Source organism: Adiantum capillus-veneris, chromosome 27 (assembly GCF_014529385.1).
Source record: "Adiantum capillus-veneris isolate H3 chromosome 27, ASM1452938v2, whole genome shotgun sequence".
Classification (NCBI taxonomy): domain Eukaryota; kingdom Viridiplantae; phylum Streptophyta; class Polypodiopsida; order Polypodiales; family Pteridaceae; genus Adiantum; species Adiantum capillus-veneris.
The window spans coordinates 12,390,077-12,534,255 of record NC_140957.1 but is presented as its reverse complement, the minus strand read 5'-3'; the positions used below and the strand labels follow the sequence as shown (position 1 = coordinate 12,534,255).

Below are 144,179 nucleotides of genomic sequence, written 5' to 3'. Positions count from 1 at the left end.
GGAAAAAAAATTATCTTTTATGGGGAAGGAAGCGATGGTTTCAGTGGTGTCTTGTTCACTGCTGACAGAGATTTGGAGCCAAAGGTGGTTCTTAACCACCCCTCCGGAAGAGTCCTTGGGGTTAGATTCAGATGAGACAATCAACCTATCACCATAGTAAATGTTTACGGCCCCTGCAATGCAAAGGATAGAGCTAAATTGTGGATGCATCTCATAGATACTCCAATCGAAGGGGAGTGGCTGACGGTTGGAAATTTCAATATGGTCAAGAAAAGCAAGGATAGAACAGGCTCTGCCAATCTACTGGCTGGCTCAGAAAAGTCTAAATGGTTGAGCTTATGTGAGAAGTGGGCTATGATTGACTTGTGGGAAGTGGGCCCATTGAACAGCATGCCTGGATTCACCTACACAAGCCTTCAGTATGCCCGCATTGTCTCCCAGCTGGACAGATGCTACTGCTCTCATCAAGCTGACTGGATCTCATTGACATTAGAGATGAAGGTAATCTCAACAAAAAGCCTCTCTAATCACATGCCATAACACTTACAACTCAAGAAAGAAGAAGGGGGGGGGCAATCCCTGAGAGGGGAGAAAAAGCTTCTTGCTACAAGGACACACCTATTTAAAGACCCTCTCTTCAGAAGCATCACCAAGAATGCTTGGAATTATTTGTTCAAAGTGTACAAAAATCTATCAAAACTTTGGGTCCTCGGGTAAAAAAAGCCAATGAGGCACTTATCAAACATCTCACAGAGGAGGTAGAGCAATTAGCCTCTAGGAAGGCTATCAGACTGGCTACCGAAGATGAGCACAAGCGATGGCTTGAAGCTAAATCTCACCTGGCCAACAAACAGCTGGAGGAAATCAAGAAGGCGAGATTGCTCTCTAGAGAAACTTTCCTTCAACCAGAGCCTTCTAACCAAGCACATTTTTTTAGGGCTCTGAAAGTGAGGAAAAGTCGAGGCTGCGTGCAAGTGCTCGATGATGAGAAAGGGAATACAATTCAAAACCAAGATGAGATGGTTGCACTTATGCTCAAGTATCTCAGCAAGATTATCGGCATGCCAGAGACCCAATCTCAGGAAGTGGAAGAAGCCCGGGCGTCTTTACTTGTAAGTGTTGAAAAGAAGGTTCCGCAGGAGGAAGCCAACCGCATGGAAAAGGCCTTCTCTGACGAGGAATGCTCAGCGGCACTAAAAGCTCTTGGCAATGAAAAGTCCCCCGGCTGGGATGGACTGACGGCTGAATTTTTCAGGGAATCTCGAGATGATCTCAAGGGTCCAGTTACACAGATGGCCAATCTAGCTTTTTCTGAAGAGTCATTGGATGCAAGTGTGTTAAGAGAGGGCTTCTCAAGCCCATCCCCAAACAGATTTGTTGCTCTCAACTTAAACATTGGCGTTCCATTACGATAATGTCAATAGCATACAAAATTATTGCCAAGGCGATAGCTCTCAGACTTGCCCCCCTCTTGAGTCGGATCATCTCTCCCCATCAACACGGGTTCATCAAAGGGAGATCTATATATGACAATATCTTGGCAGCAATGGTAGGAATAGAGTATGCATCCTTCTCCAAGCAAGAGTGCATCTTGCTACAGTTGGACCTTGACAAAGCCTATGATAGGATAGAATGGTCCTATATAAAAGAAGTCCTGGGAGCTCTGGGCTTTGGGCCTCGCCTTTGTTGCCTCATACGCACACTTGGCATTGGAAGCCAATCAGAGCTCCTGTTTAATGACAAAATTGTGGGCTCTTTTGAGGTTAAAAGGTCTATTAAGCAAGGATGTCCCATGGCCCCCTTGCTTTTTGCCATCAGGTCGCATCCTCTCATTACGATGTTCGAAGCCAGTGCTGCACGGGGAGAGATTCAAGGTCTAGCATTGCCGGGCAACGACCAGCTATTGGCCAAAATGTTCGCAGATGATTCGCTCCTATTCTTGAAGGCGTGCCCTCAAGTTGTTAGGAGAGCTCTGGAGATTGTGCAAACATTTGCGGTGGCCTCGAGATCCAAGTGCAACATAGAGAAGTCGAGACTAATCTCCCTGTCGAAGAACGACCCTTTTGACCCTGCAGTCTGGACAGGAGAGATTATCTCGAAAGGGAGTGTATTTAGACACCTGGGAGCCCTCGTAGGAGTGGACGTAACCCACAATCAAAGATTTCAATGGGTCCTCGAAAAAATAAGCGCCAAAATGAGAAGGTGGGAGTTCGTTCTCCTACCCTTCCAAAGCGAGATTAGAGTGATCAATGCTTATATGATCCTGTATATTGCTTTCCTCAGCCGCGTGCTCAAGATGGCTAAGTGTAACTGGAAAGAATTCTTAAAACCAGTGAAAAGGTTTCTTTGGAAGAACAACACGAAAACCTCCCAGCCATGGGAGTGGGCTGGATGGGAGGTAGTTGCTCGCCCGGTAGACCAAGGAGGGCTCGGCATTCTTAACCCTGTATCCCATGCTGAGGCCCTTTGTGCCAAATTTATGGTCTCATTGGCTAAACAGGACCAAGCTTGGGCTATCATGACCAAGGAAATGCTTGATGCATCAAAACTGGGATGAAAGGGGGGAAGTGGAAGGGGGTTGTGATGCACGACAAACTTCTCGCCCCGAAGTGGTCTTATCTTAGATCTGGTGGACTCTCAGGGGAGATAATGAGTAAGTGCAAAAGTGCAGCTGAGGTTTTGAAATGGGGGGAAGTAACCAAATACTTTAAGAACTCCATTTTGCATTGGTCCCCTTGGCTCTCTAAAATATTGGGGCCGCCCGCAAAGCCCCTATTGGATAGAAATGCCAAGAATGTGAATAATAAGGGGCTCATTCGACTAGAGAAATTTTGGGATGGCAACAGGAAGTGCTGGAAAACTGTTGACTCTTTAGCCATCCAATATCAAATGAATGGCTTTGAGACCTTACTAGTCTATAGGGTGATGAAAGAGCTTGATAAGGTGGTTATGCCAATCTGTGAATCCAACTTGGAATGGGACGCTTGGAGATGGCCCGAGAGTAGCCTCTTTTGGAAACCACACTCTAAAGGCATTTACCAGACATTAATGCACGATGCTAATTGGTGTAGACCCCTCAACAAATTATGGAAGAGGCACTGGTCGGAAAAATGGTGAGAGGGAGTCATGGAGAACATCTGGAATCCAAGGTGGCCTCAGTATATGAAGATATTTATGTGGAAAGTGATGTGGGGTGCTTTGCTAACGGGTGTGAAGATACAAGAAAGAGGCATTGGGTCCGATTGTTGCTCGGGGTGCAGAATAGCTAGTGAAGACCTAGCCCACCTTTTCATGGGATGCCAGGCAATCAGGGGCATGGGAATGAAAATATGCAAGTGGATTTAAAGGACATGGAAAATTAAGTTCTTCAAGAATGATCTGTTCTTTGGTAGTAATAGGCTGGGACTGCTCTTCTCGTCTGCACTCAAATAATCAGGTACTACTTCTTGCACCATATTTGGCAAGCAAGGAACCACCGCATGTTTGAGGGGGGTCTGGCTGTGGCAAGCTTTTGGGAAGTCATACAAGAGAGCAGAGTGATGATCCACATGATAGGAGGCAAACGAGCCTCAAAGGACTGGTCTACAACAATGTATAACATCTTGTAGTAAGTAAAGCCGAGGAGTAGTAGCGGTTTCTCTGCCAAGCAGATAACTTGTAATCCTTTGACCCTCAAGGCTTGGTCTAAGCTTGAGATTTGGTGTATATTTCTGTTGTTCTTAATACTATCCACTCACAATTGTGAGGTTTGCAAACAAAATAAAAAAGAGGTTTCATTCTAGTGTAGAAGTACAATAGTTGATCTAAAATTTATGTTCCAAGAAGTGGTAAGAGCCAAAAATGTCAAGGACAGACATTTGCTTCAAGCCAAAAAAATTCCAACAAAGGATAGAGTCCTCAACTGCATTCATTCAAACAAAACAACAGATACGTTAGCCTTGAATGCATTTTACAGGTGTCATTGGACTATATTAGTTGTTATCCATGTCCAACTTACAACTTTTTTAACTTAAAACAAACGTCCAAAGTGCTCATGTAATTCATAGTTTTTTTATTCATTTTAATGTTTGTAAGAAAGTATTTTTTCTTAGATTTTTGAAAATAGTTTTATATATGATTTCTATATAGCCCCAATTTTTATTAGTCCTTGAATAATATTATCATACATATCATTTTGATCAAAAAGCCACCACCCCTTCTGATCCAAGTGTCTTAATACCCATATCGGCTCAAAAAAGTTAGCCCTTCAATTACTTCGTTAAAATTTGTCAATTTCTTTCCTTAATCAATCGAGGTAATTCAAATCTTTTATGTGAGGTAAAAACCTGGTATTGCTTTTATTTATAAAGCCACATTAAATTGACCTAATCTTCGGCATCATATACCCATAAGAAATACCTTTGCATGGTTTAGTCATCAGACGTAGCCTACGTAAATTAAGCAAAAATTGAACTTTTTACAGTCCCCTAGTTGGGTCAGAGGTATCCCATCATACCTTGTATCAATAAGTGTCATACCTAAAATAAAGAGATCATACTTCATTCATTCTACTCAGCCATAAAAAATATAGTAAAAGGCCGACCTCAAGCGACATCTTTATTTTGCAAAAAGCAACCCGATAGTTTACTCAATAACAGATGGCATCAAAAGTACGTAATCAATAGAGCGGCATAAGCCATCAACCCCAAACTAGAGACCAAATATCTTCCGCCCCTTGGGGCAAGGAGCACCATCATTTTTTACATAATACTGCATCCCTGTCCCTGAAAATGCCAATGACATACAATACAACCTCACTCCCCTTTTCTTTATTAAAAAATTGTCATCGCAATATTTAGATTTCAAGTCATTTTTGCAGTATTACCACAGAATACAGAAAATACAAAATGATAAAGGTTTTGCATGCTAGTATACTTGTTCATGGTAAAAAACACCATTAATCCAAAACCTCCCATCAAATTTTTTTGTCACCGATCGGAATATCATACCAAGGAATATTAAATATCAACACTAAAAAAATGTAAAAAATGCAATAGAAGAAGCAAATCTATTCTGGCTTAGTACCAACCTCCTTAAGTTCAACCATCTCCATAGCCACGCAGTAAGAAAATGTTCAAGCCCTCAACAAAACTCTCTTTCTCATACACACACATAACACAAGAGCCAAGGCTAAGTGAGAGGCATAGAGCAACCCTCACCTGGTTTTAAATACCTAGTCGGTAAATGTTCTGAGTAAAAAGAGTCATGTTTCGATATGGGGGGGTTTCTGTGTGGATTAAGCCCCAAAGGCAAAGCTTAATAAGGTAGTGTATCCCACGTAGGGTGGAAAAAACAAAAAAATTACCTCATGATATCAGGGGGAGGCCTTGAAATATTTAAGAAGCGGTTGTGGTCAAATAGCTATATCCGTACTTAAGTGAGTGTGGGTGTGGGTGTGTGTGTGTGTGTGTGTGTGTGTGTGTGTGTGGTTGTTTCAACTTATATAATAAGACATAAATGAACTTTTGCATTCAAAAAACAACTTGTTTCAAAGGAAAGGCAAAAATTATACAAAAACAACTCAGTCTTAGAATTATCTTTGTACATGGCATATGAGAATGAAGCCTCATTCTAGTATACAATGATAGTGATTCAATAAAGACCCATCAATAAAGACCCAAGTGGTAAGAGCAGGTATACTATCTAATAGACAATAGCTTTAAGCCAAGAAAAACTCCAAGAAAGGATAGAGTCATCACCTTCATTCATCCAAACAAGACAACAGATTCATTAGCCTTGGATGTATATTACAGGTGTCAATGGACTATATCAGTTATTATCCATGTCCAACTTACAACCCTTTTTAACTTAAAACCATTGTCCAAAGTGTTCATGTCTTTTAGTTCTTTTAGGAAAAACAATCTATTTATCTCATTTAATGTTAGTAATAGTATGGTTTCTTTATAGCCCAATGTTTTGAAAGACCTTTAAATAGATCTTTAACATATATATCATTTTTTATCGAAAGGCCATTACCCCTTTTGATCCAAGTGTCCTATTTCAACCCATAGGTTAGTTTTTCAGATATTGTTATGCCAATTTGTTAGGCCCAAATCCTTGAGTATCATAAACATAAAGTAACATAATTTTTAGCTTGAGATATGTACCAATACCAAAACAACTTTGCCAATTTTGTTAGGCTACAATTCCAATAGCTTTACTATCATGAAGCCATAAAGTATTTCTCAATACCAACTATAGATAACTTCCATTTTTTTGAAAAGAACTCTCTCGGCTTTCGTCAAGCCAAATCAACAATCTCATATTCATTTAAGAATGTCAACCTACCAGAGTTTGTTTAAAAAAAACCCTAAAAGAGCCCAAGTTAAGAAGATTAGTAAGGAGAAAAAACTCATACATGTTACCAGTACTGTCAACTTCATGCGATATAACTTACTACGCGAGATCCTTTGTAAATGTAGCAATCCCAAAAGTGGCATGAGGAAGGACAAAACCCCTTTACACTACGCAGTAGTATGAAAAAATTTCCATGCGTCTGATACAGAGTCTCAACAGCCCTGACTCTAGGTCAAAAAAACGCCAGTATCAAGTATAAGGTCCCCCATTTTTCATTGTCCAAGTATTTCCACATTTAAGTGCCACTAAATAGTTTATGCATTGGTTACCAAATCATCCAAAAATGAGTTATAAGCGTTGACAAGCTAAAAAACCAACCTTTTGTTCACAAGAAACTAAGCCCCTTTACACTACTCAGTAGTATGCAAAAATTTAAATGTATCTAATATAGTGAAAAACAGCCCCGACACTTAGACCAGACAAACAACAATATCACTTATAAGATACCCCATTATTTTGCTCGAATAATGGCACATCAAGCACCTCCTGTATGGGTTAACAAAACATCTTCAAAAATGGTTTACAGGTGCTGTAAATCCAGAAACTAATTACCCTAAGATAGCCACAAAAATCCCAAAATAGTAATCAGTATGATCATTAAACAAGCCATCTTCAATTTCCTGGTTATGCAATCGCAAAAAAAAACAAAAAAATTATATCAAAGGAGAAAAACCAGGCATCATCAGTTGGTAACTGCATGTTTGAGCAGAAAAAACCCATTAATGTATCACATCAAGGTATCAAAGTGAGTACCGACTTGAGATGGTAGCTCAACAACTTCCATTGCTGCTTAGTAACAAAAATTCCCTCACACCTCTCCTTTAAAAACACACGTAGAGGAAAATAAACCCATAGACTAAGTGAGAGGCTAGAGCACCCTCACCTTATGTAGCGCCTCCTGGCATATTCAAGGTGAAGACGCCCACGATCAAGTACTCAGTAGCTATTACCTCCCAAGCCGCCTCTATGGCCACTCCTGCTTACATACGGATAGTTTGAGAGGGAGAGAGACCCCATGTAGGGGGTATCATATGTATTGTAGTGTTGTTAAGTGCGATAGACAGAGCCAGCGAGTGTGAGGTTTAAGGTAATGAAAGCACCTACCTCAAAAAATCCCCCAAGGGCTGGGTTCCCATGTGGTGTTTGGGAGGAGGAGGGTTACCCCCCAATTCTTTTGAAAAAACCACACAAACTAAAAATATTTCCACAAGGGATCTGTGTATGAAGAAAAAATACATGTTCTTTTGTTCTATATATATAATCAAACAAATGTATAGGTAAACATGTGTGTGGCGAGGGGGGGGGGGGGGATTGTGTTAATAAAAAGAGGAAAATGGTATAACCTTTCTATCACCCATGTGTGTAAGATTGATTATTCCATTTTCCTCTTGAATAACAAGTCTTTTGGCATAGTTTCCTATCACGTTAAAAATTCTCTTATTCTCATGTGTGGGTGTGTTGTTGTTGTTTTCAGAATTATACTTATACATAAAAGGACATAACAATTCAAAAGATAGCTGGTTTTAGGCAAAGGACAATGATTAGCATAAAAACAACCGTGTCTTTAATTCATTTTTGTACATCATAGTGAGAATGACGTATCATTCTAGTGTTTTGTACATAAGATAGTCAAGAAAAACTTATTATGAAGTGATTCGACAGTGATGGACAACAGCTTAGCCAAAAAGATCCTAAGTAAAGATAGAGTCCTCACCTGCATCCATATAAACAAGACAACAGATTTGTTAGCCTTGAATACGTATTACAAGTGCCACAAAACCTATCAATTGTTATCCATGTCCTACTTCAAACCTTTTTAACTTATACCTACCAACCATACAGTGTTAAAAATCAACAAGTATCCGTTCTCAGAATAGTAAGCCACACAAGAAAGTGACATGTGTGTGTGCGTGTGTGTGTGTGTGTGTGTGTCCGTCCTAACCAAAGCACCATACTCAATGTGTGTGTGTGTGTGTGTGTGTGTGTGTGTGTGTGTGTGTGTATCCACCCTAACCTAGACACCATACTCAATGAGTCGGCAGTAGGCCAATTGAGTATGGGCCTATTGCCTCATCAAGTTGATGAGAATAGAACAGTCAAGTCTGAAGCCAAAGAGCTCTATCATATCAAAAAATCCATGAGTCTCATCGGAGCTATAAGTGACAATGTTAACAGAGAGGATTATACTCTAGTCAGGATTTTAAGGCTTTGTTAGCCAGTAGAGAATAGTATGGATGCCGTTCATAGTCAATCATAGAAGTTTTCCATGCTTTAACCAGTTTCTATGGATAGTCCTCAGACGAATTGTCCATCCAAGAGTAGTTCGTTTATAGGTAAAACGTTCATGAAAGCATAAGAATCGAAATAATTACACAAGGGTAAGTAATTTTGGATTAACTTGCAACCTAAAACCATCAGAGTCAAAGACTACAATAGCTATGAGTAGGAATCCGACATATAGACAAGGAAAGCCCACCTAACACCTATCAACCTAACAAGGCATTATAGACAGTGGGTCCATCAAAGCCTATAAACAAAAATCTCCAAAGCCCGTAGTGTCCTGGTTTCCCAGCTTTCTGGGAGAACCTTGTGTTTAGGACGTGTGTGTTGCTGCTTTTAGAATTACACTTATACACAAAAGAACATAACAGTTCAAAAGACAGCTGGCTTCAAACAAAGGACAGTGATTAGCACAAAAACAACTCAGTCTTTGATTCATCTTTTTACATCATAGTGAGAATGAGGTATTATTTTAGTGTTTTGTACATAAGATAGTTAAGAACAACTTATTCTAAAGTGAAAAAGTCCAAGTTTGACAGTGATGGACAACAACTTAGCCAAAAAGATCCTAAGTAAAGATAGAGTCCCACCTACATCCATATAATTATTGCACCTCGACAACATTGTGGAGAAGACGGTGTGGCCACAGGTGGTGGGTGAGAGGGCTATAAAAAAACCCTATCTCAAAGACATGTCTATCAACACAGCTTCAATTGAAACCCATTGAGATCATCAGCAAGAATAAACTTATAGTTAGTGTAAGACCAAGCATTTGCGACCTTCCAACATTTCTTAGTAGGTGGGCCAGTCGCAAAGACTATATATTGACAATGGCAAATGATGTTTTCCACGATGGAAACGAGTGGCTCATGCTGTAAGTGATGTATCTCTCTTGCTCTCACATGTTGCTCATAGATTTGGTAAGAGAAAAACATTTAATTGCACGACCTTGCAACAAAGGCAAAAAATGGCCTTGAAATTGCATGTAGGTGGGTTACACTGGCTATTTGTAGCAATATGTGAAAATAGGCATGAATGCTTTGCCTATTTTTGGTAATATAATATTCCAAAGATGTAGTTGTTTCTTGATTTTCATGTTTGTAGATTACTTCATAAGGATATAATTTTGCATTTCACGTCGGGTACGCCATAATGTAGAAGCAAGGTCCTCCCTCAAGATGCACTACCCTCTTTATTTTCTCAGATAGATGGAAGTGTGAAGGGTAGCAATGCCATGCCCTACCTCATGACTTCCCATTTGATTGGATCCACATGGAAATGGAGACATAATAATTCTATAGTGGCCTATGAAAATTAAATGAGAGAAACATATTGAGAAAAATGGCTTATTAAAGGGTATGATCCACTCCTTAACACACAATTTTGACGGTTTAGTGGTAATCATTGTTTTGTGTTTCATTAAGGGAACATCTATTCATGTATATATTATAGAGCTTTGATCCACTAATCTTTATTACCTTCTATGATGACCGGAGCTATAACACATTGCATGAGCCTTTTTTATAGATACAGATGGTTTTTTGGACAACATTATTACATAGCTTTGATCCACTAGTCTTTATTGCATTCTATAATGGTTGAGCTATAACACATTGCTATACCTTTCTAATAGATATGGATGATTTTTTACATCATCTTTGAAGCTTGGCCGTTAGGATGGTTGCATCATGAGGACTTTTACACTCTTTAGCCATTACAGTGTGAGCAATACAAAGCTGAGAGCAACGTTAAGTTTTGCATATGCGGCACCCACTTCGAAGCCTTCTTATGTGCAAACAAGAGCAGATGTTTGAGCAACTCAATACCATTATATTGCTAAGAGCTAAAGCAAAAGGAATGCAATATAGCTGGAGATCCCTTGACGACATAAAAGGAGAGAGGATAGCTGGTGAAAGATGAAGAGAGGAACAACAAGAGAGGTACTCAAGCACCGTCAACTCCTACATTGTGATTCAAGCCCGATGCGCAACTACGACATCTCAAATTATAGCCACACCCCTTGCATCATTGTCGTAATTGCCAAATGTCCTTTTGCAACATTCACAAGCTTTCTGTCACATCTATTGCTACTATTGCCCTGCCTTGAGTTAAAACCTTGCAATGCTCTTATAAGCCCCTAAAGTTTGAGGGGTTGCAACATTCAAGGTAGGTGCCCTTCCATACCATCAAAGGTAGCAGTTTGACCACTAGCAATCTCACATAATATATAAGAGAAACCTGAGAAGTTGTTGACCTACTTACCACGTATGGGGCAGCCAGCCGAAGTATCAACGATGATATTGTGAGTGACAATAATTTGCATGCAACTTAGTCTCAGTTCATGCTTATCATCATTATATGAGGGAGCAATGGCTCTTCTATGGCCCTGAGTTATATATAGGTGCCTAAGTACACACATTGGTTCCTTTGAGGATAAGTTTGTCTTCAAGTCCATCTACATGGATTGTGGCCCTTTGATGCCTTGCTACACCGTTATGTTTCTTGCAAGATCTCTCGTCTATTTCAGGGATGTGATTTCTTGGAATTTGTGTAATTGTAGGATGCTTGATCAATGTGAAACAGGTGGTTTCTTTTTAGCTGAGCTGCCTGCTGACCCACATGTCCTCTCTTGAACTCCATTTGTTATGGGGTATGTCCAACATAGGCTTTGCATGGGGATGACAAAGAAGCTCTACGGTTTTTTATGAGATGCAAGGTGAGGGTCACTCTCTAAATGTAATTTCTTGTGCTTGCATCTTGAACATATGTGACAATATACAAGAAGTTGACATTTTTGAGCAAATGTACAAATTGTGCATGGATGAGTTCTGTGTCGCTTCCTATCTAGGATATGCTATGCTATAATACATTGATTCCCCCCTCCCTCCCTCTCTCTCTCTCTCTCTCTCTCTCTCTCTCTCTCTCTCTCCGCTGTCGCCCCCCTCCCCCCTTTTTACTACACATAAATACATAGATACATAGAGACATTCAAAAGAGAGAATAGAGAAATGAGAGAAATATAGTGTGTGTGTTTCTATGTGTGTTGATGAATGAGCTTGAGATAATGTAGGAATGGCCATCACTAATTGTCTATTAATGAACCATGATGCATCCTGCTGGTAAGAGCGGGCGAGACCCACCACAGGCGAGTGTAGCGAGCTCGTTTTTACTAAAAATCAAGAGATTTCCGATGCTCTCCTTTTTGCCATCGGTTGCTAAAAAAGTTTTTGGGGGAACACTTTTGTATAGCGTGCTTTTTGCTTTTTAAAAGGAGCCTTAGAGTTGGGTTGGGTTAGGCATACTTTCAATGTTTTTCATGATGATTGAGACTTACATTAAATGTTATTTCAATTTTAAAATAGTAAATGGATCTTTCATTTCATATCCTGACATGTCTTGACTTTTCTTGCATTCTATTGTTTTAGAATGTTAAAATGAAACTTCACTTCCATTCTTGCATTCTATTGTTTTAGAATGTTAAAGTGAAACTTCACTTGCATAATTCTAATAAATCCTATGGAGAGAGACACACACACACATATATATTAATAAGTTCTTTTTTATTTCACATTTCATTTTCTTATATTCTATAACTTAATTCTAATCAATATTAAAGAAAGTCTCTTTTATTAAGTGGTCGTCACCTTTTTCCTCCCCACAAAGAAGCGAACCAAAAATACTAGCATAAATCTAAAATTTGCAGGATTTTTAAAACTTTCTTTTTATATATTTCACCAGTTTTTCTTCCCTTTACCATGGTTTGCAACTAGTTCCTCTCCATTTTCAATCGGCTAAAGGCTAAGCTGAGGCAATCCTTTCTTAAACATTGATTCTACTTAGACTCAATCTAATGATTTTATCACGTTCTAATTGTTTTAGAAAGCCACCGTGATTCTTTCTTGGAGCTGTGGGGCTTATTTTACCAAATTTCAGGGTATTTTTACAAATTTCCCAAAGCCCTTATGAAAACTTCCGTGGGGTTCTAGAACTGTGTATATTAATTAGTATCATTGCAAAGCCCTAAACCCTAGCTGTATGCGATGGCGAAGAAGTTGATTCCTCTACTCAATAGAGTTCTCGTGCAGAAGATCGTTGCCCCGACTAAGTCCGGTGGCGGGGTTCTGCTACCCGAGACTGCAGCCTCCAAGGTCAGTGCGTGTTTATGATGGTGCTCTCACAACAAACAGAGAGTGTATGCTTATCCGCGTGCACAGAGAGAGAGAGAGAGAGAGAGAGAGAGAGAGAGAGAGAGAGATGTTTTATGTGTGTGATGAAGGTGAATTCTGGGAAAGTGGTGGCAGTGGGGCCTGGTGGGAGGGCCAAGGATGGGAGCACCATTCCAGTTGTTGTGAAAGAAGGTGATACTGTCTTGTTACCGGAGTACGGCGGCAGTCAACTCAAGCTTGGGGATGAAGAGTACGTTCTACTCAATCTCTCGTTTTGCAGAATATCAGTTTAGAGATATGCCTATTTTGCTGTTTTCTTGCTTTCTGTGCTCTCTATACTCGAGTTGTAAGCGAGGCCAGGAAATAGAATGTTTTAGGTAGGTTGAAGAAGATTGGATGTTAATCGAGCCAATTGTAGCCTCTCATCCTCGCGAATGGAGTTGGTGATACATTTGTACAGAAAATGCCAGAGATTGATTATCACATCATCAGTGTAAGGGTATGCTTGCAGTGAAGCCACTCTAGGGTGCTTAGAGGCTGCATTCTGCTTGCATTTTGATAGTCCTAAACTGTCTTCTTTTGTTTTATCTGACGTCCTCGTGTCTTTATTACGCTTGTAGAATGGGTGTTCTTCTCTTCTTTGGATAGTTGTGTTAACTTGATTTCATTGCCAGGTTTGTAATCTTCCGAGATGAGGAGATTTTGGGTATATTGAAGGATTGAAGATTACTTCTTTGAGTTCAAAGGGTCAAGCATCATGCTGGTGAAGGTCTGACCCTTCTTGCACGAATTGTCTACCGTCTTCCAGCATGTGGTTAGCAAGGCGAAGTTTTGAGTAGAACTTATTCATAATTGTTCTTTGGAGCTCACGCCATTGTAGTAGACACTCGAAAGAGAATCATATGTTAGTCAGGACATGATTAATCCTTCTGAGATCAATCAATTGATATGCTTGAGATGCGCTTAAAGAATTTTTGTTATCATGATGGTAAAAACTGGCAGAGTGCTCTCACTGCAATGAACTGCCATCATGTTTGACTTTCTATTATGTGGTGTCTTTGCGCAGAAGGTATTAGCTTATTGAAATACTGCAGATGCATTCTTGTTTGTTTCATTGTCTGTTAGTTTTGATAGTGTACGTTTTCCAATGGGCATTTAGATTCAGAGAAATTGCTCAGAGCTGGTTTGCTTTCTCTGGTTCTGTATGTGCTGATTTTTCAAGTTATGGAAGCTTGTTTCACTTGAATCATCTGAAGATTTTTGAGGTGTTCCAAGATGTGAGGATTTGAGGGTCTAAGTAGAATTTCTAGAGGTGACAGAACTCATATATCGGTTTCTATTTCTGAGTTTATCATGACTTGCGTCAATGGGAGATAATGAAGTACACATGGTACCTATTAAAGGCGTCGGTTTGAAATGATATATACATTTCTGAAGGTGTCTTCCTTTGCTTAACAAGTAAGTTTGGGTTGTCATAGCTTGCTTTTAAAATAGTACAAAAGTAGGGTTTGTAGCACAGAACGTATGGATTGTCTTCAAGCTATGGCTTTTGAAGTGTAGATGTTAACATGGCCAAGCTATGTTTGGGATGGGTTCATTAACATATTAGAGTAGTCTTGATGCAAGAGATTTCTGCTGCCTGCCATGCTACTTGAACATATTGTATCAAAGTAGAAATTTTGTTGTGAGAAATTGTTTCTCTTGACCTCTTGGGACTCTTGAGTACCTCATGTGATGGGAGTTATGCTTGATGACATGTAACTGTTGTTGGTTTGACTGACTGGTTGTCTATCAGCTATCTGCTGAAATAGGCTACATCTATTTGAGAGATGTTAATTGATCAGTCTAACTAAGCACTATACATGTCAATGAGGGAAATAGAGAAATGAGAGAGAGAGAGAGGAATAGATATATTAATGTCTTCGAAAGGCCAGAATGACCCGACCCGTGGAGCCAAACCGTTCCAACCTGGTGAACTTGATACCATGTTTGGGTACTGAAAAAGAGATGCTAGAATGAATCTAGGAGTGCTCTTACTAGTTAGAACTGTGTGGGGTAAGTGTGATCATTGATGCAATGGGTGCCCAATACAAAAATGGGTGATATAATGGATTATTAGTCTATCCTCTTTTGTACTCTGGATGTGGAGATGGTATGGTTCAAATCCTCTGTTGCAGTCTCTACTGATGTCGTGAAGCTCCTCTTTTTAGTCATTGATGTCTCGATCTCCCTAGCTTCAATGCTTAGTCAATGTTAGTACTGTGGGTGAGTATGAGCTGAGCTTTGCAATGGTGGTTGCTCCTCTGTTTGTCTAGTGTCTAGTGTGCAGAAATTGGGATTGTCTCTCTTTAGTTCTCCTCAGTAAACTGCCTCTGCGTCTGTGTAACTCAAGGTATCTCTGGTCCTGATAGGCCATGACTTTGGAGAAGCGTCCGAAGCTGTCTCTAAATAGACAACGGGAGTGACCTTGTATCGCATAGTACATTGTGCATTGACATAGATAATGCATCTCTATTGCTAGCTTTGCATGACAGGTGGAGTATCTTGCAAGTTGCTGATATCCTGCGTAATCTACTAGTCTCAATCCGAAGCTGGTGGAAAGATGTTCTTATCTGTCCAATGGCATAACATAACCCATGAGATATGTGTATCCATATATCTTGGTCGAATCACAAACCCGTACCTTGTGAGTTGGAGAAGATGCTCTTTATAGATAGCCATCTTCGTACTAGCTTTTGTGTTTGGTTCTATCCAGGTCCTCCTAGTGTCCAGCTCTCTTCTCTCTGCGTCTCTCTTCAAAGAAAACCTCGGTCCAATGAAGACTACCCCAAGATTAGCGTATGCATCTCTATACTCCACAGCCTCCTTGCCATAAGTGAATGTAGGTGCATCCACTGCAGTGTGGTGTTAAACACCGTAACCTTGGTTTTACCAAGGTTTACAGACAATCCACTATCCTCTACAAAGCTATGTAGTGCATCCAACTGCTATTGCATACCCTTTGGTGAGTCACATATCAACATAGTATCATCATCATATAGCAACAATTGTTGGTTGGACACCTCACCCTCTATCAATTTAATCAAACACCTCATATACATACATACCAAATAGAGTAGGGGACAATGGACAGCCTTGTTTCACTCCAATAGTGGAGTGCACTAATTTAGATATCCTTGCTAGAGTGTGTACATGTTCAACTATTGATTTGTATAGAGCCGTGATACCCCAAATCAACTCTTTGGCTTTGGGCACCATTCCATGTCTTTCGTGTCAGTATAGTGGGTAAATGTATAGCAGGTATGTGTCGTCCTTCCTTACATCTGGGCTTTCCTATATTGGAAGGAGATTGAAAGTGTCAAAAGAGCATGATCCACTGCTACACCCATAGGTCTGGGACCTATTGTGAAGTTAAAAGAGCATGATCCACTGCTACACCCACAGGTTTGGGTCCTACTATAAAGTTTTGCATGTAGGGGATGAAGCTTAGTTGTGCCATGATATAGTCCATCGTGCTGGCCCCATGCCTATGTGGGAAGTAAGTAAGCCCAACTAATGTGGGAAGTCCATCATGTTGGTCCCATGCCTATGTTGGAAGTAAGTAAACCCCAACTAATGCGGGAAATTGTTGTAGGCCATTAAGTGTGGGCAATCCATGTGAGGCTCCCATTTCCACCAAATATCTCCCATACTCAGCGTACTCATTCTATGAGCATTTGTCAAGCCCCATATCAGTGGTATCTAGCTCTCTCAATCTCTCATCTGAGTTATCATAAAAAAAATCTCCCATACTCAATGTACTCATTCTATGAGCATTTGTCAAGCCCCATATCAGTGGTATCTAGCTCTCTCAATCTCTCATCTGAGGTATCATAAAAAACTGTCTTAACGATTTCTCGTACGGCCATTAAAATCTCCCAAGAGAATGATGTCACCATCTTTGGAGAACTCCCAAATGTCATTGTCTAATTCAGAGAAAGGGGAGTGTTCTCTAGGTGCGGCATGCATTGATATGTTGGGGGCAAAATAACATATATTAGTGTACAAGAATCTGTCTGTCTCAACTCTCAATCTCACCCACATGTATCTGGCTTGTTCATCTCTCTAAACAATGTGCACATGCGGCTGTAACTCCTACCCGAATAGGACTCCTACTCCCCTTGACCCTTTGTCTCTATGCTTAGATCTCGTCTCTCCTTGACAAGTTGTCTCCCGCCTATATTCAGTCACACTGCATAAGCTGTCCTGGTGCTTGGTGTGTCTCTTAAGTGAAAGAAGATGCCTCTCCTTATATAGTTGTCCTCAAATGCCCCTACATCAAGACGAAATGACCCATTACAATCCATATTGCCATCTTGAGTGTGATCCTACAGGTCTCGCACTTGTCATGCGGACCGTCATTTCAATATCACCACCCTTTCATTTTGGTAGAAAGCAATTTTTACATTTTTCCCTTGCCGCTCTAATATCCGGCATTACCTCTTGTATATGAGCAATTTGCAAGAGCATGAGGTCATCTCCAAGAAAGATGCTCGTCTTCTTAAGAGTTGGTCTCTTCTTCAAAAAGTCCTTCGCTGCCGGGAGGGGAAACGAAAATAAAGTCACCTCTCCTTCGAGGTTTCCCCATTGCTTCCAGTTTTCTCATTGCCAACTCCCCAAGCTCTTGTATGCGTCGTCTCATTAACCCCCATCATAGTCATGAGTTTCTTTCACCTCTTCATCCACATTATCTTTATCTTTGAGGCCATAAATCCTAACATGTAAGGCACGCACCCGTCTCCTTTGTTTCTCTTTTAGTGTTAACAATGGTCGGTGTGGGTGGGGGTTGTTTCCTTGCCTTTTTCTTTCTTGGCAACTTCAATCTACTTCTCGGCCTTGTCTGTTGTTGAGTCGTCATAATAATGTCCACCCAAGAAGTCGTCATTTCTTTATGTTGCTCCTCCCTTTCGTTGATGGCCCGCACTTGCTCTTTGGTAGTGTTGAGTTCTTCAATCACTGAGGGTTGGAATTCTCCCTCTTTTGAGTGTGTTTTGGTTGATCACGCCTTTGCAAGCTCCTTCTTGAGTAACGCATTTTGGGTGGTCACACGATCTTCAAGTGTATTTATCTTGCTTTCCTGAACGTTCTTCAAGTGTCTTTATTGTGCCTAGAAGGTTGCCATTAATCTTGTTGATGGTCTCGCACATTTCTTCTTTACATTTTTGAATGGCTTGCTCTAGAGGATCGTTTTTGTCAACTTGCTTTTTCATGTTTGAGAACCGCAATAGGAGAGGGAGAGGTAGAGGGGGAAGAAAGTCCTTGGGAGATAGAGAAACCCAAACTAAGAGAGAGATTAATGTTTGGTTGATTTTGATCTCAATTTTCTAAGTAGCGTGTGTTTCAAATTATTTATCATGTTGTGGGGATGAAGGGAAGTGTCTGACATTTATTGAAGAGAGATTTTGTAGATGGCATTTTCGTTTCTTGAGGCTCTTTGGAAGGTTTTATACACGCAGTGGAGTTATGTTGGAGGTTGGCACAGCATTAAGGCTTCTTGTTATTAAATTTGTTGCCCCATGTTTAAGGTGCATAAAGAGGTTTGCAACAAGGATCTGGATTTTGAAGATAGTATGGTATGGTTGTATGGTCAAAGCACAGACGGGAAAATACTAGTGTACTTTCCTTTGAACTCAAGAATCATAGTCATTAATAACTATGATCTCCAGGAGAATAGAGAGATAATGCCGACAACTATGGTTTCTATTAATCGGTTTTACAATGTTTAATTGCTGTTTTGGGAAATTTGCAATGATAATGGATTTTGCAATTAAACATATTGGGCTTAAGAAATCAAAAGACTGTCACTGGCAGCGGCATGTTGCGAAGTTAAGTATATATTTGTAGATCAATGGAGATGTGCAAGAATTTTTTGCTCTCCTCTTGATATCTATGAAGCTTGCCAAAAGTTTGCTTGTTTTGCCCGAGCTTTGTCTTTTGACGTAATGACTGGTATTTTATAAACGAAGTTTGGCTTTTTCAAAGTTTATTCATTGATGATAAGCTTTGTCCCTTGACTGATGGTGCAAGGTTTGTGGTGTGTGGCATTTTATGCATGAGGTCGATTGTGGTCTTGCTCTTGGTTGTCATTGTGGGAGGGCTTCCTGTCAAGGCTCTGTTTTGACAAGGATTTCTTTCGGTTTTGATGGCTGTTACTACATTGTGTGGATTGTACTTTGATTTTTGGCTTTCCTCTTTCTAGGAACTTAAATTTCCTACAAAATTACTTCACTTGCCTCTTCTCCAGACAGAAGTTGGAGACTACCAGTGATTAATATCAATGGTCAAGTAAAGCTGCTTGCCTAGAGGGGAGGATTATTATTTCACACCATATAGGCAATTGCTATCATTTCTACACAATCGTTCTTGAAAACAATCAAAGAACAATAGTGCAATCTCTACTCGTAGAGGGGCAAGCAGCACCTTCCTAGTTGGAAGGATCGCTGGATTGCCACTTTATATACTCATTTGGAGGTTAAAGTAAATTGAACCATTGTATATTTTTGTTGTATGTGCACAAAGAAGTAGAGGGACTCTCGACATATTTTTTTGTCTCATGTGCGCACTTTCTTTGCTGATAGTAGCAAAACAATTTGAAACACCACCACTCCACTTTGGGAGACTTGATCATTAAAAAACCACCACTAATCTACTGTGGTGAAATTTTGAATTGTCAACACAATGAAGGCTTTGAATTGCAAATAATGCAAACTTACATATTCCTCCCAAGCATGCATCCATTGTAATCTAAAAATTTTATCAAACAGATAATTGTTAGGACATTATTTAATTGAAGGATGGTCCGTACATCTTCGTGTGTAGACATCAGCCTAGTCTGAAGCCTGTGCTGGCAAGTGAATGGCAAACTACTTATCTGCCATTGACTATACTCATTCACAAGCTTGTTCAAACCACCTAAAACTCGTAATCAAATCATCAGATCATCTAATCAGGAAAAGTTCAATCAATCAAATGATCAGACTCAAGGCTTGTTGGAACTGCCCAAAACTCGTACAAACGTCAGATCCCCTTACGAGTTCAAACTTCAAAGAATCAACCTAGACAACACTTATGCTTCACCAAACATTCGTAAGCTTACACAAAAACATTACATTAATCTCAAGAAAAAGACTGCTACTTCTGAACTTGATCCTGGCAAAGTACAAAATCCAACCTCTGTATCACAAACGCAGAGATAAATTTTATTCAGATGGCAAACCCCCCATTAGCTCGGATCACCTGCCCATTCACCCATTCACCTCCCTCACTCACAAGGAACAGTATGAGGGAGGCAATGTCGTCTGGCTCGCCCAACCTTTCCAGAGGCGGCGCCTCGCGCATGGCCTGTATTGTAGCCTCATCCTTACCTGCGTAGAACAACTCCGTGGCAACAGGTCCGGGTGCAACACAGTTTGCTGTAATTCTTCTCCCTTTAAGCTCCTTCGCTAGCATCTTGGTTAGGGTTTCTACAGCAGCTTTGCTGGCAACATATGCACCATAACCAGGTTTCAATATATGCACCATGGAAGAGCTTGTCGTGATGATCCGACCTTTTCCGCCCTGGCTAATGCGGGCAGCAGCCTCCTTGCATACTAGGAAGGTCCCGGTGACATTGACAGAGAAGGTTTTCTCCCAATCTGCTAAGGATGTACTTTCAAGGGTAGGGTAGGAGCTAAGGAGGATACCTGCGAGATGGACAACAATATTGATGTGGCCGTATGTGGTGATGGCAGCATCAAAGAGGGCAGCTATGTGGGAAGGGTTGGCAACATCACACTGGACAGCGATGGCGGCACCCACGCCCTGCTGTTGAATGGTGGAAACGACCTCGTTCGCGGCAGCAACGTTTCCCTGATAGCAGACGACCACAGAAGCACCATGGCGGGCGAGTGTGAGACAGACTTCTTTGCCGATACCCCTGGATCCTCCTGTGACGATCGCCACCCGATCGTGCAGGTCGGCAATGCTAGAAGCGCTCGCCATGCCAGTCTCTTTAGAATTGCTACCCTTCTCTCATGCTCCTCACTCCTTGATATGAACCGTGGCCTAAGTCGCACATCTTTCATACATCATGCAGCACGCCATCCTGCTATCATCATGCATCAAGTATGTTTGTTTGTGTGGTGGGGTGCACCGGGTGAAATTGGGCCGTTAGATGCGTGTAGAAAATTCGAGAAATTTGGAAAATTCGGGGCAAGTTTAATGTAAATTTGACCCTGAGCCCCTTAGACTTGAATGCTTGACACCCCGATGTCCCAACGACTCACCCATGCGTGCGTTTTGAAAACAATGGAAGTTTGCATGGTTTTGTAAATGCAAGCACAATGTAAATTCTGAAAACTTGGTTAATGTAGGTGCTCCTGCGGAATTTGTAAATTTGGGTCTCTAGATCCATGGCTCCAATTTCATTCATGCCCGTCAAATGCACCCCACCCTTGATCCACTCAATATTCGCTGGCGTGTCATATAGAGAGGAGGCTTGCCTACGAATCAATGAGCTCTTTTCCACAAACTTTGAAACCTTACTCTAACATGACTATCTTTTTGGCTTAGCCATAGGGGAGAATTAGGGGGAGAAGAATGAGTCCATCTCTTACCCACTGGAGGACATGTGTCTTTCAATTGGAGTTTAAAAGTATTGGAAACTAAAAGAAATCATATTTTTTAAAGAGGGTGAAGGTAGCATTGGATTTCCAAAGAAAGGAACCCAAGGTTTTGTTGTTGAGTATATAGGATGACTATAGGGGTGTTAGGGTGTTGCAGTCGTAACATGTGAGGTGGCATCTTTTCTAGCTCACTTCAAAATGATGATGACTTTTAGATGTGAAATGGAAAATAGTGATTAGTTTGATGTGAATTCATTGAACTAAGATAGTGTTTTCTCTTTTTGGCCTTAGTATCCATATGGATGAAGTTCGTCCAATTCTCGGCGTTTGACAAGTGTCCCTCAAAGGAGCATTAAAAGTCTTGAAAGCTTTGAAGAGAACTGAAGAGAAAGCCTTTCACATGATCTTTCCCAATGCTACATTTGCTTTATTTTCGAAAGAGTGCAACAAATGATTTGAACTTAATAATTTTTTTCATATTTTTGATTTTTTTATACCACAAATCATTTTAATCTTAAGTACAGAGCTTGTGAAAAGCATTTTTCCTAACCAATTAAGGGCACACTTAAAAGTTTTCTGATTTTTAGCTCAAAATACTAAAGATTTGTTAGTTTTTACATTAAAACCTGTAAATATTTACAGGTGTTTGTCAAGGCCATATCATATCTAGTCAGGATTTTGCAAATCTAGTCGGTTAAAAATACACTAAGCCTCGGTTTTTTTTTAGCACTGCTTAAGAAGGAAACTAAATTCCACAACTCTACGTTAATAACTAAATAAAAGGTTTCTTTTAAACAGTACCCTCTCTCTCTCTGGTGGAGATCACTATGAGCTTTTACCTTTTTAGAATGGATTTTTAACTCTCATGACCCCTCAATAGTAACCTTTTTGCCTTTTGAAGGCTTCTGTGAATACTTCACGTTGTTTTATTAGCCATACTCACAATTGTGAGTGGAGATGTTGTGAAAGGAATATACAATCAACCTCAAGCACTACATGTGCCTTGAGGGGGCAAAGTTTAAAAGGGGCTTGTACAAATACATATCAAGATACAAACCTAGAGCTACTAAGTATTACCACCCGAGTAGCCGATGCAACTAAATGCATGTTTCCATTCTTTGGCATCACCGGCTACCCCTCTCTTTGATCCTACAACAAAAATGAGCTCAGTGCTCTCACTCACAATAGCATCGAATTGAGCCACAACATATTTTTCCATCAAAGACGCAAAGGTTCCTTGGTTTCCATATCTGTTTCAAATAACAGTATCTGGTGATTTGGGTGCAAACCAGAATGGTTTGGTTTTGCGATCTACTCCCTCCCAAGATTAGGCCGTTTGTATAGAAGATAGACTTCCATGTCTTATGCCCTCATTTGCAGATTTTCGCCACCACACCATGCGTAGCAAGACACTTTTTTAGCAGATATCGTGGATCTCTTGAAGTCATTTTGCAACCCCATAAAGTGTCAGCGCCAATCCCTCTAGAGCATATCTTGTTCCTCGTTGGGATGGCACCAGATAGCACCTTCCATGTAAACATTTTCATGAAGTTCGGTCATTTGATCTTCCAGATGACATTAACACTCTTTTGCCATTGCTCTTCTAACCAATCTACCTTCCATATATTGACAAGTGGAGTGATTTTTATTTTTTTTAATACCAGCTTGATATTGGTATCTTGGGTCTTGGGGAGTGCAAACACTCTGCTTTGGGCCAATGTCACGCTATTCGATTAGCTATGATTTGATCACATGCGATGACAATACGATAGAACTTCCAAGACTATACTGACCAAAAGCCTTTCAAAGATACTCAAATTGTGCTGACTTACTAATTGCTCCACTTCCTTCCAAAAGAGTTGTAATGGGAATGGCCTATGAACTTTGAGAATAGCGGAATTAAGAGAATTAGAGTGAGCATTTTTGTGAGATTACTTTGAGAACAAAGAGGGTGAACTTAATTGATGGTAGCAACATAAACATAGTACTTAATTAACTTGGCATTAACAATACTTTTGCAAGAAAGAGAGAGTATTAGAGAACATGACAAAAGTTGAGGACCGGGAGCCGGTCCCCCCTCCAAAAGGCGTTTGTATTATAGATTCTCCCACCAAGTTTGTATTGTAGATTCTCCCATCAAGAGAGACTTGGTACAATACAATATTTGTGACCTTGGTGATGCTATGAAGATGGAAAGCTTCATGCATCACGAGCATAACATAAACTTTGCAAAAAGCATTAACTATCCCAAGCCTCAGTCCCAAGGCCTCAAACACCTTCGAAGGTGGAGAGAGCTAGCGGGAAATGAGGGTAGGGAAGCGGAAGAAGAATCATTCATAGGAGAAAGAAATAGTTCTTCACTTATTATCACTCTTCTTACTTAGCATAGCATAATAACGTAGTAATGAAGATGAAGAAGATGGCAAGCTTAAGCATTGAAGTGTGGCTCTTGGTTGGATTTGCATTCCATAGCCAAGAGTGTTGGTGTAAGCTCTCCACTTCTCAACAAGCTTGGAGAAGGAGATGGAGATCTTGCACTTTGTACTCCACACAATGTGAGAATGTGTGTGTGTGTTTGGGAGAGCATACCACCCTCTCATGCTTGGTCCACACCTCTCTCTCTCTCTCTCTCTCTCTCTCTCTCTCTAGTAATATTTAATTATATCGTTTGGGACATGTGTCCTCTTTCTCCTCTTTGAGAGAAAGACTTAATTATTTATTTTTATGCATCTAAATTCTCATTGGACCCCTTTAAAGCCTATCCAATAGGATTCAAACACATCATGAGGACCACATGTGGAGAATTTTTTTGAACATGTATCTTTTATGCTTCTTAAGTTATTTGGTTTGCATTAAATACGTCAAGCACTTAGTCAATCAAGCATATGTCTTTTATGCTTTTTAAGTCATTTGGTTTGAATTGAACACTTCAAGCACTTAGTCAATTAAGCATGGAAAACGTTCATGCCTCTTGAGAGTTTATCTTTGAATTTAACACTTCAAGAACCTTAGTCATTTAAGCATAAAAATCACCTCAAGCTTTGGGCAAGGTTCCCACAACCACTTTAAGCATCTTAGCATCCCATGTTTGGGTAGGATTCCCACTTCAAGGTTTTGCCTAAGGTCAAAGGACTCTAACTTTTGGAGGTCTTTAATGAAGCTAGCCCTAAGGTCTTTTAAGCTCCATTAGATGAATGTTGCTCTTTAGTAGACTACCTCCTTTTGGACCCCTATTGAGATGTAACCATATCTCCTCTTGGTCCCTTGCTGAGATAAATCTAGAAGCGCTTATTGCACATTGCTCTTTGGTAGACCATCTCCTTTTGGACCCCTATTGAGATGCAACCATTTCTCCTTTTGGTCCCCTATTGAGATAGGTCTAGAAGCACATATCTATATCCTAACTCTTGTTCCCCTTTTATTTTCTCATATTAAATGATCAGTTTAATATGAAAAAATCATTTGGTAAAGTTAGATATTATATTTTAGGACATTACCTCTCTCTTGAAATCATAGTCGTCCTCGACTATGAGGTAGAGAAGATAAAGCCTAGTCATTAGTCCATGTTTCTTAGCGGGTAGAGGATCTCTTTTTACCCTACGACATCATTCCAAAATAGATTACTAATCCATTTGGTGCTGGGGAGACTTAGCTGCCCCGCAAGCATGTCTGCTCTTTAGTCCATATCATACTTCCAAAGTAGAGTGGCAAGTTCTACTTGGTGTTTGGGAGATGTCGTCACCACAAACATGATCCTAAGCATGCATACTTCTTAAATTTTGTGCACAATAAAAGAAAGAGAATGAGTCTTATAAGACAAAAACATTGTTCATTTAAAATGCATTTTCATTTGCTTACTCTAGTGTAACATTGACAAGGTTCATATTATCCTTAAGCTAGGTTCCTTGCATCCATCTAGCATCTTCAAAGGGATAATTCTTAAACTTAACAAGATATCATTGGATAACATTATTGTTTCTTAGTACCTGTGTCGAAGAATCAATTCGGGCTGCAACACCTATTCTTGATCTTCGATCTCTGGCGCGTCCTCCATTATTGGTTCTTTTGATGGCTCTCCTTTGTAAGGCTTGAGTAGGCTCACATGGTTAGCATTGTGAATGAGCCAATGGTTAGGCAACTTTAACTAATAAGCCATCTCATTGATTGGCTTAAGAATTTAAAAAGAAAGCACCATAGTATCTTTTTGCTAGTTTAGCATAATACTCTTGGTGGCCCGTAGGATTCTTGCCCATAGTATGCCTTAGATGAGCCTTGAGAAACTTTAGCAAGACCCAATCATTTTCCTTAAAGTCTAAGGCTCTTTTGTGCTTATCAACAACCCTTTTTGCCTTTTTTATGAGATGGATATAACCTTTTTAATCTTTGGAAAAGATTCTTGTAAGTCTCTTCTATATTCATCAGCAACGAAGATCTTCCCATATACTTTAAGTAGTAAGAGACTTTTGGAACTTTCCTCTTTAACCTCAAAAGGTGCTGTCCCCATAGAAGTATGTACAATGTCATTGTACGCATACTCCATAAGAGGTAGTACTTCTTTCATTGAGAACGTTAATCTACTTCCTTGACATAGGCTTTTAGTAGATTCAAGAATCGTTAGATTAGTTATTTCACTTTGGTCATCCGTTTGTGGATGATAGGCCAAAAGAGAAATTTCATCTACTTCCTAGATTCTCAAAGAGACCCTTCTAGAAATTACTGGTCATTATAGGATCTTTGTCCAACACTATGGATGTTGGCAAGCCATGATACTTGAAAATTTGAGATCTAAAAGGGTTGCCATTTGATGTGCCTTAATAGTCTTTTTGACAAGCATAGAGTGTGTTTTCTTGCTAAGCATGTCGATTGAAACAATCCAAGTTGCTTCCCTCGATCAAATTTCAATTTTTGGTATATCACGCATTTTGAAACATACTCTTGTATTTTTAATTTTCATGGTAGACCAACCAAAATACATTTCTACTCCTCAAAGAGTAGATTGTGGAATTCCTCTTTGCCCCGCATAAGGATAAGCATGGGATTCATGCATGACTTTCTTATTGTATTAGTGAGTAACATATAGCTTATGAAGATAACCATCCTTCAAGGTGAATGGTTCTTTGTTTTCTTCCCTAATGCAAAGGCTGTAATTACCTACTTAAAGTCTTGGTCAGTAGCATACTCATCTATCATAAAAATAGATCATTGTGAGTTGCTATAGACACCACATTTACCCTTGACCATTGTGAAAGTGCATCGACGACTTGATTGTGTGTAACATTTAATGGCCTAATAACTTGTGTGTAGCGGAAATGAGCATGAACATAGTGGGCATTTCATTAGAATAGATTCCTAATGAGAATTACAAGAGTGCTTAGGTGGAGAGAGCAACAAAAAGCATAACACCTAGTTAGATAGCATCGACAATACTTTCAAAAGAGAGAGAAATTAAGCTAATGACAATAGTTGAGGACCGGATTTGCATGGAGCGGGTCCCCCCTCCAAAAGGCTTTGTATTATGGTTTCTCCCATCAAGAGAGACATTGTACAATACAATTCTTTGTGTTCCTTCAAGACTAGCTAGTGCAATGAAGATGAAAGCTTCATGCACTAAGCAAAACACTTAGCAAACACAACTTGAATTATCCCCGTTCTCAGACCCAAGACCTCACACACCTTCGAAGATGGTGAGAGCTAGCAGGGTATGAGAGTAGATTGAGAGGAAGAAGAAGTATCTTACGAGAAAGATGTACATATCCTCACATAATCACTCATATTAGCATATCTTAGCTTAGTAATTATCTTGGTAGAGGAGATGAGCATGCATTGAAGCTTGGCTCTTGGTTGGATTTGCATCCACATGCCAAGAGTGTGTTGATGTAAGCTTCTATCTCACAAGCTTGGAGTAGGTGATGAGCTCTCCATTAAAGCTTGGGAAGAGATAGTCTTCTCTTTCTTCACACATCAAATTGTGTGAGTTTGTGTGTGATAATGCCTTGCAAAAATCATCCCCCTCTCTCTCTTGGGCGAGCCCTCATGCTAAATGCTCTTGCTCTCATCCCATTGGACCTCCCCAGGGCTAGCCTATCACCATTAAGCAACATAAGTGATAGCCTTTTGACATGTGTCCCCCTTTCCCCTTTTGTGAGAGCTTTAGGTTAATTAATAATTCAATTAAACTCTCATTGGACCCCTTTGCCTCCTGGCCAATAGGAATCAGGCAAGCCATTGGGCTCCTGAAGGCTCATTGGACCCCTTGGGAGACTGCCCAATAGTCATCTAGGAGACTTAATTCTCATTGGTTCTTTTATTAAGTGTTTTTTAAATTAATTAAACTAGATTTACTATAGCTTAAATTTCATTGGTCCACCTCCAAGGCCATCCAATAGGAATTGGGCACACCTTGTGGGCATCTGGGCTAGGGAGCTGACATGTGTCCCTAATTCCCTTTGTGTAAAGGGAGCCTGTGTGTGTGTGTGACTTTCTCTCTCATCCCCTAGAAGAAGGGCTTGCCCCCTCCCATGTAGGGATTGCAAAGACTTTTTTGGTACACACAAAGCATCCAATTTCCCCTAGGGTTGACCTTTGGACACAACCTTTGAATTTTGGAACCTTAGAATTTTGGAAGTCTTAATGGGCTGAACCTTAGGGTCTTTTTAGCCCATTGTTGCACATGGCTCTTTTGCAGATGGCCCCCCCTTTGGATCCCTATTTTCCCTCCTTTGGATCCCTACTGAGACTGGTCTGCTAGCTTAACCAATATTCTAGCTTTTTCTCCCCTGGCACTTCCCCACATTAAATGATCAGTTTAATATGAGAAAATCATTTAGGAGAATTAGATATTGATTATTATGACATTGTGCTTGCCAGCAATGTGAGCAATATGAAATTTAAATTGCAAAAGAAAATTTTCCCACCTCATTTGTTTATCGGAGAGCTTGGTTTGCATCATGAAGTTCTTGAGTCTTTGTGATTCATTAGTAGGTTGGATGGAGTTCCCAATAAATAGTGTTTCCATGTGTTTAGGGCATGTAGAACAGCTAAAAGCTCTTTCTCATAAATGCCCAAGACCCGTTCATCCATATTGAGCCTTCGACTCTCATATGCTATAGCATGCCCTTCTTGAAGCAAAACTGGTCCAAGGCAATGACCACAAGCATCAGATTGGACCTCAAATGGCTTTGAGAGATCTAGAAGCATGAGGACTAGTTGAGAGATAAGCTTTTCTTTGAGCTTGTCAAAAGCATTTTGTTCGTTTGCAGTCCATGAGTACTTAATGTTCTTCTTTGTTAAGTCATGCAATGGTCCTGCTATTTGAGAGAATTTTTCTATGAAGCGTCTATAGTATGCACACATACAATTATAGCTTCTTAGCTCATGTAGATTCCTTGGATTAGGCCATGCTTTTATTACCTCCAACTTTGATGGAACCATACGGATACCATCTTGAGAGATAATGTGACCTAAATATTGAATCTTTTATAGGAAAAATTCACTTTTCTTTTTATTAATGAAAAGCTTATTCTCTCTCACAACTTGAAAGATTACCTGGAGGTGTCACTTGTACTCCTCAAGAGAATTTGAGTGGCCTGGAGATTTTTGTCCATCATGAGTTTGAATGTGGCTGGAGCATTTGCCAGGCCAAAACTTGTAACTCTCAAAGCCATTTGAGGTCCAATGTGACGCTTGTGGTGATTGCCTTGGAGTTGTATTGCTCCAAGAAGGGCACACCATAGCCTATGAAAGTCGAAGGCTCGACCCTGTTGATCAAGCTCTAGGCATATATGAAAAAGGAACTCCTCGCAGTTCTACACGCCTTAGACTCATGGAAGCACTATTTATTGGGGACTCCTTTCATTTTGCGAACGGATCACCAAAGCCTTAAGTACTTCATGACGCAGACCAAGCTCTCCGACAAACAAATGAGGTGGGCAAATTTCCTTTCACAATTTCATTTTCATATTGCTCACATTGTTGGCAAGCATAATCAAGTAGCCGACGCCCTCTCAAGACGGCCAAAAGTGAATGTGGTTTCCATAGCAACTCACAATGATCTATCTTCTATGATAAATGAGTATGCTATTGATCCCGATTTTAGAGATGTGATTTCAGCCCTTGCACTAGGGAAGAAAGAGGAACCATTTCCCTTACAAGATGGTTATCTTCTCTATGGCAATAGACTATGCGTTACTAGCTCACTACATGAGAAAGTAATGTATGAATCTCATGCTCCTCCATATGTGGGGCATAGAGGGAAAAGGGATTGAAACATATTTCTATTGGCCTACCGTGAAAGTAAGCATACAAGAGTATGTTTCTAAATGTCTGGTATGCCAAAAGACAAAGTTTGATAGAGGGAAGCAACCTAGATTGCTTCAACCTTTGCCAATCCCTAGTTCGCCATGGGAGAGCATATCCATGTATTTTATCTTCTGATTGCCTAAGCCTATCCATGGAAATACGGGATATATGGACGATAGTAGACAAGTTCAGCAAAAAAGCTCATTTTATACCTGTCAAAAAGACTATCAAAGCCCATCAAGTGGCAACTCTCTTTATATTACAAATCTTCAAGTACCATGGCTTGCCAATGTCCATAGTGTTGGATAGAGATCCTAGAATGACCAGTAATTTTTGGAAGGGTCTCTTTGAGGATTTAAGGACAAGGCTAAACTTCTCTTCGGCCTATCACCCCCAAACGGATGGCCAAAGTGAAATAGTTAACCTAACAATTCTTGATCTACTAAAAGCCTATGTAACGAAAGTAGATCAAACGTCCCAATGGGAGAAGTACTTACCCTTGGTGGAGTATGTCTACAATAATAATGTACATACCTCCACGGGAAAAGCACCTTTTGAGGTAATTGAGGGAAGATCAAAAAGTCCCCTGCTACTTAAGGTACACGGGAAGATCTTTGTTGCAGATGAGTATAGCCGATACCTACAAGAATCTTTTCAAAAGATTAAGAATGATACCTCTCTCTCACAGCAAAGGCAAAAGGCTGCTGCTGATAAGCACAGGAGAGCCCAAGCCTTTAAAGAAAATGATTGGGTCTTACTTAAATTTCCAAGGCTCGATTAAGGCACACGACAGGGAAGAATCCTACGGGATACCAAAAGTACTATGCTAAGTTAGCAAAAAGGTACTATGGTCCCTTCCAGATTCTTATACCAATCAGTGAGATGGCCTATCAACTCAAGTTGCTTAGCCAATTTCTTATACCCAATGCTTTTCATGTGAGCCTACTAAAGCCTTATAAAGGAGAGCCACCTCAAGAACCAACTATTGAAGACCCTCCGGAGATCGAGGACCAAGAAGAGGTGCTGCAGCCCGAGTCCATTCTTCGACATGAAGACAAGGTATTAAGAGGCGGTAAGACTATCCAACGATATCTTATTAAGTTTAAGAATTATCCTTTTGAAGATGCTAGATGGATGCAAGGCATACAATTAAAGGATAACCTAAACCTTGTCAATGCTTACAATGCTTCCCTAGAGTAATCAAATGTACAAATGTTTAAAATGAACAATTTTTTTTGTCTTATAAGACACTCTTTTTCTTTATTGTGCACAAGTGTGAAGTAGTATGCATGCTTAGAATCAAGTTTGCGGAGACGACGTCTTCCAAATACCAAGTAGAGCTTGTCACTCTACTATGGAAGATTGATAGGACTAATGTGCACACATGCTTGCGGCAGCTTAGGCTCTCAAGCGCCAAATGGATTAGTCATCCATTCTGGAACGATGTCGTAGGGTAAGATAGGGATCCTCTACCCGCTAGAAAAAGGACTAATGAATGGGCTTTATCTTCTCTAGCCCATAGTCGAGGACGACTATGATTTCAAGAGAGAGGTAATGTCATAATAACTAATATCTAATTCTTTTAAATGATTTTCTCATGTTAAACTGATCATTTAATATGGGGAACTGCCGGGAGAAAAAGCTAGAATATTGGTTAATCTCGTAGACCGACCACAGTAGGGATCCAAAAGGGGGGCCATCTACAAAAGAGCAATGTGCAACAATGGGCTCCAAAGACCTTAGGGTTCAGCCCATTAAGACTTCCAAAATGCTAAGGTTCCAAAATTCAAAGGTAAGTCCAAATGGTCAAGCTCAGTGGAATTGGATGCTTTGTGAGTGTACAAAAAGTCTTCAAGTGGTCCTAGATTGATGGGGGCGATCCCTTTTAGAAGGGGATGAGAGAGAAACACACACACACACTCATGCAAGCCCCTTTACACCAAGGGAATAAGGGACACATGTCAGCTCCCTAGCCCAGTTGCCCCCAAGGTGCACTCAAATCCTATTGGATGGCCATAGAGGTGGACCAATGAGAATTAGGCTAGAGTACTTTCAGTTTAATTCATTTAAAAACACTTGATAATAGAACCAATAAGAATTAAGCTCTCTAGAAGACTATTGGACAGTCTCCCAAGGGGTCCAATGAGCATTCAACAGCCCAATGGCTTGCCTGCTTCCTATTGGCCTGAGGACAAAGGGGTCCAATGAGAGTTTAGTTGCATTATTTAATTAGCTAAAGCTCTCACAAAAGGGGAAAGGGGGACACATGTCACAAGGCTATCACTTATGCCTCTTAATTCCTATTGGCTAAGCTTGGAGAGGCCCAATGGGAAGCTAGCAGGAGGAATTAGCAAGAGGGGTCGACCTAGATGTGAGAGGGGGCTTATTTGTGAAGGCATTATCACTTACACACTCACACAAGCTCATGTGTGAAGCAAGAAGACTCTCTCTCTCTCTCTCCTTCTCAAGCTTTAATGGAAAGCTCATCATCTACTCCAAGCTTGTGAGAAGGGAGGCCTACACCAACTACTGTTGGCTTTGTGATGCAAATCCAACCAAGAGCCAAGCTTCAATGAATGCTCATCCCCTCTATCATGCTAATTACTAAGCTATGCTAAGATTTTATGAGTGATTATGTGAGGAGATATACATCTTTCTCGTATAACTACTCCTTCCTCTCAATCTACTCTCATACCCCACTAGCTCTCACCATCTTCGAAGGTGTGTGAGGTCTTGGACCTGAGACCGTGAGGGAATTGATGTTGTGTTTTATAAGTGTTTTGCTTAGTGCTTGAAGCTTCCATCTTCATTGCACTAGCTAGTTATTGAAGGAACACAAAGAATTGTATTGTAAAATGTCTCTCTTGATGGGGGAAACCTATAATTACAAAGCCTTTTGGAGGGGCGATTGCCTCCATGTAAATCCGGTCCTCAACTGTTGTCAATAGCTTAATTTCTCTCTCTTTTGAACTATTGTTCATGCCTATCTAACTAGGTGTTATGCTTTTTGTTGCTCTCTCCACCCAAGCACTCTTGTTATGCTCATTAGGAATTTATTCTAATGAAACGCTCACTATGTTCATGTTATTTTCCGCTACACACAAGTTTCTAGGTCATTAAATGTTACATCGTGAAACTCAATAAGGAGGTTTATTAGGCGGTGAGCCTCCTAGTAGAAGCTCTATTGCATGGTCATCATCCCCTCATTTTGGAGGTAGCTCACTAGGGATTTTATTCAATGAAAACATCTTGGAATCCATTTAGAAAATTAGACAACTCTAATTCCTCTTGATTCCCTTTATTGCTTCATGTGAAAACATTAGAATCATTTACAGATTCTCTAACAGAAATCATATACGCAAAAATAGAGATTTTCATTGACTCATCAAAAGCAAGCGTATTTACCAGGGATATGGTGTTCCCCAAATCATTAGCATCTATTTACATGCTCTTTTTCCTGTAGGTGAAATAGATTCTCCTTTCAGGGAACTTCATTTGGCAGGCATGTGGTTGAACCATGGTGCCCCTAGGATAACATCCTCATGTTGGAGAGGAGAGATAAAACAAGTCTTCTTTGTCGACGTAGCTTTGGACATGAAGCCTCAACTTCCCAATCAAGGGAGTAATGGAGGCTTGTTGTCCCTTGAAAGCTGTGTTAATAGTTACAGTATCTCCCATCTCAAAAGCTTGAATGCCCAACTTGGTGGCCAACTCCGTTGATATGAAGTTGTGAGCAGAGCCAGGGTCAAACAAGATGGAGGTCATCATGCTCCCTTACTTTCCCCAAGCATAGGAGAGGGGTGAGCCTTTGCAATGAGTATCCTCTTTTGGAGCTTCAACCATAGAAGCTCTAGGAGTGTCATTGCGTACATTTCTTTTGGGGCAAGAACGATAACCATGTCCTTGCTCCCCACACTTAAAGCATTTATGGTCTTTACGAAAGGCCTCTAATTCTTCGGCAGAGAGCTTATTTTTACCTTTGTAAGCTCCTTTCTCCTTGGGCCTTGTTGGTATTGGTGTTGGTGTTGCCTTGGGAAGGGTTTTAAGCATTGCTCTTCCCTTTAGCTTCATTTCGATCCTCGTTTTCCATGGGCTTGAAATTTCCTCTCGCCCCTTGTTGGAAATTGATCCTTGAAGCAACCATAGTGTGGTGGATGACTTCGGTGATAGTGCTAGGCCGTTGTGAGTTGACATACTCGGCCATTTCTTTAGGTAATCCCGCACAAAATTGTTGCTTTTGTTCGGCGAAGTCTATCCTTTGAAGATGTAAATCCCAAAACTTGTTTACATATTTGTGGATAGACTCGTTGAAGAGTAGCTTCAAACTTCGCCATTCGATGAGCACTTTGTCCTTGGCATTGCTTGCAAGGAATTGCTTCATGATGGAAACTCGTAGAGTTTTCCATGTCTTTGGGGCCTCACCACTGCCACACGAAGGCTAGCCCACCATTGACGAGTAGATTTCGGGAAGTGCCTAGCTACATGGTGTAGCTTGGAGGACTCCGTTAAGCCCTCGTCTCCAAAGGCCGCATCAAATTATTGGATGAAGGCCAATACTTTGTCTGTGGCACCAAAGGTGACATCATAGGTGAGAAAAGAGATACTCATTCCTCCCTCTTTGAACTTCTTGAGCTTTTGGGACCTTTGCCATGCTGGGTAAGTTTTGCCATGTCCTCTCCTCTTGTTTCTCTAAGATAATAACTATTGCTTTTGTTGAAAGAGGAGGAAGGTGAAGAAGAAGGAGAAGAGGGTGACTTCTTTCTTGCCTTTTTCTTCCTTTGTTTCCTCTCTTCCCTTTCGGAGTGACGAGGAGAAGGACTATGGGTTGACCATTTCCTCTTGGGAGGAGTTGGCATAGTCTAGACCGCCATCTTCATGGAGCCACATCTTTAGAGGAACTTAGGATTCACTTCTTTCTCGTTCTTTGGATTCCTCCTCTCTTATGGGAGAGAGTCTTCTTTTGGGAGTCTCATCAAGAGACCTCCTAAACTCTCTCTCCTCTTGGAGAGGAAGGGAAATCCCATGAGCACGAAGTTGTTGGGTAACTTCGGCTTGCAAAGTAGGGTTGCTCATAGCTTGATGCAACCTAGTAACAAGATAATTGATAAACATGGGGACATCATCATTAGCACCTTCATGTGCAAAATCAAAGTTTTCAATGTTCATTCTACACTCTTGGTTATTGTCAACCATGCTAATTATACTTATGTGTTTACTTAGTGTATCCTTTGGCAATTCAAAACCTTAGTTGCTACTCCTCTTAGCCTTTGAAAATAAGCACTTAAGTATCTACACCCACGGCTCGAATTGGTTAATTATAGAAAGTAGTGGGGTGGGTCTAACATAGCAGAATTTCTGAGGGATAGCTCCTTTCGGACTTCTTATGGCTCAATAATGGTAAAGTTGTCGGCAAGTCTAAAAAGACCCCATTATTAAGATCAAAGCTCCCGAGGTGTGCACCATATCCCACACAGTGGGCTCAACAAAACCGATAATAGATCCCAGTCGCACTTACCCTAATATAATTAGCAAAATCAACCATTAATAGGCTACTTAAGGACCTCTCTTCTTAAGCAAGAAAAGAGAAATCAAATGCTTTGATACCAATGTAATGGGAATGACCTATGAACTTTGATAAAATAGCGGAGTTAAGAGAATTAGAGTGAGCATTTTTGTGAGATTACTTTGAGAACAAAGAGGGTGAACTTAATTGATGGTAGCAACATAAACATAGTACTTAATTAACTTGGCATGAACAATGCTTTTGAGAGAGAGAGAGAGTATTAGAGAACATGACAATAGTTGAGGACCGGATTTACTTGGAGCCGGCGGTCCCCCCTCCAAAAGGTGTTTGTATTATAGATTCTCCCATCAAGAGAGACTTGGTACAATACAATCTTTGTGTTCCTTGTGACCTTGGTGATGCTATGAAGATGGAAAGTTTCATGCATCATGAGCACAACGCAAACTTTGCAAAAAGCATTAACTATCTCAAGCCTCATTCCCAAGGCCTCAAACACCTTCGAAGGTGGAGAGAGCTAGCGAGGAATGAGGGTAGGGAAGAGGAAGAAGAATCATTCATAGGAGAAAGAAATAGTTCCTCACTTATCATCACTCTTCTCGCTTAGCATAGCATAATAGCATAGTAATGAAGATGAAGAGATGGCAAGATTAAGCATTGAAGCATGGCTCTTGGTTGGATTTGCATTCCATAGCCAAGAGTGTTGGTGTAGGCTCTCCACTTCTGACCACGCTTGGAGAAGGAGAATGAGCTCTTGCACTTTGCACTCCACACAATGAGAGAATGTGTCTGTGTGTTTGTGAGAGTATACCCCCCTCATGCTTGGTCCACACACCTCTCTCTCTCTCTCTCTCTCTCTCTCTCTCTCTCTCTCTCTCTCTCTCTCTCTAGTAATATTTACTTATATCATTTGGGACATGTGTGTTGGGGTAAAGCCCCATGTGGCCGGTTAGGCCAGGTGCCCGTCCACTATACTTATTCCTTATGTACATGATAGAATAAGGGGTCTCACATGTAGAGAGTGAGTTTTAGCCCCTGCAAGCACAAGGTCCCCTCTTCTCCTCTCTTCTTCATCGCTACACACGCTCACACAGGCTCCCACTCGCGCACTTCAACTAGTATCAGAGCTCAAGGATTGGGAGCACCATTGGAGCTCAGCGGGAAGCATGCAGAGAAGCAACAAAAAGTACAGCATGTTTTTGTAGATATGTTTTGATCTATCAAAACGTCTTCATTCAAGCCGATTCTCATTGCACGTGACCAATTTTTCGTCCTCGTCAACTTTGCAGAAGATTTTCTGAAAATCCTTACCAATTTTGAGATACGTCACTCAAACTGTTTGCACGTCTAGGGTACACAGTTGTAGATTTTTACAGATCTATTTTGACCTGTAAAAACAGCACATTTGAGGTCCATTCCCTCAATTCCCAACGGTTTTTGCATGGTCTACAACTTTGCAGAAGAAAGTTTCTGAAAATTATGAATGGTTTGGGAGATATGGGCTGACTGGCTCCAAGGTATTCAGAAAGTTGAAGATTATGTATGACTATTGTGGTGATTTGCTACATTCGAAGAGCTCGGATTGAGCTTTGTCATTCTCTTGTTTTGCGCATTGATGTTTTGCTCTCTGTGAAGAGGGTGTGGGTTGAGATTTTCAACAAATTTATGCACATACATTGGATGTATGCATTCTTGTGGACTCTCAGGATTTGAGATTGGATTTATCACACGCTATGCACATTGACTTGTGCGATTAAGCAGATTTCAGGAGTGTGGTGCACGGATTTGTAAAGAGATGTGCAAGCATTTTTAGAATGATTGTGAGCTGAATTTTCAGCTGATTTGGATGCTCTTTGATACACTTTTGGTACATGCTTGATGCTCGTTTATATTGCCATGTGGATGCACATGATGTGCGCTTTTCGATGGATGGTATTCTTTACCTTGCAATGACATATGTTTGCTGATTTGCACCTGTTTTGAGCATCAATTTGTGCCATATTTTGTTTGCTTTGCATCCAAGTTTATGCTAGTATATGCCTCACTTATAAAGTGCGGTTGATGCACTTTGTGTTTTGGATTACAAGATTGTTTTCCAAGTTTAGGGAGTTTAAGACTTTGGGGCAGCTCATGTATGCTTGAGTGTGGCTTTTGCGCATGATTTTGAGCATGTTTATGGCATGTATGGTTATTATGGTTAGATAGCCAAATACTGTCAAAACTCTGTCAAATTTTTCTTGCGAGTTTATTTGTTTATGTGCATGATGGTTTGCAATCGTATTTTGATTGCATGTGGCACTTAGTGGTTGCTTTGCCATAGTGTTTTGGCATCGCATTGTGAGAGTGTTTGCTCATCCGATTATGTTTTGACATATATGTGGTAATCTCTTCAGGAGGGACGTTGTTGATGATAGTTTCATTGATTACCACATAGTGCTCTTGGATTAGAGCGGGTTTTTTGAAATCATTTGAGGGGTTTTGCTCATTTTGTTTCGTTACATTGATCGCCATATTTGCTGATACTTCTCTTAGATAGCTTATGCCAGCTTATGTTGTATTTTGACGGTACTTGGTGTATGAGTTAGCAAGGCTTTGGCTATTGTCAGTTGATCGATTTGTGCTTGGTCTTGTCACAGGTTATCGCCATGGATTTGGCATGTACATCATTTTCAGGGTTTTTGCTTTTCCACACAAAGCTTGATGGTTCAAACTTTGAGCATTGGAAAGCAGGTATGCATGATGCATTGACTCAGTTGGGCCAAGTATTGCCACCACAGAGCATGGATGCTAGGCCATAGTCTATGACTGACGAATGAGTGAGAGGACTTGGATGAGCTTGCACGTTCAACAATCATGTTACACCTTGGTGAGTCTATCTATCACATTGGTTTGGATGCATGCACAGCTAGAGAGTTATGGCAAAGATTGTGCAATGCTTTTGGCACAAATGAGGCTAGAGAGGTGCCTACAGTCAAAGGACGATCTTGCAGACATAGAGATGTTGTGTGTTGGCATTGTGGTCATACAGGGCATGTACATAGGCATTGTTTTTGGTGAATGAGACAACGCAGGAGACAACACAAGAGGGATTCCATCACTTTGGATGATGTGGGAGCAAATGTAGCGTATGTGGCTACGCATGACGGAGATGTCGCCTTTGCTTCCATGTTTACTCTTGACTTTCTTATGTCGGTTTTTGACGACACATTACCTTTTCATTGGATACTAGATGTGAGTGCTAGGTTTCACGTCACGCCGAGTCATGAGTGGTTTAGCACATATGCTAGTGGTATGCTTGGACGTGTGTGTCTAGCTGATGGTTTAGTGCATGACATAGTTGGTGCAGGAGATGTCAGACTATTTTTGCCGAGTGGTGCATCATACGTGTTGCGAGATGTATGCCATGTGCCACGTTTGATGTAGAACTTGATCTCTGTGAGTCAATTACGAGACAGCGGATGCCAGGTAGTGTTGTGGATGAGCACAGTTTCATATTGCATCGTGGACAGCTAGTCATAGCGAGAGGTGCTAGTGTTGGCACGATTCAGGCGATGCGAGTATGTCATGTACAAGACGGCACAGTCTTCGTGAGTTTGTAGCCATGCAGAGAGACGAGGATTCAGCCGTGATTTTGTCAATCATGGATATGCTTAGGTCAGAGGTTGATGTGGGTCAGTTAGAGCTAGGAATTGCTCTTACCACACAGGGTTCAGGACAGATGGATGCTCTTAGTGCACATGTGACATGCAATGGACACGAGGATGATTCCAGGGATCGGAGTTCGGGTGTCAGAGTGATTTCCATGACTGGAGTTCTGAGCCAGATTTGACTGAGATCGTCAGATTTGCAGATATTGCTAGGATTGCATCAGCATTTTGGAGTCTCATGTACGAGATACTGATCTCAAGACCCGAGATTGCATTTGCAGTAGGTGCATTTGCAGTGGGAGCAGTTAGTTGTGCAGTGACTGACGTTGGCCTTGAGCATAGGGGCACTTTGTAGCGTATGATGAGATACCTACAGGATGTGTGCGGCTTTGGTGAGGAGTATGGTGTTGATCGTTCTATACTTTCTCTACAATTAGAGCTGGATGCACACAGATTGAGTGAGCCAGTGGGCGTTGGCTGAGGTCATACTTGTGATGGGTTTGTACAGGTTTTGTACAGTTTCCTTTCCTCCCTCACGACCACATTGGCCTTTACATGGGAGGTTGTTGGGGTAAAGCCACATTGGCCTCTAGTAATATTTATTTATATCATTTGGGACATGTGTCCTCTTTTTTCTCTTTGAAAGAAAGAGGTTCATTATTTATTTTTATGCATCTAAATTCTCATTGGACCCCTTTAAAGCCTATCCAATAGGATTCAAGCACATCATGAGGGCCACATGTGGATAATTTTTTGAACATGTGTCTTTTATGCTTCTTAAGTCATTTGGTTTGAATTAAATACTTCAAGCACTTAGTCAATCAAGCATGTGTCTTTTATGCTTCTTAAGTCATTTGGTTTGAATTGAACACTTCAAGCACTTAGTCAATTAAGCATGGAAAACGTTCATGCCTCTTGAGAGTTTATTTTTTAATTTAACACTTCAAGAACCTTAGTCATTTAAGCATAAAAATCACCTCAAACTTTGGGCAAGGTTCCCACAACCACTTTAAGCATCTTAGCATCCCATGCTTGGGTAGGATTCCCACTTCAAGGTTATCCCTAGCTTGCCTAAGGTCAAAGGACTCTAACTTTTGGAGGTCTTTAATGAAGCTAGCCCTAAAGTCTTTTAAGCTCCATTAGATGCACGTTGCTCTTTAGTAGACTACCTCCTTTTGGACCCCTATTGAGATGTGACCATCTCTCCTCTTGGTCTCTTGCTGAGGTAAATCTAGAAGCACTTATTGCACATTGCTCTTTGGTAGAACATCTCCTTTTGGACCCCTATAGAGATACAACCATTTCTCCTTTTGGTCCCCTGTTGAGATATGTTTAGAAGCACATATCTATATCCTAACTCTTTTTTCCCTTTTATTTTCCCATATTAAATGATCAGTTTAATATGAGAAAATCATTTGGTACAATTAGATATATATATTTTATGACAAGAGTTATCCGTCATTCCAGAAATGTGAAAGTTTGGAGATCTCTTTCTTACTCACTTTTCGTGAAACTTCCCTCCAAAAAGGGTTCAAGGATCCCATTCCAAGTTTGGAAAGCCAGGGGGACCAGTGCAAAATGGATCACCTAAAGTATCTGAAAGTCTCCCCTCATTCCAAACCCGATGCTGCTTTGTTGCACTTTCATGTTATTTCCCTTGTGCAATACCCAAGCTGAAGGAAAGTCCAAAAAGGTGCTAGAATTTTATCGTATACTTTAGCCTCCTTCCATGTGCCTCCTAAAGGGACAAGATCTACTTTGAACATGTCCTAGGAAATGACCGCCCATTCTTGCCTTTGATGAGCCAACAAGACAATTGGCACACATGGCTTTTGCATGCAGCATAGGGTTGACAATCTCAATGCTGCCTTAGTTCTCGAGTCTCCAAAATTCCTATCAATTTCATTTGCCCATTTTGTCCATCAAAGACACAAATCAGATGTAAGGGTTCATGAGATCATTAATCACAGTGACTCTGTTGTGGAAAGAGAGGAGCGTGTTCTCCCACCTTCTCAATTTATAGCTGATCTTGCTCAAGATCCAATCAAATATTTGCTTATCTGAAATAGCCACCCCAAGTGGAGTGCCAAGGTGTCTAAATACAGTACCCTTTCCAATAACTTCCCCTGACCATTCCGTGGGGTCAAACGAGTCACTTTCAAAGAGTGAAATCAATCCTAATTTCTCAAATTGTACTTCAAGCCCGAAAGCAGTAGAAATTAATTGGACAATCTTGAGATCTCTTCTTAGCATTTGTGAGTTGGCTTTTGTAAAGAGCGGTGAATCGTCTGTAAACGGTTTTGCAAGGAATTGTTTTCCATTGGTAGTGAGAGGCGTTGAGTTTTTCCTTTTGATGCACTGTCCTCAAGTGAGGTTTATAGAGGGTGTGAGCCCAATTATAAAGAGCAACAGGGCAAGGGACCAACCTTGCATGATAGATCTTTTGAGTTCAAAATTTTTCACAAACATGTTGTTCAAGAGGAGATTAGAGAATCTGCTCTCCCAAAATATCGCGCACATTTTGGGTCCAAAGCCTAATGCCTTCACAACATCAACAATGTATAACTATGAGATTCTATCATAAGCCTTTTCCAGGTCTAGTTCAAGGAGGATACTGTTGGAATTAGGCTTGCAGGAAAACACACACAGCTTGGAGAAGACAAAGGAAGCTCAAGGCACACAATAGAGAGTGTTTTACTTAGTGTGCAATGGAAAGATTAGATAGCCCTAGAGTGATGGGCGTATATACAATGCACGGGGGGGAAACCCTCCTAGTGAGGGAAAAATTGCCACGGCGGTCCTAAGTGTGTTCACACACATCACTACCACATGTATATGGTAACAAATCCCCCTCTGGGAGTGATGGGTGAATGAGAGCTGGCACATAGAATATAGGCCAGTGCCATGCCGTGAGGACATGATCACTCCACAAAGGGGAGTAAGCCCAAAGCTTTTACGGAAAGCATCAAACTTCTCATTGACGTTCTCTATGTGGATTATTTGTCGATCATTGGACCAAATGAGAGACATATTGTTGAGTTTAAGGCTGATTTGAATGCTATTTTCAAGGTGAAAGATTTGGGGCTATTGCATCATTACTTGGGCAAACAGTTATGCATTGTAATGGTGGTATTGCCTTGTGTCAGTCACGTTACATAGAGACATTGCTATGTAAGTTTGGACTTGAGGATTGCAAACCTATTGCCACTCCCATGGAAATAGGTTTGAAATTGAGTCTTCATGATGCTGGTGATCTTGACGATGTCACACTTTACCAAAATGTTGTTGGATGCCTCATTTATGTATGCAACACGGGGCCAAATATTCAGTTTGCAGTCTCACGGGTCAACAGCTTTATGCATAGCCCAGTTTCTAAGAATTAGCAGGCTGTCAAGAGGATTTTTCGCTACTTGAGTGGCACTTTACATCTTGGCTCACTTTATCCCAAGGGGGGATCGTTGATGCCAGATTTACATGCTTTTTCTGACTCAGACTGGGCTGGTTGTTTTGACACGCTAGTGTCCACAAGTGGTTTTTGTTTCATACTCGACGGTTCATGCATATCATGGTTGAGCATGAAGCAACATACTGTGGCCACTTCCAGTTGTGAGGCTGAGTACAAGGCAGTCTTCACAGCTACGGTTGAGTGTGTATGGCTCAGACGCCTTATGGATGATTTGGGTGTTGGACAGGACACTGCCAACACTATCTACACTGACAGTCAAAGTGCATTGGCAACTGCGAGGAACCCAGTTTTTCATGTTCACACAAATCACATTGAGGTGCATTACCACTATGTCATGGAGAGACTTTCAACATGAGAGATCAACTTGGCTTATGTGCCAACACAGGACAACCTTGCAAATCTTCTCACAAAGGCATTATCGATACCAATTGTTGGAATTAGGGTTGCAGGAAAACACACACAGCTTGGAGAAGATGAAGGAAGCTCAAGGCACACAACAAAGAGTTTTTTACTTAGTGTGCAATGGAAAGATTAGATAGCCGTAGAGTGATGGGCGTATATACAATGCATGGGGGAAAAAATGCCCCGACGGTCCTAAGTGTGTTCACACACATCACTACCACATGTATATGGTAACAATACATTCTTGCTTGGTGAAATTTAGCATACTCAATGTTGACCATCGCTGCCAGAATGTTGTCATAAATAGATTGTTCTTTGATGAATCCATGTTGATGGGGGGTGATTACTTTGTCCAAGATTTTTGGAGCTAGCCTTACTACGATAACCTTAGCAATGATCTTGTAAGCTATTGTCATCATAGAAATAGGTTGCCAGTGTTCTAAGAGGGAGCAACATAACAATTAGGGAATAGGTTTGATTAGTCTCTTTTTTGAAATTGGCATCCATATGTTCCTCTAGCAGAGCCCTATTTGCTAATTGTGTGAGCGGGGTCTTAAGATCCTCCCAAAAATCTTCGAAGAATTCGGCTGTCAGGTCATCCCACCCAAGGGACTTCTCCTTCCCCATTTCCTTTAAGGACATCCGATATTCATTGTCTGAAATGGGACTCTCCAAGGCTTTCACTTCAACAAGTCCCACACTTCGCTTTACATTACCAAGCACATCCTTGATAACCTATGAGTTGTCTTATGGCTGACCAATAATTTGGCTAATATGGTTAGTCTGGCCATGTCATTTTGGTTTCGGCTTATGTTTTTGCTCTTCTCCACGATTGTTGTAATTGAGTCCTTTTTTTTTTACCTTTAGAGCTCTGTAAAAAATTGAGCTTGCTTGGTAGACTCAGGTTTGAAGACAAATGCTCTTACCATTAGCAGGTCTTTCTAATCTCATCGCTTGTGGATCAGCAAGAAACACCTTGGTTTCAAGCCACCTCTTGCTTTTCTACAAAGAAACATAACGGGAATTTTTTGAAGGTTCTTTCAAGTATTCATCATAAAATTTTCATTTTCATTCATTTATGAAGAAATTATATATATTGTTAGTATGTATCGTGCACCATTCATTGCATATTTTGTTTGATTGATTAATTTTCTACAAAATTTTAATCAAGTCCTACACTTAGCGTTTTATTATCTCTCTTTCATTTTGAGACCTCTTGTGTTGTTGAGAGAGAGAGAGAGAGAGAGAGAGAGAGAGAGAGAGAGAGAGAGAGAGAGAGAGAGAGAGAGAGAGAGAGATAGATTTGTACACATAGGAGAAGAGGGGAATTGAGATTACATGCTTTGAAAATTTGACATGGAAAGTTAGTTCTTGCAAATGCTAGATTTCTACACAAGCAACAAAAATCAATTATTCGATTTAAGAGTCGTCATCTCAAATCAAAACACATTAAACATGAACGCATTGGATGGATGTGTGTGTGTGTAGCCCCTCTAAGCTTGTAGTACATCAAGACCCTTATGCCCATTAGTTGGCCACACATATGACTAAGCCCCTAAACCCTAAACCCTAATCTAAGCCCAAGCCCCCTCTTTAATTATGATGTTCAAACACTTTTGGAAAGGCTATATTGAATCAGCATCCTTCATTTCCTTCTCTAGGAAATTCCCTCTCTTTGAGAGAGAGAGAGAGAGAGAGAGAGGGGGGGGGGGGGGGTATTGCACCATGCAAGCTTCAATCAAACACGTAATAGAACTACATTAGTGCCCAATCAGTCTGGGCTTGCTTTGTGGCAACTTGCTTAGAGATCAGTTGAGGAATGGAATGCAATTGAGCTTTGGCAATTGCAACAATGCTCGTCTTTTTAAGGTTGGAAGGCATCAGAAAATGGCTCCACCTTTGCCAAATGATCATTAATATGAATTGTGAGCTCTTGCAACTTGGGCACGCATTGGCCTGCCTTTACAATGTTCCGTCTTGACTCATCAACGCCATATCCTACTACACTCTGCAGCTTTCGATTGTCACATTCACACAAAATCAGCCTAACTAGTGACCCACCTAGGGGGGTGAGGGTCAGCATTCTAACACTGCACACTTGCACTTCCAATGCCCAATCAATTCTAATTTAGTAAGGTCAAGAAAAGCATTAGACAAGGGTCCCACCTCTATCAACTCACCATTGCTCTAAAATGTGAGTTCTTGAAGCTCTAGCAAGTGATCGCCAGCTTCCACAAGACTCGGCCTTGCCCTCTCTACTATACTCTACACTTTGAGCTCCCACCACTCAAAGATGGAGATTGTTTCCAATGGATTGGCTCAACACGTCCCAAACCTTCCAAGCTGAGCAGGATTAGCCACACTAGATTTAGAACTCCTTCCCAACCTATCATCTCTTCACCTTTTTGTATATTTTCCAGTCTCAAAACTCTAAGAGCCTTAATATTTTTCCTTTTAATATTACTCAGATGTAGACTCGTGTTGTGCAATCTATTTGGATGAGGGCAATCAAAATAGATTGAGGGCAATCAGAATTTTACTTGTATTACTTTTGTTGCACTCCAATTAGTGCATGCATACATGATGCAAATGATGCATTCATCGACCTATAAGACACAAACGTTATGCTCACATGCTAACACACATGTGCATGCATGTAGCTCTTGTACTGCACTTAAAATTGAAGACCAAGTGCCCAAATTCTCAGTCATAAAGGCAACCGCCAATGACACCTTATCTTTGCCCGCAACCCCAACGAGAAGATCAACATCTACTACTATGACATGGTCGTCTTTCTCCTTTATGCGTGCCAAAAAGGCTAAACAGAGAAGAGAAAGTCAAGAGATTGTGTGCCTTCTTTTGCAGCTTGTCCCTCGCTTCTAGTAATTTCACCTCCCACGTCACTGCTCTAGAGAAAAGGAGAGTTGCGAGGGCCGTCGGGTTGAAAAGCAAGATGTGAAATGCCAAGAGAGAAGTAATCATCCTTTTGAGTGGAGCAAATCATATCATGCTGAGAAAATATGAAATCATCACCCCACCACTTAAAGTCATCATTGCTTTATTTTGAAAGCTAAAAAAACTAACCAAACGCTAAGGCCTTTGCTGCTAGCAAGCGAACAAAGTGCATGTCCTTTCGTAGCAACCAAGTTGTATACAAAAGTAGCATTTGATGTTTGAAATGACAAATTTTTGGTCCCCTACATTTGGAAATCCTTCTACTTGATGATCTATCTCTCTCTCTCTCTCTCTCTCTCTCTCTCTATATATATATATATATATATATATATATATATATATATATATATATATATATATATATATATATATATATATATATATATATATATATATATGCCTTGCCCTGCCCCCCCCCCCCCTTCCCTTTCTGTCACATAGGGAATTTTGGTGCCATATGGCACCACTATTTTTTATTTTCTAAAAGAAGCCTTAGAGGAGAAGAGAATTAGGAGAACATTTGATATTTTATTATTTTCATAACTGATTGGTCCTAACTTTTCACGATTATAGTTAAAATCTTCTTTTGTTTAGTTTTTCAATTGATGGGTCTTTTTACTGCACAACCCAACCTTATATGACTTAGCTCCTCCATGGCACTACATGGCACCTATATTTTTTACATGCTAGCAACAAAAGCCTTGGTCTTTTATTGGTTTTTTAAGCTTTGGAGATAAAGCAATGATGGTTGTAGGTGGATATCATAGTTTATCCTTTTAAACTAAATTTTAAAGTTGAAAAAACCGAAAACAATTCTCTTTGCGTTTGCACTCATTTTCGAAAACCTCTCTCTCTCTCTCTCTCTCTCTCTCTCATACACACACACACACACTAACATTTACACACACATCTTTAACAATACTACTCTTTATTTTTGGACAAGCCATCTTAAATTCTTTAACATTTCTTATGCTTGCAATTTTGGAGATAGTGCAATGATGGTTATAAGTGGATACTTTGAAATCATCACTTGTTTTTTAATGCTAAATTTTGAAATTTAAAAATCAGAACAACTCTCTTTATTTTTTAACGCATTTTTTAAAATCTCGCCCCTTATCTCTTTGTCTACCTCACACACATAAGCACATTCTTAACAATACCGTTCTTTATTGTTGGGCAAGCTATCTTAAATTCTATAGCATTTCTAATGCTTGTTTCTTAGGGATGCTTCATACAAATAGTTTTGCTCGCTAGTTGCCTCATTGGTACCACATGGCATAATGGGTGTTTCTTAGTTGCTCCAAAGATGCCACATGGCACTATTGCTTTTCTCATTAGGTATGCTTCCAATGCTCCTAAGAAGAGTTTTTTTTTTAGCTCCTAAGAAGAGTTAATTGTGATGCCCTAGAGGCCAGAGGCATATAAACACGAACAATAAGGAGGCTTGTTTTTTAGAGATGCTTCATATGAATAGTTTTGGTCACTAGTTGCTTCACTGGTAGCACATGGCACTAATGGGTGTTTCTTAGATGCTCCAACGGTGCCACATGGCACCATTGCTTTTCTTATGTTTCCAATGCTCCTAAGAAGAGTTAATTGTGATGCCCTAGAGGCCAGGGGCATATAAACACGAACAATAAGGAGGCTTGTTTCTAAGGGATGCTTCATCTATATTACCATATTATAGAGAGGCCTGTTCAGGCATTCCATGTCGCAATAGCTAAGGAGTGAGTGGTCATCATCAGCTAGGATGTTGGGAGGAGTTGAGAACAGCCGGAGAAGGCAAACAATTAGCTAGAGAGAGAGAGAGAGAGAGAGAGAGAGAGAGAGAGATAGAGATTTTATTATCGTCCTCGGAGGTCAAATATGACTTATGGGACCAAAGTTACATGTGATGTAGTATGTGTATGGATGATGAGTGACTCTCGATGCTCCAAAATTGTGGTGATGAGAGTCGCAATGGAGAGCCCACATTGTGCCTAGGAGAGGAAAGTGTGTAGGTCTAAGTCACGGCTGAAAATGTGAGAGAAGCAAGTTCGGATGTGACCAAAAGCTGAGCACTCCAGTAGTGTGTGGTACTTAGACTCTCGAACTTGCAGTGAGCATAATGTGTACATTCGATTTGACTCTTCGTCATTGCCCCAACTCCTTGTCTCGCATCGAAGGGAATGGAAGCTAAGCCGAATGGCTGTGATAGTGCGTATCGCCAACAAGGGGATAGACTCAACCATGTAAGTGTGAGTACGGTTTCCTCTTTTAGCAAAGAACATGGTTTTGTAGTTGGGGACGATATGGATGGTGTAATGTATGAAGCGTAACATTGGTGTTGTAGAAAAGCTTCATTCACTTGGGAGTCAATTGAAGCATCATGTAGCAAGTATAATGCATCCCATCTCCCAAACCACTTCTTTATGTCTTGCATCCATCCCGTGCTCAAGATCTTCCTTTTATGCGTCTTTTGAACTTTTTTGCTTGCTTTCCATGAAATTGTAGGAAGTCGATCTGAGGGGTTTTGACACATCTTTATCATGTACTCCACAACCCTTTCCATGTCCATAACCTTAATTGGAAGAGATCCCGACTCAAGAAGTAGAAGCATATATGGTGTTTGTGTCTTAACTTGGAGAAAGTTTGTAATAAGAAAATGCTTTTGGACATTCTCAAACTCTTTCCAAGTAGACTTTGAGATGCTCCCGCCCCACACTTCAACTCCATAAAAAAGAAATGGTGTCACCGATGCATCAAAAGGGTACTTCTTGAGAACCCAACACTTGATGTTTATCGCATTACACATGTTCTCAAATGCATAATATGCTCTCTTTCCCGCTTCTAAACGACGCATAGCACATTCATGCCACTTGTGATTGGAGAGAACCTCAAGGCCAGGGTACTTAAAGCTCTCAACAACTTCAAGTGTCTCATTGTTGTACACAATGCATGGCTTCTCCTTATGGTTGGTTTTCATAAGCATAACCTTTGTTTTGGATTCGTTCACAATCAGCCCACTATGCAAGCAAAAGTTCTCAAGGACAACCACAAGGTTTTGTGCATCCTCTAAAGTGTGTGCTAGAAGCACTACATCATCTGCATACAACAAAAGCATGATTACCGCATTGCAAATAGTGACCTCTTCAATGCCTTCTTCTTGCATAAAGTCAAGTACCATTTGTTCCAATTGATCGATGCATAGACCAAAGAGAGTTGGTGACAACGGACATCCTTGTTTAACCCCAATAGTGCTTACAATCTTTTTTGAAATTCGTCTTTTCCATGCGCAATTGACAAATCACCTTCTCATAGATTTGAGAAACCGCAAGGATAAACTCACTTGGCAATGGATTTCTTCCATCCTTCTCCACAAATTGTTACGTGGAATCATATCAAACGCTTTCTTAAAGTCCACAAAACAACAATACAATCGCTTGCCTTTAAATTGACTTTCCTCCATGAGAACATGAAGAGTGACAAGATGATCAATGGTGCTACGACATCGACAAAAACCACTTGTCCCTTTGCATGCTTGTCATTCTCTTCAGCCCAATCACTTTCATCTCCATTATGCACCCAAACAACTTTGCCATAGGAAACCCAATCATTATAGTCCGGTAGTTGTTTACGTTCTTTACATCTCCTCCTTTATGCAAAGGCTTAACCCAATTAGTACTCCAATCATAAGACATACCATGTTGAAGTGCAAGGTTGAACATATCACACATCCACTCATGGGTACAAGCCCACCGCATACATCCTCAATAGTAATAGTAAAAAAAGAGGGCATGCATGGGAGTGAACCATAAAATGGCATTTTTCCAGCATTTACTTGCTCATATAATTGCTTAAAATATGTGTACATATCCACAAGAATCAAGGTACCAAAAATTTGAACCCGCTTGCTCCTCAAGTTTCTCCAAAATCTTCCACATGTACATACCTTTTCTTGGACTTGAAAAATTTGTTGCTGTACTTCCCGTCTTCTTTTCTTCTTTTGAATCAATGCCTTGTATGTATGCAAATGACTTTGATAGTTGTATTTGTCCATAGTTGCATCAAGCTTTATTAAGGACTTTTGAGCATCTTGACATTCTTTATCAAACCACCTTTTGCGTAATCTATCTTTGTTGATACCATGGAGATGCTTTATGGCAAAGCATTCTTCTTCACAAGAACAAATAACTTTCTTGAAAGCTTCCCATTTAGTTGAAAGAGGATCTGAGTTGCAAAAAATAAAAATAAAAATTTATGTGTGCAAGTGAGACTATAGTTTGGCGGTCCCTGCTTTTTTTCCCTTTTCAGTTGGTTTTTGATGCAGAAAGGAGATGGGATTTGAAGGGCAACAGATTATGCCTTCCATTGGCATGGGACTACATCAAGTGCAACTTTGGTGTGGGCTTTGAAAAGCAACAGATTATGCCTCAAAATTGGCATGGCACAACATCAGGTTTTTTGAAATATTGGCGGCCCAGAGAGAGAGAGAGAGAGAGAGAGAGAGAGAGAGAGAGAGAGATATTTTTCCCCATGTGCAGGACACATGCATTTTTCCATTTTATTGCCCTACATGCAGCTCAATGTCATGAGCTTGCACCAAGTGTGGTGCTTCCTTTGCAGACAAGGTGCATGACATTGTGTAATCAAGTCAATGAAGCTATTGGGGTTCCTTTCCAGCTTTAAATAAATTAAGTTATTGGGGCTGATTCCCAAGAAATTCAGATATTTTCCAAGCAAAGAGCTCCTCTCCTTCTTGCAAATAACATTCTTAAAAACACTTCATGGTAGACACTTAACATTTTCATGCTTGCTTTGCGCATAATCTATACAACTTACTTAATAGAGGTGGTAGATGCTTTGCTTGGTTTGTGTAGCACCGTGGTACAATTCTATTGCATAAGCATCGTTTGATGACGTGACACACTCTAGCCTTGCCTGTGATAACCTCGCCTTTCCTGTCTACATCACCACCATGATAGATCCCTCTACAACAAACTAGCAAGCACGAGTTGGGTGACATGTGTTGATTCCTCAGTGGTTGGATGCGACGACAATGCCATATTACCATATCTATAATATCTATACTTCTATACTACTCTATAATGGAGCAACGTTTTTAGGATGAGCCACATTGCAAAATATGGCACCTTGCAGCGACCCAGCCCGAACTTAGTTGGCTGCTTGCAATTGTCTACTAACTGGAGCACAAAGATAGAAGCCCAAGGGACTCACAGGCGGCTGGCCAACAATGAGTGTGCTACATGAGCAAGGCCAATCAAAGCGACGCGCGCACACACACACACACACACACACATATTATTTAGTTATCTAATGATTGTCGTGATTGATCTGTAGGACGTGGATTGCAAGCTGTTGCTGGACTTCGCAAGTTGGTGCTCTCAGCAAATATGCTCTCTCTCTCTCTCTCTCTCTCTCTCTCTCTCTCTCTCTCTCTCTCTCTCTCTCTCTCTCTCTCTCTCTCTCTCTCTCTCTCTCTCTCTCTCTCTCTCTCTCTCTCTCTCTCTCTCTCTTCTCTAGCATTCTGAAGCACTTCGGACAGGAGATTGTGATTCCCCATTCCGATTCCATATGGTGTCATCACATAGTACACATTCATGTGCATTGATCTCTGATCAAAACTACAATTTGAAGTGATCTGAGGTATGTGCTGTCATTTCATTACAAGACCACGTATTATTTTTGCAAATGGACGTTACTCATGCGGAAAAGTAGGACAAAGCTGTGACATTTCAAAATGGAGTACCACCTGAAGCTGCCACTCCTGTTAAACAATTTTTTTAAGGAATAAGTGCTCGAGAAAACCTAGGTTTGGTGTAACCTCACATATAGGTTTTGGGATTTGCCTCTAAATTTTATAATTTGAAGGTGAGAAGGGCTACAAAAGCTACAAAAAAATGTGTAAAATCTTTCACATACAATCAATTTACCACTTAAAATTTTCATATGTGGATTTATAAAGTTTAAAAAAAAGGTTATTTCAACCACAACAACTTGGCATCTATACTAATCTATTATGGGGAAGGGAATTTAGGCATGCCAAGTGCCAGTGGAACAGAACCTTGGGGTGGTGAGCTAGGATGGGGGATATTGGTGAGCCCTAGGATGGTATGTGGGAGATGAATAGCCATCTGTGCGAGGATAAATGGAAGGCAAACAAGCTAGAGAGAGAGAGAGAGAGAGAGAGAGAGAGAGAGAGAGAGAGAGAGAGAGAGAGAGAGAGAGAGAGAGAGCACAATGGGGCAAGGGGTGCACCCTACATTTATTGATTGAGAGAAAGGGAGCAACATTTTGTGTCTATCAGCTTCGATATATATATATATATAGAGAGAGAGAGAGAGAGAGAGAGATGGAGAAACTCCCCAAGGCAATTGGTGTTGTAGCTACAACAAGAGCAACATCAGCAGAGCAACATATATAATGAAGTACCATAGTAAGTGCCACACCGCCCGTATGCAACATATTACCACCACTAGATGTTGCTCCTCCTCCCACCTTCCTTTGCCTACATGACGACGACTCCCTCCACAATGGCACTTCGAGTGTAGCATCCTTGCCAATCCACATGGCAACTTCTGCCAACATGGGGCTCACCTCAGACAACACACACCCACGAGTTGCAACAAGACCTTACTTTGCAAGCGCATGACGCCTCGAGCCAGCACACAACAACAGTGAGCCCTTGATTTACGAACACCCCTTCCTCCATGCAAGCAACTTAGCACTGTGTGAAAATTGAGAGTGGGATTAGACGCCCTCTCCACATGCCAACAGTTCAAGAGCAGCCCATGTATGTAGCTCAAGGGACCTCTCCTCTCTACCCTTCTCTATACATAAGCCCCCACCGATAGTATAATAATTTTGAGTTTGAAGAGAGAGATAGAGAGAAAAAGAAACGAACCTTTGGCAATAATTGTGACTGTGTGTGTGTGTGTGTGTGTGTGTGTGTGTGTGTGTGTGTGTTGCTGTTTTTAGACTTATACACAGAAGGAACATAACAATTCAAAAAACAGCTAGCTTTAGACAAAGGACAATGATTAGCACAAAAACAACTCAGTCTTTGATTCATTATTCTACATCATAGTAGTGAGAATGAGGTGTAATGTTTTGTACATAAGATAGTCAAGAACAACTTATTATGTAGTGAAAGAGGCCAGGTTCGATAGTGATGGACAACAGCTTAGACAAAAAGATCTTTAGTAAAGATAGAGTCCTCACGTGCATCCATATAAACAAGGCAACAGATTCATTAGCCTTGAATACGTATTACAGGCTTCAACGAACCTATCAGTTGTTATCCATGTCCTATTTAAAACCTTTTTAACTTATACCTACCATCCATGTAGTGTTGAATATCAACAAGTATCCATTCTCAAAATAGTAAGCAATAGATGAAAGTGACATGTGTGTGTGTGTGTGTGTGTGTGTGTGTGTGCAACCCACCAGTATGTCACGAGAAATCATCTCCTTATGTCACCAACTCGAGGACAAGCGAGTTAGACACTAGGGGCGCACTGGCTGAGAGACGAGGGTGTCTGCCAACTCAAGGTTGATAGTGCCTCCTATATAAGGTACGTCTCTTCTCCTCCTGATTTGGGCAACCTCTCTGTGTGTGTGTGTGTGTGTGTGTGTGTGTGTGTGTTCGTGCATCTAAGTGCTAAAATTCCAATTTCTCAATGAGTTGTGGACACCTAGCTTTCAATGCCTAACCACCTCAAAGACTTCCTAACATTTGGATCACTGATGTTAGTTCTAATATCTCTCTCCAATATTTTGGCAGTGAGGCAAGGTTAGTGGAAGCTACTTTGGTTATTTTCCATGTGTAAAGAGATTACATATTAGCACAAACTCGCAGCCTAGAGATTTGTACGGGGTTAAGAGTATTCCTCTCACTTGCATCTCCATAGAAGACTCTCTGTTATCTTTAGCCACCCATTATGAGTTGCAGAAGTTGCACCTTCAGTGCTCTCACTTCCACATTGATCTCCACCTTCTTTGAAAGGGTTGTGCTTTCAAGGGCTTTGCTTTCGTGCATAACAAAGAGGGAAAAGCTTTGAGCCGATATGGAGGTAAGATTATTTGATCAATGTAATAAATTCTATGATGTTCACACAAAGCAAACTATCTTCTAATCACTTCTCTTGACTTTCTTTTCCTACTCCCTCTTGGTGCACATAAAGCTTGCCAAGAAACCTTAAACTATTTTCAATGGATGCTCTTGATTGCATCATTGGAAAGTACTTAGGCTAGGCATGTGCTCTCAACATGGGCAGATGCTTTGATTTTTTAATTTTTGTTAGCTTTGCTTCCCTATGCTTGCATCTTGGGTGATCAAATGCATAGTCAAATTATTTGCACCAAAGAGATTCTTACGCTTGGATTGCACTTACTATAGATATGTCCACCAAAGTTAGTAGGGCTAGAAAGTTTGGGTTGTTTTTTTTTAATGCAGGGCTAGGGTGTTGGGTAACCTTCTTAAGGTTGCAGTGGCGTGTGATGAGCTTTGTACATAGGTGGACGAGGTCAACAATGTCCAAGCAACCTTTTGAGATCTTTGTAGGCTTAGGGTTTAGACCATGTTTCTCTTTGCATCCCTCTTGCCATATTGGTAGTCCCCTCTCCCTCCTCCATTTTTTGACCTTTTGATTGTTGCCACTTCTTTTCACTTTTTTAGTGCATGAAGCCCTCTTATGGATGCATGAAGGTATGTTACATTACTGCTTTTTGTACCATAAGACGTTCTTTTCTCTATCCCTCTTGCATGCCACAAAATTGCAAGATTGAGTTTGAAATTGAAATTGAGAGAGAGAGAGAGAGAGAGAGAGAGAGAGAGAGAGAGATTCTTGAATGAGATTGTTTTCCACTGAAATGCACAAGAAGAGCAAGATGGATGTAGAGAAAGAGATAGATCCATTAGAGGACAAGCTCGAGCCGTTCTTTCATAGATGTCAAGAAGTCCAACTTTAACATACCATTGACCTTCATCTAAGACTCTAGGATAGACCCAAAGGCAAATTTAGTGTCTCTTAATCTATGGTTTGTCATTAATATTGGTCTAGGCCCTCCTATTATAAAGGTGTTAAGAAAGACCCTTAGTAGTCAATATTCATCTTCATATCCATCTCTCCATGGTGCTTTGCATGCCATTTTTGCAATGTAAGAATACTATACAATCACTATATAGGTGTTTTTCTATCACTACGATCAATTGTAATTGATTGTAGTCATCTTATTTTTATCCTTCCAAGTGTAACCAAAGAAAGGAAAAGATTCTTCCAAAGTTTCGGGACCCATCAAAGCATGATATATGCCTCCAAAACCCAAAACTGCGGAAGAAATCAAATGTAGCACTGCGGAAAAAAAGTAAGGGAAGGTATTGGCCACTTCCCCGCCAGGACCTACCCCCCAACCCAGGGTTGCCAAGTGGGGAAGTAGAATTAATCCCTACTCATACATAGGCTTATCTGATACGAAGTGAGCTACTTCAAATAAATCCATAGCTCCAGTGCAAAATACAATCAGACCAGCATGAGCTATGTGGGCACCAAGCAATTTACCAGACAGATTAATCAACCGGGCGTTCCTCGCCCACCAAGCAAAATCCGTGGTTTCCTGATTGCGACCACCTAGCGAGAGAGTTCCATTAAAGAGCATTTCCACGGGGTAAAACCTCCTCGGGGAATACAAGATTTTCGTGAGGCTGATCCTGAGCTACCATCCAGGCACGGATCCCTTCGTTTAGTAAGATATTATTTGTGTAGAAAGTCTCGAACTCGGGATCTTCTACTGCACAAATTTCTTGGGAGCCGAAGTCATACGTGCGCAAATTTAAGGTGAGACCAACTACTGCGATAGCACTCATCCATAAACCCGTCAACTGGCACAAATAACATGAAAAAATGTAACCAACGTTTGTTGGAAAAAGCGACACCAAATATTTGGGACCAAAAGCGATTTGCAGTTACCATCGAACAAGTCTCTTCACACTGAGTTGGATTGAACGCCCGAAATGTGTTTGCACTGTCACCGTCTTCAAAGAGAGTATTTTCAACTGTAGCACCATGAATGGCACATAGGAGAGCAGAGACCAGAACTCCTGCAACCCCCATCATATGAAATGGGTTCAGAGTCCAATTATGAAAACCTTGAAAAAACAAAATGAATCGAAAGATAGCCGCTACACCGAAACTAGGTGCGAAGAACCAACCGGATTGTCCTAAAGGGTAACTAAAAAATACGGAGATAATAACCGCAATCGGAGAAGAGAAAGCTATTGCGTTGTAGGGGCGTAATTGTACGGACCTAGCCAGTTCACATTGGTGTAGCATAAAATCTATTAAGGCGAAAGAACCATGAAGGGCGATGAAATTCCATAAACCCCCCAATTGGCACCAACGAGTGAAGTCCCCCTGTGCTTCAAGACCCCACAAAAGAAGCAAAGAGTGGGCCAAACTATTAGCAGGGGTAGATACTGCGGCAATCAAGAAATTGCATCCCTCCCAGTAAGAACTTGCTAATCCGTGAGTATACCATGAAGTCACAAAGGTCGTACCTGTGAACTAGCCCCCCCAGGGCGAAGTAAGGGGTGGGAAATAGTAGTAGGCCGGACCAGCCCACAAATACAAAATGATCTCTCCTAAGCCAGTCATCCATATTGTCGAATAAGTCTTTTGGTTCTTTGGAAGATTTTCCAATGGCAACTGTCATATCTGTTCCCACTAAGCTACCCAAACCACTTTTAGGTCCCTCATTCCTATTTCTATATTCCAGGAGTTGGTATAGTTCTCTTGAATATGAGATTACTAGATTGTTGATGTCATTTTATTAGAACTTGTCGTGCGAGATCCAACTGATTTACCGATACCGTGGGAGACAATACATTATTCTTTACAATATTCTTTTTGCATGATGACTTAGTTACATTAAGATCATCCCCCCCCCCCCCCCCCCCCCCCCCCCCCCCCCCAACGAACAAGGTTCGTGTTGACTCTAGTATCTTTTTTTCCTAGCCAATGGTACTGGATATCTAAATTTGGGATGACCACTCTCTCTATTAGCATCTTACATGACTATTTTAGCCCTTTGTCGGATTTGAACGGATGGCTTACGCCTTACCATGGCGTTACTCTACCGCTGAGTTAAAGGGGCCTATGCACTGTGAATAAATCTAGACTGGCGATAAAAATGGGGTAGAATCCCAATTTTTATTTCCTCGATTGAACTAATTAAGCTGCATCCATGGGGAAGTCTGTAGAACGGAAAGGAAAAACTGATTATCTTTAATCCCCGATAGGAACTTTCGGTAAATTGGAAAAAGAATTGACAATTGACTTTGCGGAGACGGGATTTGAACCCGTGACCTTGAGGTTATGAGCCTCGCGAGCTACCAAGCTGCTCCACCCCGCGTAGTTAATGCCTCTAACGTAAGTATTATACATCTCTTAAAGAATTACATTGGACATAAATAATGCATAAACAAAAATGATGAAGATGAGTAAATTGCTGTATTTTATATATCCATCCTATCTTATCTATCTATCTATCGATAGATAGATAAGATTTCAATTCTCATTCTCTAAACAAGCGGTAGATAAGGCGGGGGGGGGGGGGGGGGGGGTAAGTAGTTTTTCTACCAACTCAATTTCAACACTCCGGGCAAGACACAGGTGTGTGCCATCTCGCTAGGTACGTGTGTGGAAAAACCAAAATCTCGATAATTGGATCTGGGTCGTCCGGTTAAGGAGCATCGGTTATGGAGACGAACGCGTGCACTGTTGCGTGGTAGAGATTGCAATTTTTTGGAAATAATTAGTTTATCCTGGATTCGCAAACTATTCTTAATCTCTCGTCTCAAAAATTGGCGAAGAAGATTATATTTTTTCACCAATTTTTTCTTGCTATTCTCCTTTTCAATAAGACTTTTTTTTGCCATAATTGGTAGGTAGGTGAGCAGAGTTGTATTATTACTACGAAACAAGTAGGCAGTCGGTGTGCTGAGTAGAAAGGATAGTGAGGGTAAATCTGACGCGGGAACAAGCAATTTTGTAGAACGAAGATGAAGACTAGCCAAATTTACTTGATGTAGATGCTATCAAGAAAGCTGCGTAGGTAAATACATAACCCACAGAGAAGTGCGCTAATCCAACCAGTCGCGCTTGAACGATAGAAAGGGCAACCGGTTTATCTTTCCACCATATCATGTTTGCAGGAGGCGTTCTTTCATGAGCCCAAGCTAAAGTTTCGATGAGTTCTTGCCAGTAACTGCGCCACGAAATAAAAAACATAAACCCGATAGCCCACACGAGATGCTCAAACAAAAACATCCATGCCCACACAGATAAGTTGTTCATACCAAAGGGGTTATAGCCATTAATAAGCTGCGAGGAATTTAGCCATAAATAATCTCTTAGCCATCCCATTAGATACGTAGAAGATTCGTTGAATTGAGCAGCATTGCCCTACCATAAAGTAATGTGTTTCCAATGCCAACAGAAGGTAACCCATCCAATTGTGTTCAGCATCCAAAAGACAGCTAAGTAGAAAGCATCCCAGGCAAAAATGTCGCAAGTTCCCCCTCGGCCGGGGCCATCTCAAGGAAAACTATAACCAAATTCTTTCTTATCCGGCATCAACTTGGACCCGCGTGCATCTAAAGCACCTTTCACCAAAATTAGTGTAGTGGTGTGTAAACCTAGAGCGATGGCATGGTGAACGAGAAAATCCCCGGGACCAATCGTTAAAAATAACAAATTATTGCTACTGCTAACAGCGTCCAACCAGCTAGGTAACCACAAGCCCTGACCAACATTACTTACTGGACTATCTACTGAAGATAGAAGCACGTCAAAACCGTATGAAACTTTACCATGAGCAGATTGAATCCACTGAGCAAATACGGGTTCAATAAGAATCTGTTTTTCCGGAGTCCCGAAGGCTAGCATTACATCGTCATGAACATAAAGATCTAACGTATGAAAACCCAGAAATAAACTAGCCCAACTTAGGTGAGATATAATTGCTTCTTTGTGCTCTAACATTCTTGCCAACACATTATCTCTATTCTGCTCGGGATCATAATCTCTAAGAAAGAAGATGGCTCATGTGCAAAAGCTCCTGCCATGATAAACTCGGCAATGTATTGGTGGTGAGTATATAGTGCTGCTTGGGTCGTATAATCCCGCGCTAGAAAAGCATAGGTGGGTAAGGAATACATATGTTGTGCAACAAGGGAGGCGATGACTCCCGAAGCAGCTAAAGCAAGTCCTAATTGGAAGTGGAGAGAATTATTCACTGTATCATAAAGTCCCCGGTGTCCACGTCCCAGCTTACCTCCCGGGGGAATGTGAGCATCTAAAATTTCTTTCATGCTGTGTCCGATACCAAAGTTAGTTCTGTTATAAAGGTGTTAAGAAAGACACTTAGTAGTCAATATTCATCTTCATATCCATCTCTCTATGGTGCTTTGCATGCCATTTTTGCAATGTAAGAATACTATACCATCACTATATAGGTGTTTTTCTATCACTACTATCAATTGTAATTGATTGTGAGGTTGATCGGTTGGTTTTGAGCATAAAATAAAAGACCTTTTGCTAATGCAAATGGCACGAGTGATAAAAGGGAGGGGACATTAAAAGGGAGGGGACATGGACTTTTAGTGTTGGATGAGATGTCCTTTGCTAGGTTCATTGCCCTGTGTGAACAATTTGGCTATATGAATTTGTACAATGGCTAGCAAACCAATGGTACGTTTTTTAAAACGTTTATGGCATGCTATGTCGAGATTTTTCATTGCCCTTTTGTGGATTCATTAATATCCTATCTTTGCTAGCTAATTGGGTTTTAATTGGAAAATTTGTCAAACTCTTAAAATCCCAAGTACCAAGTTCATGGTGTTTTCGTATTTGAAGCTCCCATATGGTAAGCAGAACAGGTTGAACAAGAAATAAGATGTGACTCACATATTGATTGATATGAATGGGTGATGGTGGTATTAGTTACTAGAGATAGGTCCTTTTACTTTGAGAGTAGATACTAATCAAAATAATCTCCTGACGTAATCACTTCCATTCAATGTTTTGTTAATAATATCCAATAAAATGTTATATACACATTATGGGCCTATTACCCCATCCTTCTCTAATGTACACATAAAAATACACATTTTTTATAGTATTAATAACCCTCTTTGGTTAACTCACATGATATGATAGATTTCTTAATAAGTGACCATCCCAAGTCTTTACTCGTACTACTACTCCTACTACTGAGAGACTTAAAAAAAAACCAAAGATGCTTTCGCATCTTTCCCTCCGACAACGCAGCAATGACGCACGCATGCGATTCAACAGCGACTACTCTTGTAGACAGGAGGCAAAGAGAATCGCGCGACCACTGTCGCAGTGAGAGAAAGAGAGAGCAAGCAGGGGACATAGAGATCGCGGCGCAACCATTGTCGCAATGAGAAAAAGAGAGAGAAGGGGCCTTGCAACACCTCGCTCGGACACAGAAACGAGAGAGAGAGAGAAGGAAATCTATGACAGCCGTCTGATTCTCCTACCTCTCCCCTCAGCCCTGTCTGGTGTACACACATAGCGCAAGCGACCATCCTGTAGCACGAGAGAGAGAGAGAGAGAGAGAGAGAGAGAGAGAGAGAGAGAGAGAGAGAGAAGCCATCGAGGCGACGACATCCCAAAGGGAAAGGGGAGAGAGAGAGAGAGAGAGAGAGAGAGAGAGAGAGAGAGAGAGAGAGAGAGAGCCATCGAGGCGACGACATCCCAAAGGGGGAGAGGGAGAGAGAGAGAGAGAGAGAGAGAGAGAGAGAGAGAGAAGCCATCGAGGCGACGATATCCCAAAGGGAAAGGTGAGAGAGAGAGAGAGAGAGAGAGACCTTCCAGGCTTCCACTAATCACCCTTCCTAATGGTTTATTTTTTGAATTTTCTTCAGGTGGTACCTCCTACTAGCGGCTTATGAGTAGACATTGCGTATGACCAAAAGAGCTTCGTTTCTTAGCTGCTTCAACGGTGCCACATGGCACCATTGCTTTTCTTATTATTAGCTACGTGATGCCCTAGAAGCCAGCGCCATAGAAACGCGAACAATAAGGAGACTCAAAAAGTGCTTGCGCTGCCCGCCTCAAATGGATTCTTTGAGTGAAGACGCACTTTGACGTAATGGCACGCTTCGCCTCACAGGTGCTTCAACATGGCGAGCTCACCGTAGTGATGACATAAAATAGTTGAAGATGCGTGAAGGTACCTCTCTTATCTCCGTTGTGCGTCATAGAGCTGGAAATTGATTTCCTTGTCCACTGCCAGCAGCACCGCATTTACCTTGTTTTTGTGCAGGCTTGATGATGAAAGCATGCATTGTTTATTTTAGCCGACGCTTTGATCCAACTTTGTGACTTCTGTGTATAGGAACCAGCACGCCCATGAGGCGGTTTCCTCCAGCACCCCACCCGGAAATAATGCGAGCTGATCAAAAGGACTCACAATACGTAAATCAGCTTTGTGATGCTTGCCATGATGCCTACAGCTGTATCTTTGGTATGGATCCTACTCCACTTTGATGCTGTGCAGTCGCCATGTTTCTTTATAATTTTCACATTGTATCATTTTGACTTTAATTACTGCAACAAAGCTATTTGCGCCAAAATTTACTGGTAGGTAGCAAACCACGTGATTTCTCGCTTAATCTATGTAGGGGATGCCTAGTGTAATTGGCAAGTCACCGACAAAGAGGTGAAACAGAACAATAGCATAACGAACTGAACTGAAACAATAGAATACTTGACCTGAAAGAGGGTTTGAGACAAGACATAGTGGGGCTAGTTCTCTAGTGAGATGCACTTGCCCCTAAGATGTCTGTGTTGATGACATGGAAGTAGACTGTACGAATGCCCCAAAACTCGCTCTGACTGCTGCTGACGTGGCTACCATACGGAACCCCCACAAAAAGCGTTGGCATGCTGACGTGGCAGACTGTACGGACAACCCCAGACTTTGTGCTGACAACTTGTACATATTTTCGCAAATTGCGCTAGCTGTTTTTCCTGGCAAATTTTTGACTAGTTACTTGCTTTTGAGTTTATTGCTTTTGGGGCATCCCTTGTAAGAATAAAAGGACCCTTAGGGGGCCTCACTCTTCAGAGCAGCTGGACGCAGAGTCTGAGAGCAGAGGACCCCTTCGGTGTTGTACTTTGCTCAAGCATTAATATAAAAGAAATACCGAAAGGGGCGCCAATCTTTGGGGCCAATCTCTTTGGGCACGGAACTATGTCGGGCCGTGTCGACCAAATTGAACTGTGATTTTAAAGTTGTGAAGAATTTTAAGTGATTCTCTCGTGTGTCGTGCTCGATTTCTGACTTGGGGTGCCCAAGCCTGTGACAATGGTATCAGAGCATCAGGCGTGTGCTTTTCTCAAAGCATACCGGTCCTATCAAAGAGCAGACAGGGCACTTGGGGCACATTTTTGGAATTTGTTATTGAAGAATCTTCGTGTCCCGACCTCGGACTTATTAGCCACTCCCACCCTTACTTCATCGTGCTCGGGAGCCCGTCTTCATCGCTTTGTCTTACAGGGCATAAGCCATAAAGAATCCCAGATTCCACATGGGTTCTCGTGGAGAATTTGGCAAGATAACACCTCTTAGTGGAAAGGCAAAGAAAAGTTGAAACTCGGCACGGGAATTGAAGAAAAGAATGAAGATTTGGGCAAATTTTTCGACAGAGAAGCGAAGTATAAGCGTCAACTGGAGGTTGACAATGTGTGAAAAAATTGATCAAGTACCCAAGGAACCCGAGATTTGCAAAACACTTGAAGAATTACCCGATTGATGAGATTCACTTGATATGGCATGAGGCCATTGAGTCTCCTCTCAGGACGGGGTGGAAAGCTCAAAGGATAGATGAGTGGAAAGCAAAAGCTTTACTCACAGGAAGAGTTGGAACATAAGTGTTACCCAGAAGATGAACCAGGTACTGGAAAGGACATTGAAAGGGATACTGATGTACTGACAATCTGGTTGTTTCTAGATAACTCGAAATAGGAGCGATGAACTTGCATGTGCATGGATTGGGAAGCATAAAGCTATACATACACTCTTTTGCAACGAGGTGAGCCATCTCCTTACTTGGTTTGCATGAGAAATCGAGGATGAGATGTTGAGGTCGGGAGCGACGGAAGCTCAAGAATGGATCCACGATTCAAGATAAGAATGATGAATTTGAATGAATGGATGACAACGCATGTTGAATGATTCTAGTGCATCAAGATTCCCATATGAATGAGATGACTGGATACTGTGGTGAGCGCATAAAAAGTTCCTGTAGGATGAGATGACTACACAATGATCTAGGTGCATCAAGACTTTTGGATGGATGAGATAACTAGATGATTGAAACATTGTGTTTGGTATGAACTAAGTGTGTGAATGAAGAAATTTAAAATAGGAATTTTCGAAGATGATTAATGGTCTCTGGAAGAACTTGCTTAGATGTGTGCAGATAACATGTGAAATCGATAATAATGAATGACGAATTCGGAGCAATGAAAGCTCCAGAATGAACCTGACAACGATAACTATCATGAATTTTGACTGAAACTAATAAAAGAATCTGGTATTTGTGAATAGGTAACAGGATTAAGAATGAGATGATGATGATTTTGGAGCAGTGACAACTCCCGAATGAACGTGATATCAAATCATGAATTTTGAATCACGACTGATTCAACGGAACTGTCGTAATTGCATCAAAAGTTCCTGCAGGATGAGATTGTCACACAGGCAAAACTGAATGATTGAAGCACTCTGTTCAGTATGAACTTAGTGATGGATTGGGATCCCCGGAAATGATTACTCGCACACGGCAGTGCTTGAGTGCAAATGGAATGATCACTCGCAAACGACAGTGCTCGAGTGCAGAAATCTATGGACATGATCGCAATATGGGATTAGTCAATCCGACATCAGTGAGATCTGGGATAGATCTAGATGCGACTGTCAAATACGTTACCAGAAATCATGCTCCTAGATTAGAACAGAATCCATGGACGTGATCGCGATATGGGATTAGTTAAAGTGACATCAGTGAGGTCCGGTGCGGATCTAGATGCGATTGCTAAATATGTCCCCAGGAATCACGATCCTAGATTCTATGTTATGTGATTTAAATGTGATGTGATGTGACTGTCGTCTATGTACAAGTGCTGGATTTGTGTCGTCTAGTGCGTTGGTACTTAGAGTCAGTGTCTACTGAACTGGTTTAATGCTTATGTCCGATTTTGCAGGTTTAATCGAGGGCGATTATGATTCTTTCAAGAGGGGGGTATGTCAGAAAATGATGACGTTGTAGCATTGTGCGGACATAGGCTGATAATGACGTGGTACCCCGAAACTCGCTCTAGCTGCTGCTGACGTGGCTGTTGTACGGAGCCCCCGCAAAAAGCGTTGACATGTTGACGTGGCAGACTGTACGGACATCCTCTGATTTTGCGCTAAGAGCCTGTAAAGATTTCCGCAAATTGGGCTAGTTGCTTTTCTTGGCAGATTTTTGACCAATTGCATTTGGGACTTCTTGCTTTTGAGTTTATTGCTTGTGGGGCTTTGCTTTTGGGGCATCCCTTGTAAGAATAAAAGGACCCTTAGGGGCCTCACTCTATAGAGCATCAGGACGCAGAGTCTGAGAGCAGAGGACCCCTCGAGTGTTGTACTTTGCTCAAGCATTAATATAAAAGAAATACCGAAAGGGGCGCCAGTCTTTGTGGCCAATCTCTCTGGGCACAGAACTACGCCGGGCCGTGTCGACCAAATTGCACTGTGATTTGTAAGTTGTGAAGTATTTTAAGTGATTCTCTCGTGTGTCGTGCCCGATTTCCAACTTGGGTGTCCAAGCGTGTGACAGATGCCAAAAGCTACGAGTCAATGCTTTCAATAACTGTCGCCCAAACGTTGCAAGCAATCAGTTTGCCATGTCATCATTGTCTGTACGTGCCATGTTCGCATTGTTTGTACTACCACATCAACATCCCACGGATTCTACCGTAGTTCTTGTTGAGATTCACGCTAGCCTGGACTTATATTCGGGCCCGCTCTTCCGATCGGCAGGCTCCAACTTACTTTCCTTTCCTTCTGCTGTAATTGTCAAGCCATTGGCGAGGCGATGAATCAACAACAAACACATGTTGGAACTTGAAAATTCATAACACTTCAACTTTAGAACAACCGAAGTCAAGACATGGGTGCACAAAGTGAGGATGTGGCACATCCGTGAGAGAGAGAGAGAGAGAGAGAGAGAGAGAGAGAGAGAGAGAGAGAGAGAGAGAGAGGTACACTAGAGGCCGAAACTGACCTATGAGACAGATCAAAGTACACTTTTTACATTGTCTTCCAACTCAGCAAAAACGAAAATAGAATAAACAACCTCAGTAGCTGAGAGCTCCTTGGTCATGAGTTTATCATTACAAACATGTATCACCCATGCTTGCCATAAAAAGAAAAAAGATGTATAACCTTGTTTCTTTCATCATGTATCATGTTTGAAGGTGATTTGTCGACAAAGTCTCTAATGATGGCTTTCCCTCCTCTGTAGAATGCTCACTTTCCCTTCTTTCATGCTTCTCTTACTTTATTTGATTTTGCTGATCTGTTCTTTAGTTGGGTATGTGTTAGCTCGACTGATACCCAAATTGACATACCTTTTAAGGACCTTGTCTGCTTCATAACTGCTATCTTTTCTTTCTTATCATAGTAAGACCTTTGCCTGTTTTCCTTTGACCTCCACATGCAGTGGTTCTCCGAGCTCGATGAAAGGGCCACCCGAGACAATCCTCTAGTCAATATATGTGTTTCTACAGTATATTCAAATTCATCTTGTTTAGATTCATGTCTTTGTGTGTCCCATCCATCGAGAAGACCTCCAATTCGGATATGTCTTTCTTGCTTTGTACTCTCTCCTTTCTTTTAATAACAGAGAAAACTTCTTTGAAAAGCTTTGCTGGTTTACCTTAGAATTCTCTTCTTCAATCTTTGGGTGGTGCTCTTCCATTGTTGTTTGCTTTGTTGTCAATTCTTGTACTTTTGTTTGAAGCTCTGCTATGTGTTCCTCCTTCTGTAGCTCGTGTTTGACAAGATTGAGTTCAGTGTAACAAACTTGGACACCCCAAGTCAAGATTCTACCGCGACAGAACAGAGATTCACTTCAAAAACAGTTCGCAATTTGTACTTGAGTCGACACGACCCGGCATAGTGCCATGCCTAGAGATATTGGCCCCAAAGACTGGCGCCCCTTTCAGTATTTTTTTTTGTATTAATCTGTGTTCAAAGTACAAGAGAGTGGGTAGGTGCTCACTCTCACACTCTGCGTCCAGATGCTCTTAGAAGTGAGGCCCTGCCCATTTATTGGTACAAGGGATGCCCAAAAGCAGAGCCCCAAAATCAAAAGCTTAAAAGCTTCTAAAAATAAAGCAATAAGCCTGAAAAGCTGCCATTGATTTTTCAGCCAGCGTAAAACCAAGAAATCCGTACGGCAGGCCATGTCAGCAGCTTCGGAAATTGCGCTGCTAGCGCTTTTTGCGGGTCCGTACTGCCACGCGACAGTGTGTGTGTCCCGGGGTCTGCTGCCATGTTAGCCATTTGTGACATACCCCCTCTTGAAAGCATTGTAATCGCCCTCGATTACGCCTGCAAAACATACAGAGGCCATAAATTGTCTTAGCAAACATTGACTGTTAGTACCGACGCACTAGGAACAACACATCTAGCACATGTACCAATCGACAGTCACATCACAAGACATCACTTGACATCATAGGACGTCACATGACAAATCACATTCAAAATTCATTCCAAATCTCAGACCATGATCAATCGGCAACGTATTTAGCAATCAAATCTAGATCCAGTCGGGACCTCACAGATGCTCGATTAACTAATCCATATTGCAATCATGTCTATAGAGATTTATGAGACCGAAATGTTGCAGTCATTTCGTCTATCAATTCCTGCACTCAAACAAGTCAAGTACAAATCAATCAATATCATTTTCATTATCGTGAATTCGAGTTCATAAAGTCATATAGCAGAATACTGTCAGCTTAGCAGTATCCCTGAAACCCAAAGGGACATCAGTGACTCCATATCAAAAATCGGAGCAATCTGTCGACAAAGGAGCGGAGTGACTCCCCTCTTGTGCAAACCCGCTGCACTAGATTCGCCCATGCTGAATCGGGGTTCTATCGAAGTAGACTACGCTAAACCGAATGCTTCAAGGTAAAGGTTCACAATTTGAGGAGTATCTGCTAGGTCCTCCTCCATCCACTTCGCATCCAATGCAGGATAGTTCTTGAATTTAACCAAGAACCGCCTAATCACCTTATCTTTAATCTTTCTATCTTAATGTGCCAGTATGTGTTCTGGAACGAGTATCTCCTCGCTTTCCTCCACTTTGGGTTGCTCATCTGGCTCCTCATCATCGGGCACATCGCCTTTAAAAGGCTTCAAGAGACTCACATGAAAAGCATTGTGAATTCTCCAAGTATTGGGCAGCTTTGGTCTAAAGGAGACATCATTTATCTTTTCTTTTATCTGGAAAGGTCCATAGTATCTCATGCTACGCTTTGGAAAAAGCTGCTCCTTTTCCTTTTTCTTTCTCAATCATCATCTTGTCGTAAGCTGCCATAGGATCTGGGGCAATCTTTGGCGTGGATGGGAAAGGGGGAGGGTTGGAAAAACCTCTTGGTGGGGAAAACTCTTCTTCGCCACTCCCATGCTCACCACCTCCATGCGAAGTATCCATTCCGCTTCGGGTGATGATCATCCACTGAAGTCTTGGGTTCTTAAGTTCACGAGGAACTTGGGTTCTTGTGGGTCTTGGGTCTTGGGTTCTTGAGGGTCTTGAGGTTCTTGAGTTCTTGAGGTTCTGGAGTTCTTGAGGTTCTTCTTTAGCTTGCAATCTGTATTAGAGAAGGATCTTCTCTTCACCCGAGCTCTTCTCTTTTCCGCGGGCGCACCCCTTGGCGGCCTTGCGCTCACACCAAGGTTGCTTTTTCCCACCTCACGTCGATTGGCCGGCCGCTAAGTGCACGGTCCGATCTCAATGAGTGAAAAGAGGCACAAGGCCTTCTTTCTTGGGTTTCTTGTCACTCTTCAAAAACAAGATTAGAAATCGATACGCCTAAGTGGAATTGGCTTACGTGTGACCACAACAAGCAAAAAAAAATAAAATCTTGTGGTTCTTTCCTTGAGTGATACAGAACATTGCCAAAGCTCTGATACCAATGTAAGGTGCAACGGGAGTGAATGTTGAACTTTGCTCAAGATGAGTGCTCCGAACTGTGCTCAAGGGTTCCTTTACTTACGGAAGGGAGAGAGCCTTCCGTTCCTTTAGTGAGAGAGTGCAATGGACACAAACAAAGTGAACACTTGAATGAAGGTGCTGAGAGAGAGAGAGAGAGAGAGAAGAATACGACACCAGATGTTGTCAAAACCCTCCTCCGAAGGCCCCACTCTCTATGGCAAAAGCGGTCTACTATTGATTGCACAAATCTCTATAATGCTTGGACTTGCCGACGATGTCGGCAACGATGAGGACGACGACGAGACGGGCTGAAATCTAAAAATGCCAAGGGCTGAAATCTGCAAATCTTTATCTGCTGAATTCTGACTCTATGTCGGTGACGATGTCGATGGCGACGATGCAACGACGACGTGCTAAAAACGCAGATGCTGACATCAGCGTTTTCCGGGTTGAAAGTGCAAACTGTGTTGGATCTGACCGAGGATCTGCTGCGGGAAGGTGAGATTTGCGAGGTTTGGGACTTGAACTACGATGAGTCTATGCTTAAAACTGAAAACGGTGGTGTTCTTCTGAGTTCTATCGTGGTAGAACTGCAAACGCTAGGGGCTGATCTGCAATTCAAAACACTGGCTGAAATCTGTCTGCTGTGGGGAATCTGCTAACGTTAGGGCTGATCTGCTGTGTTGTTGTGGAATCTACTAACGCTAGGGCTGATCTGCTGTGTCTTGTTGTCGTTGAGATTGATCTGCCATGCAAAAATGCCAAGGCTGGTTTGTGGATGAAAAATGCTAGGTCCTTGCTGTGATGCAAAAACGCTAGGCTTGCTTGAGGTCCTGTTGAGAAGGTGCCTGTTGAACCGAAGTTCCTGCTGCCTCTCTTGCCAGAAATGCTAGCGCTAGGGTTTTCTTATATATATTCTTACTAGAATTGCCCTACCCAGTTTCCAACAAAAGTCACTTAAAAATAATAAGTGAAAAATGTCAAAAATAGAAAAAATAGGTCTATGCACTGTTAAAATGCTCCTGATGGGTTCTGATGGAAATCTGATGATCATGCTGTGTGCAACCAGAGGATATGCATCTATTCTAAGTGCCTGGACATGCACGGTCTACGAACAGACTCACAAAAGTGCCATATCACTTCTTATTCTAGACTGACTGAACTGGACTGAACCCATGTCATAAAGTAGCTTGTCCACGTACACATAGGGTTAGATGTGCACCTGACAAGAACTTTTTTGCTGCCTTCAACAATCTCAAAAGGTGCTTTGCCAGTCGACGAATGCACCATATTTCATAGTAACAGGAAATGGCCGTTTTCGGGTTTCCGTTTCCCGTCCCCATTCTAAGTTCTCGTTCCGAATCCCCGTTCCATGTTTCAAACGTGAGTACCCGTAATAGGGAATGGCATTTTGTGGCAGTTACTGTTCCGCATACTCAAGCATAGGCAAATACTGTTCCCACTTGCCCTTATTATCTGACGCATAGCATTTCAGCACACATTGTACATGAACAAGCGTGCCATCTGATCAGATTTTATCTTCTTCCTAACAGGGATAAAATGGGCCTGCTTGCTAAACCTGCAGATAATGGTCCATATACCATCATTCCCTGTTGGCGTTCTTGGAAGATCAAAGATAAAGTCCATAGCAAGGTTTTCCCATGGCTTATCCGGAATTGGCAGTGATTGTAACAACCTTGGTGCCTTTGGCCAGTCAAACTTGACCTTTTGGCAAATTATGCATGCTCGCACAAAGGCATCCACCTCTCTCCTCAAGGTAGGCCAATAGAAAAATGTCTATACCACTTTAACTGTCGCATCAATACCACGATGCCCTGCATACGGTGGGTGGGACATGACTCTCTTCCATGACCTTATGTCGCAATGGCCTTCTGACACAAAGTCTGCCATGCATCATTATAAAACCATCTTTGAGGAGGTAGTGCTCATGATGTTGCCCATCTTGCAACTGTTCAAAGATCCTTGCAAAATCTTCATCAATAGCATACTGTTCCTTCATGTCATCTAGCTCATGATGATAAGGAATTGATACAACTGAAATTTTGTGGCTTCCTTGATAACGCATCAGCCACAACATTCTTCTTGCCTTCTACATGCTGTACTTTGAACTCAGATTAATACAAAAAGAAATATCGAAAGGGGCGCCAGTCTTTGGGGCCAATATCTCTAGGCACGGAACTCCACCGGGCCAATGTTGAATAAATTGTGAATTGTGAACTGTTTTGAAGTGGTTATTTGGTGCTATCGTGGTAGAATCTTGACTTGGAATGTCCAAGTTTGTTACAGTGGTATCAGAGCACGGTCGATTTCTCTTCTACGGGAAATCCGATCCCAATTTTTTTTTTTCCGCGGCACCTATGGCTTCACGCAAGGATCAGTCGACTCCCTCTGCATCCGAAGATGCGGGAAGGGATCACAACGAAGATTGCGGCAAGGAGTATGGCCTACCTCGGCCTACTCAGGCGAAGCGACGAGAGATGGAGCGTCGTCAATTGATCGGCGATGCAACAAAGATGATGCTCAATTTTGTGAAGGATCCAAAATTTGCAAAATATATGAGCGAGACTTCTTTTCAGGAAGTGCACGAGCAGTGGCAGAAAACCACACCACCACCCCCAAAACCCGCTCTCAAGAAACCTTCTGCGCTCACAAGAAATACTCAAAGAAGGAATTAGAAGAGGTGGTTGATGCACAGATTGCTCACCTTTTTGACACGCAAAACAAAGCTAAAAAGCACGACAAAAAGCAGAAGAAAGGCACTGACTTCCCGAGCTATTTGGGTCGTTAGTCGACATTTGAAAAGGCAAAGAAAGAGAAGAAGCGTGTTCGGTTTGAAGAAGTACCCAGTTCTTCTTCTTCTTCTTCTTCTTCTTCTTCTTCTGGCAGTTCTTCTAGCTCATCTGACTCGAGCGAAGAAGACCGAAAAAGCAAAAAGCAACGCAAGAAACAACACTTTGCAAAGGGCAAGAAAAAGGCAAAGAAGTCTAAATCTCGCCCAGTGAGCGACAATTCTACAGAGGACTCGTCTACAGGCAGTTCAGACTTTGACAACGGCAACTTTTATGCAAAGAAGAAGAATTTTTATAAAGCCAACCAATATGACTTTCTGGAAGATAAAAGCAAGAAGGTCTAAGAGTTTAAGGAAGGTGGATAGTCAATTAAATTTGACACGTTTTCGGGATATAGAGATGCTTCGAAGGCTTTGTCTTTTGTACAGCAGTTTGACATCGCTTTCACGGGAGGACGTCACTCAAAGCACTCTTAAGATTCGGAGAGCTGTCCCTTACTCTAAGGGGAATGCTCGAACTTGGTGGTCCATGCTTCTTTTAAACAAGACTGCGCAAGTTAAATGGCTGAAATTTAAGAAGCTTTTTGTTTCTTCTTGGCTGACTCAAGAGTATAAACGCGATATACGAGCTGCTTGGAACTATCTTCGGATGACCAAGAAAGATACAGTGGACACTTATTGTGAGAGATTCTGGAGCTCTTTTCTACCCGCCTCTTCATTCAAGAAGATCTCGTTCAGAGAACAGATTGAGCGGTTTACCTTGGGTCTACCTACAGAGATCCGAGATCACTGCTTGGAACAGAAGTTAGCTTCTATTCAGGAGTTGCTGAGTCATGCGAAACGGGGTTTTGCCATTCACTCTGGCAGTCTGACCTACCCCACCGATGAGGCCATGACACAACGAGCTGAACAGACTTCAGCAAATGAAAGTAGAAAGAGAAAGAGCAACCCAAAAAAGAAGGATGCACGACCCAAGCTTACTCCTCAGGAGAGAGCTCGCTTCATCAGGGAGGGGAAGTGCTTTGGATGCGGGAGCATGGACATATCTTTGCGAAGTGCCCTAAAAAGGCACAAAAAGAAGAGAATGACAAGGACGACGAAATGCCCGAGAGTTCGAGAGCAGCCGAGGAACGTGGAAGAAAAGGCAAGATGAAAACATGACTGGTTCCAGATTGTGTGGGTACCGATCCCAACACAATGGACGAGAGTACAGAACTTTGCCGAGCTTGGGGCAAAGTGCAAGACCAAGAGGCCCTGATCTTCTTTGATGGAGGAGCCAAGGCCAACTTCATTTCACCGGAATTTGCGCCGCCTCTCGAGATTACTCCCAATAGGATGGGACCACTTGCGGAGGCTGTTCTAGCGGCACCCGGCAGGGACGTAGCCATTACACCTGTCATTAGCAAACTTTGGTTGCATTGTGAGGGGTATTTGGGGCATGAGGACTTTTACATAATGCCTTTGGAAGGTTGTGATGTTCTCGTGGGAATTCCGTGGTACCACAAGAACAACGTCGTGGTCGATTTGGGCCAAGAAAGCGACATTGACTACAAAGAAGGACAGAACCATTGTACTTGACATTAAACTGAAGGGCGAGTCTGTCCCTATTGTATCGGCTTCAGCCATTTCTAAATTAATGAAATCCAGTCTGTTTGTTTACTCGATCTTTATGAAAGAGTTGAGTGATGAGGATAGGACAAATATGTCTAAACTTGATAAAGAACGCTAAGATTTCCTCCACTCTCAAGCCAATTGCTTCTCAGAGGGCCTACCAGGCGAGTTACCACCTGCTCGTCTTGAAGATCATACCATTGATCTGATACCTGGAAGCACACCACCGAACCGGCCACCTTACCGTGTGAGTCGAGCACAGAACGAAGAGATTATGAACCAAGTGAAAGACCTCTTGGAAAAGGGTCTTGTCCAGCCTGTACTTCAACGTATTGCTCTCCAGTGTTGTTGGTTCTGAAGAAAGACGGATCTTGGAGAATGTGCATCGATTATAGAGCTCTCGACAAAATCACCATCAAGAACAGATTTCCATTCCTAGGATCGATGATATACTCGACAGATTACAGGGATCCTCGTGCTTTAGCAGGATTGATATGAAGAGTGGATATCATCAGATCCAAATCGCGCCGGGAGACGTCTACAAGACAGCTTTTCGGATGACTTTTGGGTTATTTGAGTTTTTGGTGATGCCTTTTGGCTTAACCAATACTCCTGCGACATTGATCCGGATGATGGACAAGATTTTTCGAGAGTACAGGCTATTTGTTGGCACTCATTGTTTTCTCCAAGAATGAGGGAGAACATAGAGATCATCTGCTTCAGGTCTTTCAGGCATTACGAGATCACAAGTTAGTGATTAATGCAAAGAAAAGTGAATTTTTCCTACCAGAGATACACTTTTTAGGACACATTGTGTCAATAGGAGTGCAACTGGATCCGGCCAAGAGAGAGACTATCCGTGATTGGCCCGATTTGAATAATGTCCATGAAGTTAGAAGCTTCTTGGGACTGTGTTCGTTACAGGCGGTTCATTCGAAAGTTTGCAGAGGTTGTTTCCCCTTTGCATATCTTGACACTGAAAGGAGTCCCTTTCTCGTGGGGACCCACAGAGGTGACTGCCTTTCAGACATTGAAAGAGAAATTGACTACGGGACCAGTTTTGACTTTGCCGGACTTGTAGAAGTCATTTGAAGTATATTGTGATGCTTGTGGTCGTAGTCAGGGTGCGGTCTTAATGCAAGAAGGCCATGTCATTGCTTACGAGAGCCGATTGTTCTCAAGGCCGAAAATAACAGCATAGATTTACGAGAAAGAGCTTTTGGCGGTTATCCATGCTCTTACTAAGTGGCGGCACTACCTACTCGGAGCGGATTTTACTGTCTTTACAGACCATCAGAGTTTGCGCTACTTCTTGTCACAGAAGCAGCTATCGGAAAAGCAGATGCGGTGGGCGAACATTTTGTCACAGTTTCACTTCCAGATTGTCCATGTTCAGGGACAAAAGAATCTGGTGGCAGATGCTTTGTCTCGGAAGCCGTTGGTTCTGGCTATTTCCGCGATACTTCATAGGAGCTTCGAGGATATGGTCGACCTCTATGCCACAGATACAGATTTTGCAGACGTTTTCACACGGATACGGGATGGGGAGACAATAGCGGGATATTCCATTTGGGATGGCTACTTGATGAGAAAAACCATGTTGTGCGTTACACAGCTGTTGAGGGAAAAGGTTATGACTGAATGCCACTGTCCACCTTTTACTGGTCACCGCGGCATGGCTACCACCATGAAAGGGGTAGAGAAATACTTCTTTTGGCCGAGACTCAATAAGGATGTGGAAGAGTTTGTGCGCAGTTGCTTGGTATGCCAGAAGGTCAAGTTTGACAGGCATAAAGCACAGGGATTGTTACAGCCTTTGCCCATACCCATTCGCCCCTGGGAAAGTATTGCAATGGGCTTCATTTTTGATCTCCCAAGAACACAAAGTGGTCACGATGGTATCTGGACTGTTATTGATAGATTTAGCAAGTAGGCTCATTTCATTCCAGTGAAGAAAATAGTCAAGCCGGATCACTTAGCGAGTATGTCTGTGGCCCAGATCTTCAGATTACATGGTATGCTTGAGACGATTGTCTCCGACAGGGATCCCAGATTTACGAGTTTGTTTTGGAAGGCAATTTGGAAGAACATTGGCACCCGGTTGCAGTTCTCGTCATCGTTTCACTTGCAGACTGACGGGCAATCTGAGATTGCCAATTCAATGGTTTTAGATTTATTGAAGTCTTATATCTCGGATCAGAAGACTCAATGGGAAAAGTACTTACCTTTGGTGGAATTTGCCTACGATAACACGTTACACTCTTCGACGGGGAAGGCGCCATTTGAGATTGTTGAAGGTGCTGCGAATGTTCCACCCTTCCTAAGCACGAAATATAAGATTTTTGAAGCGGATGAGTATACGCGCGACTTAGACACGGCTTTTGCCTAGGTCCGCGAGGCTTTGCAGAAATCTCAAGAACGACAGAAAAAGGCAGCAGATCGCCATCGTCGCGATTTGAAATTGAAGGAGGATGATTGGGTGCTCTTACGTTTTGAGAAGGCACGCCTGAGAAAGAAGAAAGGAAAGGAGAAGCTTTTTCCAAAGCTTAGTATGCGATACTACGGACCTTTCCAGATCTCTAAAAAGATCAATGATGTCTCCTTTTGACTGAAACTGCCTGACACTTGGAGGATTCACAATGCATTCCATGTGAGTCTCTTGAAACTTTTTAAAGGTGATGTGCCTAATGATGGGGAGCCTGATGAGCAACCCGAAGTGGAAGAAAATGAGGAGATCCTTGTTCCTGAACAGATTTTGGCACATAAGGACACGAAGAATAAAGGTAAAGTCCGAAGGCGGTTCTTGGTTAAATTCAAGAACTATCCTGCATTGGATGCGAAGTGGATGGAGGAGGAGGACCTAGTAGATACTCCTCAGATTGTGAAACTTTACCTCAAAGCTTTTGGTTTAGCATAGTCTACTCCAATGGAACCCAGAATTCAGGTTGGCCGGAGATCTGATGTAGTGGGATGCACAAGAGGGGAGCTATTCCGCTCCTATGTCTACAGATGCCTCGATCTTGATACTAGCGTCACTGATGTCTCTTTGAACTTCAAGGTTATTGAGAGCTGACAGTATTCTGCTGTATGACTTTATGAAATGGAATTACTGAATATGAAACTGATTTGTTCTTGACTTCTTTTTAAGTGCAGGAACTGATAGACGGAATGACTGCAGCATTTTGGTCTACTTGATCTCGAATAGACATGGTTGCAATAGGGGTTAGTCAATCGGGCATCGATGAGGTCCCTACTGGATCTAGATGCGATTGCTAGCTACATTGCCGATATATCATGGTCTATGATCCGAATGAATGTTGAATTTCATGTGATGTCCTCTGATGTCTAGTGATGTCCTGTGATGTCGTGTGATGTGATTGTCGATTGGTACATAGTGCTAGATGTGTGTTCCTAGTGCGTAGGTACTAACAGTGAGTGTCTGCTAAGACGGTTTATGGCCTCTGTCTGTTTTGTAGGCGTAATCGAGGGCGATTACAATGCTTTCAAGAGGGGGGTATGTCACAAAATGGTGACGTGGCAAACCCTAACACACATAGCCATATGGATAGCAGGGCAAGCCCGTGAAACGCGGAATTCCCACAGACATGATGACGTGGGACCGTACGGCAGAATCCGGAAAACGTAGCGCGTTTCACGCTGGACTGTACGACAGAATTTCCGCTTTTTGTGCTGGGAAAAGCAGTGGGAAGTTCTACGCTATTTTATGGGTAGCTTTTGAACTTTGCTTTAATTTTCAAGCAAGGCTTATGAGACAAATTGCTTTATTTTTTAAAAAGATGGCAGCTTTTGAGGCTCTGCTTTTGGGCATCCCTTGATTAATACAAAAAGAAATACCGAAAGGGGCGCCAGTCTTTGGGGCCAATATCTCTAGGCACGGAACTCCGCCGGGCCAGTGTTGATTCAATTGTGAACTGTGAACTGTTTTGAAGTGGTTATTTGGTGTTGTCGCGGTAGATTCTTGACTTGGAGTGTCCAAGTTTGTTACAATTTCTTTATATATTAACAGAGGGAACAAAATCTGTGATTTCCTACAAGCTGTCCCGCATAATCTGGGCTGAAAACCACATCTTTTGGCTCGATTTCCGCAGCATAACTGTACTAGGACGCTTCACAGACAGTATCCCCACGCAATAGATGACTTTCTCAATGCATATGGACACTTTGCAAAACCTGGCGAGAATCTGCAGCACACTGAATTCTCTGTTTTCTACCCTGAAAATGCGCCAAATCACCTCTACAGCGGTCCCCTCGCGTCCTTGGACCTCTTGTGGGTAGTAGGGACCGTTTAGGCCGAAACCCTAAACTCGCAAAAATACATAGCAGGCTGTATTTCCCTGTTTTGGGCTCCGTTTCGCGAGCCGGTAGAGGTTTCACGTGAGAAATCTCGTCCGATTCAAAGGGCAAGTAGCCCTACAGGTGCGGGAGCTCGAGGACTTTCTACGGATGCTCTCCGAATTCACCTGTACCTACGGGAGATTAGCAACTAGCTAATCCAGTACCTGTGCAAGATGCTCTTTCCTCGGCAATCTGGCATGAACCCACACAACTGTACATAGGTCAAATGAAAAGCCCTGTTGTGGGGCATCACATAAGTGCAGGTAGGGTAATGTCGCCACTGAGTAAGAGCGTGGATAATCGCCAAAAGCTCTTTCTCATAAATCTGTGCTGTCAATTCCGGCCTTGAAAACAATGGGCTCTCATAGGCAATAACATGGCCTTCTTTCATTAAGACCGCACCCAGACTACGACCACAAGCATCACAATATACTTCGAATGACTTTTGCAAATCTGGCAAAGTCAAAACTGGTCTGGTAGTCAATTTCTCTTTCAATGTCTGAAAGGCAGTCACCTCTGTGGGTCCCCACGAGAAAGGGACTCCTTTCTGTGTCAAGATATGCAAAGGGGAAGCAACCTCTGCAAACTTTCTAATGAACCGCCGGTAGTAAGAACATAAGCCGAGAACATAAGCCGAAGAAGCTTCTAACTTCATGGACATTCTTCAAATCCGGCCAATCACGTATAGTCTCAATCTTGGCCTGGTCCATCTGCACTCATGCTACGGAGACGATGTGTCCCAAAATGTGTATCTTTGATAATAAAAATTCACTCTTCTTGGCATTGATCACCAACTTGTGATCTCGCAATGCCTGAAAGACTCGTAGCAGATGTTGTCTATGTTCTGCCTCATCCTTGGAAAAGACTATAATGTCATCAAAGAAAGTGCCAACAAAAGATCTGTACTCTCTGAAAATCCTGTTCATCATTTGGTTAAAAGTCACTGGAGCATTGTTAAGGCCAAAAGGCATCACCAAAAATTCATATAAACCGAAGCTTGTCCGAAAAGCTGTCTTGTGGACATCTCTTGGCGCGATTTGGATCTGAGGATATCCGCTTTTCAAATCGATGCTGTTGAAACAAGAGGATCCTTGTAATCTGTCAAGAATATCATTGATCGTTGGAACCAGAAAGCCGTTCTTGATGGTGATTTTATTGAGAGCTCTATAATCAATGCACATTCTCCAAGATCTGTCTTTCTCTAAAACCAACAACTCCGGAGAGCAGTAAGGTGAAGTACTCGACTGGATAAGACCCTTTTCCAAGAGGTCTTTCACTTGGTTCATAATCTCTTCATTCTGGGCTCGGCTCACACGGTAAAGTGGCCAGTTCGGTGGTGTGCTTCCAGGTATCAGCTGAATGGTATGATCCTCAGGACGAGCTGGTGGCAACTCGCCTGGCAGTCCCTCTGAAAAGCATTCGGCATGAGTGTGGAGAAAATCTTGGCGTTCTTTATCAAGTTCATACATATTTGTCCTATGTTCATCATTCAATGCTTTCAAAAAGATCGAGTAAACAAAGAGATTGGATTTCATTAATTTCGAAACGGCGGAAGCCGATATAATAGGGACAGACTCTCCCTTCAATTTCACATCAAGTACAAATTTTCGGCCCTTTTCATTAGTCAATGTCGCTTTCTTCGCCTGATAATCGACCACGGCGTTGTTCTTATGGTACCAAGGTCCTCCCAGGAGGACACCACAACCTTCCAAGGGCATTATGTAGAAGTCCTCGTGCCCCAAATACCCTTGACAATGAAATTGAAGTTTGCCAATGACAAGTGTAATGGCCACGTCCCGTCCAAGTGCCGCTAGAAATGCCTCTGCTTGTGGTCCCATCCGATCGGGTGTAATCTCGAGCCGTGCCGCCAATTCATGTGAAATGAAGTTGGCCTTGGCTCCTCCATCAAAGAAAATCAGGGCTTCTTGATCTTTCACTTTGGCCAAGCTCGACAAAGTTATGTACTTTCATCAATCGTGCTTGGGTCAGTACCCATGCAATCTGGAACGAGTCTTGCTTTCATCTTGCCTTTTTGTCCCTGTTCCTTAGCTGCTCTTGAACTCTTTGGCGTGCCTTCATTTTGTTCTTGCAGTGCCCTTTTTGGGCACTTCGCGGAGACGTGGCCATGTTTCCCGCATCCATGAGTCGGGGTCGGGAATCCTTGTCTTTCTTTTCTTGAGAACTCTTTCTCTTTCTACTTTCATTATTAGAAGTCTGTTCGGTTCTCTAAGTCAAGATCTCATCAGTGGGGTAAGTCAGATTGCTTGAATGTATAGCAAAACCCCGTTTCGCATGACCCATCAATTCTTGAATAGAATTTGACTTTTGTTCTAAGCAGTAATCTCCAATCTCTGTAGAAAGTCCGCAGCAAAACTGTAATTTGTTCTTTAAACGAGACCTTCTTAAATGAAGAGGCCAGTAGAAAAGAGCTCCAAATCTCACGCAATATGCGTCCAGAGAATCTCTCTTGGTCAACCGAAGATGATTCTAAGCAGTTTGTATATCTCGTTCATACTCCCGAGTCAACCAAGAAGAAATAAAAAGCCTTTTGAATTTCAACCATTTAACCGGAGCTTCCTTTCTCAGTAGAAGGGTGGACCACCATGTTCGAGCATTCCCCTTGAAGAAAGAGGTAGCCCTTCGAATCTTGGAGTGCTCTGATTAATGCCCTCCAGAGAAAGCTATGTCAAACTGTTGTATGAAGGCCAAAGCCCTCGAAGCATCTCGAGATCGAGAAAAAGAGTCAAACTTAATTGATTGTCCCACCTTCTTTGAATTCTCTAACTTTCTTGCTTTTATCTTCGAGGAAGTTATACTGGTTGGCTTTGTAGAAATGCTTCTTCTTTGCGTAAAACATGTGATTATCGGAGTCCGAACTATCTGAGATCGTCATAGTTTGAACTATCTGAGGATGAGTCCTCTGTAGAACTGTCAGAAACTAGGGGAATTTTAGGCTTCTTTGCCCTTTTCTTACCCTTTTCGAAGCTTTGCTTTTTGCTTCGCTTTTTCCCTTTCCTGTCTTCTTCGCTCTAGTATGAAGAGCTAGAAGAATTGTCAAAAGAAGAAGAAGAAGAAGAAGAATTGGGTAGTCCTTCAAATCGTACACGCTTCTTCTACTTTCTTGCCGATGCAAAAGTAGATTGACGACCCAAAGAACCCGAGGAGTCAGTTCCTTTCTTCTGCTTCTTTTACTGAAAATACTTCACAATCTTATCACACTTTTTATAGTAGAGTGACACGACCCGGCGTAGTTCCGTGCCCAGAGGTATTCGCCCCAAAATCTGGCACCCCTTTCGGTATTTATTTTTATATTAACAGTTAAGCAAAGTTGAGGGATCTTTGCTCTTAAACTCTGCATCCAAATGCTCTGCAAAGTGAGACCCCAAGGGTTCTATTTATTCTTACAAGGAATGTCCCAAAAGCAAAGCCCCAAAAGCAATTAGTTCAAAAGGAGGCAATCCCAAAAGCATCTGGTCCAAAAACTGCCCTAAAGATGATTCAAAGCCAATCGCGGAAATTCGCACAGCTTGTTACGTAGCACAGTCAACGCAAAACACGGAAATCCGTATTGCTGCCACGTCAGCATGCCAACGCAATCTCCGGTCGTTCGAACAATTCTGCCACGTCATCACCTGGTCCGTCGGGTAGTACTGCCACGTCATCATTTTGTGATATACCCCCCTCTTAAAAGATTGTAATCGCCCTCGATTATTCCTGCAAAATAAAACATAAGCCATAATCCAGTTTGGTAGACACTGACTCTAAGAACCGATGCACTAAACGACACAAATCTAGCACTTGTACAAAGACGACAGTCACATTACATTCACATCACAGTCATATCATATCACATAGAATCCATTCTGATTTAGGACCATGATTTCTTGCAACGTATTCAACAAATTGCATCTAGATCCACACTGGACCTCACTGATGTCGGATTAACTAATCCTTATTGCAATCATGTCCATAGATTTCTCAAGATCCACACTGGACCTTACTGGTGTCGGATTAATTAATCCTTATTGCAATCATGTCCATATTCAACAACGTATTCGGCAATTGCATCTAGATCCACACTGGACCTCACTGATGTAGGATTAACTAATCCTTATTGCAATCATGTCCATAGATTTCTCAAGACCGAAATGTTGCAGTCATTTCGTCGATCATTTCATCTTTCGATCATGCACTCAACCACAATGACATGTGTGAGTAATCATTTTCGGGAATTCCAGTTCATCAATCAAACACTGAGTTTATACTGAATAGAGTGTTTCAATCATTCAGTTCTAGTCATCTTATCGCTGTGTAGCCATCTTATCCCTTGGGAACTCTTGATGCGCTCTCCATAGTTTTATTAAATCATTCATCATCAGTCTTTCAAAAGTGATGATTTTTATCTCGAATCGTGATCGAGTTCCTTCCGGAGCTATCATTGATTCTTATCTCGAATCGTGATTGAGTTGCTTTTGGAGCTGTCATTGCTCCCAATTCGTCATCATCTCATTCTTGATTTCACCTGTTATCTGTTTACAAATAGCAGGATCTTCCAAAAAACATTAATTTCATACATAAATCAAAGTTATCTTCGGAAATTCATGTTTCTAAAGTTTCTTCATTCATTGAACATACAATTCACAAATCACACACTTAGTTCATACTGAACACAGTGTTTCAATCATTCAGTCTAGTCATCTCATCCGTTCAGAAGTCTCGTGCACCTAGATTCTCGTGTAGCCGTCTCATCCGTAGGAACTCTTGATGCGCTTACCATAGTATTCATTCATCTCATTTATATGGGAATCTTGATGTACTAGAATCTTATTTCATCATTCATCATTCCTCATGCATCAGCATTCAAATTTCAAAACAAAATTCATCATTTTTATCTTGAATCGACGGATTTATTCTTGAGTTGCTGTTGCTTCCGATTGGTTTCAGATGCAAATTCCTTGCCGTGTCATCTTCAATTTCATTTGCAAAACATGCAAAATTTCAAGAAAGATGCACATAGATAACAAGAGCTTCCAAAAACATTAATTCCACATATAGTGAAATTTTCCACAAAAAAACCCTAATTTTTTTTAGAGTCGTTGGATATAAGATCTGTTCGTGTCAATGCGTAGAGCTTATTGAAAGGATCAATTTCACCTTCTGTCTATCCAAATTCTCGACTATCGAAGATATTTTTTAAGGTCTTCTGGCAAACTTTCGTGTCGAAAATTTGTCGTATTCTTCATTCTTTTCTTCAATCCCCGCCCCGCATTTCAAGTTTTCTTGCCTTCCCGCTGAGAGGTGTCATCTCTGTCGGATTCTCCACGAGAACCCATGTGTAATCTGGGATTCTTTATGGCTTATGCTCTATAAGACAGGGCGATGAAGACGGGAGCACGCTCGATGTGCGATGAAGTAAGGGTGGGGGTGGCTAATCAATTTCACAATTTCCAAAGTGCCAAACTGCTCTGTCTCCTCTTTGGTAGGATCGGTATGCTTTGAGAAAAGCACACGCCTGAAGCTCTGATACCATTGCTACAGACTTTGGCACCCCAAGTTTGGAATTTGACACGACACGAGAGAATCACTGAAAATACTTCACAATCTTATCACACTTTTTAAAATAGAGCCGACACGGCCTTGGCGTAGTTTCGTGCCCAGAGGTATTGGCCCCAAAATCTGGCGCTTGAAACCGGCTGTAGGGCGGTAGACTTTAGCTTTCAACCGATCCTTTACTTGATAACTTTACTTGACTTTACGACACAAGAAATAAACCTGTGAGTGGAATTAACACTTCAAACAAACCGGGGGCTTGGCGGCTAGAGTGCTACCAAGTAGACAGCGACACCCTGGAGGCCCCAAAGATTGGCGCCCCTTTCAGTATTTCTTTATTCTCATAAAACTTGGGAGAAATTCTGCAAGTTCCTACACGCTGTCCCGCTTTTACCGGGTTGAAAATGGCCTACTCTAGCCTGATTTCGGCAGCATAACCTCAGTAGGAGGCTTCACAGACAAAATCCCCATGCCAAAGGTGACTTTCTCGGCACATACAGACACTTTCCCAAACTTGGCGAGAATTTGCAGTACGCTTCTCTGTTTTCTGCCTTGAAAATGCACCAGTTCACCTGTATAGTGATGCCAACGCTTCCTCGAAGCTGTTGGGGGTATTAGGGATCAATTAGGGCCAAAACCCTAAAACTGCAAAAATACATAGCAGGTTGTAATTCACTGTTTCAGGCTCTGTTTCGTGTGCTGGTTGCATCCATAGCAAGCCCTCGAGCTCCAACACCTATAGGGCTACTTGCCCTTTGAATCTGACGAGATTTCTTGTGTGAAATCTCTCCAAAGTCACGTGTACCTGCGGGGGATTAGCAACTAGCTAATCCAGTACATGTGCAAGAGGCTCTTGCCTCGGCAATCATGCATGAATCCACACAACTGTACATATAGATGAAAATCCCTTGAGCTGGGCATTATGATTTTATATTCAAAGGGGGAGAGAGATGCGCGAGAGCGGAATCATCGCGCTACATAAGACAAGGGAGAAAGCAAGCTTTTTATTAAAGCTGTGATCACTTGCACCCACTACTCACACACTCAGTAGTTCACTTATGAAGTCAAATAGCCCTTCTCTCAATTTGGGTGTCCCCTCTTCATGCTGGACCAGGAAATTGCATCTGCAACTGCCAAGTATCCACTTTGCCTCTTCTAAGTCGATTCCTAGTACCCACCGACTTATTAAGTGTAGCAAGGGGTCTAAATGACTTTGAACTGAACCTAGACACCCTTTTACTGCTCGGATTCTAGTGCCGACTGATCGGACCATCTCATGGGGATCTGCCCTTCATGACTGTGGGTGAAACTCTTGACCGTCGGTCGTTTCACACTGGCCACACAATGTCTGTCCATTTGTGACTTCAAAAAGAGGGTCCCAAAAAATAAAGAAGAATCAAGGGAAAGAAACCAACAACTAAGGTTAGTGGTTGCCACAACCTCGTGACATACCCCCCTCTTGAAATCGCAAACGTCCTCGATTGCATGCTAAATATACATGCCATGGATGGTTTAGTGTGGCTAGCACCCTTTTATCATCACATATATCCGCAAGAAAGGTCATGTAACGTAGATACAAATGACTTAATGAGACCTTCATACTTTTGTCATTTCATCTACGATAGAAGTGAGCATAATACCTCTAGCATTTGTAGAGCAGTGTCCACTTCTATTTCACTGAATCCGTATTTACATTTGATGTGCTAGCTCCATTATTACCCCTCCTTTGAGCATGTTGAGTTGGGGCATACGTAGGTTGTAACCCAAAGGCCTCAAGGTAAAGCTGCAATACATTTGGTGACTCCAAAAGTTCACACTCTTTCATCCACTTTGCATCCATAGGTGGATAGTTCTTGAACTTCACCAAATACCGTCGTGCAACTTTTCCCTTAACTTTCTTTCCTTATGTGCCAAAATCTGCTTAGGCATCAAGATCTCATCAAGTTACTCAACTTCTGGTTGATCCTTATTTGGCATATCTTCTGGCACATCTCCCATGAAGGGTCTTAGAAGACTCACGTGAAACGCATTATGAATCTTCCAAGTGTCAGGCAATTTCAACGTATACGCAACATGGTTGATCTTCTCAAGTACTTGAAAACGCCCATAATAATGCATGCGGAGCTTCGGAAACAACCTTTCCCTGCCCTTCATCTTCTTTAACCTTGTCTTTTCAAACCGTAAAAGTACCCAATCATTAGGCGAAAACAACAATTTTGGACGGTGACTGTCACAAGACGGGCACCGCCTGCCAATAGAAAAGAACAAACTAAATAGACTTTTAGCACTTCAATAACAACCGAATTGAGAGAGAGAGAGAGAGACAACACGCGACAGGAGTGGCGGAATTCGACCCCAAAGAGTATCGGCCCCAAACCTTGGCGCCTCTTTCGGTATTTCTTTATATTGCATCAACACAGTACAAGCCGGTACTCCAGACTCTGCACCTTCTCTAGGAAGCATGCCAGAGAATGAGCCCTAACCTCATATTTAAAGGCCCTTGGCCTGAAAAGCAGTTACAGTGAAAAGTCTTTAAAACTCAAAAGCTTCTAGTCCAAAAAGCAATGCCAAAAGCTGCCATCGTAAAATCCGGAATTTCGTGCAGTTGCCACGTTAGCAGTCAGCGTAAAACGCGGAAATCGGTACAACATGCCACGTCATCAGCCAACGCGATTTTTGGAAATCTACCACGTCATCAGCTAGCTTCGCAATTTCTAGTCTTGCTTTATTTTAATTCTTTATGTCACTTGGGGCCCCATCGGACGTGGTCCCCATAAGTTGGTAGGACTTCTTCTTCTTTTGCTACTTGTTCGTCTTAGGGTTTAGGCCCCTCGGCCGGCATTTGTAAGTTGGCTCCATTCTTTAGGCTTTGACACGTCAGCAGTTTGTGACATCTCCCCTTCTTGAAAGAGAGTAATCGTCCGCGATTACACAAAACAACTCAAGTTAGCTCAAAAATTTCCGAGGGTCATTCCGAGGGACATTTTGAGGGACAATCAGTTTGCTCTTTTTGTTAAGGAGTTAGCTTCTCCTTTCGGCTCTTTTGATCAAGGAGTTAGCTTCTCCTTTCGTCCAGATCGGAACTCTTGATATTCTGGCGTAGTAAAATTAGCCATCACACCTAGACCGTACTGATCTTCCACGAGTGTCTTGATGCACTAAAATTACATGCCCAAGCAATCTTTTCCAATTAGGAATATTCAGTGGTTGGCACATCACAATGCAACACAAATGCTCACATATGCATGTTACAAGACATAGAAACATAAAGCCGCCGATGAACACTCCTCCCGCATAACCTAACATGGTCCGGGCCGGGAGATATTCAAGGACTCCCTCATCACTCCTCCCGCATAACCTAAAAAGGTCCGGGCCGGGAGATATTCAAGGACTCCCTCATCACTCCTCCCGCATAACCTAAAAAGGTCCGGGTTGGGAGATATAGAGGCCTTTTACAACCAAACTCCCCCTAAACCGCAGCCTGCATCGTTTGGAGGTGCTGAGAGTAACCACTGCTCAGACTTCATAATACTACTCCCGCATAACCATTCAGGTCCGGGCCGGGAGTCACAACAACAATTATTTTACAAGCATACAACCAAACGCTCCCCAGACATCCCGTCTGCGTCGTTTAGAGGTTCAAACAATAGCAAAACAACATTTCTCACTACTCCACCCAGGAGTAAAATCACCAATCATTGAAACCAGTATTAAAACCAGAGTCAAACATCTCAAATCGGCACCAAAACAAGATACTTTCCATTTCAAACAAATTTTCAAACATTACTTTCTAGCTATAAAGAAAAACAAATAGAGAGAGTTCATTCGAGGTTTTGTTCGGACAACCAAACTTTGAGGACGGCTGGCTTGTCCTTTTGCATCACGGTGATGGTTCGGTTCCGAACCTGGAGAGTCGCATCATTCTTGTCGTGCCAAGGCATACCCAAGAGAACATCGCAATTGCCCAACTTCATGATGTGGAAATCAGCTTTTCCATGATAATCTTGAATAGTCACTGGAAGAGCACCAATGAGCGGTACTACTTTCTGAGTTTGCCCCGTGGCTAACTCAGCTTCAATTTCTCCACCCTCTGCATCATAATCAAAGTGCATCTGCTTTAAAAATTTTGGATGGATGAAGTTCTCTGTAGCTCCGGGATCAAAGAAAATAAGGGCTTTGAAGCCATTGACTTTGCCATATGCTCGACACAATTCATTTGTACTTTCAAGGCGTTCGCCATAAATATCAAGAACTAGTCCAATAGCGGGTCTAGCTCTCTTAGTAGGAGGTTGCGCTGGGGTTTTTTCGACCGTTGGTGCGGGCGTCGGCTCCTCTGGTCTATCAGTGCATTTGGGACAATTAGAAGGATTATACCCTGTTTCAAAGCATCCAAAGCATCGGCCTTCTTGTAGTAAGGTGTCTCATTGTTGAGGTGTCAATCGAGGCCTTTGCGGTTGATTTTCACGAGACTCGGAATTTGTTCGTTGGTGCCGAGAGTTGTGGTCAGCAGCCGGAGATTCTTCTGTGGTAAACTCTAGCTTTCCCTTCATCAGTTTGTAGCCGACCGCGGCATGGTCCATAAGTTCTTGCATGGTAGAGGCTTGCTTGGATAGACAATATTCCTGCAATGGTGATGGTAGTCCAATGGTGTATCGCTCGCACTGGGCCTCCAAGGGATGGTAGATACTGTTTTCACTTGCCCTTATTATCTGACACATAACATTTTAGCAGGTCTAAGACAGTAGAATTAGCCTCTTTCGATTGTCCATCAGTTGGATAGTCGGTCAAGAATATCATCAATCCTTGGGATAGGAAACCTGTTCTTGATGGTATTCTTATTCAGCGTACAATAGTCAATACACATGCGCTAAGAGCCATCCTTCTTCTGCACTAGAAGCACAGGGGAGCAAAAGGGTGAAGAACTAGGTTGAATCAGCCCTTTCTCTAGCACCTCCTCTACTTGGCCCATGATCTCTTTCTGCTTAGCCGCACTAACCCTGTAGGGAGGCCTATTTGGTGGGCTACAACCTGGCACCAAATCTATCGCATGATCCTCAAACCTCTCTGGCGGCAACCGAGACGGTAAGGAGTCAGAAAAACAGTCATTAAACTCTCGCAAAAATGCCGAATTTTCTTTATCTAACACATATAAATTTACTTGACAATTATCTGAAACATCATGTGCAAAAATCAAGTACGCAGAAAGATGATTCTTAATTACAGAAGTGATAGCTGAAGCAGATACAATAGGTACATCAAGGATGTGAGTTTTTCCCGTATGCTGAGGGGTGATCTTTTTGTTGAAGACATCCGACACTCCATGTATACGTAACATCCACGAGATTCCCAACAACGCATCGTACCCTTCCAGTGGCATGATGTAAAATTCTTCTGTGGCCACATATGACTGGATATGCAGACGCAACTCTCCAATGATTGGCATAACACACTTTGAGTGGCCAAGACATGCCAATTCTGCCTCTATTGTGTATCCCATCTCTTTAGCTTTGATGCCCAGCTTGATGGCCAACTCTGATGAGATAAAGTTTGCTTTAGCACCTGTATCAAAGAAGATAAGTGCTGTCTGGTCTGAGACTTTACCCCACGCTCAACATAGCTCACTGGCATCTGAACTTGGCATGTCACCCACCATATTTGGCACTAGATTTGTCGTGGGTTTAGCCTTCTCGCCTTTCCTGTCCTATTTGTCCTCTGAGTCAGCTGGCCTCCTCCTCTGGGGACAATTTGCAATAAAATGCCCAGGCTACTCGCATATAAAGCATTTGTTCTGAGCCATTAAAGCCTTCTTCTCCTCGAACGACTTGCGCACAAATGCTTCCTTTTCTTTTTCTTGGCCCGTCCTTCAGATGTTGTCATGAGGACGTGGCAATTGCTAACTTGAGTTGTTGGTTTCTGTTGATTTTTGTTTAATTTTTGGGACGCTCTTTTTAAAGTTGCAAATGGCCGGACATTGTATGGCTAGTGTGAAACTACTGACGACCGAGAGTTTCACCCGTAGTCGGGAAGGGTAGGTCACCACGAGTTGGTCGGGCCAATTGGCACTGGAATCCGAGTAGTAAAAGGGTGTCTAGGCTCGGTTCAAAGTTATTTAGGCCCCTCGCTACACTTATAAGTTGGTGGGCACTAGGAAATTGACTCAAAAGAGGCAAACTGGACACTTGGCGGTTGGAGATGCAATTGCCAGACTCATCCGAGCTGGTGGCGCCCATTTCAAGAGAGGGGGCTGATTTTTGCCCAGAAGTGTGTGCCACAACGTGTGTGAGTAGTGGGGTAGGTGCTCACAGCTTTAACGGAAAGCTTACCTTCTCCCTTACTCTATGTAGCGCGACGATTTTCTCTCGCGCACCTCTCTCCCCCCTTTGCACATATGGTAATGCCCCACTAGTTGGGCTTCTCAGATGACCATGTACAGTTCTGGGGGTTTTATGTGCGTTTGCCAAGGCAAGAGCCTTACGTACAGGAAACGGATTAGCTAATTGCTAATCCCCTTCAGGTACGCACAGTTCCATCATGAAGGAATGCGAAAACGGAGAGTTTTTCCGCGTGAAAACTGATCCGATTTATAGGGGAACTGTCCCATTGCGTGCGGCAGCACCTGAGACACGCGTAGGCGTGCTCGCTCCGCTCAAAACGGTCCAAAACAGAGAATTACAGCCTGCTGTGTTTTTCTACAGGTTTAGGGTTTCGCACCTAAACTGTAGGGAATTGCTAGGGGAGCCTCGAAAAGGCCTTGGGATGTGTGTACAGGGTAGTAGGCACCTAACAGTGGAAAAACAGAAACTTACAGCATGCTGAAATTGACCTGCAGCTCACTGGAAAGCTTCCATACTGCATGGGAAAGGGTCCTTGACGTGAACTTTTGACCTACAGGGATATTTGCGTCGTTATGAAATTGAGTCAAAAACTTGCAATTACAGCCATGGACAGGTTTGGACAGTTTGGTGAGGGTTAGGTGCAAGCGTTTGGATTGTTTATTTGCTAGGGGAGCCTCGGGAAAGCATTGGGTGCTTCTACAAGACAATTTAGAGATATGTCCCACGAGGAATCTCGTTTAATTCAAGGGGCAAGTGACCTTACAGGTGCAAGAGCCCGAGGGCTATCCACAGAAGTAATCGGCACGGAATCAGATCGCAAAACAGAGAATTCAGCGTGTTGCAATTTCTCGCCAGGTTTTGAGAAGTGCTCTAGAGTGCGTGGAAAGTCACCGTGTACTTGGGATTTTGTCCCGTGGAGACTTCTACTATGGTTATGTTGCCGAAATCGGGTTAGAGTAGAGGAATTCCAGCCCGATAAAAGTAGGACAGCTTGTAGAATTTTACAGGTTTTTTTCAAGTATAATAAGAATAAAGAAATATCGAAAGGGGCGCCAGTCTTTGGGGCCAACATGGTGTCGTTGTTTGCTCTACCAGGCCGTGGTTTGTCTTGAAGTGTTGAATACCAGTCACAAGCTTATTCGTGAAGTTCCTTTGTGTCGTAAAGCTTAAAGTAAAGTTTTGGGTGGAAGCCAAAGTCCACCGCCCTACAGGCCGGTTTCAGACGTCTTGGCTGAGTTCTTGCCTTTTTTGACCCTCGGGACGCTTCAGGAGTCGCTTTCACAATGGGCTACTTTGCTGAATTTTTCTTTTGTGGACCCCTTCCATGTTGCCCTGAAACCCACTGTCCTCTCCCTTCAACAAGGCAAGACCAGTGTTGGCAATTTCCATAAGCAGAGGGTAGCAGAGTTACCCGGAACGCGGAACGGGAACGGCGATGGGGACCCCCGCGGAGCGGGGGAGCGGCCAGGGGTCCGGAACAGGAACGGCGCGGAACGGGAGGCATAAAAAACACCCAAATAATGCAATTTTCAGCTCTATATGTTTGAAATTTGAATACAAGTAGTATTAGAGTCCTTTGACTCTAATACTCACAAAAAAACTCGATTTGAAGACCCCTAGGCCATGGATGATGTGAGAGGGGGAGGGAGAGGGAGAGGAAGAGAGCTTGAGAGAGAGAGAGAGAGAGAGAGAGAGAGGGAGAGAGCTTGAGAGAGTGAGAGGGGGAGAGCTCGAGACTCGAGAGTCGAGAGAGCTTAAGGCTTAAGCCTTAGACCTTGAGGGCATGTGGATTTGCTTGAGAAGGGAATGGGTGTGAGGGGGTGCATTTTGAGTCCTTGCACACTTTAAAAAACACCAGGGCCTAGGGAACGCGTTCCCCGGTAACTATGGAGGGTAGCCACTCTGTTCTTTGTACAGTAATCTCGAAGCCCTTTAGGCAGCCCACAACAATACTTCTCAATCTGCTTTGTCAGTGGCACAAACTTGTAGGAGGTTATTGAGAGTAACACTCCGAGTGTACTCATGTAGGCTCTTGCAAGTAGCCACAGTGAGCTGGTGCCAATCCGTCGTGACGTCGGCTTCATATTCATTTGAGAGCCACACAGATGCAAACATTTTCTTGAAGTATACCCATGTGGCGGGTACTTGTCCTTGCATCAACAGTGTCGTCCACCATGTAAGCGCATTGCCTTTCACGAAAGTGGCAGCTTTCCTAACCTTAGAGGCCTTTGTAAAATCCCCCCTCATAAGCTGTATCAAACTGCTAAAGGAAAGTAAGAGCCTTTGCCTTATCCTCAAAGCCGTTGAAAGTACCAAACTTTAGAGTTGCACCACCTTCTTTTAAGGCTTTTGGCTTTTCCAGTGCTCCCAAATTGTCATAGGGAAGCGTCTGTAACATGGGTACTATAATAGGGATCATCGGCGCCCCTTGGCCATTGACATTTTGCGTCATTGATGCCATATGTGGCTGCTGGTCAGAAAAACCAGCCATGCCAAAATTGCCCTGTGGCACCCCAAAGTGGCCCTGGTTGCACTGAAACTCTTGCTGCATGCCAATATTTCTATACATGGGGTTTGGCATCATGCCTTGCATACCCCAAACACTGTTCTTGGCATATATTGCTGGTTTCCAGGCGCATAACCAGCCATGCTCTGAAACATTGATCCACCCTTGAAATACCAAGGATATATCGTGGGTGGTGGAAAAACCTGTTGCATAGCATGGAAACTAGTTCCCTGTCCATTCAAAAGAGGTGGCTGGCTGAACTGGTAAAGCGTGTGGAATAGGCATCCTAATCACCTGTTCGTGGACAAAAGGAATATGTCTTGGAGTCCCACGTGACTCCGCAACATGTGAGTGCTCCCCGCCATAGTGGGACACACAAGGGGCCTTGGTTTGAGCATCAATAGGCTCTACTGCATGAGACGGTTACCTTGTCTGCTGTGGCACTGACGGCGCTTGCAGATACTCCATAAACTTAGGATTCTGCACCAACCGAGAGAACACATTCACAATAGCAACCAACTCTGTCCTGAACGCATCCTCCTCTAGTTGCCCAATCATATACCCTTGACCTTGCGGAGCATTCAAATCAACAAAAGGTACAGATAGGGGTGGCCGTGAACTCTCTCCAACCTCGAACACTGAGAGAGAGAGAGAGAGAGAGAGAGAGAGAGAGAGAGAGAGAGAGAGAGAGAGAGAGAGAGAGAGAGAGAGTTGGGGGGGGTGGGGTGGGGTTCCAAATCATTAGCATGCAAGGGTAGCCTATAAAAGAGAGGAGTGGTGTGGGTAGGGGGGAGGGTGAGGAGGGAGCCTGATGGGACTTGGGAGAGACTACAGCGGTAGGGAAAAAGTGCGCTTGGTAGTGGGGAGCTTCTTTACAAGAAGTGTCTGCTTAAGTGTTTTATGGTGAGTTTCCCATCGTGACTTTTAGCTATAGTGATGCTTATAGTGTCTTTTAAATGGGCGGAGTCTCCACCTTGCATTTTCCTTTGAAGGGAAATTTGGCTTATCCTGGATCCATCTAGGTGTATATGTATATAGTAGTGGTTTTGATGCAAGCATCTGAAATGTGCAACCTTGATGCAGGTCAACTGCGCGCGACAGCATATCAGAATGAGGTAAATCAATTATCAGTTCAGAAAGTATAAACAAGAGATTTACATGTTGATTAGCTAATTGTTGATCATTTTCCTATACAGACAAAGCTGGTTGGTCAAGCTCTTTACTTTTTTCTTACCACTGGTTTAGGAGTTCAAACACTTGGGGAGGAATACAGCAATATTTCTCAGGTATCATTAATTTTGACATCCTTTGGTGTGTAATTGTTTGACACTTCAGCACTTCTTTACTCGTGCATGCGCATTGCAAACATGTCTCTCTCTCTCTCTCTCTCTCTCTCTCTCTCTCTCTCTCAATGAAATAAAATGTTATATTTATGTCTTCAAAAGGCCAAAATGCCCTATGAGACCAAAAGGTTACATCCATGTGTGACTCTCGTACAATGTCTGGGGAACATAAAGTAAAAAATAAGAGAGAGATATGAAATGAAATGAAATGTTATATTAACGTCTTCAAAAGGCCAGAGTGACCTATGAGACCAGAAAGTTACAATGTGGTGGATCTGATACGAAGTCAGACTAACAAGATGACAAAATGACAGAAATGACAAAATGACAAAATAAAATACTATGGAATCCTGAACTGCTAGGTGTGAACCAAGCAGCTAAACAGCTACCTGGGATAGCTAGATCACAGGAGATCCAGCATCGGTCATTGGCGGATCTCATCAATCTCCTCCATGGTCAGTAGTCTGACCGGGCGTCGTGCATGTCGAGCCAAAATGTAACAAACTGCTGACGTGTCAAAGCCTAAAGAATGGAGTCAACTTACAGATGTGGCCGAGGGGCCTAAACCCTAATTTCTTCTAGAAACCCTAACTGCTAAACCCTAATTTCTGCCAAAAACCCTAACTGCTGAAACCCTAATTCTGAAAACCCTAACCCTAAAACCTGCAAACCCTAAACCCTAAACCTGCGCGCGCTTCCATCTTCACTGCTCATGTCTTATAGGGTATAAGCCAATTAAGATCACTTGCAAGAGAAGGATCCAGATTTGTTTCAAGTCACTGTTTTTCTCAGAAGCAGTGCCATGCAGATGTTGATGTCTATAGCTACCAAGCAGCATACTCCAAGGACTTGGCAAGCTTTCAAGAAAATTTTTGCCCGAAGTTATATGGTTTCCGACATCTTCCTTCGGAGTGCAACTTCTGGCAGAGTGGGGTATCCTGAAATGCTTGCCATCGAAACCCTAGCAGATTATATCTTGAAATTTCTCGGCATCCCTCAGTAGATGTCTCTTCTCGAGTTGGTAACCTTAGAGGCTCGGTGTGATTGCTATCTCTTCGGACTACCATCGCCGCCAAAGAAACACTATTTGTCCAAGAGCTGATGGACCATGCTGTGGTTGGCTACGACCTTATATAATGAACCCAACCCTAATTTTGGTGCAGGTTTAAGGATGGAAAGTCAGTCGACTTTTCGAGCTCGACTGATGTCAAGATTGCTTTTTAAGTTTGAAATCTGTTTGAGAACTTGTTTGGTGATCCTGTTTGGAATTTGTTTGAAATGGATGCTATCTGTTTTGAACATGTTTTGGTGCCGATGTGAATTGTTTGACTCTGGTTTGATACTGGTTTCAATGATTGGTGATTTTACTCCCGGGTGGAGAAGTGAGAAATATTGTTTTGGTATTGTTTGAACCTCGGAACGTCGCAAGCCGATGCTTGGGGAGCGTTTCGTTGTATGTTTGAAAACCTCGGAACGACATAGGCCGATGCCTGGGGAGCGTTTCGTTGTATGTTTGAAAACCTCCGAACGACGCAGGCCGATGCCTAGGGAGCGTTTGGTTGTATGCTTGTAAAATAATTTTTGTTGTGACTCCCGGCCCAGACTTGGATGGTTATGCGGGAGGAGTATTAAGAAGTCTGAGCAGTGGTTACTTTCAGCACCTCCAAACGACGCAGGCTGTGGTCTGGGGGGTGTTTGGTTGTAAAAGGCCTCTATATCTCCCGGCCCGGACCTTTTTAGGTTATGCTGGAGGAGTGATGAGGGAGTCGTTGAATATCTCCCAGCCCGGACCTTGTTAGGTTATGCGGGAGGAGTGTTCATCGGCGGCTTTATGTTTCTATGTCTTGTAACATGCATATGTGAGCATTTGTGTTGCATTGCGATGTGCCAACCATTGAATATTCCTAATTGGATGAGATTGCCTGGGTATGTAATATTAGTGCATCAAGACACCCGTGGAAGATTAGTACGGTCTGGGTGTGATGGCTAATTTTAGTACGCCGGAATATCAAGAGTACCGATCTGGAGAAGGAGAAGCTAACTCCTTGATCAAAATAGCCGAAAGGAGAAGCTAACTCCTTGATCAAAAGAGCAGAAAGGAGAAGCTAACTCCTTAATAAAAAGAGCAAACTGATTGTCCCTCGGAATGTCCCTCAGAAATTTTTGAACTAACTTGAGTTGTTTTGCAGATATGTTGTAATCGCGGACGATTACTCTCTTTCAAGAAGGGGAGATGTAACAAACTGCTGACGTGTCAAAGCCTAAAGAATGGAGTCAACCTACAGATGTGGCCGAGGGGCCTAAACCCTAATTTCTGCCAAAAACCCTAACTGCTGAAATCCTAATTCTGAAAACCCTAACCCTAAAACTGCAGAAACCCTAACCCTAACCCTAAGGGAAGTAGACAGATTCCGAAAATTGCGTTGACATGATGACCTGGCAGGTTGTACGGATTTTCGCGTTGTGGCTGATGACGTGGCAGGCTGTATGGATTTCCGTAAATTGCGTTGGCAGCTTTTTGGCTTTGCTTTTGAACCAGAAGCTTTTGAGTTTTAAAGGCTTTTTACTGTAGTTGCTTTTCAGACCAAGGGCCTTTAAATATGAGGCTAGGGCTCATTCTCTGGCATGCTTCCTAAAGAAGGTGCAGAGTGCGGAGTACCGGCTTGTACTGCATTGATGAAATATAAAGAAATACCGAAAGGGGTGCCAAGGTTTGGGGCCAATACTCTCTGGGGTGGAATTCCGCCACTCCGTGTCGCGTGTTGTCTCTCTCTCTCTCTCTCTCTCTCTCTCTCTCTCTGTTCAGTTGTTATTTGAAGTGCTTAAAGTTGTTTAGTCTGTTCTTTTCTATTGGCACGTGGTGCCCGCCTTGTGACACAAAGTGATCCGAATCCTCTAATGCAGATAGGGGCGCTTGAGAAAGGAGGCCACAACAAGAGGATCGTGCAGCGAACAAGGAGGGCAAAGAGAAACAGTGCCTCTCTCGCCAGAAAGGAGGCCGCAACAAGAGGTTTCTGCAGGGAATAAGGAGGGCAAAGAAAACCCCTGAACAGAAAGGCTGCAGATATGTAAGTTCAGGAGCTTCTCTTCGCAACGTTCGTTTGACGGACTCAAAACTCCGAAGCTTTGAATTCAGAGAGGTGGCTCACGTTTCTAAGATTTTGCTACACCCTACAACCCTATCACTACATATTTGGCTCGCTTTAGTCTCTTTTTTTTGAAGGAAGCAAGGGAGCTGGCATGAAAGCACAGGCTGTGCTTGTGCTTGATCATTTACAAAGCAAACTGGCCTGCTTACCCTTTACTAAGCAAGGGCCTTGCTTAATGCTTGCCACCCCCCCCCCCCCCCCCCCTTGCCCTCCTCCTTTTGACGTGTTTTAGGGTTGGGTTTTTGCATGGAGGTTATATACATAGGATCAATGCGTTTGTTTGGCCTACCCCAGACTCACTTCTCCTAGAAAGGTGGTCCATGTTTATCTCGTGGTCAAAGCCAGAATCCTTTGTGCTATAATCAGTTCTCTCTATGTAGTATTTGCATTTGAAGTCATCGACATGGTGCTAGGACATATGAGTGACCTTCGGGTCTTGAACTAACTTGACTTAAAGTTTTGCAAGAACCAGCCGAGAGACTTTAAGGCAAGAAGAGCAAAAGAAACAGAAGAAAACCCCAACTTATAACGTTCTGTTGAGTGGCCCAAGGGGTTAGGAATTAATAATCCTAACCCTACTAACTTATAGCAACCCGCAGGAGGAAGATGGAGAAAGAGGTGCCGAAGCGCACAAGATACTATTGTCCACGTCATATGCTCCCTGCCCAGGTGGGCATGCCACGTCATTAGTTTGTGACAGTGGTATCAAAGCTCAATCGATTTGCCTTCCACCGGAAAATCCGATCTCTTTTTCTGCGGCACACATGGATTGAAGTGATGACTCCTACAAGAATCAGACGAACCCACCGGACAATTCCAGATCGGGTGAGAGCACGGGAAATTCGAATGGAACAGGAGATGTAGAATACGAGCCACCTCGGCCTAGGAAGTACGAACAAATGGAGATGTAACGTCAACAAGAAGTTGAAGCTTGCACAAAGCAAATGCTTCAGTTTTCAAGGATCCCCAATATGCAAATTTCTTGACCCGACACCTGATCGATGAAGTGCATTCCCGATGGAAGATAGCCATCGACTTCCCCTTAAAGTCAACCCTCGAGAAACCTCCTATCCCACGGATGTTCATTGAAGATGAACTCGAAGTTGTCGTCGAAAGACGAGTCAACCAACTTCTGGGGGCCAAGAAGTATTTAAAGAGACGCAACAAGGGAATATACTACCCTGGCTATTTGGGTCGTCAATCTTCTTGTGCGAATGCAAGAAAACAGAAGAAGCATGTACGCTTTGAGGGATTGTCTAGTTCGTCCTCATGTTCTTCTTACAGCTTGTATAGCTCTTCCTCTTCTGATTCGAGTGATGAGGACAAAAAGGGCAAGAAACAATGAAAGAATCAGAGACATGAAAAGAACAAGAAGGCGGCCAAGAAAAGCAGATGCTTCCGGAGATCGTGACAATTTTTTGATAGTTTTGACGAGGATTCGTCCTCTTCTGAGAGTTCGGACTCCGAGGACCAGATGTTTTATTCGAAGAGGAAGCATTTTTATAGAGCAAATCAATATGACTTTCTTGAAGAAAGAAGACCAAAGAATTCAAGGAAGGTGGACAAGCACTGAAATTTGATACCTTTTCAGGGTTTAGAGATGCCCATGCCCACAGAGCCCTTGCCTTCATTAAGCAATTTGACATAGCTTTTTTTGGAGGGTGCTACTTAGAGCACATCTTATCTGAAAGGAAATGCACAGACAGGGTGGTCCACTCTTCTCTCACAAGAAGAAGCACCGACCAAGTGGCTTAAATTCAAGCGACTTTTTATTACCTCTTGGCTCACTCAGGAGTGCGAACGTGATGTGCTAACAGCTTGGAATCATCTTCGGATGACCAAGGGGGACACTTTGGATCTATGTTGTGAAAGATTTTGGGATGCTTTTCTAGTTTTAAGTAGCAAATCGAGCAGTTTTGCTGTGGACTCCCTAAAGAGATTCGAGATTACTGTTTACTACAAAAATCCGAATCCATCCAACAATTGATGGGACATGCCAAGCAAGGGTTTGCTATGCATTCGGGTAACCTGACTTATCCAACAGATCAACAATTGACATCAAGGACCGGACAAAATTCGACCAATGACAACAGAAGGAAAAAGAAGTTTCAGAAGAAGAAAGATACTCGTCTCCGATTGACGGAGAAACAGAAATCCGAGTATCTCAATGAAGGCAAGTGTTTTGACTGTGGCAAACAAGGGCATTGTCACAAGCTTGGACACCCCAAGACGAGAATCCGACACGACACATGAGAGAATCACTTAAAATACTTTAAAACTTTAAAACTTGAGTCGACACAGCGGTGTAGTTCCGCTACCAAAGGTATTGGCCCCAAAACATGGCACCCCTTTCAGTATTTCTTTATTATATTAATGCTTGAGCAAAGTAAAGTTTCAGAAGAAGAAAGATACTCGTCTCCGATTGACGGAGAAACAGAAATCCGAGTATCTCAATGAAGGCAAGTGTTTTGACTGTGGCAAACAAGGGCATTGTCACAAGCTTGGACACCCGACTTCATTTCACCTGAATTGGCGGCTCGACTTGGAATTACGTCCTGCAGAGGCTGTTCTAGCGGCACCCGGACAGGATGTTGCCATTACACTTGTCATTGGCAAACTTCGTTTGCATTGTCAGGGGTATTTAGGGCAAGAGAACTTCTACATCATGCCTTTGAAAGGGTGTGATGTCCTCCTTGTAATCCCTTGGTTCCACAAGAATAGTACGGTGGTCGATTATAGGGCCTGGAATTTGACTTTGAAGAATGAGAAGGGCATAGAAATTGTACTTGATGTAAAATTGAAGAGCGAGTCTGTTCCACTTGTATTGACTTCGACCATTCAAATTAATGAAATCCAGTCTTTTTGTTTACTTGATCTTCTTGAAAAAATTGAATGATGAACAACAATTAAATATGTCTGAATTGGAAAAGAAACAACAAGAATTTCTGCACACATAGATTGATTGTTTCTCTGAAGGCCTACCATGCGAGTTTCCTCCATCTCGTCCTAAGGACCATACGATTGATTTGATTCCCGGAAGTACACCACCCAAACCACCACCTTATCGAGTTAGCCGAGCCCAAAATGAAAAAATAACGAACCATGTTAAAGAACTTCTTGAAGTGGGTCTTATCCAACCTAGCACTTCACCTTTCTGCTCTTCGGTGTTGCTAGTATTAAAGAAAGACGGATCTTGGAGGATGTGCATTGACTATAGAGCTCAATAAAATCATCATTAAGAACAGATTCCCTATCCTAAGGATTGATGATATACTCGACAGACTACAGGGATCCTCATGTTTTAGCAGGATTGATCTGAAGAGTGGATATCATCAGATCCGAATCGCTTCCGGGGGACGTCTACAAGACAACTTTTTGGACAACTTTTGGTTTGTACAAATATTTGGTTATGCCTTTCAGACTTGCGAATGCTCCGACATTATTCAATCGAATGATTATAGGATTTTCAGAGTGTATCGATCTTTTGTGGGCACTTTCTTTGACGACATTATAGTTTTCTCCTAGAATGCAGAACAAAGACATCATCTACTTCAGGTATTTTAGGCATTGCGGAAGCATAAATTGGTTATCAACGCAAAAAAGAGCGAATTTTTTTTTTTCCGAGAAAAAGATCCTTGTATTAGTTAATGGAAACTACCCGTAGGGCTACAACCACCTCTGCAAGAGAGGGCTACAACAAACATGGTGGGAGACTCTCCCAATGAAAGAACAACATATATACAATGAGGCTAAATCAAGAGATGGGAGGAGCGAAGAGCCACACAGGTGGTCGGTAGTGCCATCTGAGCACCCCCTCGACAATGGTGTAGAAAGGCCCAGGGCGCGAGAGTCGAAGGAAAGCCTCGCGGCGCTCCCGCATGCGGTCGGAGCTGCCCTGAAGTCCCTCAAGCTGTCCTCTGAGAGTATGGATCAGCTCTAGCCAAAAGTCACGAACAGTCTTTGCTGGTGGCACAAAGCAAGCCTCAAAAATGCGGAAACAGCCAGACGAAAAAAGAGCGAATTTTGCTTGCCTCGAGATACATTTCTTAGGACACATTGTCTCAACAGAAGGAGTACAGATGGACCAGGCCAAAATTGAGACTATTCAAGATTGGCCTGAGTTAAAGAAGTGCGAAGCTTTTTGGACTTGTGCTCTTTTTATCGGCAGTTCATCGAAAATTTGCAGAGATAGCTTCTTCCTTGCATTTACTCACTCAGAAAGGGGTTCCTTTTACTTGACACTGGCTGTAAACGGATGCTGGAGTTCATTCATTTTGACGTGGTGGTTTTTTTTTGGTGGTTAAGTTATTTTATTTGGGGGTTTATATGATCAAGTGAGTGAGTTCATATGGGTTTTTAAAAAATTGGGTAAATTTTGGGATAGGCCAGCCAAGTTTGGGGCGGGCGGGCAAGTTAAAACATTTTTAATGTTTTATACTTAATTGTAGCCAGCGTAATAAACCATCAACGTAACAGCCAGGTGTAAAAACTTAGCCAGCGAGTAAAATTCAGCCAGCGCATAAAAACGTCAAACGTTGTTGCCGCTTGGGGAATTCTGCTGACGCTTGGTGAGTGTTGCTGCTGTCGCTTGGGAAGAGGTGTGGCGAAGGGGCACAACTCTCCAAGTACTTATTGCGCACAAGTCTTCAGGTACACGCAGTGTGCAAGTTGCCGGGTATGCCACACACACGCTCCAGGTACACCACACACTTACATCTTTGTTCTGTCTTTACTTATATAATTGAACCAGAAAAAATTTAAGGTACCAGGTACCTCATGCTCGTATGGCATATGCACATGTGTACCACCTTTCTTCTGCCTCCATGCAACTGCGGGAAGGGGATAGAGTGTAGCGGTGAGGGTGCGAGACTCACAACCTTCGGGTCCCAAGAATTTTTTTGCTCTGATACCACGATAAGGATTCTAGTTGCTAATCCTTCATTACTTAAACTCATGATTAAGACTTAAGAAACTTGAACTGTACTCAGAAACAAGACTCAAAAGACTCTGTGTTGAGTGATCGAATGTGTGATACAAGGGCTCCTTATATAGGAGACGAAAAGACACAAATGAAAAGACATGTCTCCTGGTGAAGAGACATGATTTTAGACGTAAAACACATCCTTTCGGCAAAGGGATGCAACCATTGGATGAAAAGTCGCACCCGTAGAGCAAAGGGGTGTGACTAGTTGTCGAAGGAGTGTGGCTTTTGGCGAAGAGGCACGTCTCTTGAGCGAAGGGTCGTGACCATCGAAGCGCAGGGGTTCTCCTTGGCATGGCACTTGGCGTATCTGCAACTAGGAGTGTATGTAATACTGCAACAGTCACAATCGTGACAAAACAATTGTCCAAGAAGGGCGACTGCTCGCATCGTAGAATCCCGATCAAACATACCTACGAGCTTGAACCACATTTCATTGGTAGTCTTCAAGGTCTGAATAGCTAGAGAAAGGTTCTTTGTAAGAGATTCCGCAATGGCCGACATTGCCTTCGTATTAGCCGCATCCCAATCGACACACGATTTGAGATATTCGTCATCTTGAAGGCGGGTGTACCTATTGTGGGAATCTCGTGTGGGACGAGGCTTCGAGCCGTAGACAACATCCCATAAACCTTTCCGTGAGAACCGGAGTCGCATAATCAAATTCCAATGAGCGTAGTTATTCCTGTTCAATTTGTCGTAGCTTGAGCAAGGTGGGGCCATGGTGAAGTTGCTAGATTTGGAACTCCGGGAACCTTCTCGCACTCCAAAGTGTGGCCGCACGAACCAAGCCGCAAGATCTCCAATTTCCTCGCCTCTGCCAAACTGCTCCACACCTTCTGCTATCCCTCTCTGGAACTCGAAACCGCTCGAAACTCCCACCAATTGGCCACTCAAAGCCTAGCACTCTGCACTCCTCCAAGCCGTGTGATAAATCTCTCCACCAAGCTGCTCCAAAGGCTCGGTTAGACCCCTCTCTGGGCTCCAAACTCCTCGCTCCAGTCGTCCAGGAGAGGCAGTCGTTTGAACTGTCCCTGCTGCTTTCTACCATTCAAGCAACGAGATCAATAGGCAAGAATCAATGAGATCTTCTATTGAAGAAACTTCTTATGCCATTCAAGCAATGAGATCAGAGGGAAAGAATCTCATTGACTCATAGACATATGGTAGACTCTATCCCATAGATACAATTACCAAAAGAACCCCTCTATTCTTTAGCTATTCTTCATTGATGAGGCTTGTAGTTATATGGCATTAAAGGGTTATTAAGCTAAACACAAAACTTTGTAGCAAAGAGAGATATTCTTAATTTGGACAATCATTTGCTGCAACAATTTAAGGATTCTCTCAAGCATCATCTTAAAAAAAGAAAGGAGAAGATGAATAATTTGCAATCAATATTGGGTTCTGGCAGTGGCTTATGGTGGAAGTCTTGACAATCCATCCGTGATGGATCAAAGACAACTCATGTGTAGTGTGGGACAGCGTTTTGAAACGTTGCCTCACCAAGGGGGGGGGGGGTGGACAATGAGTGAAGGGGGGAGGATGGGCCGCTAGTCGGCGTTTCAAAACGCAAACTGGGAGGGGGGAACTGGGCCTTGCCTACGGCCGCGTTTCAATACGTTGGGGACAGGAGGAGCGGGTGTGGCTTTCGCAGGTTGGCCGGCGTTTCAAAACGCGCAGAGGAGGGGAGGCTCCTGAACCAATCAACCTCGGCAATGAAATAACTGAATGTGTATACAATGGAGGCAAGGGGTTTCTTATATAGCAAGCCCAGTAAATTGCCCTATCCAAGACTTTGACAAATAAGTAAAATAAATACTTAAAAGCCAAACTAAATAGTAGGATCACATTGGGCAGTTCACTTGAGATGCCTAAACTTTAACAATAAGAGAGGGGGGTTTTGTCACGAGGAGGTGTATTTTTCATGTTGCCTTCCTTTATTATATATTACATATCTTTATTTATTTTATTTTACTTGTTTTTCTCGGGAACCCTTGAAAAGGTGCAAGTGGACAATGCATGGACAATGTGAGACAAGTGCAACCAAGCAGGTTTCTCACATTGGGAATCTAGGTCTGTGAGTCAGGGACCGATCGGGCCAATTAGCACAAAATTCTGATGAATATGCGAGCATGAGTGGGCCTAAATGGTATTTGGGTCACGAGGCATGTCACTGACAACTTTATAAGTTGGGAGGGGTTAGGAAACTGAACCATAAGCGGCATAATGGACACATGTCAGTAGGAGAGCTACTTGATGGACAACTCACCACCCGGAAGCTCACGCCCTACTTGGGGGCACCCAAAAGAAATGAAATGTTATATTAACATCTTCAAAAGGCGAAAGGGACCTATGAGACCAATCTGTTACAAAAGAGAGAGAGGGCTGAATTTGTCACTTTGTGAGTAGATTTTTAGGTTTACAGCTTTAATGGAAAGCTTGCCTTCTCCCTTGTCTCATGTAACGCGATGATTCAGCTCTCGTGCATCTCTCCTCCCCTGCACATATGGTAATACCCCAGTAGTTGGGCTCCTTAGATGACTATGTACAGTCTTGTGGGTTTTATGCTTGTTTGCCAAGGCAAGAGCCTTCTGAATAGGAACCGGATTAGCTAATTGCTAATCCCCCACAAGTATGCACAGTTTCATCGTGATAGATTGCGAAACAGTAGAGTTTTCTCACGTGAAAACTCGTCCAAATCAGAGAGGGGAAGTGCACCATTGCGTGCAAGAGCTCTTGAGACACTTATAAAAGTGTTTGCTCCGCTCAAAATGATCCAAAACAGAGAATTTCAGTTTGCTGCGTTTATTTGCAGGTTTAGGGTTTCACACCTAATCTGCAAGATATGGAAGCTTTGGGGAAGCCTTGGGGTGGTTATACAGGAGTTTGGGCACCTGTTAGTGACCAAAACAAGAAATTAGAGTATGATGAAATTTACGTACAGCTGACCGGAAAGCTTCTAAAATGCAAGGGAATTCATCCTAGACTTGTACTTTTGACCTACAGAGATTTTGGCGCCGTTATGTTACCGAAATTGGGTCGAGAACCTGCAATTTCAGCCCTTGACAGGTTTGAACAGCCGGTGGGAGTTTGGTCTAAGTGTTCAGATCGTTTGTTTTCAATTGAATAAAGAAATAGCGAATGGGGGACCGCTCTTTAGGGCCTATAGGGTGTCGGTCTTTGTGTGCGCATTGACAATCGAGTCGTTGGACGCATGTGTGTTCTCTCTTCTTCTTAATCCTCTGTGTGAAATTATTAAGTAATTGAATTAGTACCGCCCCTCCACTGTCTACTGGCTGGTTTCAAGTGAAGTGAGTAGGAATGTCGTGGTTGTTGTCCAGGCCGAGGGTGGTAGTCTTTCATTTCCTGCTTGGAGAAGCAATGAAGTTAAAATTGCATGTTTTCAAGAGTATGCTTAATCTGGTTGTGTATTCTTTCATTCTTGGTCCTCTATGTCTGAAGAATCTCATTGTAGTGATGTGAGTAGGAATGTCGTGGTTGTTGTCCAGGCTGAGGGTGGTAGTCTTTCATTTCCTGCTTGGAGAAGCAATGAAGTTAAGGTTGCATGTTTTCAAGAGTATGCTTAATCTGGTTGTGTATTCTGGTCCTCTATGTTTGAAGAATCTCATTGTAGTCTATAATCTTTGGTAGGTTTTGAGAAATTTCTCTTTTGTGTTTTGTTGTATCATTTTGAAGTTTAGAATTAAGTCTTTGTGCCGACTCGTCCTTGATGTGGTTGAATGTATAGTTGAGTTCTTATGCTCGTCTGTTTTGTCAAAGTCAATTTTAAAGTAGGTTTTGGTTTGTTTTGATTTTTCAACAATACCCAATATTAAAATAGTCTTGCTTCATTATCTTCTCCTTTATAGGTTTTTGAAATTGTGTGCTTGATTTCTATATTTTATGCAATTGTTTTGCCCCTTTTGTTTGGACTTTTTGGACCTTATGACCCTATGAAAGTAGTTATATAATTTTTCTGTCAATAAGCCTACTGCAATGTACAAACTTATGAATGTTGGCTTACTGAGAGTAGAATTTTGTTTAGAAATATTTCACAAACTTTTACCATTTTGATCTTGTACATAGGTAGTGGGTCTATCAAGCCTGCCCTTGAATCCAGCTCGGCGTACACTGCTTGTATTTCTGCAGACAGCGGTACCGTATCTGGCTGAAAGAGTCAGGTGCATTTTGAAGCCAACTTGAGCAACTTTTTTTCCCAAGCAAGCAGCATAGATACCACCATTTTCCTATTTTACCTGCAATGGGCTGACATCTCGCTGATATTCCTGCAGACGAAAGATCTCGCAAGCAAGCCAGCAATCTATTGTGCTTCAGTTATCAGATGCAGATGTTCCTTCGGCAGAAGTATCTGATAGCAGTGTGATTCCTGCATGGCATTTTCTTAGTGTGAAGCAGCGGTTACAAAGATTATGGCTACAAGTTCTTCAGCATTGGCCTGCGGTATATTTTCAGAATGTTCCTGGGGGTTTTCCCAAGAAAGGTTATGTTCCATGTGAATGATGTTTTGCATTGAATCAATGTTTACATAAAGTCTGGTTTTTGTAAGCAGGTGCTTCCATCTGTTAAAGAAGGCTTGGTACTGTTATCTAGGGCCAACTTAATGCTTTTCTATTTTAAAGGTTTGTTATACCTTGTTTGCTTGATGACTTATGGATATGAACCAAAATGACAGGCACAGAATTGCTCTTTGTTCTGCCTGGGTCAAAAAATTTGGAACTACCTTCATGTTCGATTGGCCCATGCAGGTGTATATTATGATGTTGCAAAACGTGTTGCAGGAGTTCAATATGCATTATTGATGAAACCACCCCAGCAAAAAACCAGGTGTGTTTCCAGAATGTATTTGAAATGTGAAGAAAGAGAGAGCACATTGTTGGTGAGAATTTGTCAATCAGCATGTGGTGCCATTGTGTAGCTTATGAAGATTTTATCCAGTGTCATACTTCTTGCTCTTATACTTCTATTTCAAATCTTGCGCATTTGATCTGTTATTGGAGTATGGATCCACCAGAAGGGCAGATTCTGGATGCATCATCAGGGGTGTGTCATAGAACATTGTAGATGGAATACCCGTTGAGCCATCCTTGAAATACTCCCTGTGCATCGTTTCATACAAATGACAAGAGCATCGTGACGGGCTAGTTCACCTGGAGTGAATACTTCTGATGCGTCACATAGGATGCATGACTAAGAGCGTTTAGAGGTATTCGACCATCTAGAACGAGCATCTCTGATGTGTCACAGGATGGCTGACATAGAGCATCCTTAAGAATCTGTTCATTAGATTCGGCAAGTAAGATTTTATGTCGTGAGCATTTCTGGAGGGTCACAAGGTGGGTGATGGAAGCATTGGACATGAACGTCTCATGGTTTGAGTAGATTAAGTAAGCGTTGTGAGCTAAAGGTCAAGCACATGAATGAAAATGGGTTTCAGAAAGCTTTTCAGAAAAGCAAGTTGCTTTTCCATTGCTTTTCGAGAAAGCAGGTGTTTTGTTGCGAAGGAGTATACTTCAGCATTGCATTTGTGCATGAGATTGCATCCATTTCTCGATTCGTATGTCACATGTGTGCGGCATAAGTTCATCTTACAAATTTTTAATGAGTTATGCACTCATAAAAAGCAACTGGCTGCCCACTTTAGAAGGTGGGTAGCCACTGACCATTAAAGTCAGCTCAAAATCTGGGCGTCCCATTTTATAGATGAATAAAGCACTCTCTCTCTGCCCCCCCACTAGTGGTTGAGGCGCTCCCCAGATCTGTCTCCTTCATACACCGCATATGGGAACTTCCCAGAGACAGATACGCCCGCCTTGCACTTGAGTCCTCTCGACAGTTAGCCATGCAGGGAGATACATCATGTTGGTATGGGGAGATGACATCATGGTTCCAAGCGCATGGGTTCAGTATAGACAGATAGCCCCCTTTCCAGTACTCATTGGACGCACCCTCCATGACTCTTACACAGTCCGAGATCACCAGGCTCATCCGCCAGGAATTGACTCAGCTAGACACCAGGAGGACATGGATACAGCCAGCACTTGAGCTGGGCACGAAGATGGCTTTCTACAGAGCTGTTATTTACAAGTGTGCACCAAGTCATGTGCAAATTATAATGGGTACCCAAAAGCAAGTCCCAACGTAAAACCAACCACAACAACAAAACCCACGGTTGCAATGACGTCATTTTGTCCATACAATCCTGCTTTTTTGTGCCAAAAATCATACATTGATTGTGGGGTGGTCCGGGTGGCTTTAGTCGGTCATGTTGTTCCCTAGTCGGTTATGTCATGTTTATCAGAAAATGATGATGTGGTGTGCCCAACTGGAAGGAGCTGGCCGAGAGGACACGAAGAATTGAACCCAAAAGGTCTGGTCGAGGGTCCTAAATAGAAGGGGTTAGAGTTTTTGAATAAAAATCTAACCCTACTAACTTGTGAAGAGTGGATGAGCTGCCTAAACCCTACAAAGTCCAAAGCATATGTTAGAATTAGGGTTGCAGAGAAAGGCACACAGCTCGGAGAAGACGAAGGAAGCTCAAGGCACACAATAGAGAGTGTGTTTCTTAGTGTGCAATGGAAAGATGGATAGCCCTAGAGTGATGGGCGTATATACAATGCTCGGGGGAAAAAACCTCCTAAAGAGGGAAAATACGCCCCGGCGGTCCTAGTGTGTTCACACACATCACTACCACATGTATATGGTAACAAATCCCCCTGCAGTGATGCGGTGAACGAGAGCCGGCACATGAGTAAAGGAAAGTGCCATGCCCCGAGGACATGATCAGTCCACAAAGGGGAGTAAGCCCAAAGCTTTGCGGAAAGCTTCAAGCTTCTCACGAGACAATGCCTTCGTGAAAAGATCTGCAAGGTTGTCCCGTGTTGGCACATAAGCCAACCTAGTCTCTCTTGCTGAGAGCCTCTCCCTGACATAGTGGTAATGCACCTCAATGTGCTTTGTGCGAGCATGAAAAATTGGGTTCCTTGCAAGTGCCAATGCGCTTTGACTGTCAGTGAAGATAGTGTTGGCAGTGTCCTGTCCAACACCCAAATCAGCCATAAGGCGTCTGAGCCATACACACTCAACCGTAGCTGTGAAGACTGCCTTGTACTCAGCCTCACAACTCGAAGTGGCCACAGTAGGTTTCTTCTTGCTCAACCATGATATACATGAACTGCCAAGCATGAAACAAAAACCAGTTGTGGACACTCGCGTGTCAAAACAACCAGCCCAATCTGAGTTCGAAAAAGCATGTAAGTCTGGCGGCAATGAACCCCCCTTGGGATAAAACAAGCCAAGATGTAAAGTGCCACTAAGGGAGCGGAAAATCCTCTTGACAGCCTGCCAATGCTTAGACCCTGGGCTATGCATAAATCTGTTGACCTGTGAGACTGCAAACCGAATATCTGGCCTTGTGTTGCATACGTAAATGAGGCAGCCAAGAGCAGTTTGGTAAAGAGTGACATCAGCAAGATCGCCTGCATCATGTAGACTCAACTTCAAACCTGTTTCCATGGGAGTGGCAATAGTTTTGCAATCCTCAAGTCCAAACTTACATAGCAATGTCTCTATGTAACTTTCCTGACACAAGGCAATTCCACCATTACACTGCTTAAACTGTATTCCCAAATATGATGCAACAACCCCAAATCTTTCGTCTTGAAAGTAGCATGCAAATCAGCCTTAAATTCTGCAATATGTCTCTCATTTGGTCCAGTGATCAGCAAGTCATCTACATAAAGAACCACAATGAAAAGTACATCACCCTCACGCTTTACATACAATGTTCTTTGTGTTGGACTCTTACGAAAGCCTCGTTTGACCAAATGAGTGTTCGCTTTCTCATACCAAGTACGAGGAGATTGCTTCAACTCATACAAAGCCTTCTTACATCTGCACACTTTGTCCTCTTGTCCTTTTATGACAAAACCGCGAGGCTGCGTTACATAAACTTCCTTAAATATGTCACCATTCAAGAAAGCAGTAACAATGTCTGATTGATGTACATCCCAATCAAAATGAGCTGCCAATGCACATAGAAAACGCACAGTAGTCATACGACAGTGGGCGCAAAAGTCTCTTCATAATCTATGCCTTTTTGCTGTGCATAATCCTTTGCAACAAGTCGAGCCTTATGGCGATCATTCTCACCATCCGGCTTGCGTTTTAACTTGTAAATCCACTTCGTACCAATGGCCTTTTTGCCAGGAGGCAAATCGCATGAAGTCCATGTGTCATTTTTTATAAGTGCATCGTATTCTGATTGCATGGAAGCCATTTAATTTTCTGAATTATGTTCTTTATCAAAAGAAAGAGGCTCCTCGATATCATGTAAGCTAGACACAGCCAAAGCATTTTGATGCATAAGATGCATTGCGAGAGCCTGAACGAGTACGACTAGACAAAGTTGCATCCAATTTACTGTCACGCAAAGTGTGCACCAGCCATTTTGGCATACCTCTAGCCTTCTCATATTCAGCCCTTTCTTCATCAAGTACATCATGTACATCTGCATCAGTAATAGGCTGATCTGTATCATTTTTGAAAACCCTCATAGGCTGTACATTTGCCTCATTGGAACTTACATTCGTATTTCCACCACTGAAAAGAGGCAACAAAGTGTCATAAATGTGCTGTGAGCTTACATTACTGTCTGTAGTACATGACAGCAAGGGCTGAACAGAATCTTCCACAAACACTACATCCCGTGAAACCAGAATACGTTTTGTTTGCGGATGATACAACCTGTAACCTTTGCTTTCAACACTATAACCAACAAAAATACATTTGACAGCCTTATCATTCAATTTTCTGCGCTGTGTTTGTGGCACCAAAGCATATGCCAAACAGCCAAAAACACACATGTGCTCAATAGAAGGCTTTCTACCATGCCATGCTTCATATGGAGTAATAGACTGCAAAGCTTTTGTAGGACACCTGTTTAGTACATAAGTGGCAGACATGATGGCCTCAAGCAAAAAAGAATGCGTCAAAGCTTGACTTTTGACCATACATCGTGCCATTTCCGTAAGTGACTTGTTTTTCCTTTCAGCAACACCATTTTGCTGAGGTGTATAAGGCACTGTACATTGGTGTTTTATCCCACGACTAGCCAGAAATGCATTGAATTCATGAGACATATACTCCCCCCCTCGATCGGAACGGAGGGTGCCCATAGTACATTTCGAGACATTTTCAGCCATAGCCAGAAATAGTTTGAAGCACATAAAAACTTAGGACTTCGCTTTAAGCGGAAATACCCATGAGTGCTTGGAGTAATCATCAATGAAAGTCACAAAGTAAAGGTAATTGCCCAAGGACGGAGTTTGCATGGGCTCACAAACATCACTATGCACAAGCTGCAACTTGCATGTGGCCCAAACTGACCCATCCTTTGGAAACTTTGAACGCTACATCTTTACCCAAAATACAGCCTTCAGAAACATGTTTGACAGGTGCTTCAAGAGGCGGCAAAGAAGCAACCATATCTGATATGTGCAAATGCAGCAAACTGACAAAATTGAGATGACCAAAACGTGCATGCCAAAGTTTTGCATTTGAAATAGCCCTTGAATTTGCAACTGCATTTGCAAAATTTTGTCCACACTTGTCATACAAAGTGAGCTTATACAGCCCACGGCACAAAAGTCCAGATGCAACGATTTCATCACCAAAACTGAGATCATGAACTGTACATCTGTCATCCACAAATTTGACTACAAGTCCAAGTCTAGTAAGTGCAGATACAGACAAAAGATTCTTGTTGATCCCAGGTACATAAAGTGCATCAATAAGTGTGAAAGAACTACCTCTAGCAGCAGTAAGCACAATCTTTCCAACTCCCTGAACCGGATAAGAGGCATTGTTGGCTCAAGTGACTGAATTCCCATGAGGTACAGACTCCAGAGAGGTGAACAATTCACGATGTGAGGTAATGTGCTTTGTAGCACCACTCTCGAAATACCACACTTGTGTGAATCTGCTGCAACTAACAAGCATGCATCATGGACAGCAGGATTGTAAGTGCACTCTACGCTAAAAGCCCATTCTACATCAACATCAGCAACACAGTCTCCTTTCATAGAAGACTCAACAATGGCTACATTTGTAGTGGAACCACCCTCTTTCTTGTTAGCCTCTTTGGCCTTCAACTTAGGACACGACTTGATCAAGTGATCATTAGCTTTACAATAATGGCAACGCATTTCCTTTTTGCCCTTATCACCAGAATTCCAGACGAATTGTTGCCAGCAGAAGCATTAAGAACATAATTTTTTCCACTCGCAGCAGAACCATAAGAAGTGGCTGTATGGCTGTTACCACCCTTTCTCTGAGAAGCAATAAAAGCCTGTTCAATTGCACGCTGCTTAGTCCTATATTTTCTAGAAAGTGACTCTTGCAACAGCATTGTGCATAATGCATCAAACTTGACAACTTCAAGATTTCCTTGGGTCATAAGTCTCCAAGTACTAGCAAAAGTCTGGTAAGAATCTGGTAAGGCATCAAGAACAGTCTGCACAAGCGAAATGTCTGAAATGACTTCACTTGCAAAAATAAGTTGCTCATTGATATCCTTGACACTAGCAATTAAAGTGTCTATATCATCTTCCTCATGCATAATCTTCGACTCCAGCTCTTTACGCAGCAAAGCAATTTTAGCCTCATTACGACTTGCATAAAGACCAACCAAAATATTTTGCAGATTTTGCTGAACGGATGTGAGGAATAATGGTGCGCTTCATAGACAACGCAATCAATGCATGAGCCTGCGCATCCTTTACATCCGAACGAGCTTGTTGTGCCGTAGGCAAAACAACTCTAATAGCAGCAATCCTTGCAGCAAGACCTGCAACATCCTCAACATCGCCTGTATGCTTAGAACCAAGACGTACATCAATGCCCTGCATAATATTCCAGACGCCCTTTGACACAAGAACATGTTGCATCATGTAAGCCCACATAGGGTAATTGTCCCCATCCAATCTGTCCTCAACAGCAAACATCTTGAACACATCTGTGTTGTTGTCAACCATGGTAAATGTTGCACCTGATGTGAAAACTGCTCGAAAAGAGGAGAAACAAAGCGGAAACAACATGTGCTATACAACACAAACCGTAGAAGACTGTAAGACACCTGTTATACAGAAAATGGCACTGACAGAAATTCTACACAAAATGACGAAATAGCCTGCCTGTAGTGGAAACAGAGGTCGAAATGAGTCCAAATCAAAAATCTGAACAGACTAAGCTCTATGAGCTTACTCGAAATTTTTGTTGACCCGCGAACGCTTGCCAAACCTCACTGTAATCGAAGAAAGTGACAGGCGTGTGTTGGAGCAACTGGCGACTAAGCCCGAGAGGACGTAACCTGCTCTAATACCAATTGTTGGAATTAGGGTTGCAGAGAAACGCGCACAGCTTGGAGAAGACGAAGGAAGCTCAAGGCACACAATAGAGAGTGTGTTTCTTAGTGTGCAATGGAAAGATGGATAGCCCTAGAGTGATGGGCGTATATACAATGCTCGGGGGAAAAAACCTCCTAAAGAGGGAAAAAATGCCCCGGCGGCCCTAGTGTGTTCACACACATCACTACCACATATATATGGTAACAGCATAGAAAAAAGTGGCGAGCTAGCTGAAAATCTTGAAAACTGCGAGCTACTGCTCACATGGCAAGACTGTATGGAATCTTTGCGTTTTGCACTGACATATGTTGACGTGGCAATGTTGTATGGCAGGCCGATCTTGCGCAAGCTTTTGGGACCAAGTGCTTTTGGTTGACAGCTTTTGCGGCTCTCAGTTTGGGCATATGTCATCTCTCTCTCTCTCTCTCTCTCTCTCTCTCTCTCTCTCTCTCTCTCTCTCTCTCTCTCTCTCTCTCTCTCTCTCTCTCTCTCTCTCTATATATATATATATTCAAGTTCAGTTCAGTTATTTGCAGCTTATGCTCGTGTGCTGCTATTGATTTCTCGCTTGGAGTGTCCAAGCATGTAATAGTGGTATCAGTGTCACAAAGTGATGACGTGGCGGACAGCAAAAACCCTAATTTTTGTCAGAAACCCTAAAATTCCTGCAAACCCTAATTTTTGCTAAAAACCCTAAATTTCGGAAATCGCGGAGGCGGATTATTAAATTTTTTTTGGAAAATGATGAGCGACGCGAATTTTGCTTTTGTTTTTTTTTATAAAAAAAAGAGAAAAGACTCTCTAAGAGAGAGAGAGAATTGATGCTTTTGATTTTAAAAGCTTTTGGGGCTCTGCTTTTGGGCATCCCTTGTAACCTTTAAATTAGTGGTGAGGGCCTCACTTCTCAGGGCATTTGGACGCAGAGTCTGAGAGTGAAACCCTAACCACTCTCTTGTACTTTGATGATTGATTAATATAAAAAGAAATACCGAAAGGGGCGCCAGTCTTTGGGGCCAATATCTCTAGGCACGGAACTCCGCCGGGCCAGTGCAAATCTATTGTGATCTGTGAATTGTTTTGAAGTGGTTATTTGGTGCTGTCGCGGTTGATTCTTGACTTGGAGTGTCCAAGTCTGTTACATATCAGAGTCCAGAACAATTCTTCTTCTAGAGAAGATCCCATCCTTTTGGTAGCACACTTGGGTTCTCGTGGAGAATCCGACAGAGATGACACCCCTTTGATAGCTAGTCTGCGGGGAGATGAAGGAAATCTAAATCCAAGCAAGGGAGCAGAGGAAATCAATGGAGATTTTGACAAATTTTGGGTAGGGGATCTCGATAGAAGGGAATACAAACTTCAACTACAAGTTGACACATGCATGAAAAGATTGATCGAGTACTCCAAGGACCAAAAATATTACCCGCTTGACGAGGTTCACTCTAGACGGCAAGAGGCCGCCAATTCTCCCTTCAAGTCGGTAATGAAGAAGAAAGAAAAGCCAAGTGGGGGTGTAGAAAAGGCAGAAAATATACTCGGAGACAGTTTGACAAAGCTCTTGAAACGAAGAAAAACCAGCCGAAGAAAAGCTTAAAGCATTCTTGGAAGAAGAGGAAATCGACTTTCAAGGTGGTGAGCAGATCCAAGAAGCATGTTCGTTTCGAGGATGACCCAAAATTTTCTTCGTCATCAGTGAGTTTCGCCAGTTTGTCTTCCTCTAGTTCTGTGCGGAAGCAACGAAGAAAAGTAAGAAAAGCAGATTCTTGAAAAATTCTAGAAGGAGCAGCTCAGAGGAGGAGACCTTGTCCTCGTCTATAGTTCAAGCGTGTGAAAACAAACAAGAAGACCAAGGAGTGTAAGAATGGGGTCAAGTAGTCAAGTTTGACGCGTTTTCAGGCTACCTGGACACCCATCAAGCCCTTGAATTCATACCAACAATTTGGCATCGCCTTTGTCGGAGGAGGTTTCTTGAAACGCTCCAAGGAACGAAGGGCAGCGTGTTACTTGAAAGGAAACGGTGGTCTACTCTGTTGTTGCACAGAGAAGCACCTAAGAAGTGGGTAAAATGCAAGAGAGTTTTCACTTTTGTCTGGTTAACAGAAGAATATGAAGAAGATGTCATCACGGCTTGGCATCATCTGAGAATGAATAAGGAAGACACTTTGGATGAGTATTGCCAAAGCTTTTGGGATACCTATTTGCCAGTGTCCTTGTTTGGGAAGATCACTTTGAAGGACCAGATTGAGCAAAAGACTATCCTATGAACAAGCCAGTGTCCACCTCAATGGGACAAGTCTTCCAAGGAAAAGAAAAAGCCAAGGGAACCGGATGATAGTTCATCAGAGAATTCCAAGGAAGCAAAGGAATCAGCTTATAATTCATGAGAGAGTTCCGAAGAAGCAAGTTCATCAGAGATTTCCGAAGATTCAGATTGAGGTGTTAGTGGATAGTGGAGCCCAGCAAGGCTACCAACAAGTCAGAGGGCACAAGAAAAGAACAGAAAGGTAAGCTAGGTCCACAGATAATTTGGTCAAGGACACTCTTTTTGGCTCTCAATGCAAAGTGGATGGGGGAAGAGAACCTTGCTGATTCTCTTCAGCTTTCAGCTGTACCTTGAGGCTTTTGGATTATTACCAGTGTCATTCCAAAAGTTACCAATGAATCAACAAGTTGAATCTTGATTGGTGTGGGTTGCACAAGAGGGGAGCCACTCTACTTCTTTGTCAGAGATTGCCTAGATTGAATGAAGTCACTAATTTTTGCTTGAAATTTTAGGGATACCGACATGCTGACAGTATTTTGCGGAATGACTTTATGAAAATGTGTACATTGAATTAGAAATTTCCTAGATCAAACATGCTCTTTCATGTGTGTATTGCTAGAGTATGTGATGGAAAGACGAAATATCTGCAGCATTTTATCCAATGAATGATTTGAACTTAGTGCATCTAGACGCGGGACATACAGCCATGTCCACATGACAGACTGGAAACTTATGTAGCAGGTTATGTGATATGGAGAGTTTAAGGGCGCTAGGATTAAATTTGCGACTACTTACAGACATTTAAACACAACTGCAAAGAAGAAAAGAAGCTCTATGCATCAGATCATGTTTTGGGGTGTGTGTGTGTGTTTTGGGGGGGGGGGGGGGGGGGGGGGGGGGGGGGGGGTCAAAGTTTCGGGCAATGTTCTTGACACGTTCCTTTAAAACCCTTATTATGTGCAGGTACCATATGCTTGGAGTGTTCTTATTGATACAGCTATGCATCACTGGCAGCAACTGGTTTCGACAAAATGTCGTTTCTCTGTTAGCAAACTCATTGCAACCACACTCGGAGGATCGTATCTTCTTGCATTCAGGCTAGTTGCACACCTCTATTTTCAACTACCAAGCAGAGTACTTGTGCAAGCTCAGAGTTTTATGCTTCTCGAATCTCCAGTGACAAACTATCATAAACTGTGTTTCAGGTAGGCAAGGTGTACAGATTCTTGATGAAGACAAGAATGCCATCAGTAATGCTTATTGGCTGTCAAAATCTGACTCTGCAAGTGCAAGCATCATTTCTCCAGAGGTATCGAGCAATCGTGAGTTTAGATCGATTTAGACATTGGCAGTTTCTCAGCTTGCCTGAAATTTGTCATCATTGTTTTCTAATGCTTTGCTGGTGGCTGTTTAGAGTATGAGGGTTGAAGTGAAGTGTACACTTTGTTTGGGTCCCATGAAATGGCCAACAGCTACTCCCTGCGGTCATGTATTCTGCTGGTAAGTGCACTCATTAGCATTCAGAAAATGCATGGAGATATGCCTGGTCTGAGCACTTGCTTAAGGAAGCACAGTGACATGAGTATATGTTTATCATTTATTTGAATTAATTTACACATGTTTTGGCCAATTAAGGCTTATCAGAGGCACAGAGACAGAGGTTTGTTTTCTCCCATGCACCCCAAATGTCATTTGGTTGACACATGCTCCCCTTTTGGTCTTTAGCAAGGTTCCATGTTAGTCTTAACATTTTATGTAATGCAGGGATTGTGTTGCTGAATGCTGCAACCAGAAACCTGAATGCCCCTTGTGCCGCTCACATATGACACATTGTGATTTGGTTCCAATCTATAATGCTCATTTCTAACCAACTCTCAAAAATGTCTTCATTGGAATCGCCCAAGTTACATTGTCCATACATTCTTTATGTCCCCTGGTTTGCTGCAGAGTCCTTGGAAGGGGTTCTTTAAAGGTCATTCTTACAATGCTCAATTCTACCCTTAACAATACACTCATTTTTTCCTTTGAAGAAAGAGCTTACAAAGCAACCATTAGGCACTTGGTTACCTCATGTACCCAAAATTGTAAAATACGACTTCGTCAGATTAGAATCAGATGCAGTAACCTGCTGTGTTGGGTATTATGCTGTCACTCCTCTAATGTATTGTAAAGCAAACCACGATAAGTTGTGACTCTACAAGAGTTGGCTTTGTATAAGATGCGATGTATGAGCTGGCACGTGGCCTGCTCGCCCTCATCAAAATTTTGATTGCCATGTAAAGGATTTCTATCGGTGTACCACTTGTTTGTATGTGTGTGTGCGTGTGTGTGTGACGTTTGACGGGTAAAAATGTCTGGACCGCAACATGCAGGAGCTTGCAGGCACTGCGACCCAGTACTTTTCGGCATTGTTTGCAGCGCAAATTGATGATGTTTTGGATGTCGTCAAAGCTCGCCTGGAGCTTCTCCAATTTGTGTGTCCAATTATTTCTGATGCTGATACTTCAGCTTTGGAGGCCCCTTTTACAAAAGAAGAGCTGAATACTGCTATGCGATCAATGGGCAAATGGAAAGCACCTGGCTGGGATGGTCTGACGCTAGAATTTTTCCACACCTTCTGGCTAGAACAACGGCTTCTTTTTATGTTTAGTAAGGTATGGGAGGACAGATCTATTCCCTACTCTTGGAAACAAGGTGTGGTCAAGCTTTTTCCCAAGAAGCAGTTATGTGAATCATTTGCCGATTGGCGTCCTATCACCCTAATGCCTGTTATTTACAAACTGGTTGCTAAAATGCTGGCAAATAAGAATGGCATTCACCCAGCACAATATGGTCTTAGACAGATGAATGATAATCTGGCAAACGTATACATCGGCATGGAGTATGCTAAGTATACAAAGCATGATGTTTTAGTGCTGCAAGTTGACATTGCAAAAGCCTTCGACACAGTCAGTTGGGGTTACATTGCTATGACCATGGCTTGTTTAGGCTTTGGTGAAAGGTTGCAGTGGGCGGTCTATTGGTTGTATCAGGATAGTTATGCTTCGCTGATTCTTGATTCCAAGCTTACTCAGCGTTGGGAGTTACCAAGATCGCTTAGACAAGGATGTCCATTAAGTGCATTACTTTATTGCGGTGGCCACACATCCCTTGCTGCTGTATTTGGATAATGTAATGCGAACTAGGGAACTTCAGGGGCTGAATTTGCCTACGGGAAAGTTTATTATAGCACAAGCATTTGTGGATGATTCTTTATTTATGCCTCGCAATGATCCGCATGATGTTAAGAAGTTAATAAAAGTTTGGATTTGTTTGGGTCGGCTGTTGGCCTCTTTGTCAACTTAAAGAAATCAAAACTCTTGGCTCTCAAAGCACTCTCCCAGCATAAGGACATATGGCCCGGGGAGGTCATTAACTCCTCGAATGGTACTTGGGTTACCGAAATAGGCTGGTAGTTCACTCTTTCGCAAATGGCTTGATGGGTGACGCACAAGATAAGGCAAAAGATTGATTATTGGAAGCTTTCTACTTGGTCGTTACATGTACGTAAGGATTGTGCAAGCAATTATTATGGCGTACATTTAGTTCTTCTTGCCTTCAGTCATGTGCACAAAATAGAAGCTTGCTCCATTCATGTCTTTTGCAATGGGTCTTTTGTGGAAAACATCCAGTTACAAGAAGAGCTTTTGCCTTATGGCCGTTTATCGAGTGTGGTCTCCTAAGGCGCATGGGGGTTTGGATATTCATAATATCCATTATCATGTGTTGCGAGGAAATCAATGCTGTTGTTACATGCTTGGACACTCCAAGCGAGAAACCAATAGCAACACACAAACAGAAACTTCAAAGTCACTTAACTGAGAGAGAGAGAGAGAGAGAGAGAGAGAGAGTCGACACGTCATGGCGGAGTTTCGTGCACAAAAGCAATGGCTCCGAAGACGGATGTCCCTTTCGGTATTTCTTTATTATTGATCATTGCAAAGTACAACTCTAGAGGGTTCTCTGCTCTTATTCTTTGCATCTTGATGCTCTACAAAGTGAGTGGCCCAAGGGCTCTTATAAACTTTTAAGGGTTGCCCAAAAGTTAGAGCCCCAAAAGCATCAGGTTCAAAAGCACTTTTCCCGAAAGGAAGGTCCCATCTTTTAGGGTTTCTGGCCCCACGGCCACCAATCCAGCACTTCTACAAAGACATCAGTCACTGATCAATCACATTTCTATCGAGGGTCTCAGATACATATCTTGATCATTGTAACCATTTAGCAATCACATCCAGGCCACACTGATCCTTTCATGGATATCTTGATCTACTAAATCTTGTTATTGCCAGATTCATATCTTTTCATTTCACATTGCAATCAAGTAGATCATGCCCATGACCATCCGCACAAGATAGAACATCCACATAGCATGCACTTCACAAATCACACACTTAGTTCACACTGAACATTGTGTTTAATCATTCAATCTAGCCATCTCAGTCCCTCTAGAACTCTTGATGTACGTAGATCATTGTGTAGCTATCACATCCTTTCGGAACACTTGATGCACTCGCAATAGTTTCCAGTCATTTCATCCAAATAGACATCTTGATGCACTAGAATATTATTCGCTTAGGCATCACATCCATATCTTACCAATCTCCAAAAGATGTTTAGATGCACTAAGTTCAAATCATTCATCAGACAAAATGCTGCAAAATATTTCATCTTTCTCTACATGTCTCTAATTATATACACATGAGAGAGCAAATGTTTTCAGTTCAATCAAGGAAATTTTCAACTTAAGTGCACATAATTCATAAAGTCATTCCGCAAAATATTGTCTGCTTGTCAGCACCCTAAAGTATCAAAGAGAAATTAGTGACTTTATTTAATCTAGGCAATTTGTGACGAAGGATTGAAGTAGCGTCCCCCTTGTCCAATCGGCACTAGACTAGATCAACTTTGTTGATTCATCGATGACTTTGGGCATAAACATTGCTAATAGCCCAAAAGCTTCAAGGTATAAAATCTCTCTAAAGAGAATTTGCAAGGTTCTCTTCCTCCATCCACTTTGCATCGAGGGTCAAAAAGTAAGCTTGACCAAATTATCCGGTGGACGTAGCTTACCTTTCTGTTCTTTTCTCATGTCCTTTGACCTATTGGTAGCCCTTCTGGCCTCCCTGTCCATGGCACCTCAATCTGGATGTGGGTAATTCTCTGATCTACCAACTGATTCCCTTTCCTCTCTTTCCTTGAGCCTTGGGACCCGTGGGTAGTTTCTATAGCCTCCCTTGTCCATTGGCACGTTAGTCTCAATCATCGGAATCTTGAAACACACTATGTCACAAACGAGAGCGCATAACAATATAAAATATACTTGGATAAATAGATTTTATCACTTAATATTGAAGCCAGAGGATATATAGAGAAATGGAGAGAGTGAGAGCGATAGAGAGTGAGAAGATCGACACAGTAATGGGACCAAAAGATGGGTTGGTCTCCCCACGTAAAAGTCGCTTTATTACAAGAGAGAAGTGCATACAAGCCCTTGAACCGAACGTATGACCATGTTCGTTATAGAATTAGACTCGATGATTTGTGGAAGCCTCAGCTTCCTATTCCTAGGGCAAAACCCTATTCCAAGGAACTTCCATTCCTTAGAATGAATCCTCTAGAAGCAAGTTTCTTGCCTCTGGATCTCACCTTCGAGAGTCGGTACATGGCATCCTTGCAACTTTTTTTTCTCTGTTCCAAGAGCTCTCTTCCTACAGAATAACTCTGCTTTTTTCTTGCAGAGGCTTATGCCTCATAGCGCTTTTTTCTTGCAGAGGCTTATGCCTTCCTCTGCTCCTACTCCCTCACGAAGAGAAAGTACACCTGCAAACAAATACTCAAAGATCATAACATATAAAAAAACGTTACCTTCAAAGTCTCGACGCTCGAAAAGCAACTCCCCAGAAGAGATCTTTACATAGAGAAACCTCTCTTCCAATCCTACACATAGAAGAGATGTGTTTTGGGTTCCTTCTTGTAAATTAGCCCCGTCTACGATAACTTGTCCTTATGGAAAAAATCTTTGTAGGCACGTCTTTGTGATGGAACTCGCCTACATAATCTTGGCAATATCCGGTACACTCGGGGCAGCCATGGCCATCACCGACGTCGTCATCTTCACAACAAAAATCTGTAGCAGCCCCTACTCCTTGCTATCGCTGGCCTTTTCTTCATATTGAGAGTGCGAGAGGGTTCGCTTTTATAGTTCCTGGCAGCCGGCAAGAGTACGGGGCATCCTTCCAACAAAAATAGGACAGGTTCGGGACGCCTCAGATAGAGATCGCTTTTGCTTCTGCCAAAAAGAGAATGAGAGTGGGAGCGTTGGGATTTCTTGTTTTTCTTTACCAGGTGGCTTCCTTATATAGTGGGCGGCCGCCCTCTTTTAAAAATGGTTTTTACATGTTAAAAACCGAGTAAAACCTTATAAGCTGAAACAATGCTTATACAATCACAACCCACACGTCCCTAGATGCAACCACATGATCATGTTGGCGGATATGTGTGTTCACATGTCGTCTTCATCTTTGGGCATTGGACCATTACCCATCGGGATGCAGTTTTTAGCAGGTTTGCAAGCATAATTCCCATATGTCCTTTTGCTACAAAGTTTATGTAAAGTGTGAGCTTTGTCCTAAGGTGTGATTCAAGGAGAGGAGAGTGGATTTATCCCACATACTGTGGAGCAAGGCTGTAGAGCTACTTAAAGCTCATTTCTTGAATCAATAATCAACAACTCATTTTTGCACTACATGCTTGTCTATGGTGAGCTTGTGCTAAGCTAAGTCAATACTCAAGATTGTGTTTATGAGTCCAAGCTAATCTATCTTGGAACCTAATTCGCTTGAGTGATAAGCTTGCTTACACACACTCACACACTTGCACCATGTTTCTCTTTCATCCACCATAGCTAGAACGATCCAAAACCTAACATTTGGTATCAGAGCTATGGTGTGCTAGCTAGGATTTTCATTATGCATTAGTGTGTGTTAGTCATTAGCATCTCCATTAGATCGATTAGCATTGCATAACTGTTGTCACGGCCCATTAACAGTTTCATAGTTAAGTTGCATATCTCACTAATCAAGCACTAATCTAGCTATGTGTGGGCATGTCCTTGGCACACCCAAGAGGCCACTACCCTCCATGGCTAGGTAGACTTGATTAGGGAGAGAATTAGCATTAGATTGCATTCAATTTCCAAGAACTTGCATTTTGCATTCAACGGCTGCTCCTTATTTTAGGTTAATTGGCATTTGCAATTAGTGTGTGTGTGTGTAGCCTGCCTCGAGAGCTTTCAATCAAGCCCAACCACACAAAATTTGAGCTACATTTTGTCAATTAACACTTTGAGCAAAGATTCGAACTTACAAAGCTTCATTCTCTCTTCTTTGTGATAGCTAATCCTTTGTGTGTGTGTTTTGACTCCTTTAATGCTCATCAAACTTTTTCACACCTCCTTTGTGAGCCCACGTGGTGGGAACCTCCTATTTTAGGGGTCTTTGACCATTTTCTAAGGGCAGCCACTCCCCAATTGGGCGCCCAAGGCGGACTTCAGCAAGGCGGTGAACTCGATTGAAATCGCAACTCTGGTCCGCAGTCGCCACCGGCCGTCTCGGGGAAATCGCCGTTCGACCGGCGCCCCCCCCTTTGCCTGCCCGATCGGCCGCATTCGCAGGCCATCGCCGACCGGCCGACTTCCCTCATCCAAGCACGCTCAACTGCTTTTAACCAGCGTTTCGGGTCCGCCCCTACGGGCCCCCCCTTCCCACGGCGCTGCTTGCTTGCCCATTGGTTCTCAGCACCGGGTCCCACACTGCTCCCGGCCACAAGAGCCCCGAAAGACCTTCTCCCTCAAGGGGGCAGTCCCACAGCCTACTGCCGAGCACTCCAAGAGGCCCAAAGCCCCCCTTCCCGCGCTGCTCCTGCCCTCAAGGCAAGTGCACTACACTTTTGTGCACTTGTATTTTGTGAGGTTAGCACCAAGCAAATAAGAGTAGGCAAACTCTGTTCGTTGCACCTGTTCGCTTGGTACTGACCATCGTTGCAACTGATGATGTTTGCTATTATATTTTTTTGAGGTCAGTACCAAGCGAATAAGGAAAGGCAAACTCTGTTCGTTTAGGATGTTCGCTTGATACTGACCATCGTTGCACCTGTTTGCTTGGTACTGACCATCGTCTTTATTAATGATGTTTGCTATTATACTTTTCTGAGGTCAGTACCAAGTGAATAAGGGAAGGCAAACTCTGTTCGTTTCACCTGTATGCTTTGTACTGACCATCTTCTTTATTAATGATGCTTGCTATTATGATTTTTTGAGGTCAGTACCAAGCGAATAAGGAAAGGCAAACTCTATTCGTTGCACCTCTTTGCTTGGTACTGACCATCGTTGCACCTGTTCACTTGGTACTGACCATCATTGCACCTTTTTGCTTTGTACTGACCATCATCTTTATTAATGATGTTTGCTATTATACTTTTCTGAGGTCAGTACCAAGCAAATAAGGGAAGGCAAACTCTGTTCGTTGCACCTGTTTGCTTGGTATTGACCATCGTCTTTATTAATGATGTTTGCTATTATAATTTTCTGAGGTCAGTACCAAGCGAATAAGGGAAGACAAACTCTGTTCATTGCACTTGTTCGCTTGGTACTAACCATCGTCTTTATTAATGATGTTTGCCATTATACTTTTCTGAGGTCAGTACCAAGCGATTAGAGGGAATACAACCGTATTTGGTGCACTTCTTCGCTTTGTGCTGACCCTAAAAATCTTAAGTCCCTTGTTCAACAAATGACATGTCTTTTTCTGTTATGCTATTTGTAGAGATGCCTCGTGCAAAGGCCACGCCTAGAAGGGCAACAGGTGACTCTTTGCATGCTCAAGCAAGAACAACGATATGAGGCGCACAGAGGTGTCCTGCAAGAGCTGCGAAGGATCGAACAACACATGCAACCGACCATTCCACGTCTTTGTTTCTAGCGAGTAGTGTGAGAGATTTGTGAGCATTGGAGAGTGGGCATGCGATGGGCCAGCAATGCACTTCTCTGCCTGCAAGAAATTGCAGAAGGCTACCTTGTTGAATTCTTCAGTGATGGATATATCTTGATTGCCCATGCACATCGTGTTACTATCATGCCATAGATTTTGACACTCTTCGGAGGCTACACTTCCGCTACAATGGGCTGCTTCAGCTAGTACCTATCCGAGATAGTAGAACCATGGATATTCTTAACATCCCCCCTCTCCAACTTCGTGCATGACAGACAAAGCCTTTTAGGGCTGAATTAAACAGCAGAAGGACAGGATCATGGGTTGAGAGAAACGACACAGATGGGCAGGCTGAGCCAGCCACAGAGGGGCATGAGCAGGCCAGGGTGGACCCTAAGGCAGTCATGGAAGAAACATAGATAGTTATGGAGGAACCAGCTAGAAAGCAAAATGAGCAAGGCATAGAGGATCCGGAGCCAGTTAGGGAGAATCCGGATCCAGTTAGGGAGGAGCCTGTGCCAGTAAGGGAGGAGCATGTGCCAGTAAGGGAGGAGCATGTTAGGGAGGAGCATGTGCCATTACGAGAGGAAAATGTGCCTTCCAGGGAGGAGAACGAGCCAGCCACTGCTCAAGCAAGGTAAGGGAAAGCCTCTGCTTCACAAGGGCCATCCAACGAGGAGCCTTTATGAGAGGAGTTGATTATTTTAGAGCAAATCAACGAAGAAAACGAAGAGGAGTTACAAGTTTTGATCAGCACAGTGCCTGTGTATGCACAAATATTGTTGCCTTGATCAACAAGACTTCTTGTGCATGCGCAGTTTCTCCAACTCCAACGCAACGGATGCGGTCGTCAACATTGCTATGTGGTACTTCTCAAGCTCTTTATAAGTCACGCTTGGTTCATTAAATGGGTCACTTCCGCTAAGACGGGTCAATACCAAGCGAGTCAGTGACTTATGGAATTGGATAGTTATACCACTCACTTGGTATTGACCCATGTCTTAGCGGCAGTTTTCAACGTTGCTACGTGTTACATCTCAAGCGTTTCTTTATAAGTCACGCTTCGTTCATTAAATGGCTCACTACCGCTAAGACTTGGGTCAATACCAAGCGAATCAATGGCTTATGGAATTGGATAGTTATACCACTCGCTTGGTATTGACCCATGTCTTCGTGGCAATCGTCAACGTTGCTATGTGTTATGTCTCAAAGCTTTTCTTTATAAGTCATGCTTGGTTCATTAGATGGCTCACTATCGCTAAGACATGGGTCAATACCAAGCAAATCAGTGGCTTATGGAATTTGATAGGTGCCCCAATCGCTCGGTATTGACTCATGTGTTTGTGGCACTGACAGCCCACTGAAATATCTAAAGTCTAATCGCTACCATTGATTCGTGTTAGGCACGCTATCTCACTTCTACCCGCTGATGTTCAGAACAAAATATACGTAATAGATCCGTTGATCTCGCCTATGTTGCAGAACAACGAAGTTTCCTTTTTGGCTCTGTTGGGCTGGTTCAGCAGAGTCAATTTTGATCTAGCACATTTTCTGGTCACTGTATACAATCAATCTTGAGTTTCTTCTTGCCTTGTAAAAACCATGTTGGATTTAGGATCTTTCTCCTCATCTTTGATGGTTTTGGTGTAGTGATCATTGGAGTCTGTTGTTATTTGACCTTGAAGATAAGATTGTCTACTAGGCAAACTCCGCGCAAAGCAGGTTGTTTCACAGTCGTGTAAACATGTAAGGCACATCTGGATACAGTTGGAAGTAGTATCTCTTTGTAATGTGTTACTGACTAAATTAAATATGTATGTAGTGTCGCGAAAAAAATTGTATGCTGTGTAGAGCATGTTTTGTTAGAACATGATCTAGGGACTACCATCCCGCACGAATGGGTCACCGTGCCCACGCAGGTTGATGCCTATAGATGTGACTAGCAAACTTGTTTGAATGCCTTGTTGCTCCTCGGTCAAATTTTGGATGTATCAAACGTAAGTAATCGTGTTGTTTCATTGTTTGTTTGCTGCAACTTTTGTATTAAAAGAAGCAACATCTTTACTTACTTTCTTATTATCACGCTTCTACAGGAGCTTCAATTACATAACTACACCCCAATGATGTGCGACATTTTTTTGTAATGGCCATCCAACATATTATAATCTCGGTGAAACGACATACAAGAGAGGGAGGGACGAGAGCTGAGGAGTCCGAATAGGTTCACATTGACGAAATGACGCAGTGATACCATCAGACTCAAGAGGAGGTTCGAAATATGCAAGAAGCAGTCAATCAATATTATGCGGACGTCGCACAAGTAGAGGAATGGGCTACATGTCAGCGGCAAGAGCAAGAACAGAGGGAAGCTTCACAGGTGCAAGATTCATGGGAAGCCATGGAAGAGGGCCATGATTTTGAACGACGTGAAAGGATGCCTGAGACGAGTGTCCCCCGAGGGAGAAGAAGCAGCAACCGTGGGAAGAGGGCGGGGGGGCAGTGGCAGCAACCTGGGGAGAGGGTAGGGGAGCAGTGGCACCAACCAGGGGAGAGGACAGGGGATCAGTAGGAGGGGAAGGGAGCAATAACTACCTCTCTTTGTATACATCTTGACAGAAACAACACAATTTGTAAAGTTTTGAGACAATGAAAAGTATACATTTTTTAAACATTGTTTGAGGGGCACAAAATGTCTCTGTATTAGTCATTTTGAAGAGTACATCATGGTTTGCATGGCATCAAAGCTCATTGCATGCACAATGTATGTGACCTAGCTTCCGGTGGAAGCAATTAAGTGAAGTGTATTTGAGAGGGACTCCTTGCACAATGTTGTTTTCTCCTTGCATCTTGGAATCTGAGAAGAAGAATGAGTTAGATTCTATGTCTCAATGTATTAAAGACAATCAAAATTCATCCATTTAGTAGGCACCTTTCTATTGTTGAGACTGAATGCATACAATTCCGGCAAAAGTGGAAGTTCTTCACATGTAAGATCTACCCTGAGTTGTGCAAGAGTTGTGCTTGACATTGTCTCCATCACAGTAAGTAGGTTGTCTCGAAAGTAGAGCTCCATTAATAAAGGTTGGTTCTCGAGGCTAGACTCTGTATCTTAGTCAAGTGGAATAAGCTGCCCACTCAGAAGATGATATCTAAAATAGTAAAACGACACTATGAAATTTTGAGAGCTTATAATAAACTTGCAAGTTAAAGACTTCTTTTGCGAAATATAGATTTTGCCCTGTGACTGTTTCCTATCCCAACTATCATCTAAAAAGTCCAAACAACTCTCAGACTTGCAAATGAACATTGTTGTGGTAGTTCTTATTTTCTCATCGAAGAAGAAATCTACAAACACTTCAAGAGGCATAAATAGTGCGAGCCAAACTATTTTTTGTGGCAATTAAATACTTGAGGGACTTTTGTATATTCTGAAACAACCTATTCCTAAAGCTTTGACTAGTTTGCGAACCTGGCAAAGACCAATCCTTACTGTCAAAGGATGGAAGTGACAAAGGAGCTACACAACCCCAACCAAAGAAAGTTCTCGGTTCCAAATATGACATATCATAAAAGAATATTCCATTATCCGCAAGTTCCTTGTGTTGTCTTCCTTGCTACATTTGCTCTCCAATAAATGCATGAAAGCATCAAAAATCCCAACTATGCTCTCAACTAGTTGCCAATCCGTCCTATTCGATGGATAAATATCTGAAACATACCAAAGATTATATCCACCACTTAATCTTTAAATATAAGCATGCACTAAGTGAGATGCTCAAAATAACTTACAGTTGGGTCGATGCCGTGGAAAACTTGGAGGAGATGTTTGCAACCTTAAGTCTGCATGCTGGAAAGCATGTTGTATGAGGACCTCTTTCACCCACTTGCTTTGTGCACACACTTTAAACTCTTTAACTTGTCCCTTGAAAGCCTCCACAAAATCATTGCATTGCCTCCTCCTCCTCCTCCTAGTTTGCAGTAGTACCCAACTTTCGATAGTTATTCGAGATGGTATCCATGCTTGATCATTTGTATTATAACTGTTAAAAATGCTAACATAGTCAATGGTAGTGCTAGGCCTTCGAGAAGTAGTCATGGTGTGCACTAGAATACACAAAAAAGTTAGCACAAATATGAAAAAGGGAAGAAAGTTTTGAGAGGGAAGTAGAGCTACTCAAAGAAATATTTGGGCGGGAACATAGATACTAGAGTCTTCAATGAAAGTTTTTGAAATTCGTTGGTACAGAGTTAGTACGACTTATGGCATTTATGCTTTGAAAGCGTAAAATTGTGCAATTTGATGAACAAAAATGATATATTCTCCCTTTTTTCTAAAAGAGCTTGGCTCCAAAATTTTGATTCTCAACGTAACGTTAGCCTCTTCCTCATTGGTCGAGCGCCACTCTCTCTCTCTCTAGAACTGAAATGCCCAAAAGTGAGTCCAACTTTCTCCTAATGAATGCTACAGATGTTGTCATCAAGCAAAATAGAGAAACGAGCACTATTACGGGTGCAGATAGAAAGGCCTAAGGAAGCGTGCCATAATGAATGCTTTGTTTAGCATAATGCCACCAAATGCCAAGGGTAAAAACTCTTACAAGGGTGGTATCACACCCTTTAACTCTTAGGGGAAAGTCGCATATATGTTTAGAGTTAATAGTTGGCAGGGTATCATCAAGCACTGGTTAAAAATGACTATAGTTTAAGCTACTATATAATAATGCAAGGTAGTTAGGTGCAAAAACTGAGAGGCAGCTTAGATAGACCAAGCTGGGGGTTAGGCCCACTAGAGGTGAGAGACCAAGCTGGGGGTTGGGCCCACTAGAGGTGAGAGATTTTAAGGCCTTTAAAAGAACCAAGTGGGTTACACTTACTACTAGGGAATCCAAAGTATAGGGTAGGTCATTATTGAGCACAGATGCCAGTGACATTTGTGTGCGTGTGTGTGTGTGTGCGCCCTAACCCAGGCACCATACTCAATGAGTTGGTAGTAGTCCCATTGACTATGGGCCTACTGCCTCATCAAGTTGATGAGAGTATAATCGTCAAGTCTAAAGCCAAAGAGGTGTATCATATCAGAAAATCCACGAGTCTCATCGGAGCAATAAGTGACAATGTTAACAAAGACGATATTTATACTCCATCGGAGTTTTAAGGCTTTGTTAGCCAGTAGAAAATAGAATGGATGCCTTTCATAGCTAGTCATAAAAGTCCATGCTTTCACGAGTTTCTATGGGGCAAACAAACCGTCCATCCAAGAGTAGCCGTTTACAAGTAAAATGTTCCTAAAATCATAAGAATCAAAATAATTAAACAAGGATAAGTAACTTTCGATTAACCTAAAACCTAAATCCAACAGAGTCAAGGACTACAATAGCTATGAACAAGAATCCAATCTATAGACAAAGAAAGACCACCGGACACCTACCAACCTAACAAGAAATTATAGACAATGGGCCTATCAAAGCCTATAGACCAAAATCTCCAAATCTAGCGTCCTGGTTTCCAGCATTCTGGGAGAATCTTGTGTTTAGGATGTGTGCGTTGTTGTTTTTAACTTGTATTTCTACACAAAAGAACATAAAAGTTCAAACAATTGTTGGATTTAGACAAAGGACAAGGATTACCACAAAAATGACTCAGTCTTTGATTCATTTTTGTGCATCATAGTGAGAATGAGATATCATTCTAGTGATTCGTACATAAGATAGACAAGAACAACTGATACTAAAGTGACAGAGGCCAAGTTTGACGATTATTGACAACGGCAAAGCCAAAAAGATCCTAAGTAAAGATAGAGTCCTCACCTGCATGTGTTAGGAAATAGGGCGTAGCTAAGTAGATAATTGAGTAGTTTACTTAATGGAGAGAGATAATTTTCACACACGAGAGATTATAGAGTAGAGAGAGAGAGAGAGAGAGAGAGAGAGAGAGTACACATGATACGTGGTTCACCTAATGTGGGCTACGTCCACGAGAAAGCAACCACTCAATGGCTTTAGTACTTCAAAACAAGAAGTAGATTACAAAGGGATTATGCCCTTTTGGAGCTCCAGCCTTGCTTCACTTTCACCACCTCACATCAATTTCACAATGCACCACAATGCTTCACAATCCTTTTCTGTGTGTAGAAGAGGCCTCCTTTTATAGGCCAAAAGGGATGCCCTCTCTCATGAGAGGCAGCCGTGTGTAGCCACCACTGTGTTGACAAGTCCAACTTGGACTCTCCAATGCGTCCATGTGTGGCCGCCCTTGAGAAGCCAAGTCCATCTTGATATCAGCCATTGAACATTGAATTCCACCACCGCCCACCGGCCATTGACTTTCGATCAATGGCAAATTGATCACAATCATTTTTCGGCCACTTTTCGACTGCCTTTCGCCATAATATTCCGACGCAAAGGAATATTCCGGTGCCATGAAAATTTTGGTTTTCGACGAGTGATTTTTCTTTATGCACGATGGCTTCTCCTCATAATGGGGGCCTTACAAATATGCGATTTTAATACAAAAATTTACAAGGGGTAAATTAGGCTCCATACTTAATAGCATCCATATAAACAAGACAACATATTCGTTAGCCTTGAATGCGTATTACAGGCTTCAACAAACCTACCATCTGTTATCCATGTCCTACTTAAAAACTTTTTAACTTATACTTACAAAATATTAGCGAGTATCCATTCTCAAAAAATTGATAAGAAGTTGTCAATGTTTTTGAGATTAGAAGGCCATTACCCCTCTTCATTAAGTGCGAAGTGTGTTTTTTAAATTACTTTTAAGTTGTGATCTCTAAAGGCCATCACCCCTTCTGATCCAAGTGAGATCTTTATAATAGGTTGTATTAAGGTTAGTGGTTATCCCAAATTTTTGAGGAAATTATATAATTATTAATTAGATTAAGTTTTAATTGGAAGTCCATCACCCCTTCTGATCCAAGTGTTTTACCCATTTTTTATCCCAAAGAAGTCAATACATGAAGCCTTTTTGTCAAACCATTTTTAGTTTTTTGAGGTTTTTGTTAAACAGGAACTAAAATCTAAGATTTAACTCATGTGTCACATGCATGATCATTAACCAACTAGTGCAAACAAGATGATTTGTATATCTATTAAGCTTGAGTGATCATTCAAGGCCAGAGTTGAAACTTTAACTGACATACATAATTAAGAAATGGTATATCTTTCAAAAAAATTCTTGAAGCAGTAGACATTACTAATGTGGGAGTTTCCAAGCCATAAGAAGTACGTAGAATCACTAATTTTATTACCAGTCTATGCAAATAAATTCGATCATGACTATGCACAGTTTTTTAAAGGTCCACTGTATGTTCAAAGTTACAAGAGGTAGTAGAGAAACATTCATCAGCCACTATAACCTACGATCACATAGGCCATCCTTATCCCCATCCAACCCCATTTGTGTGGTCCAAGCAAAGTATTCAAACCATCATTATATCAGTAAATAACATCATTTAAGTCAATTTTTAAGAAATCTTAATATAGTCAGGCAAAAGGCAGTGGCCCTAGGCTTGTATTACTCAAACCATCTATATCAAATGCCTTATGATGAAGTTTAGGTATAGAATCTTGAAAAAATATTCTCAGTATCTTTATGAGATCCTCACTCAACTCAAAAACCCACCACTACCACTCATAACTTTCTCTTGAGTGCTCACCACAGCACTGACCAGTCAAAGTTTTTTGTTCCAAAAAAATTGATCCTATTTTAGCTAGCCAAAAGAGAAGTCGTATCGATGACCTTTCCCTTTGGGCAGGCCCAAAAATGGTTTTTGAAATTTTCCACACCTATTTGTTACAAACTAGCCTTTGACCTGTGCGCTGTTTTGCAGCCACGAAAAGCATGGCAATTGGATCTCTCTCTCTCTCTCTCTCTCTCTCTCTCTCTCTCTCTCTCTCTCACAAGTGTGGTAGATTGGTTATGCCATTTCCTTCTTGAATAACACATCTTGAGTTTAAATCTCGTCAGATAGATCTTTGAGGTCTCTTGAGAAAATTTCCTACAACCTTAAAATCCTCTTCTCCTTCTTCTTCTTCTTCTTCTTCTTCTTCTTCTTCTTCTTCTCTCTCTCTCTCTCTCTCTCTCTCTCTCTCACACACACACACACACACACACACACTCTTAATATCCACGTGGTTGAAGGTGGTTCAATTCTAGGTGTTTAACATATGTCCCTCAAGAGAGCCTCAAAAGTCTTGAACAAAAAGGAATCCTGTCCTTTCAAATGCTCTTTCCCAAAGGTGCATTCATTTTTATTAGCATGTTGAAAAAGGCTTTAAAGAACTAAGGAAAGATTGTATTCCTAGAAGTTTGATCCATGATGTAACTAGTATGTGATCTGTGCGCTAATGCGACCAAGAAAAGCATGGCAATTGGATCTCTCTCTCTCTCTCTCTCTCTCTCTCTCACACACACACACACACACACACAGTGTGTGTGTGTGTATCCACGTGTGAGGAGAATGGAACAATAGTCCTTAATATCACTCTAGGAAGATAACAATGCATATGTATGCCTTCTCTCTCTCTCTCTCTCTCTCTCTCTCTCTCTCTCTCTCTCTCTCTCTCTCACACACACACACACACACACATTAGATCTTGAGATCCAAGACTCATCGAGTAGACCTTTGATACCTCTTTTCCCACCTTCTTTTCCCCCTTTCTAAATTCTTTGGAGTTGAAGACTTGCTAGGTAGCTCTCTCTCTCTCTCTCTCTCTCTCTCTCTCTCTCTCTCTCTCTCTCTCTCTCTCTCTCTCTCTCTCTCTCCTACTCCCCTAATGAAAACATGAAGTGCTTTAAGTCGACCGGTTGCAATCGACTTATCCTTCACACAACATCTAATAAATTGGAGCTTCCCATATCTCCCTCCCCATCATCAATTAATGACAATGTACTATATTTTGACTAGCTTGCTATTGTTGCACCATGCTATCAAAACCATGGCATACCAATAGATGGGCTTCTCACAACTCTCAATTGGTTGGAGCAAGACAGGTTTTAGTTGGTGACATGCTTCGGGGTCACTTTTGGAGGGCTACAAGGTTGCCAAGGAAAGGCTCTCTCTCTCTCTCTCTCTCTCTCTCTCTCTCTCTCTCATACACACACACACACACATGCCTTGAGATCAGGACTTGTCAAGTAGATCTTTCATCTCTCTCTCACACACAAAACAGATTTTCGATTCAAAATTGGTGGGATCAATATTTGAACTCTCTTCAACCTGTTCCTACCACATAAACAACTTCTCTCTCTCTCTCTCTCTCTCTCTCTCTCTCTCTCTCTCTCTCACACACACACACACACACACACACACACACACACATTCCTTGAGATAAGGGCTCGTCAGGTAGATCTTTCATCTCTCTCACACACACAAAACAGATTTTCGATTCAAAATTGGTGGGATCGATATTTGAACACTCTTCAACTTGTTCCTACCACATAAACAACTTCTCTCTCTCTCTCTCTCTCTCTCTCTCTCTCTCTCTCTCTCTCTCTCTCTCTCTCTCTCTCTCTCTCTCTCTCTCACACACACACACACACACACACACACACACACATTGAATGCACACATATCGATATCTCGGCCCTAGCTACAAATTGCTTGCAAAAATAAGTGACAATAAGTTGCAATTAAGGACTACTAGAATGGTCGATGCCAGTGAGGCCACGCTATCGCGGTGAGGGCGATAGCCAATGGCACAGGGCTGAGAATAGCGAGGAAGAAGTGCACTCTCCCCCTCCTCTCCCTCTCTCTCTCTCTCTCTCACACACACACACCACACCCCCCCCCCCCCCCCCCCCCCCCCCTCCTACCCCCTCTCAAGCACTCATGTAACCTCACTTTACAAAGAATAGCATTTAGAGATGTACACCATGCACATATTAATTGATAACATAAGGGCATTGCAAAAAGAGGGCCTCGCCTTTCATTATCAAGGGCTCCAGTAAGAAGTATGTATGCCTATTGTGACAATTGTGTAGCAACTCAACCATCCAAACAGTTGCAGCACAAATCATTTATATGGAAATAATGCATATAGCCTCCCGTAGGTACACCTTCTCATTCATAAAAAAACCATAGTCAAGACCGCCACAAACACGAGCAAGAAAAAGGCATCTCGAATAAAACAAATGAGATTCACTCTCACAAACCCCTCAGGAGTTGCTTGTGCTACTTGAGCATATAAAAGAGTGAAGCTTTCTTATTTGTAAGGGATATCCTCCAACATGGGTCACCATTTTGAAGCTGTCCACCCACAATGCTGTCATTTACAACATGTGGAGAGTAAATACATTCCAAAAAAAATGAGTTTCTTTCTCTTGAAGATGGGGAATTTGTAAGATTTAATTTGAAAGTAAGGACATCCACAACAACTAGAGGTAAAAACCTTGTTTTAGTAATCCCACCTATAAATTTTGAGATTTACCTTTATTTATTTTTTTTTTATCTCTTAGAAACACTCACTTACTAGATGGGATAGAATGAGTTGTAATGAGTTAAAAACAACATCCCCATGCTCCAAAAGAGCCATGGATGCAAAAAGAATAACAACTTAACAACACAACCTTCTATGCTAAGTATAATGGAGCTTAAAATTTTAAATCGAAGGTGAAAATACCTTCAATGTTAAGAAAAAGTACAAAGTTCATAGAACCTAAATTAAAGTCTAGAGAATCTATCCATAGGTTCCTTTTGCATTGGCTTGGTGGTCAAGTGGTGTGCCGTGGAACGACTATCTTCTTAGTGGTACCCCCAAGCTAGATTTAGTTCCCCTCTATTGTCTACAGTCACAAGGTGGTGCCCTTTATCAGCTGACATATCTAGTGGTATTGGTTAGGAGGTTGGTTGATGCCATGGCTTGAGCGGAGCATGGCTTACCTTGTAATTTTTATTGGTTCTTAGTACATTTATCACTCACAATTTGTGAGCTTGAGAAAAAAAAAATTCAAAGGATCTAGAAAGTGGAGAGAAGTTTAGTGCAAAAACCTTGAAATATAGTAAATTTTCTCTAGAAATTTTGGGCAAAAGTATATTACAATCAAATGCTCGAAAAATCCTAGCTTTAGTGTAATTCCACCTATAAATTTTGAAACTATCTGTAGAAGGTGAGGAAACCTACAAAGTATAGAGAAATTAAGTGTAAAAGTCTTCAAATATAATAAAGTTATCCCTAAAATTTCTCGTACATAAGTTTCCAGGTTTTTGGGAGAAAGCATTGTGCCTCAACTTGATTTAGTGTAAACCCTCCTAAAAGAATATGAGATTTTTCTCAAAAATTCAAACTTGCCTTGAAGCGCTCAAAGAAACCTAGGTTTAGTGCAATCCCGCATATGAATTTTGAGATTCACCTTTAAATTTCAAATCAACCCGAAAGCAAGAGCACCGGCAAAGCTTTAAAGAGATCTTGCGTAAAAACTTTAAAAATAGTCGATAGTTGTTGGAGTTGCCTCCCGCCGTGTGCCTTTGCCATTTGTTGAGGTGCGCTTCTGCCTTAGGCTTGCGCACCTTCCGCCTTGGATTTGTTGGATCAAACTTTTCTCATTCCATTGATTTCCCATTTTGTTAATTCTCAATTCTGTAGATGTTTGATTGTCAATTTTTTATTGCAAATTCCATTTGTTGGATTGTAGGACGAATACTTATTCTCCCTCTCCTATCTCTCTCTAGTGCCGATGTCAGTTTCCCACCCTTTCTCTCTGGAAATTGGTATAATATTTCTATCACCCCAGTGTTGTAGAGTGGTTATCTCATTTCCCTCTTAAATAATAGGTCTTACGTTCAATTTTTGTTGGATAGATCTTTTGGGATAGATTTTTACAACGTTAAAATTCTCTTCTTCTTAGATGTGTTTTTGTGTGTAGGGGTGTGTGAGTGTGTTAACTCTAGGTCCGTAATGGGACACTTTTATTTTTTGAGACACTTTTATGTCTTGTTAAGTCACCATTTTGCTTGCATTATTTGAAGAGTTTGAAAATGAACTTCAAGTGCTTTATATCCATAAAGTTTCCTTATGAGCTGAAAAAGACTTGACATCTGTTTGGAATTTCGATCTCACCATTAACCTTACTCTTGCACAACAAAATTGTGAGGCAACAGCAACCATATGTTTTGATCTTTTTTTTGGAATATCGATCTCACCATTAACCTTACTCTTGCACAATAAAATTGTGAGGCAACAACAACCATATGTTTTGATCAGCAACCCATTGAAGTTAAGAAGCAAATCTATCTCATGTTCTACAAAAATCCCCAGTTTTAGTTATATGCAATCAACCATAAGAAAGTGTTGTTTTGGGCTAAATGGATTGGTCCATCAACTTTGGAGGTCTTTTCTGACCAAGAGATGAGAAATTTTACAAGTTTCTCATTTATACGTATGTAGTAGTCTTTGAAGTATAAGCTTATGAAACGATTTTCCAAAATGAATAGATATACTATGATTTTAGAAGTTCTTTCAAAACTCTGAAAGGACCAACCTTGTGTTAATAAAAAGAGGAAAATGGTATAACCTTTCTATCTCCCAGAGTTCAACTCTTGTTGCAGATAAATCTTTGAGGTCTCTTGGGATAGATTCCTCTGACATTAAAATTATATTCTTCTTCTCCTTCTCTTTCTCTCTAGCCAAGGAGAGCTTGGTGCTCTCTCTCTCTCTCTCTCTCTCTCTCTCTCTCTCTCTCTCTCTCTCTCTCTCACACACACACACACACACACACACAAACTGTAGCAAATGGTGCTCTCTCTCACTCACTCATGCTCTCTCTCTCTCTCTCTCTCTCTCTCTCTCTCTCTCTCTCTCTCACACACACACACACACACACACGCACACACAGACGATGAATCACATCGACCATTCGCTATTTCTCAACATGGGCACACATATGTAGTTGTTAAGTTTTAAGTGCCAAGGTCAGTAATCATTTAGGGCATAGGAGGTCCATGCAACCGTACAAAGGGAGGTTTAGTGTGGACGACACGGAGGGGAGTTCTTTCTGGCCTTCAAAATGCAAGTAGTATGTGACCCACACATTGCTGCGGCCAAGTGGAAGCAAGGCCCAACTTTGATTGGATCCCCTATAACGTGAGAATTTTTTAAAATATTACATATGCATCCTTGAGGTAGTCACAATTACATACATGCTTCATTATCAAATAAAATGATCCTTTTCAGCTCTAGTAAGGTTTTCCATTTGGCATTCTAGTCACATCTTATGTAGAAGAATGGAAGAGATAACACTTAGAAACTCTCAAAAGACAACCATATCAATTGCTTCCTTTGGACAAAGGAGAAAGTCATTAAAAAATATCTTCATGCTAAATAAACTATCCGGCATAAATATTGGCCCAAAGCCCCTAACCAACCATCCCATCGTTGGTTTGTTTGCCTACCTCATTGTCTTGCATGATGCAATGTGAATTGAATACTTAAGCATAGGTGATTGTATTTGGAGATAAGCCCTATCCTCTCATTCACTAAAAACGGCTTATGGCTTCCTTGTTTTTGTCCAACATATCCTATAATCAATGCAGTCTTAAAGTGGCATGCCACATTAGGAGTCTGCCAAAAACTCATTGTGCTTTCAAAAGTGCACTACACTTGGCATGCATGTTGGACATGATACCTTTTTTCAATAGGCCTTAAATAACAATCTCGTCATGGAATGTTTGCCCACATCAATGCCTTGCATGTTACCACACCCTTCAGAACGTAAGCATATGTGATCACCTTTAAAGAGAAGCTCAAGTTCCACAATCACTTGAAAAATAGCCTTGAGCTTCCCGGCCTTGCCTTTGTTGGGCATATCTTGCTATCAATGTATTACCTCCAAACTTTGGGTTTGGGAAAGTGTCTTAAACCCATTACAATAGATCCGTGACATAATAAACAGTGTTGACTTCCCCTTTCTCTTAATCTTCTCCTTCTTCCACAATGTGTACTTTACCTTTGGAATCTCTAGGATTCTTTTGGCTCCTAGCATTATCTTTGAGGAAACACCAGTTGGGTGCATGTAATTAGCTTACTTCCCAAAGCATGACTACTTTTGAAGTGACCCACTATCTTGGTATAGCAAGTCAAACACTGTTTTTTTTTGTGTGCAGAAGCTGCATAAACACAATAACATGAATTTTTATGCTAGAAATCAACTTCTTGCATGTTGCTACATGTGCAAGAAAAGGTGATTGCAATAGGAGAAAAACTCGGACAACAAGATTGTCAAAATTGCTTTCAAAAGTGCCTCAAATTTGGCATACATGTTGAAAAAATCAATGCTAAGCACAATCTTTACCAATCGTTTAGTATTTGTTTTCCCATGTCAGATTCTTACTTCTTTATCCTCACCCTTGTTGGACATACTTGTTAGACATTGCATTCCAAAAGATGACATTGTGGATGGGAAGCGCATCAAGGATTTTGTGCCTTCAATAGTGGACTACACTCACATACTTGTGGATTAAAGAATTAACCTTGGTACTAATCTCACCATGCATATGTTCATCTAGGATGCACACATAGGAGCCCTCACTTTGCATCAATCTATAGCTTGATAACCCTTGACATACCCTCCAATAAATGTAGTCCAAGAAACATGCAGTTGTAAGTTGATGTGAGTAAAGTAGTCCAAGACACATTGCACTTCACTTTCACAAATATAACCATGTATCTACTACCTTTGTATAAACACACGAATGCCAAACACGATGTTTTCATTCAAGGGCCCTAGATTACTGATGAATTTATTTTCCCATGTCAACTTCTGGCATAATGTAACATGCCTTTAAGTTGCAAGCCTAGGTGATTGCATTTATGGAAAAACCTAAACCCTTATTTACCGAAAACAACCCATTGTTGCTTGGCACACTTCTACATAAAATGCATTCATTTCAAGAGATGGCATTCTTGATAGTATACAAATACAACATTTTTTTACCAAGAATATATAGCTTCTTTCCCTCAACATAATTAGTCATAAGTGTAATTCAAGAGTCAAGATCCTAAACATGAAGATGATGTTGACATAGGGCAGCCAAAGATACATTGCACAGCTCCATCACAAATATTAGCATGTGTCCTCCCACCATGGTGCTGACAAATCAACACTACGAATGAAATGTTTTTGCAAGAGCCCCAAACTAACAATCTCAACATGAATTATTTGCCTTGTCAACTTCTTGCTTAATGCAACATGCCTTCCAATTGCACGAATAGGTGATCCCATATGAGTAAAGTTGCACTTCTTAAATGTCAAAAACGCCCATTGCTGCTTCGCATGCATTCCTACTCTTTACTTGTTGGACATCTCCTACAAATAATGTATTCAAGAAAATGACATTCCGTGATGTTGTACACGTTGACCAAAGCAATGTCATATGTGTGTGTGTGTGTGTGTGTGTGTGTGTGTGTGTGTGTGATTTATTTATTCATTTATTGGTGAGCCCCTTAACAACAATCTTATATTTTGAGCATGTCAAGTTCTTGTGCAATTCCAGGTGTCTTCACATTGCAAGCACATGTAAGTAAATTTGTAGTAGAAAGGTTTCTTGCTTTGCCCTTAGAGAAAGCAATTGATGGCCTTCTTTTCCAACCCATGTAACCTGTTGAATTTAAACCGTAAAATTTGTAGTTCAAGAGAAAATATCCATGACTGAGAGGTTGATGTCAATTGGAAGTAGTCCAAGTATATGTTGATAATGAAAGATAGAGGCTGATGTTTCAAGTAATAAAATAGAGTCCCCTTAGTAGGCTCATGAAAGGGATAAAGGATCCCTTATGGCTGAACTTTGTGGCTGCTAGAAATACCTTATATGGTTGTCTCCCTCTTGGTTTTACCTTATGCAATGATTTTCTCCCTCTTAGTGCTGGCAACATTGCTCAGATCAAAACACAAAAAGCATTGGCAAGTACTTGTGGGTAACAAAGTGATTCAAATCTCTCTCTCTCTCTCTCTCTCTCTCTCTCTCTCTCTCTCTCTCTCTCTCTCTCTCTCTCTCTCTCTCTCTCTCTCTCTCTCTCTCACACACACACACACACACACACACACACACACACCTCATGCACTGTTAACAGTGCTCGAACAAATTTTTTTCCAAAAACTTGGCAAACTGATATATGAGAAATTTTCTATCTAAATTGACTAAACTACATCAAACTCGGTAGGTTTTCTCACTAAAAATAATTAAAATGTAGAGGTAAATATCTAAATTCATGGGTGGACTCATTAGACTATCAGAGTCGCCAGCGTGCCAATGAATTACTGAGTCTCTCTTAGATTCTCTCTCTCTCTCTCTCTCTCTCTCTCTCTCTCTCTCTCTCTCTCTCTCTCCTCTCTCTACCATAGAACCAAAGTCTCCTCGTAGTTTCAAACCTTCAGCGCTCTCGCCCTAGAGCTCAACAACCTTCTCAGAGTTTCAGAGTTGCAGCTCTCTTGACTTGGAGCTATCCCGCTCTCCAAACCTACTTTGTCTCAAGCTGCAAGGACCTACGGGTCTCTCTCTCTCTCTCTCTCTCTCTCTCTCTCTCTCTCTCTCCTCTCTCTCTCTCTCTCTCTCTCTCTCTCTCTCTCTCTCTCTCTCTCTCTCTCTCTCTCTCCTCAATCCAGCCCGTGGTCTCGCGTCGCCTAAGTTTCATCATAAGCCTGTGTTCGCGCGCCCTCTCAAGCCCATGGCCCTCTCAAGCTTATTGTAAGCATGTGATCTTGCACCCTCTCAAGCCCATGGTTCACTAACGCTAGCAACACCTAGCACAGATAATGGAGTCCTTCACTCCAAATAGAATATGGCTACCAAGGCAGGGACACCACTCCCAAAGATGCCCACAGGAACACGGCCTAGTTTTGCTAGTGTTGTAGCGGCCCCAAGCAAAGCCGATCGCATCGAACAACTACAAGCATCCCTAGACAGAGTTATTGAAGAAAATCATCACCTTAAGGCTCGCCTTAAGAAACACGAGCTGGCACGATTTGATTCTATGGTAGATCTCACTACCGACAAGGTGAAGCAAGTTGAAGAAAAGATCATTGAAGCTCACTCGGCAACACACGACATCACCAAGAAGATTGACACTAAGACACAAGCGTTCTTGCAAGAGCGTCGGCTGCAAGAATCCCTTTGCCTCAAGGTCTGGATTGGGGGACTTCCCTCCCCATGGTGCACTAATGAGGACACCCTAGAAGAATCCATCACCAAGCTCAATGATATCCTTAAATAAGTTCACATAAAGACCGAAGCCATCTCTTGGATTAATGATACACATAGGAAAGTACCACCTACGCAATGTATACTCACCTTCAAGGACAAAGAAGAGCGATTGCGGTTGCTATGCCAATCTCGCCTCCTCAAGGGACAAAACCTTTGGATCGCCGAAGAATTAACTACGAATCAACTAAAGACAAAAGCAAGCGAGCTCAAGAAGATGCATGAAGCCCGCAAACAAGGCAAATGGGCGGTCTATCAAGGTAGCAAAGCCATCATTCAAGAGTTTTGAGCTCCCAAACCAGCTTCCCCCTCATCCAACCCCTCTTAGTTTTTATTCTTTTACTACCTTTTGGCCAATGGACCCTGAGTCCTTAACTGATATGTACCCAACGCCTCCATTTACTGTTTTGTCTTTTGGTCCCGTAGGTCATATATGACCTCCGTGGACGATAATTCAATCTCTCTCTCTCTCTCTCTCTCTCTCTCTCTCTCTCTCTCTCTCTCTCTCTCTCTCTCTCTCACACACACACACACACACACACACACACGGAACCTACAAGGGTCCAGCTGGTCCAAGAGTTGACGCGGCTACTACATGTGGTTATAATTTTAAAAAATGGTTGTTCTGATTAAAAAATGGTGCCTTCAAGGAACCGTGCAGCTAGACATGACACTGTGGCAATCGAGACAATCCGATAGTGAGCTGTGCAAAAAAAGTTGGTGGCCATGCAGTTCGGGGAGGGCTCGACATGTGGAGGGCTTCTTTGGGCTTGAAAAATTTAAGCTGCATTATATATAGTATAGATTCTTTAAATACGGTGGAGGGCTTAGCTTTGTTGTGTTCTTTATCGCCCATGTTTTGGAAAGCATTGTCTATGACAACGCTCTAAAAAACAGGTTTAGTGAATCTCACCTAACAAATTTCCTAACAGATTTTGATATTTTTCTCTAAAAAATTTAATTTTAAAATTCTCATTTTGAAGATAAAAATGCCTCAAGGTGACAGCACCCACGAAATCCAAAGAAAACTTTTTAATCTCTAAATTTCAGTTCAAAGTGATAGCACCCATGAAACTCAAAGGAATTGAATGCAAATTTCTTTGAATATATATCAGAGGGTTCGCCTTTTTCGTGCCCTTTGTCACCCGTGTTTTGGGAAATAAAGCATTGTATCTAATAAATTTCCTAACAAACTTTGATATTTTTTTCTAAAAATTCCAATTTTGAAATTATCATTTTGAAGGCGAGAACACCTCAAGGTGATAGCTAGCACACACACACACACACCTCAAAGTGATAGCAGACACGAAATTTGAAAGGATATTTTAGTGTAAAAACCTTCAGTTATAGCCAAAGGGTTGCCGTTCACCGCTTGCAATACGCTCCCTCCCACTTTGTTGCTCGCCTTCGCCACACATAAGCTGCTAGCTCACACCTTGGATTTCACCGGCTTGAACATGCCCAACTTGTTTGCTTGCAGAGAAACGATTGCCGAGCTTCAATTGTTGCATCTTGTCGCCGCTTGAATGGTAATCACTCCCTTATCTCTCTCTCTCTCTCTCTCTCTCTCTCTCTCTCTCACACACACACACACACACACACACACACACACACACACACACACACACACACTACTTGCAGTTGTGAATAGGCAAGTACTTTTGCAGGCTCAAGTAATTGTTCAAGTAGCCACTCCCTCTCAGTGGCTCACAAGCTCACGCAGGGTGCGCACGGACTCCCATGTACGAACATACACAACACACATTGTTCGCACTGGTAATGATTGGTCCATCTATAATCTCTCTCTCTCTCTCTCTCTCTCTCTCTCTCTCTCTCTCTCTCTCTCTCTCTCTCTCTCTAGTTTTACACATTGTCTCTTCCCATGCAAATCCTCGTCGCCGAGGTCGTCGGACCCATTAAATGCGAGTAGAGCGTGATGGCTGTCGTGCAATGTTTTTTGGAGAAGAATGTAGAGATCAACACGTGGAGGGGCTCTTTGAGCTTGAAAAATTTAAGTTGCATTATAAAGAGTATAGAAGTATAGATTAATGGGTAGTCTTTGTGGGGCATTTTATCCATTTTCTATGGATGAAAAACTTTAGCTAGCCTTTTAAAAATATACTATAATGCCAAAAATAATATCTTGAAACTTTGAAGGGCTTGAAGGGTACGTGAGTTCAACGATAAAATCTCTCTCTCTCTCTCTCTCTCTCTCTCTCTCTCTCTCTCACACACACACACACACACACACACACACGTAATAACGTGGATAACAACCCTTGCATTTGCATGTCATGCATGTCCTCAAAGAGAAACAACCCCAAGTCAACGTTAGGCAAGCTTTTTTCTTTTTCTCAAGCTCTTTAGAGAAATACACACTTCCAAAAATTTCTAAAAAATATCAATATTGGTCTTGAAAAAACCCATTAAAAAGATAAAACCAACTATATATTTAAAAATTAATTTTTATTAAATAAAAAAATATCCACTAAAATTCTCTCTTTTTTGTTACATCTTCAAAAAGTAAATTTGCATTAAGTAGCAAAACCTCCACTAAAATTATCCCTTTTGTATTATGTGCAATCAAACCAGAACATTTATTCTATGTAGAGTAGAAAGTCTTTTGACTCTACATTTGAAAAAGCTTGTCATTTCTAATATTATGCAAAGGTTGTCGTTTCTTACAATCTCACCCTTAACTTTTGCATTTTAGATTAGATGTTCTGTAAGGCTTTTTTTTAAGTGAACAAGGGAGTGACACGTGGAGGGGCTCTCCTTTCTTGAATTTTTTAAGCTGCATTATATATAGTATAGCATTATCTCTCTCTCTCTCTCTCTCTCTCTCTCTCTCTCTCTCTCTCTCTCAATAACACGAATAACGACCCTTACATTTGTATGTCGTGCATGTCCTCAAAGCAAAACAGCCCCAAGTCAACGTTAGGTGAGCTTTTTTCTTTTTCTCAAGCTCTTCAAAGAAATACACACTTCCAAAAATTTCAAAAAATATCAATATTGGTCTTGAAAATAGCCCATTAAAAAAATAAAGCCAAATATATATTCAAAAATTGATTTTTTTGTTAAATAGCAAAATCTCCACTAAAATTCTCTCTTTTTTGTTATATCTTCAAAAAGAAATCCGCATTAAGTAGCAAAACCTCCACTAAAATTATCCCTTTTTTATTATTTGCGATCAAACCGAAACATTTATTCTATGTAGAATAGAAAGTATTTTGACTTTACATTTGAAAAAGATTGTCATTTCTTACATTTTGCAAAGGTTTTCATTTCTTCCAATCTTACCCTTAACTTTTGCATTTTAGATTATACTAGTATGTGACCCGCGCATTGCTGCGGCCAAGAAAAGCATGGTTACTGGATACCTCTCCCTCCCTCTCTCTCTCTCTCTCTCTCTCTCACACACACACACACACACACATGAAGTCATATTTTAGGTGTGTGTGTGTGTGTGTATTTGTGTGTCCACGTGTGAGAAGAATGAAATTGTAGTCCTTGGAATCACTCTAGGAAGATAACAA

General features: G+C 42.1%; 3 protein-coding genes across 4 annotated transcripts; 2 read left to right on the top strand and 1 right to left on the bottom strand.

Annotated features, from left to right (window-relative positions):
- Positions 1–12,666: 12,666 nt before the first annotated feature.
- CPN10 (chaperonin 10) lies at positions 12,667–13,949 on the top strand. Its single transcript, XM_086502640.1, has 3 exons — positions 12,667–12,824; positions 12,953–13,092; positions 13,517–13,949. The coding sequence occupies exons 1-3, from the start codon at positions 12,717–12,719 to the stop codon at positions 13,563–13,565; spliced, it is 297 nt and encodes a 98-aa protein (XP_086358766.1). The 5' UTR covers positions 12,667–12,716; the 3' UTR covers positions 13,566–13,949.
- A 6,004-nt stretch (positions 13,950–19,953) lies between these two features.
- On the bottom strand, positions 19,954–20,906 carry LOC147421515 (NAD(P)-binding Rossmann-fold superfamily protein). Its single transcript, XM_086503432.1, has one exon. The coding sequence runs from the start codon at positions 20,859–20,861 to the stop codon at positions 20,085–20,087; it is 777 nt and encodes a 258-aa protein (XP_086359558.1). The 5' UTR covers positions 20,862–20,906; the 3' UTR covers positions 19,954–20,084.
- Positions 20,907–60,835: 39,929 nt separating this feature from the next.
- Positions 60,836–116,700, top strand: LOC147421514 (peroxisome biogenesis factor 10-like). 2 transcript variants are annotated; one of them, XR_015186865.1, is made up of 12 exons: positions 60,836–61,031; positions 61,197–61,325; positions 92,327–92,358; positions 92,440–92,529; positions 104,806–104,900; positions 105,012–105,180; positions 105,290–105,359; positions 105,486–105,564; positions 115,366–115,499; positions 115,608–115,724; positions 115,817–115,902; positions 116,167–116,700. XR_015186865.1 is itself a non-coding variant. In XM_086503739.1 (12 exons), the coding sequence occupies exons 1-12, from the start codon at positions 61,022–61,024 to the stop codon at positions 116,267–116,269; spliced, it is 1,101 nt and encodes a 366-aa protein (XP_086359865.1). In that variant the 5' UTR covers positions 60,838–61,021; the 3' UTR covers positions 116,270–116,700. The 2 variants fall into 2 exon arrangements, 1 of the variants encoding a protein (XP_086359865.1); XM_086503739.1 differs by having other exon boundaries at positions 60,838–61,031; positions 115,608–115,711.
- Positions 116,701–144,179: the final 27,479 nt, after the last annotated feature.

Bases quoted from the DNA above. Each gene is read 5' to 3' on its own strand.
- CPN10 (XM_086502640.1), top strand. From the start codon at position 12,717: ATGGCGAAGAAGTTGATTCCTCTACTCAATAGAGTTCTCGTGCAGAAG. The intron at 12,825-12,952 runs GTCAGTGCGTGT...TGTGTGATGAAG, and splicing joins CCGAGACTGCAGCCTCCAAG to GTGAATTCTGGGAAAGTGGT. The intron at 13,093-13,516 runs GTACGTTCTACT...TTTCATTGCCAG, and splicing joins CTCAAGCTTGGGGATGAAGA to GTTTGTAATCTTCCGAGATG.
- LOC147421515 (XM_086503432.1), bottom strand. From the start codon at position 20,861: ATGGCGAGCGCTTCTAGCATTGCCGACCTGCACGATCGGGTGGCGATC.
- LOC147421514 (XM_086503739.1), top strand. The intron at 61,326-92,326 runs GTATGGATCCTA...ACCTTGATGCAG, and splicing joins TGCCTACAGCTGTATCTTTG to GTCAACTGCGCGCGACAGCA. The intron at 104,901-105,011 runs GTGCATTTTGAA...ATATTCCTGCAG, and splicing joins TATCTGGCTGAAAGAGTCAG to ACGAAAGATCTCGCAAGCAA.